At 33.6% G+C, this 141,857-nt stretch overlaps 14 protein-coding genes, 3 long non-coding RNA genes, 2 other non-coding genes and 1 pseudogene across 30 annotated transcripts; 13 read left to right on the top strand and 7 right to left on the bottom strand.

The window, feature by feature from the left end:
- Window positions 1-24,817: 24,817 nt before the first annotated feature.
- LOC144563039 (glycosyl hydrolase 5 family protein-like) lies at window positions 24,818-27,847 on the top strand. The gene is made up of 4 exons (XM_078312408.1): window positions 24,818-25,431; window positions 25,920-26,167; window positions 26,467-26,987; window positions 27,207-27,847. The coding sequence occupies exons 1-4, from the start codon at window positions 25,033-25,035 to the stop codon at window positions 27,710-27,712; spliced, it is 1,674 nt and encodes a 557-aa protein (XP_078168534.1). The 5' UTR covers window positions 24,818-25,032; the 3' UTR covers window positions 27,713-27,847.
- Window positions 27,848-30,907: 3,060 nt separating this feature from the next.
- On the top strand, window positions 30,908-32,633 carry LOC144563544 (uncharacterized). Its single transcript, XM_078313040.1, has 3 exons — window positions 30,908-31,395; window positions 31,679-31,849; window positions 32,145-32,633. The coding sequence occupies exons 1-3, from the start codon at window positions 31,093-31,095 to the stop codon at window positions 32,343-32,345; spliced, it is 675 nt and encodes a 224-aa protein (XP_078169166.1). The 5' UTR covers window positions 30,908-31,092; the 3' UTR covers window positions 32,346-32,633.
- A 3,405-nt stretch (window positions 32,634-36,038) lies between these two features.
- LOC144563309 (histone-lysine N-methyltransferase ATX5-like) lies at window positions 36,039-39,516 on the top strand. Of its 2 annotated transcripts, none has more exons than XM_078312765.1 (6): window positions 36,039-37,426; window positions 38,133-38,195; window positions 38,608-38,653; window positions 38,776-38,862; window positions 38,961-39,035; window positions 39,207-39,516. In XM_078312765.1, exons 2-6 carry the CDS (start codon window positions 38,140-38,142, stop codon window positions 39,210-39,212), a joined length of 270 nt encoding a protein of 89 aa, XP_078168891.1. In that variant the 5' UTR covers window positions 36,039-37,426; window positions 38,133-38,139; the 3' UTR covers window positions 39,213-39,516. The 2 variants fall into 2 exon arrangements, with proteins under 2 accessions (XP_078168891.1, XP_078168890.1); XM_078312764.1 differs by having other exon boundaries at window positions 36,040-37,788; window positions 37,942-38,195.
- Window positions 39,517-49,290: 9,774 nt separating this feature from the next.
- LOC144563734 (U2 spliceosomal RNA) lies at window positions 49,291-49,487 on the top strand. The gene has a single exon (XR_013514404.1). It is a non-coding gene; the product is annotated as a U2 spliceosomal RNA (small nuclear RNA).
- Window positions 49,488-49,630: 143 nt separating this feature from the next.
- LOC144562957 (putative RNA polymerase II subunit B1 CTD phosphatase RPAP2 homolog) lies at window positions 49,631-53,032 on the top strand. Its single transcript, XM_078312324.1, has 7 exons — window positions 49,631-50,272; window positions 50,358-50,588; window positions 50,789-51,094; window positions 51,537-51,736; window positions 51,863-52,126; window positions 52,263-52,421; window positions 52,758-53,032. Exons 1-7 carry the CDS (start codon window positions 49,687-49,689, stop codon window positions 52,839-52,841), a joined length of 1,830 nt encoding a protein of 609 aa, XP_078168450.1. The 5' UTR covers window positions 49,631-49,686; the 3' UTR covers window positions 52,842-53,032.
- Window positions 53,033-55,951: 2,919 nt separating this feature from the next.
- On the top strand, window positions 55,952-56,148 carry LOC144563733 (U2 spliceosomal RNA). Its single transcript, XR_013514403.1, has one exon. It is a non-coding gene; the product is annotated as a U2 spliceosomal RNA (small nuclear RNA).
- Window positions 56,149-56,439: 291 nt separating this feature from the next.
- Window positions 56,440-60,211, bottom strand: LOC144562939 (protein GAMETE EXPRESSED 3-like). Its single transcript, XM_078312308.1, has 8 exons — window positions 60,182-60,211; window positions 59,737-59,983; window positions 59,032-59,316; window positions 58,723-58,809; window positions 58,487-58,519; window positions 58,330-58,389; window positions 57,898-58,040; window positions 56,440-57,043 (listed from the first exon to the last, which is right to left on the bottom strand). Exons 1-8 carry the CDS (start codon window positions 60,209-60,211, stop codon window positions 56,795-56,797), a joined length of 1,134 nt encoding a protein of 377 aa, XP_078168434.1. The 3' UTR covers window positions 56,440-56,794.
- A 75-nt stretch (window positions 60,212-60,286) lies between these two features.
- Window positions 60,287-61,820, bottom strand: LOC144563705 (uncharacterized). Its single transcript, XR_013514397.1, has 3 exons — window positions 61,682-61,820; window positions 60,932-61,120; window positions 60,287-60,589 (listed from the first exon to the last, which is right to left on the bottom strand). It is a non-coding gene; the product is annotated as an uncharacterized LOC144563705 (long non-coding RNA).
- A 1,094-nt stretch (window positions 61,821-62,914) lies between these two features.
- LOC144563735 (U2 spliceosomal RNA) lies at window positions 62,915-63,101 on the top strand (annotated as a pseudogene).
- A 1,561-nt stretch (window positions 63,102-64,662) lies between these two features.
- Window positions 64,663-68,196, bottom strand: LOC144563231 (uncharacterized). 2 transcript variants are annotated; one of them, XM_078312670.1, is made up of 5 exons: window positions 67,989-68,196; window positions 67,204-67,538; window positions 66,502-66,597; window positions 65,419-65,478; window positions 64,663-65,051 (listed from the first exon to the last, which is right to left on the bottom strand). In XM_078312670.1, the coding sequence occupies exons 1-5, from the start codon at window positions 68,095-68,097 to the stop codon at window positions 64,836-64,838; spliced, it is 816 nt and encodes a 271-aa protein (XP_078168796.1). In that variant the 5' UTR covers window positions 68,098-68,196; the 3' UTR covers window positions 64,663-64,835. The 2 variants fall into 2 exon arrangements, with proteins under 2 accessions (XP_078168796.1, XP_078168797.1); XM_078312671.1 differs by lacking the exon at window positions 66,502-66,597 and having other exon boundaries at window positions 67,989-68,161.
- Window positions 68,197-69,329: 1,133 nt separating this feature from the next.
- LOC144562903 (MYB-like transcription factor EOBII) lies at window positions 69,330-71,191 on the top strand. The gene is made up of 3 exons (XM_078312258.1): window positions 69,330-69,532; window positions 69,609-69,738; window positions 70,503-71,191. The coding sequence occupies exons 1-3, from the start codon at window positions 69,382-69,384 to the stop codon at window positions 70,834-70,836; spliced, it is 615 nt and encodes a 204-aa protein (XP_078168384.1). The 5' UTR covers window positions 69,330-69,381; the 3' UTR covers window positions 70,837-71,191.
- Window positions 71,192-97,092: 25,901 nt separating this feature from the next.
- LOC144563338 (uncharacterized) lies at window positions 97,093-102,462 on the top strand. Its single transcript, XM_078312806.1, has 2 exons — window positions 97,093-97,177; window positions 101,814-102,462. The coding sequence occupies exon 2, from the start codon at window positions 101,890-101,892 to the stop codon at window positions 102,331-102,333; it is 444 nt and encodes a 147-aa protein (XP_078168932.1). The 5' UTR covers window positions 97,093-97,177; window positions 101,814-101,889; the 3' UTR covers window positions 102,334-102,462.
- Window positions 102,463-103,414: 952 nt separating this feature from the next.
- On the bottom strand, window positions 103,415-107,946 carry LOC144563316 (uncharacterized). Of its 2 annotated transcripts, none has more exons than XM_078312782.1 (9): window positions 107,639-107,946; window positions 107,004-107,085; window positions 106,790-106,881; window positions 106,170-106,295; window positions 105,800-105,920; window positions 105,205-105,289; window positions 104,268-104,381; window positions 104,141-104,180; window positions 103,415-103,727 (listed from the first exon to the last, which is right to left on the bottom strand). In XM_078312782.1, exons 1-9 carry the CDS (start codon window positions 107,801-107,803, stop codon window positions 103,575-103,577), a joined length of 978 nt encoding a protein of 325 aa, XP_078168908.1. In that variant the 5' UTR covers window positions 107,804-107,946; the 3' UTR covers window positions 103,415-103,574. The 2 variants fall into 2 exon arrangements, with proteins under 2 accessions (XP_078168908.1, XP_078168910.1); XM_078312784.1 differs by having other exon boundaries at window positions 107,610-107,740.
- Window positions 107,947-109,204: 1,258 nt separating this feature from the next.
- Window positions 109,205-117,993, top strand: LOC144563513 (uncharacterized). 4 transcript variants are annotated; one of them, XR_013514373.1, is made up of 6 exons: window positions 109,205-109,540; window positions 109,774-110,256; window positions 111,688-111,828; window positions 112,269-112,392; window positions 114,732-114,971; window positions 117,334-117,993. It is a non-coding gene; the product is annotated as an uncharacterized LOC144563513 (long non-coding RNA). The 4 variants fall into 4 exon arrangements; XR_013514372.1 differs by lacking the exon at window positions 114,732-114,971 and adding an exon at window positions 115,763-115,882 and having other exon boundaries at window positions 109,206-109,540; XR_013514374.1 differs by lacking the exon at window positions 114,732-114,971 and having other exon boundaries at window positions 109,212-109,540; window positions 117,334-117,424; window positions 117,808-117,993.
- On the bottom strand, window positions 114,969-115,745 carry LOC144563514 (uncharacterized). Its single transcript, XR_013514375.1, has 3 exons — window positions 115,456-115,745; window positions 115,265-115,321; window positions 114,969-115,150 (listed from the first exon to the last, which is right to left on the bottom strand). It is a non-coding gene; the product is annotated as an uncharacterized LOC144563514 (long non-coding RNA).
- A 2,407-nt stretch (window positions 117,994-120,400) lies between the features above and the next one.
- Window positions 120,401-122,320, top strand: LOC144563446 (cytochrome C oxidase assembly protein). 3 transcript variants are annotated; one of them, XM_078312921.1, is made up of 4 exons: window positions 120,401-120,541; window positions 120,691-120,822; window positions 121,575-121,701; window positions 122,046-122,320. In XM_078312921.1, the coding sequence occupies exons 2-4, from the start codon at window positions 120,722-120,724 to the stop codon at window positions 122,124-122,126; spliced, it is 309 nt and encodes a 102-aa protein (XP_078169047.1). In that variant the 5' UTR covers window positions 120,401-120,541; window positions 120,691-120,721; the 3' UTR covers window positions 122,127-122,320. The 3 variants fall into 3 exon arrangements, with proteins under 3 accessions (XP_078169047.1, XP_078169045.1, XP_078169046.1); XM_078312919.1 differs by having other exon boundaries at window positions 120,691-120,891; XM_078312920.1 differs by having other exon boundaries at window positions 120,691-120,895; window positions 121,579-121,701.
- Window positions 122,321-124,403: 2,083 nt separating this feature from the next.
- On the top strand, window positions 124,404-126,506 carry LOC144563263 (uncharacterized). 2 transcript variants are annotated; one of them, XM_078312714.1, is made up of 5 exons: window positions 124,404-124,542; window positions 124,947-125,007; window positions 125,467-125,562; window positions 125,765-125,902; window positions 125,995-126,506. In XM_078312714.1, exons 2-5 carry the CDS (start codon window positions 124,975-124,977, stop codon window positions 126,229-126,231), a joined length of 504 nt encoding a protein of 167 aa, XP_078168840.1. In that variant the 5' UTR covers window positions 124,404-124,542; window positions 124,947-124,974; the 3' UTR covers window positions 126,232-126,506. The 2 variants fall into 2 exon arrangements, with proteins under 2 accessions (XP_078168840.1, XP_078168841.1); XM_078312715.1 differs by having other exon boundaries at window positions 124,456-124,542; window positions 124,950-125,007.
- A 5,672-nt stretch (window positions 126,507-132,178) lies between these two features.
- Window positions 132,179-134,829, top strand: LOC144563135 (AAA-ATPase At3g50940-like). The gene is made up of 2 exons (XM_078312539.1): window positions 132,179-133,324; window positions 133,642-134,829. The coding sequence occupies exons 1-2, from the start codon at window positions 132,329-132,331 to the stop codon at window positions 134,101-134,103; spliced, it is 1,458 nt and encodes a 485-aa protein (XP_078168665.1). The 5' UTR covers window positions 132,179-132,328; the 3' UTR covers window positions 134,104-134,829.
- On the bottom strand, window positions 134,506-136,799 carry LOC144563134 (Zim17-type zinc finger protein). Of its 3 annotated transcripts, XM_078312538.1 has the most exons (6): window positions 136,565-136,798; window positions 136,250-136,465; window positions 135,944-136,049; window positions 135,622-135,750; window positions 135,501-135,533; window positions 134,506-134,826 (listed from the first exon to the last, which is right to left on the bottom strand). In XM_078312538.1, the coding sequence occupies exons 2-5, from the start codon at window positions 136,381-136,383 to the stop codon at window positions 135,516-135,518; spliced, it is 387 nt and encodes a 128-aa protein (XP_078168664.1). In that variant the 5' UTR covers window positions 136,384-136,465; window positions 136,565-136,798; the 3' UTR covers window positions 134,506-134,826; window positions 135,501-135,515. The 3 variants fall into 3 exon arrangements, with proteins under 3 accessions (XP_078168664.1, XP_078168663.1, XP_078168662.1); XM_078312537.1 differs by lacking the exon at window positions 135,501-135,533 and having other exon boundaries at window positions 136,262-136,465; window positions 136,565-136,799; XM_078312536.1 differs by lacking the exon at window positions 135,501-135,533 and having other exon boundaries at window positions 136,565-136,786.
- A 904-nt stretch (window positions 136,800-137,703) lies between these two features.
- Window positions 137,704-139,986, bottom strand: LOC144563133 (AAA-ATPase At3g50940-like). Its single transcript, XM_078312535.1, has 2 exons — window positions 138,915-139,986; window positions 137,704-138,603 (listed from the first exon to the last, which is right to left on the bottom strand). Exons 1-2 carry the CDS (start codon window positions 139,878-139,880, stop codon window positions 138,151-138,153), a joined length of 1,419 nt encoding a protein of 472 aa, XP_078168661.1. The 5' UTR covers window positions 139,881-139,986; the 3' UTR covers window positions 137,704-138,150.
- Between the last annotated feature and the right edge of the window lie 1,871 nt (window positions 139,987-141,857).

Genomic DNA, 141,857 nt, shown 5'->3' with positions numbered 1-141,857 from the left:
TTTTTTTTAAAGTAAAGTATGAAAATAAATTTTCCTTCATTTTAAAATATTTTTTCATTTTTTTCTCACATTTTTAGGATTTATTTTATTTTTCGCAATTAACAATTCAAAATTCAACTCAAATGTTTTAATAAATAAAATTTTCATGAATATTTCCTCTTTTTACAATTTTTACAGTTTATTCACATTTTTTGACTTTCAACTTCAATGAACTAACTTAAAATTTAAATAAATAGGTAATGTTTTTTTTTATGGTTGGCGGCGAATTGCCGCCAACAGATATATTGACTGAGTTTTTTATTAATAGAAAATAAATAAATAAAATATCGAAATACGGCATAATTTTTTTATTTTTGTCGAAAAATAAGTAGAACGGGTTGTGTTATCCCGTCCAGCGAATGGGTCTAATTATCCCGTCTGGGTTATATTTTTAATTAACACCCCTTAATAGGTAATGTTACCGATCACGTTATGTTTTGTCCCATCACATTTGGTTACGTCGATCAAACATAACATGTGACTGTCTCACGTCATGTCATGTAAAGCTGTGTACTTTTTTAAGCTGTGTACTTTTTTATGTCTATCAATGGTACTTGAGAGTAATATTTTACCAGGAACAAGAAAGCCACACATTCTATCTATCTACATTATAATCAACACATGCAAATTTAAAAAAAAAAAAAAAAAATCAACTACACTAAACCTGTGGAAGAATATATTCAATTTGTCCAATGAAACTGAACATTTTTCTGGTAAATACATACTTCATATGTTTATTTTTTAATAAAGGGTAAAATGAGTTTTAATAGAATATGCAATAACTTGGGAAAATTTGTAAAATTTTGAAATTTAGAGGGAAAATAAGTAATTTCAAAATTTTTGAGGTGCATACATGAAATTCTCCCATAAACAAAAAACAAAAAAAAAAACTAGAAAATGAACTTAATACAGCAAAGGACGTTAAAGAGAGCAATATTTCACCCGGAATGAAACAAGAAAGCCACACATTCTATTTCTCCTATATAATCAACACAAACAAAGTAAAAAGAAAAAGAAAAGGTCAACTACACTAAACCATAGACCCAATTTCATAAAAAAAAAAAAAATCAAGTTAAACGGGTCACTGCCTGAGGCCCGACTCCATTGAGTCTAGAATTGCGACTTTGACTTGACACATAAACGGTCTCAATTTCGTTTCTTCTCATGTTAAACGATCCAGTATTAGCTGCAACTTGGGTGGTGCTTTCTGCCAATGCCAACTCTTGGAAGTATGCATGGGGCCAAAACCCTAGCAAATATTTCAAATATTTAATGGAGGTGCACAATTATCTTTCTTTTTTGCATTTTCATACAAATCTATTGCTCAATGCTGCTGCTAGCAATTCAACCTTTAGACAGAGTTGAGAAAAGAGACTTGTGTCTTGAGTGAGGCTATGATGCTATGCATAGTGTGGATTGGTCTATACTATGGATCAATATACAGAAGAAACAGTGAACCATTCAACATGATCTCCGAATAAAACTGTGCTTGTAGATCAAGTTTTACAGTTTTAAATTACTTTTTACTATTTTATAGACCATTCAAAATTAGTAATTTTCTACCTATTTAACAAAAAACAAATAGTAAAAAATGTAATATTTAGTTTGCAAATATATTTTCTTATGAAGATCATGTTGAACTGTTCAAATAGACTATTTGAACTTTGAAACAAAGATATTGATTCATAGTACGGACCAATCTAGCTACGCTAAGCATAGTACCATAGCCTCACTCTTGTGTCTCTTTACAAATAAGAATTAAAAGTGAGATCGAATTTTTGGTTATAACTAAGTATTTTTTAAGAGGAGAGCAAAGTACCGTCTACATCACAAGGGGCAGGGAAGAACTGTAAATAACAAAATGACGCTATCGCAGTTCCTGCAAAAAAGTTCATAGAAATTAGAAGTACAGTAAAAAAAATCCAGAAATGTGCAGAGATATATTACATGTAAGTCCCATTATTGATAAAATTTGACAGATATACCTAATACCTAGAATCCATATTTTGCATCTTCATGGAATTATTTTATACTTCAGGGGTGCAAATGTAAAAATTTCACAAAATTATATTATTCTTCATTGAATTATTTTATACATCTAGAAGTTTTAAGTACAGTAGAAAAACCAGAAATGTGCAGAGATGTATCTGTATTCTGCATCTTCATGAAATTATATTATACTTCAGGGGTGGTAATGTGAAAAAGAAAATTACCAATAAGCCCTCCAGCAAAAACATCTTGCCAGTGATGCCAATAGTCATCTACACGAGATACTCCTACAAGTGCTGCTAAAAGTAGAGGCGCAACAACCAGGCACACTTTTGCAACATGGCCCTGATGGTCAAACAAATTTATTTTTCCGGCCAGATACCAGGCAAGAAATCCTAACCCCGCAAAAGACCCTGTAATGTTATGAAATACAATTTAGCATTGTTTCTGCCAAAAATGAAAACAACTATTCCTACAATAATTTATTTCTAGTACAAAAAAATGAAATCTTAATCCCGCAAAAGACCCTGAAATTAAAAATCAGTACAAATAACAGAAACTAAATTAAAATCAGAACAAATTGATTCCTGGCATGCTGGAATTAAGAATCGATTAGTTTTCATTTCTGAAATAATTAAAATCAGTACATATCGATTTGTTTTCATTTCTAAAATATTTTAATTTAGAAATATGGCATACATGAAGTATGGCCGCTAGGAAAGCTCTTGTGGCCTTCCTTTATAACACTCCTTTCGCCATGGCATATAACATCTGTTGTTACATTATCATAAACCTGGAACAATAAGTAGAAAAATCAAGTACCCAGTACAATATTTTTATCCAGGACAAAAAAAATATGAAAATATAGTGTTATAATGAGTGAGGCTTGTGGTAATATGATCAAATTTCATATTGTTTTTTAGAATGTTTTTACTAATTTTTTAGATAGTAATTGAAAATTCTGGACCATCCAAAAGCAATGGTTTTCTACCTATCTAAAAAAAATAGTAAAAACATTCTAAAAAATAGAGATATGTAATATGCATAGACCCATAGCCTCACTCGTGTTATTATTTTCACTTTATATCTTGTCCGTGTAAAAAGGATATTTATTTACATCTTTGCCATCAGGAAAGCAGCGCCAGAAAAAATCAGGCCTTGGTCGGCCAACCCCATCTTTGATCGCATCAGTAATTACCGCAGTTATAAGCACAGTAAATAGAAGACCTGATTTATAACAAGAGAAATTTAGAGGATCAATTTAACAAATTAGTTGGTTTAAAGAACTCTCACTCAATTAATATTTTACCGTGATCCCAAATAGCACTTAACTATTGTACCCCACAAGCCGACCTTAGAGTCAGAGAACCTTTCAAATACATTATATCATGTGATAATCAGAATTGTTCCCCACAAGCCGACCTTAGAGTCAGAGAACCTTTCAAATACGCATAGAACCGAACCCAAGCATCCGTAGGGAATAATAGTACCGGTATGTGGCTCTGCTCTGCGAGGTAGTCTATATCACATACAACAGTGACAGAAGGTCGTAGGCGAGGCCGTAGGCGGCTGTGACAGAGCCATATACGGGTAGACATAAGTACCATAAATATGTATTGAGTTAATTAGAAGGAATTCGTCCAAAATCCTAGAGGCTCCCTAAACTTGGTTTACAGCAATTAGCATCTCCACCTATAAATCTGTCAGAGTAAACTGTAAAATCACCCTGTACCTTTATTATTATTATTATTATTATTATTATTTACTTATTTTATTTAGTATTCACGCTACTAAATGAAACCCAATTGAACCAACCAAACAACCCTTACGACTTAGACTAGTATTATTGTTGTTAAACTACTAAGATCTATCCCTGTGGATCGACACCCGACACTATTACAAGGTAGGATTATGCGCTTGTAATCTGACAGAGTAGCATTAGAGTAACTAAGTATATATTTATATATACTAAAAGTTAGCAATCTCATTTCGAGTCATCACTTTATTAGTTAAATAAGCCTCAGATTGAATAGAATATTGAAGTTCAAATGCACAAGCTACAATGATTTTTTTCTAGTTCTGAGAATTCGTATTTTGAAGTTAATGGCGGCTAGAGTGATATTCCAAACCCCAATATTGCTTTTATTTATAGAGAGCTGATCAGAATGAAGTAATTTGGTATAGACCGTTATAACGGTTCATGGACAGTTAACAGTCGGCCAACTTATGGCGAATTTGGACGATGTTAATCCTAACGGTAGATGGACCGTTGTAACGGTCCCATCACGATTGACCATTGGAGTTTTTGGGGTGCTAATCGACTTTTACCGTTACGAGACCGTTGCCCCTTATTTTATATGTGGTGCAACAGATTAATTGATTGTTGCAACGGTCACTAGACCGTTACAACGGTAGGCCTTACTTACGCCAATCTCAAGCTTATTTTACCAATTTTTACAGATATTTATTCCTAATCTTGAGATGATGCTTCTGTTGTCCAATGCCCAGTGCTTCATAACTACATCCTTGATAAGTATTGAAGTTGTTCATTCATCCTTGATGCATGTATCATATTCTCTATAGTGATGAACCTTCACAATATTTCAAGACAATAAAATTGTAAAATTTAATTAATATATGTTTTGCAAATCTAGTCAAACAGACAAATGGACTGTGGTCCAATCCAACAGTTTTTTATTGGTTATTGGTTGCATGAATGTTATGTGCATTACTTATGCCCTAGAGATTATCCGAACCAACAAATCTCGCTAGTTGCAGCATCTCCAAAAAGAAATGTCTACATGGTTGAGATCAGGTAATGGCAATTTGATACCTTGGTAAGTATTTTGGTACAAACACTTGTGCTTACTACAAGTGAAGAGTGAAATTTTAGAACATGTACAGTGATCTCGTTCAATATTTTTAATCGACGCATTGAGCATGCGCATAAGTTTGTGTCATCGAGCTTTATCGAATTGGATTGGCAATTATATAATTGTATGTTGGCAATTACATTAACACTCCTTTGACGGGGCCTTGCATTATACAATTATACTAGTTCAATTGGATACAACATTTTTGTATATGATATTGAATTTGAAATATTATTTTTTGTTTGTTGCATGTTAAATATGGAATGTATATGATTGTTTATTGTTTGTTATGAATGTTAAATATTTATTGAAAGCCAATATGGATGTCTAATATTGTATGTTTAATGGCTAGTAAATATGGGTGCTAGCCAGTTATAAATCATTACATAAAAAAAATTATAACATACACGGTGTTAAACAACAAATCGTGTATCGTTTCAAAAGATACACAGATGCCTTGTAGAAATCGTATATATAATGCTTGTTATTTGTACACGGTTAGTTCGACCGTGTAGAAATCACCATTTCCAGTGCCTTTTTTTTTTTTAAATCTGACATAGTCCATTTATATTAACTATATATGTTATTCCTATACAGACACGGTTCGTAAACTATATACAAAGTACTTCTTATTCATACACGACACTCGCTGACATGGTCGTGTAACCGTATATTATTAGCTTTTCAAACTGTGTATGATCGCGTTTTTCTGTACTAGTGATATCTCTGCACGTATGGCACATCCGAAATGAATGAATATCAATAATTGCTGGTGTGGTTATCACATGTATGGCACATCAGAAATGAATGAATATGAATAATTGTTGGTGTGGCTATCACATATATGAGGAGGGATCTAATTGCATCTTTTTTTGGTGACACCAAATTATACTCTCGATTTTTAAAGTTTTTAAAGTTCAAATAGTCGATCCAAACCATTCAACATAATGAATATATTAAAATGTATTTGCAGATCAAATTTAACATTTTTTGGAATTTTTTTACTAGTTATTAAGTATTTGACAAAATCACTATATTTAGACCATAGAATTTTTGTACTTATCTTAATAAATAGTAAAAAATTTAAAAATAAATAAATTTTGATTTGCAAGTACATTTTAACACATCCATCATGTTAAACGGTTAAAATCGACTGTTTGAATTTTGAAAATATATATAAAATATAATTCAGTGTCATAAAAAAAAAATGTAATTGATCAATACCTCTTCCACATATATATAATTGCATTAACTATACATTCATTGACCTGGCATCGCGCGTCAACGTATTCATTGCAACAGGACCAGCTGGTCACTACCATGAAATATGCAGAAGAGAAAATTCCATTTGAGAGTACATTGTAGACCACAATTTATTCAGACGGCTCCCTTTCGTAAATTACGTACAGATTAATCTATATATAAAGACATGTTCAAAACCATCTCATTTTCATTTAATTTAACTTTTGAAATTATGCACAGAAGATGACAAAGTGACAAAGTTACAATTATGTCCGGATATGTCGAATGTATACTTGTCAATGCAGAAGATGACAAAGTGACAAAGTTACAATTATGTCCGGATATTATTTTAAATAATGATAGCAATCCAAAACTTCGTTTCTCTCTTTTCTCCTTTTAGTACTCCACTTGTAACATTCATAAAAAAATCATAGACATTAGTTCCGATTCAAAATATGGATCAGAAATAAGGATAACAATCCAAAACTTCGTTTCTCTCTTTTCTCCTTTTTTTTTTTTTTTCTCTATTTGTCCAATAAAAGAAATGAGATGCCACCTCTTTACTACTCTATCCCTCCATTGGAAATTTATGAATAAAGATGGTGGCCTCCTTATTAACTTTTCTCTCTATCTTTCTACATTGCTTACTTATAAAATAATAAGGCGGGACCCGTATTAATATATTGGAGATGAAGAATAAAGGCGTACTCACTGGAGCATGGGACCCATAGATTTGCAGCATGTAATGAAATGTACTAGAGAAGAAAAAAAACCAATTTTTTTATCGGAAGTAATGTCTACAATCTTTTTATGGTGTAATAAGTAGGATATTCTTTCTATTTTTCTCTTTTATTTTTAATAATTTTTATGGTTAAAAAAATTCTCCGTGTGACGTTATAGAACTAGAAAATGAAACCAATGAAAGAAAACAAAATTATATTACTGTGAGAACATTGTATCATGCATATTACAGATGGATGTGTGCTATAAACTTATATTTTTTATTTTTAAAGTTTAAACTTTAAACAATCAATGGGAAGTACTTATGAAAATGTATATAAAGATCAAATGTTACAAATTTTTTGAATTTGTATATTTATTTAGATAGATAGAAAATTATTATTTTTGGATGGTCTAGAAATTTTGAGAGCACTAGCTATCCCTCGTAACATTCCTCTATTTCTTTCTCTAGTTATTAACTACTTAGATAACTACTAATTACCTAGGGGGGGCCACTTACTATTTGAGGACCACCTAATATTTAAAAGATTTTACAACTGATGCGCAAGTATTAATATATAATGAATCAAGTATTCATATATAATACATCATGTATTCATACCTAATATATCAAGTATTTTTTTTTTAAAAAGGACAAGTTTTTAGAGGTGGTTTTTTTTCTCAGTTCAATCTAATCAATATTTCTGAGATCTGTAAAGAATTTTGCAAATTTAAAACCACGAACGTCTTTTACAAAATATTATCTTTCAAATGAGATCTATGATGATATACTTTCGAGTTGTCCATTGCACAAGTATTCATATCTCATCACGCAAGTATTCATACCTAATCGAGAAAGTATTCATCCTCGCCGTGCAAGTGTAAATATAAAAACTAGAGACACCACTCATCAATCTTTTACATGTTTGTAGAGGTGATTTTCTTTTCTCCGTTCAATCTAACCAATATTTCTAACAATCAGTGAGAAATTTTGCAAATCTAAAATCACGAATGTTTTCTACACAATTTTATCTTTCAAATGAAATCCATGATGACATATTTTCGAATTATTCATTGCACAAGTGTTCATTTGTATACCTCTTTTTTTTCAAAATTTGATTTTATGTCATTTCTTAGTACTTAGTACGCACTGACCTAATTCACTATTACTGAAGCTTTGTTCTTTGCAACCAATTCGCTATTTCATGAGGAAGAGGAACATAGACATGAAATGGATTAATTGCATCTGCAGAGACAAAATTAGTTGAACTCGATACATTTAGCACTCATTTTGAGATGGTTGATAGTGATGGATCTGACCTGGTAGAGGCATGCTTGATTGAGATGAAATATATCAAGTATTCATTCATACACATTGAAGTATTAATTCATATATATTTAAGTTTTCATACCCGGTGGAGGCATGCTTGATTGGGATGGAGTGACAAATAATCTCCAGCAGAATGTCCGCTGGAGCGGGAGCAGCAGGCATAGACGGAAAAGCAGATGCGGTGGCGGTGGCGACGGCGGAGGTGGAAAAGGGAGGGAGCTTATCGTATTTATCATTTCGAGGTGGGAGAGGGTGGGAGGGAGCTTATCGATGGAAAAACAGAGGCGGAGGCGGTGGTGGGAGAGAGAGAGCTTATCGATGAAAAAACAGAGACGGAGACGGAGGCGGAGGTGGGAGAGGTGGAGGTGAGGTGAGGTGGGAGATGCGAAGGTGGGAGAGAGAGGCGGAGGCAGAGGTGGGAGAGTGAGGTGGGAGAGAAAAGAATAATGAGGAAATAAATAAAAGTAGTTAGAATTAGTAGTTATAGTTAAAATAGAAAGTTTGTCGAGAAAAAATTGAAGAATAATAGGTGAAGAAAAATATAATTACCCAGAAATTTCATGACAAATAATTTTATGTATATTTTAATATAAAAAAAAAGAAATTATTTTTTCTCCGAGCCTCAATTCCCTAAATAATCCCTCAAGTACAGTAAGTGATTTTCTGTATACTCCACTGGTAAAATTCATTAAAAAAAATCAGTGATATTGGTTCCGATCCAAATTAAATATGGATAAAAAATAATGATAACGATCCAAAACTTTGTTTATCTCCTTTCCCGTGTTTTTTTCTTTATTAGTCCAATAAAAGAAATGAGATGGGCCCCGCCTCTTTAGGGTCTGATCGAAACGAAGACAACCTCTCAAATAGAAAATAGAAATAGAATTCGCGTCAGGTTTGTGATCGGAAGCAGCTAAAGTAAGAGAAACGATTTCAGTCGGCGCGATTTCGGCAGGCCGAAATCGCGAGAAGAAATCGCGCCAAAAGTGTAGAGATTCAGCGAGAAATGATTTTGTAATGGTAAAAATACGTTTGCACCCTCATCTTCTTTACCGTGATAAAGGAAGTTCGAAAAGTAGTAGAGCCCTCTCGCTCATAGTTCGATTTCTGTCAGTTCTTTACTTTTCAGTCGGACTATCCCCACCACACAGCCATAGGTTGAGACCTGAGAGCCCTCTCGCTTAATCTGAAAATATCTCTGTAGCTCTTGCTCGGTAAAAAAAGAAAGAAAGATGCAAGGTAAACTTTGCAAAATTTCCTGTATTTATGCTATGTGCATCCAGAGAATGCATCTCCCACAAAGTTGGATTTGTTACATATCTCCAATAGTAATCTCGATTATATGTACAAGCTGTTATTTTTTTATCTCAATGGAATAAGTTACTGTTTTGATGTTATTGATAGTGGTTCATATATGATTAAAATAAGAATTTATACTGAGATTATGAAATGGAGTATTTGGATTTGTATATCAGTCCGTTACTGTATTTTAGATTTTAGATTTTGTGTAATCTATATTTATTCAATGGCATGCTCAGTAAATAAGATGAAAAGTATAACTTTTTTCAATATATCTTCAAATTAATTCTTTTTCTTAAATTAACCATTCCGATCACAAAAATTCAATTTCAAATCATTTCGTTTCAATTCTATTCTATTAAAATAAATTGAACTCTTATTATACCTTCATTCCGATGATATCCTAACCTATGCTCTCTCTCTCCATTGAGAATTTATGAAATAAAGATGGTGGCCTCCTTATTTTCTCTCTATCTTTCTACATTGCTAACTTATAAAATAATAAGACGGGCCCCGTATTAATTGGAGATAAAGAATAAAGACGTACTCACTGGAGGTGGGCCCCATATATTTGCAGCATGCAGTGAAATGTACTGGAGAAAGAAAATAAAAAATTTATCGGAACTAATTAATGTGTATGATCTTGATTCTATGGTGTAACAAGTAGGATACTATTTCTATTTCTCTCTCTTATTTTTTCATAATTTTTATGGTTAAAAAATTCTCCCTGTCATGACATCATAGAAATAGAAAATAAAACCAATGAAAGAAAACAAAATTATATTACTGTGCGAATATAGTAACATGCATATTACAAATGGATGTGTCTAGTATACTCATATTTTTTATTTTCAATTAATAAAGTTTAAACAATCAATGTGAAGTGTTATGAAAATTAATGTGTATAAATATAAAATTTTCTATGTATAGTGATATACGTAAAAGTAAATATGTAAACATAGAATTACATTTAGTCTAATTTTTGAATAATTTATTATTTTCTTAATGAAAGATCACAATTGTGAAATCCAATATTTTTTGCAATATATAGAAATGAGTTGGTAGACAGGAAATCTGTTGATGTTTGAGTATATATATATTTTTACTTTTTCTTAATCTAAACCCTGGACACACTTCTAATATGAGGATATATAATAGTGCAAAAGAAAAAAAAATATATTATGATTTATATTGGCCAATGTTAACAAATATTATCTATGTCGGTGCCATGGAACAATGATGAAAAGTATATATAACATTTCCTTGTGACCTTATATTAAATATGGTCACAAATCACTTGAAGTTAACAAAAGCTAGCAAATTTTTTGAAAACCAGCTGAAATACTTTTCTCTTATCATTTCGCGCTTGTTTTTTCTTAAGGGAAAAGATTTATTTCCCCCGGTGGTTATCCCCCATTCATCCCCCGTGGTCCCTCAATAACTGTCAAACTCAAATTGTTGTTAATTAATCTAACTTTCTCCATTTGCCATCTCTCTCCTTCCTCTCCATTGTTGATTAAAATAGCCCCGATTCGTGAAGAGAAACCCTCACAGGCGAATTTGGAACATGAATTTGATTTGAGATTTGTGTCAGATTAAAACAGACGGATATTGCTTTGAAAACTATAACTTGTCCACCGATCTTTCTGTTCAACCCTACTTGTAATAAATAAATGATTCCTTAACTTGGTTGGTACCGTATAGGCCGATGGCAAAATATGAGATACGCATCTCCGTCAGCATTTTGATTGAAGCAGCAGGGTTTATTCGAAAGCAGCAGGGTTGATTTGCAAGAGCAGTCGAAAGAATTTGGGGGCGTTGAGATTAAAAAAAAATCGAATTTGGAGAAGTCACTGTTCAGAAAGAATAAGAAGAAAGTTTAAATATTTGAATAAACTTGGTGCATGTATGGTGTACAGTTTTAGTTTGAAAATATAATATGGTTTATACTAGACCATGTCCAAACCTGTTACTTATTAAACATGATTTTATTATTATTTGTATTTGACTAATGGAAAGGTACAAACAACATTAGCTTGCTTTATTTATTTTTTATTTTGACTTAATAAAATAAAATATTTGATATTAATATTTTTCGTTAGGGTGTCATTGTGTTAATAACACTTTTTTATTTGTTTATCCGACCCATATTGTATCCGAAAACACGATTAGAATAAGATTTTTCAACATAATTTGTAAAAAAAAAATATGAAATTAAGATATTTTTCAACGTAACAATTCATACTTCAGTATAAGTATGAATACTTACTTTACGAGGTATGAATACTTACAATACTTGATATTAATACTTTCAAACGACATCTAGTGCCACAAGGAAAAAAAAATAGAGAATATATTAGATACAAACACTTGATACACGAACTATTCACACTTGCATAACAATGTATGAATACTTGCAATACTTGATATTAATTCTTTCAGACATCATCCAGTGTCATGTGAAAAAAATTGATAGAATTTGTTAGATACAAACACTTGATACATGAACTATTCATACTTGCATGAAGATATATGAATACTTGCAATACTTTATATTAATACTTTTAGATATCATCCAGTGCCATATGAAAAAAAAAAATAGAATTTGTTAGATACATATACTTGATACATGAACTATTTACACTTACATTAGGAGATATGAATACTTGCATATTTTATATTAGTACATTCAAACGTCATTTGATGTCAAAAGAAAAAAAAACTGTTGATCAAATATTTTAGATAAAACGCTTGATATATAAATTATTAACATTTGCATGACAATGTATGAATACTTGTAATATTTGAAATTAATACTTTCATACATCATCCCATGCAATATGAAAATAAAAATAAAATTTTCATAAATTTTGTTAGTTACTAACAGTTGGCATATGAATTATTTACATTTGCATGACGATGTACAAACACTTGCACTACTTAATATTAATATTTTCATACGTCATCCCGTGTCATATGAAAAAAAAATTTATAAAATATGTTAGGTACAAACACTTCAGACATGAATTATATACACATTCATTACGAGATATGAATACTTGAACGACGAGGTATGAATACTTGCTCGACAAGATATGAATACTTACACGACAAGGTATTCACAATGATATATGAATACTTGCATGACGAGGTACGGATACTTGTACGACGGACAACCCGAAAGTACGTCATCATGGATCTCATTTGAAAGAGAAAATTACGTAGAAGACGTCCATGGTTTTAGATTTGCAAATTTCCTTACAGATCGTCAGAAATATTGACGAGATTGAATTGAGAAAAAAAACCCAACTCTAAAAACATGTAGAAGATGTGTGTATGATGTGTCCAGTTTTTTATTCGAAATACTTTGTATCTTAGGTATGAATACTTTATATATTATATATTAACACTTGAGTGCATAGGTATTCATATTTGCACGCATCAGTTATAAAATCTATCAAATATTAAGTGGTCCATAAGTAATTAATGAAGTACAGTTAGTTAATGGTCCCCACAAGTAGTTATTGACTGGGGGATAATTAGTCGATCCCTTTTCTTAATTGCTGCCTCTCTATATATCCGGATAGGAAATGTAAATCTGTGGAATAAAAGATTTATATGAATATATATAAATATATTCATATAAATATGAATATATATATCCCTTGTCCCTTACTATATATCCTCTCTATATATCCCTTGTCCGTTAATTAGTTAATTACCTGCTGCATATGAATATATATAGCGTGGAATTTAAATCTGTGGAATAAAAGATTTATATATTGAGTCATAAGTCATAATAAGCATTTCGCTTTTACGCAAAATTTGGAATCCAGTGGGACTACATACATATATGGGACGCCGTCTCCAGGTTCTGCTTGCTTATCCTATGTCTTGTGCGGCTGATCGACGCTTAATATTTATTGGAGGAGAGAGGTGAATACCACTCAAATTTACACAAATTTTGAATCAACACTCAAGGTTTCGTTCCGTGCAGTGATATATAATTCATATCCTTTCACTTAAACCCAACAGGTCTCCCTCGTCTTTTCATCCTGTCGCCATTAATTTGTAGTCCATTATTTGTCTGACATTAAGATAAATTTATCCTTTTATATTTTAATACCAATCAAACATGATCTTACAGATGACCTTTGGTGCAAGCAGGAAAAATATCATCCTTTCTAGAAGCCTCTTGACAGCCATTTGCACATCGCTTGTGATCATATCATCGTCCTTTATCTAAAATGTGAAGCACAAAATGTTATACCAGTTCAGAGATGATGCACCTATTAAATCTGATTGACTGCTACTACCATATGGGATTCTGGTAAGGGACCCATTGAGTTCTGATAGAGTAACAGTACAACCTAGCAATAATGATGGCATAAGAACACCATGCTAAAATATACCAGGTGATGCTCCACCAGTTAGATTCGAATGGCTGAATAAGGGGACAAAACTTTTACAAACAAATGATAGAATATTTACCACTAAATTATGAATGGGAGGAATCATGATCCGTACCTTTTTGATGCGCAAGAAACTGTGGCTGTGGCTGTTACAAATTCATCAAGTGCTGTGGCTGTTACAAAGCATAGGTACATAGTAGGATAAATTTTAGATAATGTCAGTAACTTCACCTTTAACAGCAAGTTCAGTAGCTTAAAAAGACATTTAAGTATAATCAAATCAGAGGGTTTTTTTTGTTCAAAACGCATAAAGATGCATCCTTTGACAGCTGAATACTGTAGTTCTTTATGGACCAGTAAATGGTAAAATGTTGGAGTTAGGGATGCTATCATATGCAATTTTAGGCTGTTAACAAAGCAGCAGAAAAACAAAAGTGTTAGCAAACGGAATGACGGATACAATCAATGTTACCTAAGCTACTGAGTAGTGAAGAAGCCTGATCTCTGAAGCCCCATACAAAATTAGACGAATGTCAGAAGGGAACAAGAGATTGGATACAAGCAACATGCAAGCTCATGAAACAATTTAAGGGAAATAGAGACATGCTAAACTCAGGATTTTGTTTATAAAGAAAGGCACCCCAAAATTTATATTTTGAGTTCTATAACTCAGTACGAGGAATGAGAGTTATTTTCCAAAATTTATATTTTGAGTTCATTATAATTAGAAGATCGAATCGAATTAATTATAAGAGTGCATAACATATTTGTCTGACAATAAGATCAATATATGAGTAGAACTATGCTGTTTCTACGTTCACCAAGCTCTTTGGTGAACTCAACTCTAGAACCTATCAAATTGGCTTCAAACGATTAATCTAAACTATTGAAAATTTTCTTACTTACGAGTGATATGCGTCTACATGTGAAAATTTTAAAGTTTTGAATTAATTTAGTATAAAATTAAGTGATCAAAATTATAAGGTTTATAAATTAATTTTAATGCATTCATTTTTTGAACGCCTTTTAACCACTTGACTCTATACAAAATTAATTTTAAATTTTAAATTTTTTGCATGTAGAAGAATCACTCATAAGGTATAATGATTTCAACGGTTTGGATTCGTTGTTTGAAGCCAATCAAATAAGTTTTAGAATTAAGTTCACAAAGAAATTTGATGAATTTTGGAACATTCTAATTGTACTCTCAATATATCCTTTTATATTTTAAAAGCAATCAAACATGCTATAACAGATTATCTTTTTTTGGCGTTAGCATGAAAAATCCTTATCACACCTTGTTTAAATGGAGAGTATAGGAAGGGAGGGAATGGAAAGAAAAGAAAATTTTCTATCAAATCGTGTTTGGTTTATAAAATTATATCGGAGGTGAAGGATATAAGAGGTGAAAGGTTTAACCTTGTATCATTATAATCAATAGGATCAATTTCTCTCTCAATTTGAGGTGGAACGGATGAAAATAAATTTTGTTGCAAATATTTTTAGAAAACATAACACAAATGTTCAACTCTATATCTTACAAATATAATTCTTATACAAGTTTTTTTTTTATCATAAACCTACAACAGCCACTGAATTTCTCATTCACCTTCTAAATTTTAATAAACCAAACAAGAAATAAGACGGAAATGAAAGTTAAATTTATTTTATCTCATTAATCATCTAAATACAGATCAAGTTAAATATGTTAATATTCATTTTTATTCCATTCCATTCTCTTCTATTTTTCACCTCTCATTCCTTCCTCTACTCTCCATCCAAATAGGGTGTCAAGGAAACAATATAAGCCATTGGTCTCATGCAAAAACTGTAAACTTCGTTCACATTGAAAGTAATCATCATCTCTTGAGCCATGATTTTATTTTTACCCAAAAAAATATATTTTTTATTATAAATAACCACGGTTTAGCAAAATTTATAAAAATGCCCAAACCGTACATAATATATACGGTTCGGAATTAAAATTCCGTACAGTTTGGACATTTTTATAAATTTTGCTAAACTGTGATTATTTATAATAAAATAATTTTTTTTGGGTAAAAATAAAAATCACGGTCTCTTGGTCTCTTGAATGGACCTTGATTTTCTTTATTAAAATAAGCCCATAATTAAAGCCCAAGCACTAGTTCTTACTTTCTAGCGCTTTTCATTTCAATGTCCTATTTACCCCTTCCAATCCAGTAGCCACAATATTTTGTAGGTCTTACAATAAAATTTTAATAAAGAAATTATATTTTTATCTGAACGGATGACCAATTTTTGTTACATTTATTAAGGGTCAATTTAAATTAAATGACACTATTACATATATTAAATTATTTCATGTTGATATCTGGCTGAGTCATTTCATATTATTTTGAGGTTAAACTAGTTCTAAAATTATAATTAAATGGATCAACCTCAACTTAAATTAATTAATCGAACTCAAAATAAGTCACAAAGTAAGAACTAAATTTGCACTTTCGCAACTGAAATAAGTCATGATCCAACACGTTTCATAAAACAGAAAAAGCACAAGGAAATCCTACATTCTTAATTTATCTTATATTAAAGCATGTAGGAATTTTCCAACTTACAGCTGGAAATCCTACATTCTTTATTATATAAGAGAAGCATATAGCCATATACAATACATTAACACCACTCCAGACTATTGGCAGGTTTGTCAATTGTCAAAGCAGCACAGATACTCCCTTATCTACACCCATACCTATCCCCCAGCCTATCCCAAAGCAAACCAAAAAATAGATAATAGAGATGCATGCCAACGGAATTTTACTATCAAACCATTTTATAAATTTGTCTGAATTGGATGGAGGCAAGCATGTTTTTAAATAGTTGCTTTCATGTCGAGCAAATATTAGTATAAAGATGTCATCCGTTAGAAATTATGTCTTGGAAGCCAAATGATTTGTTTCATACATATAATTATTTTGAATATTAAGTATATTTGTGTACTTCTGTATAAAAAAACATAGAAATAGAACATATTTTGAGAAAAAATAAAGAGTGAGTCTATGGTACTATGCATATCACGGGTTGTTACTGTGCTACGGCTCTATATTCAAGTTTTCAAATCCTAACGGTCGATCCGAACCATTCATCTTGTTCTCCATATTAATATGTGTTTGAAGACCAAATTTTACATTTTTTGAAAAATTTTTACTATATTTTTAGATATTTAGAAAATCACTTGATCTGAAAATTCTGGACCATCCAAAAACAGTGATTTTCAATAAATCTAAAATACTAGTAAAACATTTTCAAAAAATGTAAAATTTGGTCTCCAAACACATATTAATATGGAGAACAAGATGAACGGTTCGGATCGACCGTTAGGATTTGAAAACTCGAATATAGAGCCGTAGCACGGTAACAAATCGTAATAGGCATAGTACCATAGACTCACTCAAAAATAAATTAGGATGAGACATATATTTCATAATTTTTTGGAATCTTAAGTATATTTTTCCTTAATACAAGGTATTTAACTCTACAAAGCTTGTGATAATATCATCCTTTCTAGAAGCCTCTTGACAGCCTTTTGCACATCGCTTGTGATCATATCATCGTCCTTTATCTAAAATGTGAAGCACAAAATGTTATACCAGTTCAGAGATGATGCACCTATTAAATCTGATTGACTGTTACTGCCATATGGGATTCTGGTAAGGGACCCATTGAGTTCTGCTAGAGTAACAGTACAACCTAGCAATAATGATGGCATAAGAACACCATGCTAAAATGTACCAGGTGATGCTCGATCAGTTAGATTCGAATGGCTGAATAAGGGGACAAACTTTTCCAAACAAATGATAGAATATTTACCACTAAATGACTGGGAGGAATCATGATCCGTACCTTTTTGATGATGCGCAAGAAAAATTCTTCTGATAAGATCGAAAAATTCATCAAGTGCTGTAGCTGTTACAAAGCATAGGTACATAGTAGGATAAATTTTAGATAATGTCAGTAACTTTACCTTTAACAGAAAGTTCAGTAGCTTAAAAAGACATTTAAGTATAATCAAATCAGAGGTTTTTTTTCGTTCAAACCGCATAAAGATGCATCCTTTGACAGCTGAATACTGTAGTTCTTTATGGATCAGTAAATGGTAAAATGTTGGAGTTAGGGATGCTATCATATGCAATTTTAGGCTGTTAACAAAGCAGCAGAAAAACAAAAGTGTTAGCAAACGGAATGACGGATACAATCAATGTTACCTAAGCTACTGAGTAGTGAAGAAGCCTGATCTCTGAAGCCACATACAAAATTAGACGAATGTCAGAAGGGAGCAAGAGATTGGATACAAGCAACATGCAAGCTCATGAAACAATTTAAGGGAAATAGAGACATGCTAAACTCAGGATTTTGTTTATAAAGAAAGGCACCCCAAATGAACTATCCATTGTAAATTTGGATGGGTGTTTTATGCAAGTCGCAGTTGAAATAATTTTATTATCGTCACTTCCGGAAGTTATTCCATTTGGATAAATTTTTGTTGTCATTCCAGAAGTTATCTCCATAAACTATTACAATGTAAGAAGTAACATCACTTTGTTTAATCAGATTCCAACGTAATGTTGTAATCAGAGATCTATGATATATCCAGAGAACAGCCATCTATAGATTGATATTTCGCAGAAGTACGCCAGATGAATCAAATATACAATGTTCTCAGTGAAAAAATCAATTTCAAAAAGGGCATCATATGACTTACTGACTCGTATTAAAATATACTGCAGCAAAAGCACGATCAATTGATTCCCCATGCTGTACAGAATGTTAAAGACAAAAAAAAAAAAAAAAAAAAATGAAAATGCAAGCAACATACTGATACATGACACAATAAAGAAAAACAAATATCAGTACAATACAAATCTTACTGTGAGAATGAAAAATTCTCAAAAATATATGCCTAACCTCAATGCAATCTCTCAAAAAAGTGGCATCAGAGAACAAGCGCAACATAATATTATCAATTCTTTCTCTGTGATCAATCAATGGCGGAATAGTTGCTCCATCTGGTAAAATATGAAACCATAGAACAAATTTAGTTAATTTGGGAAAAAAGAATTTCTACGTACAGGAGCTATTTTTCTTCTCTTTTTGCCTTTTTTTTTATATTGTACTTTTAGGGTACATAACACTGCTAAAAAAAAAATACAGAAAAAGATAGTTCTGGTAATAAACTTACAAGAGTTAGCAGCCCAAGGGTTGGGAAGCGGGTCACTATTGGGTGCAGATTCTGACCGTTTTGCATTTGAACTCTCTGGTCCACTAAATGGGTCGCTATTGGGTGCCAACTCTGACTGGTTTGAATTTGAACTCTCTGGTCTACTTCCTGAGGTTGCAACCAGATTCAAACCTGACAAGCGAAGTGACAACTGATCCTCTTCTGTCCCTAGTGAGATGTCATGGTGACGATTATACACTCTCATGAGCTTGCGAGTGATAATTCCTGTTATAATAGCTTTGAAACTTTCTATGCGTCTTTGAATCTGTCTTTGAACCTCAACATGATACAGGTACTGTGAAATGAGATGCTTTTCCCGCTGGTGCAAGCTAGGTATTCGCTCAATGACATGTGGATTTATTAGGAGCCGGGTTTTGGGCTTTTCAAAAGGTATCTTAGAAACAAAAACATCCAGTTTACAAGCATCCCTTGGTGATCTTGGAGTAATTGGACTTGACATAGAGCCAATGGATGTGTTGGGTGGTGGTGTTGCACTGCCACGGCGAGCCAAGAGTATAACATTATCTGGATCTGGTACTGAAGAGGAGATTAATGAAGATTTAAGAGTAAAAGAGTGCTAAATTACATGTTTAAAAAGACAAGCCTGTATGAATAGTAAGAAAAGAAAGATATTTGCAGAGCTGCTAATCTATCGTGTGAAAACGAATCGTGGCTTTGTTCAACAATTATGAAGTGCAGTTGCAATGCAAACTTTTTATCAATATCTGATAGTAGCCGACTAGAATATCTTAAACCGTGTCAGAATGCAATTAGAGTTTGCCAAGGCAACTAGCAGAATTTTTTTTTTTAGTTGCAAATCTTCACGCCTGTAGGCTTCTATTACCACAACTCAGCAATTAGCAGAATTAAGGCTACCAATTGTAGTACGTTTGGAAATATGAAGTTTTGGAATGATGATAAATCTCGTGCAATTAATCACAAGAATATGAAGGATATTTTCTTCAATGCCATGTGTTCTACACAATTCATAATACTTTGCAGCTTTAAGGAGCATAAAAGCAAACACTTGTCTTGCATAAAGAAACAAGGCATCAAGATTTTCACAAGATGCCAAAAAGAAAGAGAAAAAAAAAAAGAAAAACAGCAAGAAAACATGTCAATAAGCTAAATCCATAATGAAACAAGAAGAGAAACAGAACCACAGTTCCGGATCGTTTCAGGATTATTGAGGGGCCTCCCATTGTAAATCAAGCGTTGTACATCGGCCGGTATCCCGGTCTGGCTTTCCAACACCAGCTTCAACTCCTCCACTGTTCTATCAAGCTCTGTTTCTAGGGAAATTTCGCTTCCATCCGGCAACAGAATTCGTAGACTGACCTGTTCGTCATCAGTGCTTTCACCATCGGAGCTCATTGAAATTTTGCTTTGATCCGCTGTTGCTAGTCACTGTAGAGACAAGGGAGGGAGCAAAGAAGTGACTCAAGGGAACAGAGCGGAGAAGAAATGTGAATGGAACTTGTTTTTAGAGTAGAACTATGGTGTTCCTAATTAAGTTTACCATGGTTCTCTGTGAACTCAACTCTAATACTTATTCAATTGACTTCAAACAATAAATCTAAACCGTTGAAATCTTTCTATCTTATAAATGATCTCTTTACATGTGAAAATTTTAAAATGTCGAATTAATTTAGTGTAAAGTCAAGTGGTTAAAATTAGAAGATTTATAAATTAATTTTAATGCATTCATTTTTTTGAACGCCTTTTGACCAATTGACTCTATACAAAATTATTTTAAAATTTTAAAAGATAGAAGGATTTAAAAGGTTTGAATTCATTGTTTAAAGTCAATCCAATAAATTTTATAATTGAGTTCACAAAAGAATTTGGTAATCTTAAGAACACCCTAGTTCTACTCCTTGTTTTTAAATAAGAAGTAGAAATTAAATAGACCAATCACTTTATAATTTTTATTTTGATAATTTTAAAAATATTAAAAATAAATAAAATTTTAGAAGTTTATATTATAACCATGTTCAATATTATTGTTATAAATCTAGGTTTTCGACTTTTGAGAGATTACAAGAGAATAATTTGGGGTAATTTTGTGTGTAATTCCTTCTACAAAATTTGAGTACAAAATGTGTATAAAAGAAAACTTATAAATATAACTCTATAAAAATAAAAAATAACAAATGATGAGATAAGAGACATTAACAACAATCTTCATTTTTGATGGAAATTTCACCTAAAAGAGAAAAACAAATAAATAACAAAACTAACAACCAACCGAAATTAAATTTGAACCATAGTTGAATTTCATGGTCGAAATAGGCTTGATGAGCGTATCAGCTAGATTGTCAACCATGCCAATCTTCTTTATCTCTACTATACCCTTTCGAGATAACATACCGAACAAAATGATACTTGACATCAATGTGCTTGATTCTTTCATAATACACATGGTTCTTTGTCAAATGAGTGGCACTTTGACTATCACAAAAAATGGAAGTAGGACCACCATGTGTTGAAATTTCTTCAAGCAAGCCCTTAACGCCTTTAGTAACCACCATGTACTCAACTTTTGTGGTTGTTAATACAATGGTAGATTGCAAATTAGCCTTCCAACTAATTACACATCCACCCAAAGTAAAAAATATAACTGGTCAAAGACCATCTCTTATCAAGATCTCCATAAAATCTGAATCTACAGAACTCGTTAGCCTTTCATCGTTTCTCCCGAACTCCAAACGTGCATTTGCGATACAGAATTTGTAATTGTCACCAACAGATATATTGATAAAAAAAAAGTTAGATACAAAATTTGTAAAAAATATTCACACGCTCCTACGGAGCCAAATACTCTCCCTTCTATACTATATAACGGATTCTACATTTGTCTTATTCTCCCCACCCACCTTACTTAGTTAGCAGTAGCTCCAACTTCCGCTGTAGATGCTTGCTCTTCATTTCTCAATCTCAAGCGTCGTGTCTCTCATGAGACAATACAACACCTTTTGTTTATTAGAGAACAATCTTTTATTCCTTTCACGCCACAGTGCTCATGCCCCTGTCGCTCAAATCACGTTCCACTGAATCCTTAGTGACCGCGTAGGAAACAAGTTAATTTGAGTCCATGCTAATAGGATTTCTTCGGCCCCGCTTGTCGGAATGTTATTTTGTGCCAGCATGCTGATATAGAATACCATTGCATAGACCCAGTTCCACATGAAATGGTCTTTATATTCAATTATATCGACCCCACACAAGTAACAGCCCATCGGGACGATACAACCCTATGAAACATTACCTGCTAAGTAAGAATCTTATCATCCAGCATCAGCCAGACAAAAATCTTTACCTTCATGGAAACCTTAATCTTCCATAACTCCTTGTGGAATGGTGAAATGAAACCCCTATGATACATTGCTCAGTAAGCTGAAGTACATGAGAATTCTCCCGATTTTGTCCAGTCCTATTTAGGAACTCCATTCTCCATCCGTACCGAACACTTAACGAAAGGTAACACTCCTACCAGGTCTTTCACAAAAAGAAGCCTCTGGTCTCAGAGACTCCAACCTAGACGCCAAAGACATCCCTTGTAACAAATGGATGGTACGTGGCCACAAGGATTCTGGCTTACTCTCAATTGCCCAGATCCACTTGGCCAATAGTGCGTCGTTCTGGCACCGCATATCAATGATGCTTAACTCTTCATTAATTTTCATCGTACGCACTATTTTCAGTTGACGAGGCAATTTATACCTTGCATGCTTCATTTTCTTTCCACAGGAGGTTCCTCCTCATCCTGTCAATGTGTTTTATTACTCCCACCGAGAGCTTGAAAGCATGCATGTAATGCAGAGGCGTAGCAGATAAGACTGCCTTAAGCAGCGTGATTCTATTACCATACAACAGTAGATTTGAGGTCCACCCTTCCATCCACCGCGCTGCTAATATTGACTAATAGTCAATTTTCCTTGATTTTCTTATCAATAACAGTAATCCTAGATATCTGATCGATAATTGTGATGGTGGGGATGCCACAATAGCCATAATAACTGAGATGAGGCCCTCAGAAATGGCTATGGGTACAAAGTTTTTTTTTTTTTTTTTTAACTATTGATGTTGAGGCCCGATAGGTCGGAGTATGTGATGTTATAGTTATTTACAATCGTGAAAACTGACATGACAACTAACATCAAATTCATCGAAATTGAAAACTAAAATGGTGGTTGTGTTTTTCATTAACGTGAGTAGTCAACAGGGGCGGACCTAGAGTAGAACAGGGGGCAGCCATCCTCTGTGAATTTCGAGTTTTAATGGTGATCTATCGGTACCGATTGACTTTGCCTCTTTTTATAAATTTTTTTGCCTCCTCCCCACTCTAGATATTTGATTTGCAATTTGGGTTAAATTTAGTGTTAAAATCAAAATTAATTTTTTGAATTATGATTGGTAATTATAATTATAAGTTAAAACACAAGAAATTATAAGTGAAAGCATTGAAAATTTAAGTCAAAACATTGTTTTTTATCGAGTATTCAATTAGTTAATGGCCCCTGACGAAAATCTTGGGTTTATTCCTGATAGTCAATTTGGCATTTATATGCTGATCAGAAGTTGATAAAACTGAAATATTAAATTTTTCAATGAAGGAGTGACTTATAAATTTCTAAATCAAATCAGGTTTGATATATGATTTATCGGAGTGATGAAAATTTTCTAAATTTCATTTCCTCAAACCGCTAATCTGATTAAAATTGAACTGTATAATGGTATTGATGCGGAATTTACATCATCTCAGGTTATCAGACTGAGTACAATTAAATCGAACGGTTCAAATTTTTTTTTAACTTAACACGAATCTCAAAACACAAATAATACTGCCCCCTGCGCCATAGTAAGCACCGACTGAGAGTAAATCTTGACTGTCCATTTCAATTGTGTTGAGTCAGTACCTGAGGATACGGATCCATTGATGTGAGCGTTCACTAGTGTGGGAAAAATGGCACGGCAGAGCTGGCTCCGTCACAGAACGGTACGGCATGTGTTACTGTTCCGCGTGACTCGCATGCCGTGTGCCGTGATTCACGTGTCGCGTGCCGTGATCACCCCTTGACATTTTGGTCACGGCACGCGAAAGATCCGATCACGGCACAGCACGATACGCAATCACGAAAGTCACATGTAATTAGGACCGTTAGGTCTTAATCAAATGGTGAATCTTGAAACTAAATTAAATTATGAAAAAATAGTTAAACGGGAGAAACGTGACCAGTTACGTTTGGACACGGCACGCGAGTCACAGCGTGATTCGTGTGCCGTGACCACCCCTTAACATTTTGGTCACAACATGGATCACTGTTCACTTGATCACGGCACAGTACGATACGAGGTCAAAGTCACATATTATTAGTCACAGCACGACACGTTTTTTTTACACTAGCGTTGACTACAGTTGGAACTCTTCAGACCAGATAAGATTAAAAGGAGTTCATATCCTCTGAGGTAACAGAATATTTCAGAATCCGAACCAAGTCAAAGTGGAATAGATCGGACCCCTTTATTAGTCGTGCGGATTCTGATCAGACGGTCTAGATCTAAACATAAATGATCGGACGGTCCGGATCTAAACACAAATATTCTGTTACCTTAGGTTATATGAACTCGATTAAAAGATCCTAAAAAATTAAGATCAGATTACATTTCTAAGCTCATTACTCCAACAAAGCAATCAAGTGATCAACCCACCAACCACTTCTTGCTTCCAAGTTCCACCGCGCCGCAAAACTTGCCGTGTCCGTGTCCTCTACCACCATGGCGAAGCGTGAACTCCTCAATTCCACTCTCTCTACTCCTCTTCCCAAATAATTCCCCTAAACCCTGCACTAACCCAATTCCACCCCATTAATGTCTCCACTATTCCTTCCTCTATTCCTCCTCTCCCTCCTACCCTATACCTATTCCATCTCAGCCCCCTCCTTCCCGCTCTCCACAAATTCACGATGGATTGTGGATTCCACCGGGCAGCGAGTCAAGCTGGCGTGCGTCAATTGGGCAGCTCACCTCGAGCCGGTGGCGGCTGAGGGTTTGAGTAAGCAGCCGATCGATTTCGTGGCCAAGAAGGTGGCTGATCTAGGGTTTAACTGTGTACGGTACACCTGGGCTGTGCAGATGGTGACTAATGCCTCAGTCGGATCAATCACTCTGCGCGAATCACTGGTGCAGCTTGGGTTGTATGAATCAGTTGCAGGAGTTAGTGTCAATAACCCCAAACTTCTTGATTTGAGCCTTATCCAGGTTTATCAGGTCAGTTTATGATTTGAGCCTTTTATTATAGTTGTGTTCTATGCTGCCATGCTGGTTTTTACGTTTTGTGTCACTAGTAGCCTTTTAGGTAATGGTGGAGCCACCATTGCCTACCCCTGAAATTTTTTAAATCGGGTATAAAGTAGTATAAATATATTGACCTGCCTACTCCTGGAAATTATATTGCCTACCCCTGTCTTTTGACAATTCAATATTGCAATCCAATCAAATAAATTAATTGCAAATTGCCACTGATAATTGACTAAAATTGTTGAGTGTTAATGTTTTTCTTGATTTTTGTTTAAATCTGATTTATTATTTGGTGAGATTGATTAAAATAATTCAAGTGTACAAGTTAATTTTGTCCACTGACCCGGTAACCCGAAACTTTTTGCCCACCCCTAACTCAAATCTACGCCACTTCTTGTAGGAGGCAATATCTGATATTATAATCATTTGTTGTGCTGACTTACTAAAATTTGTATCAGGAAGTGGTCGCTGCTCTGGCTAGAAGTAACCTAATGCTGATACTTGACAACCAATTAAGCAAGCCCAGTTGGTGCTGTAGCCGGTATGATGGAGATGGCTTTTTCGGAGACAAGTATTTTGACATTGATGAATGGCTTAGCGGTCTCAAAATTATAGCTACTATGTTTAACAGTACACCCAATGTGGTTGGAATGAGCCTTAGAAATGAGCTCCGGGGGCCAAACCAAAATCTTACCTTGTGGTACAGGTACTGTAATTGATACTCACCTTTGTACAATGGCATCTTAGTCATAAATTCTGGGGGCAATTTTTCAAACTAAAATATACATATATGTTTCTTGTTTCTGCATATAAACTGCCAAAATCAATTTCAAGCCAAGCATAAATGGCCAAATGGCCCATCGAGTTTCATATAAACTTGACTATTTGATTCCTAACGAATTTGTGTTTAAGTTGGTACCAAACTGCAAATCACATGGTGATTTTGGTTCCCGGTTGGCACAAGAAAAAAGGGAGGTGACATCATTTATTCTTTTACCCTATTAGGTACATGCAGGAGGGTGCAGAGGTGGTGCATTCGGCAAACCCAAACCTCCTTGTGATCCTATCTGGCCTAGACTATGACAAGGACCTAAGTTTTCTTCAATTAAAGCAACCCACCTTATCCTTTACAAATAAATTAGTCTATGAGCTCCATTGGTATGGGTTCTCTGACGGCGGTGATTGGGAGAATGGAAACCCAAACAATGTTTGTGCATCAGTTGTGAAATCTACACTATTAAGAGCTGGCTTCTTGCTTGAACAGGGGTGGCCGTTATTTCTTTCTGAGTTTGGATTTGACCAATCTGGAACTCATTTGGCTGACAACCGATACCTCACTTGCTTTATGAGTATCACTGCTGAGTGGGATCTTGACTGGGCTTTGTGGGCCCTACAAGGGAATTATTATCTCAGAGAAGGGCAGGTTGCTTATGATGAGTCATATGGATTGTTAACTTGGGACTGGTGCAAGGCCAGAAACCCTAGTTTTGTCAAGAGAATTTCTGCTCTGCAATCTCCACTACAAGGTTCTAAAATTTAACCGAGCACTAATTTCTTAGACTAAATTACAGAAGAAAATCTCATGGGCTTTCCTGAATGCCCGTTATATGCAAATTTCAATCTGTGGGTATAGATAGCTGTAAAACATAGATATAATTACTTTTGCAACTTTTGCTTGATGGTATTTTAACAACTGATTTTTAATTTTTTGGAATTTCTATAACCACAGTAATTGTTTTCTGCAGGACCAGGGCTATCCAACAAGAAGCCATATAATTTAATCTTTCACCCCTTAACGGGTCTCTGTGTTGTAATGGATTCTTCATCCAAGTCGCTCCAATTGGGTTCATGTGCTGACTCGAGGGCCTGGAACTATACATCAGATGGTAAATTAGTGGTTAAAGGCACAAGCTACTGCTTACAATCAGTGAATGTGGGGAATTATGCAAAAATTGGTACAGATTGCTCTAAACCTAATTCCAAGTGGAAGCTTCTATCCAACTCCAGCATGCACATCTCATCTAAACTCCACAAAGATGGTACCTTACTGTGTTTGGATGTTGGTTCTGATGGTACCATAATTACAAACAGGTGCAAGTGTTTGAGTGAAAATGGGACATGTAATCCTGAGAGCCAATGGTTTAAGATTATTTTGAGTAATAGAAATCTTACAAGTGGTGATTCCAACATAGAATTACCATTTTTTGGAAGATGGCTATCGAAATTACTTTCACTTGGTCTTAGGATTTGAAATTTGTATAATTATAATGTTGCATTGCTCAAATTGGTGGTTGTACAATATGTTTTTACTTATTTCGTGAGCATAATTTGTAACACAATGAGGCTGTATTTATATATATATATATATATATATTTTTTTTTGTCATTGTAATTCTCTGGCAAACCCAATTGATCCTGTTATGCTTCTAGTCCACTATAACATGAAAACATCTACCTTTTTATGCTTATGAAAACATTCGTTCCTACAAAATGTGAAGTAGCAGAACAGCATTGATCTCATTAGCTTTACTTCTAAAAAAAAAAAAAAATCTTTTCTGGTTGCAAATTAATCCAGAAAAAAGAAGGATAACATTACTCCATTCCCCAAACTCAAATGCTAGAAAACTTTTAAGCTTCAACGTTCTCAAAATGAAGCAAAATGAAAATGACAGAGTTCAGAATTAATCCCCTATCAATTACTCTTATTCTTTCTACAATGCACATCAGAAATTGCAAACATGAAACCCTTTTTTGTCCTTCTTCCCTTGATGCTCAGCCTATACATTTCTATGGCGACTGCACAATTATCGACTAATTCGCGGTGGATAGTCGACGGATCAGGCAAACTAGTCGAGTTGGCATGCATCAATTGGCTGTCGGACAAAATGTTTGCACTGCACACGAACAATTTAATTTAAACACTTTTTCTGTCAATAAAAGACACTTGACATGCATTTTATTTTTTAGAAGACATTAACTTGATTTCTATTAATAAACAAAATTGTTAAATTGTGTTAACTTTATATATTCATGACAATTGACATGTATTTTATTTTATTTTGTCTATTGAAATCCTTCAAAAAAGGTCATGCTAGTGACATATGAAAATTTGTATATACAACAATGAGATATTCGAATTCGCAAAATTCAAAGATCAAAACATTTGTTGCAAACTTGGCAAATTTGATGTGATTTAAAACCTATTCAGTCATTCATCCAACAAATTGATCACAAATAAGAATTCAATTTTAGGTATTAAATGTCATACGAGAAATGAAGTAAAATCGTATATATTGGTAGAGAAAAAAATGTACTTAAATTAATTTGATGAATACAGATTCTTTTTCCACTAAAATGATATATATATTTACATTCACATTGCTAATTGATCTATAACTAAAGCACGATTAGTTCGATCTTTAACTAAAGGTACCGAAATAATAGAATTCTTATCCTCTGCATTAACTTAAACTTTGTGTCAATGCGTGATCAATCCGGACCGTCCGATATTAAAGAGGGTGCCCCGTGCATTTTACGGGGCCAGATTGGCTTGGATTCTGATCGGACGGTCGAAATAATGACACTCCCCATTCACAAATCACACTAATTATCTATTTTTCACTGAATACATCCCCCTTCCAGTTCCTCTCTCCTCGCGCAAACCCTTTCTTCTTCTCCGCATGCCATTTCCTTCGATTTGGCGCTTCGAGGAACTACATGGTTCCTGCGGGAGTGTCTTTGCGTCTCAGCTAAAAGGCTTTAATTGGAGGTTCCATGGCTGATGAATTTCTTTTATCTTTGATTGCTCATTTGCCTTCGAGTTCGAGGTGACATGTTAATATTAATTCTTTACTCATTTGGCTATCTACACGAAAGTGTTTGCTTAGATTTTAAAAAGTTAGGATTCATCTGGGACCATTTTGTTATACTCATTTGTGGATTAAAATGTTCTTCTACTTAGATTAAAATGTCTAGGAGCATATTTTTTTTTTCATTTTATCATTCAGTTCAAAGCTCATTAAATGTTGAATAGAATATAATTTAAAGAAATCTCAATCTCTGTGCTGTTTGTAAGAACTATAATAAATTGGACCATTTATCTTCTTAATTTATTATTGTCTGATGCCAATGAATCACCAGAAAGCCATCTTTCACCTATTTTTGGTTAACTTAAAGTTTTAATATTTTAAAAATTGTTTGGATTACGCGAAAGTTTTTTTAATTAATTGGGATAGACCAGCCCATAAAACGAAGAGAGCCAAACCAAACATAGAAATAGAAATGAGTATGTTGGCAAGTATTTTTACATGAGTAAGGCTTGGGTATTATGGATAGCATAAGACATTTGTGCTACGGTTAAAAAAAATTATTGTATAAATTTCAATTTTCGATTTAAGTAGCTCATTAAATTAATTATATAATGAACTTGTAGAATACTAGTTTTTATTATTTTTGGATTTTTTTTTAGCAATCATAAAAATGGCCTAAAATATTGGTATTTTTTTGAGTTATTTTTCGCCATCTTTCATAAATAATAAAAAATAGTAAAAATTTTTTAAAAATGATAAAATTTAGTATTCTACAAATTCATTATATAATCAATTTACTGAGTTACTTAAATCAAAGTTTGAAGTTTATACAATAGGTTTTTGAGACCGTAGCACAGATAGACTTATGTTATTCATAGTACTCAAGTCTTACTCTTTTTATATTACTTATTATGAAATATATTTCTATTCTATCTTAATAAAAATTATAAATTCATCCCTGACTATATCAATCGTGCGAGTGATTCACCCGCTATATTCTTATCCTATCTTAATAAAAATTCTAAATCAGTCTCTGACTATATCAATCATGCGAAAGATTCATTCATTATATTTTTCCTCAGGTACATGTACTCGAGCGGGCAAACCTACAAAGTAAAAACTTGATTCTCAAATTAGCGCGCAGTTCGTGCTTTTCTTCAAAACCCTCTTCCCCTTCGTTCTTCCAGACAATCCTTTTCCCACCAAGGCCGCTGCCATGGCGAACTCCAAAACAAATTCAAACCAAATCTACTGTCTATCCAATCTCCCCTACGAATTGCTTGTCACAATCCTCTCATTCCTCCCCACTCACATTGCCGCTCGCACTTCCGTTCTCTGCCGCTCCTTCCGCCACCTCTGGGAGGCCTCTCCTTCTCTTGCGTTCATCAGCGAAGATCTTCCTTACTCCCAACCTGAGAAAGACAACTTCGTTGCCATGGCTGAACGTGCGCTACTCTGTCGCAATCCCAACCACCCCCTCCACATCTTACGCCTCGAAATCTCCTGTTGTGCTCAACGAAATGCCTCATTTCTTTGTTCCTTACTTACCAAGGCCCGCTGCCTTGAGTTGCGCCACCTCACCATTGAATGTTGCTGGTATGCAGATTTCTCAAAATTCCTCCCCATTATCTTAACCATGACCTCTTTGAGGTGCCTCTCGCTTAATCGCGTATCTTCTGGGGACTATCCAACATTTAAGTTTCCTTCTAAAATCACTTTAACCTGCCTGAGAAGCCTTTCCCTTGGATTGTGTTGGACTAACTTGGCAGAATTCAACCCACTTTTCTCTCAATTGTGTTGCTTGGAAGATTTACATCTTGATATGAAGGATAGTAATGGGCTCAGCTTATATTCCAAGACATTAAAAAAACTCAAACTGATTATTAGCTTTAGTTATCGACAACCTCATGATGTGGTGTTATCTCTTCCTTCATTGGAGTCACTTCATTTGGAAACTCAACAGAACATTCAAATTATGTCTCGCATCCATGGAGATGTTCCTTTGTTGAGAAAAGCTGTCATTAATCTTTACGATCTTGATTGGGGAGATGTCAGTGTTGTTGACGGACTGCTGAATTGGATCTCACATGTGGAAGAGCTAAGACTGCATGCAAAAGAGAGGAGGGTAATAAACTTTACCTCTCTTAATTATTATTGTTTTTGCACATGTCATTTATGTTTACTCTGTGCACCTCCGGTGTGAGTTGATCTTCAAATTGTTTTGATTTGTGTGTCCGAACCTATCAATTAACCGCTTTTAAAAAAAAAATAAGGTGGTTTTGTCATGATATGTCAGATATGCATCTGACCCTGGTTTGACAGCTTTATGTTATTTCTCGGTAATGTACGGTACAATTGTAGGCTGATGCTTTACTTGGATATTCTTGACATGTGTGTAATTTTTACAGCATGTAAAGTACCCAATTCCTATCTTGATGGAACCAGAAAAAGATGTGCCGAAACTTTCTAATTTGAAGCACTTGGATGTGACCCTTTGCTTTCACAATCGTAATTTTGAAGCTATCATCAGGATGCTCCATAATTGCCCTGTTCTGGAATCACTGAAATTGTTTCATGAGGTGCATAAATTTTTATTTTTTATTTTTGTAACCTATATGTCTAGAATTTCATTATATGTGCTATCATATGAACGGGTGAAAATTCTTTGATGAGAATAATCTTTTGAAGTTGCTGATGTGGTAAGATTGCACCTATAAGAGAAAATGAAATCGGGTACTTGATTCATTTTCACCTATACTTGATTTCTCTATACCTCTAATACTCAACAAATCAGGTACTTGATTTCATTTTCACCTTTCTTACCTTAGCTCTTAAACCAGAGTATTAATCGATGAGTCTTCTAACATATTTCAGAAAAGGAGGATGAGAGATGCAGGATCAAAGCTACCACGTAATGCTGATGGTAATTGCCGATATGCAATTTTCAAAAATCTCCATTCGGAGGTGGATAATAAAGCATTCAAGAAGTTGATGGATTATAAGGACAAGTATCCTTTCAGGTATTTGAGAGTGGGGCACACCTTACGGTCCAGATCAACTCCCAGCCGGGTCTAACTCAATCTGGTACCTCTTTAACTGTCGGGGGTCCCCTTTAAGATTCGTGCAAACTTAAAAGAACGGTCCAAATCTACTAATTCTAAAATATTCCTTTGTCCAATACTGGGGAGGATCCGAATTCGGATTATAAAGCATTCAGCTGGTAAGCTCGTAACTACGACTTGCATAGTCCTGCTAAATGAAGTCATTTTCATTGGTTTGCTTGTATTGATTATTTTTGTTGGAACTAAATATCCTAGCTGTGTTGTTTTCACATGGTTTTAATTATGTCTGAAGCATGTTGTCAAAAGCAATACTATATTTATCAAAGTATTACAAGGGATTTACATATGAATATTTTACGAACTTTTTTATGACAAAAAAGAATGATCGTAATCGCCGAAAGCGAGAGGTGAAAGTCGTCTAGAATTTTAGAACTGAGAGCGAGGGTTACGACTTACAAGTTATGACTTATGGTTGGGCAGCCTTATGTTTTAACTTTTAAGTCATCAGCGAAAATCAACGATTGACATTACTTTGAAATTCGAATTAGAATAGTTTGCGAACCTATTTTGAACGAACCAGATTCAATTTGAATTTGGTTTGAATTAATTTCGAACTATTTCGAATCAAACTTTTTATGAACTTTTGTATAATTATAATCAAATCGAATCACGAACTACAAATTTTTTGTGCAGCCCTTGTGACAGTATTAGTGCTGAACTGGTACATTGGTATTAGTTTTTTTTTGTTGTTGTTGTTCTTTTCCTTTTCCCCGCATTGTACTCTCTATTGTCTTAATTGAGTATAGTTTATGTTTTACTGTCTTGAATTTGAATTCTGGTTGGGCTTTAATTTATACTGGCAGAGGTGCTTTAATTTCGGTTAATTTTATATTTTTGGTTATCTAGTTGTAATTTAATTTGTTTTATTTATTCCAGACGTCTATTTACCTGAATTTTTAATTCATGATATACCTCTTTTGGATTTTTTTTGTTTTTAAGAATTCAGCATGACTGTTGGAGATTACCCCATATGGAGACAAATAGCAAAACTGGTGCACTTTTACAAATTGCACCCTGCAACATTTTTACTCTATTCCTTTTTCCCATTTACTACTAAAATAGCAACTAGAGAATAATTATGTGAATATATATATGCTCCTTACTGTATCAATAAAGACTAATTTCTCAATGTAGTACACAGAAAAATAACCACCACCTTCCTTTTTCTTTGAATGTAAGTTCATTGTAGAGCTCATGGTTCCAACTATTCATTGTTGCTAGAATTTAATCCCTAACCGAGAGCATTCTATATTTCGCAGAATATGCTAGAATTTTAAGAGGAAGAAAGAACCAAAAATAATATATACAACAGTGAGAAGTTGCTGCGATCAGGTTCTTAAATTTGATCAGTAAGACCATTATATTATTTCTCTCTTTCCTTTTCTTTACTGTTAAATAATTAAGAGGATAAAGCTTTTGTAACAGTACCTGATTTCTTTTAATAATGATGCCGGGTTCAGTAATAAAATAGTACAAGAATCTAACATTCCACATCAAAAGAATTTGAGTTATCAGACACATCAAAAATACATTTGAGATTATAATACAAAACATCAATTTTTGTAAATTTTCACCCAAAAATATGTGTATTTGTATGTATAAGGGTTAATGCAACAATAAAACAAGTTGATATGTTGAAACTTGAATCTAATCGGAATTAATTATCAATTCATGACATGTTACATAGCATTTTATTTTATTTTCGATTGAAATCCGTTAAATGTTTTCATGCTAATGACATATGACACATTTTCTATACAACAATGAGATATTCGAATTCTCAAAATTTAAAGATCAAAATATTTGTTCCAAATTCCCTTGTTGAATTCTCTCTAAAATGGGCCGAAACTGGGCCTATTTGAACCTAAACCAGTTGTAAAAGCCCTGCATACTTGATGCTACATTGGTAGAACTTCATATATTTATTCTCAATCATTTGGTAAACTTCTTGGCAAATTTGGTGTGATTTAAAACTTATTTAGTCATTCATCCAACAAATTGATCACAAATGAGAATTCAGTTTTAGGTAGATTTAATGTGATACAAAAAATGAAGAAAAATAGTATATATTTGTAGAGAAAAAATGTACTTAAATTCATTTGATGAATACAGATTATTTTTCCACTAAAATTATATATTTGCATTCACATTGCTAATTAAAGGCCTAAAATTTTCTGAAAAAATTATCATAATCTTATCCTCCATATGCATAACGCAAGGGTGTAAATGATCGGATACGGATCGGATAGTGATCAAACCGTATCCTTATCCGTTATAATTTTTTGGATATGGATACGGATACAAATACGGATTAGATATTGGACGGATATAGATATGGATAGGAATATAATTCTGATAATTAAAAACAATATTTTAAAATATCGAAAATACGGAAAGTTACATTGTTAAAATTTGAATTTAAATCTGAAATGTTCAATTAAGATCTGGATCAATACGGTCCGAAATAGAATAATCGAAATCCTTGTATATTACTGCTAAGACTGCTAATGATTAAGGTTCGGCTTAACCTCAGCTCGGCTCAATAAGAGAAACAAAATGATTCGGCTCTAACTCAGCTCGCTTTTGAAAGAAAAAAGCTCAACTCGGTCGGACTCATGTAAACACTTAGCTCGACTCGGCTCAGCTCGGGAACCGGCTCGAGAGTCGGTTCATATTTTTACTTATGAAAAAGAATAGTACTTTACCTAAAATTCACCGACCTTTGAAAACTGATGCTAGGCATTGACATCCAACTTGACAAGTCTTTATAAGAGATTGTTTAATTGCCTTTTAGTACTAGTACCAGGCAAGTGTTATTTTGAAGCACTAAAGTATTTAAATTAGACTGAAATACATGTTACAAAAGGTGAACTAAACAAATCTCAATATACTAACCTTTTCTTGTTCCCCCTCTACCAAAAAACTTGCCTCGTTGTCCAAATGGGCCAGACCTTGCGTTTAAAAAGAAATAGAAAAAAATTAACAATACATACCTACAAACTAAAAAAACAAAATACATACAGAAATAACAAAACGCCAACATATCAAAAGTTCAAAAATAAAATGACAGTTCTGCTGAAATTTTAAATTTTGAAATTTGAAAAAAAAAATTGAAATTTAAAATTTAAAAAAACGTCGAAATTTGAAATTTCAGCCGAATGTATTTTCTTTTGCTTTAATTTGTCAAATACTAAAGGGCATCATATAATTTTTTTCAAATTTAAAAGAGCATTCTTTACATTTTACCTCAATGAAGGATTCAATTTCAATTTTAATGCTAGGATAAAAAAGGTCGGTGAACTTTAGGTAAAGCAATATTTTTTTCTATAATTATAAATACGAGCCGACTCGCGAGCCGAGTTGAATTGAGCTGAGCGTTTACATGAGCCGAGACGATTTTTTTTCTTTCAAAAGCAAGCCAAGTCGAGTTCAGACTTTTTTCTCTTTCGAATCTGATTCGTTATAAAATATTGAACCGCTCAACTCATTGATTCGCGAGCCGGCTCAACTCATTAGCAGCCCTAATTATTGCCAAAGCAGATTGAACGGTCAAGGTCTATCTGTCCATGCCTATAACGCACGGCTCTTTAATATTAGTGCGGATCTTAAATCGGACGATTCAGATCTTAACTCAAAATCCTTCATCTTTCTCCTCGCGCAAACCCTTTCTTCATCTCCGCATCTCATTTCCTTCGATTGGCACTTAATAGGAACTACATGGGTTTGCTAAGACGTTAATAAGGTATGATTGATTCATCAGGCACCATTTTGTTGTATTTTGTTTGCCTATATGTAACTTGTACACTGAATTTCTGCATCTATCCACAATTAAGAAATACATGTGGATTTGTTCTTCTACTGAGATTTAAATGCCTGTGGGCATAATTTTTTCACTTTATCAATTCAGTTCAAAGCTCATCAAATGTTGAATAGAATATACTTTAAGAGTGAGTCTATGGTACTATGCATATCACGATTTGGTCCGTAATACGGTTTAATATTTTCATTTTCAAGATCATAATGGTCGACCTAAACCGTTCAAAATGATTTTCATATGAATATGTACTTGCAGACCAAATTGTATATTTCTTAGAATTTTTATACTATCTTTTAAGATATGTAGAAAATAATTGCATTTTCTACCTATCTTAAAAGATAATAAAAATATATATAAAAATATATAAAATTTGGTTTAGGGATCATGTTGAATGATTTTGATCGATCATTAAGATTTTGAAAACGGAATTATAGACCAACCTATGATATGCATAGTACCATAGACTCACTCATACTTTAAAGTTTAAACAAAAACTCATTCTTTGTGCTGTTTGTAAGAACTATCTATAGTAAATCGAACTATTTTAATTTTCTTAATTTATCATTGCCTGATGCCAATGAATCACCATAAGGCCAAATTTGATTTCCATGAAAATTGAAGATGAAAGGTGTAAGAAAGCATCCAAGTTAAAGAAGTAAATAGAAATCAGAATGTTCTAGTCTTGTTATATATAGTCCTAATTATAGAATTTATTTTAAGAACCCACAGATGGATGCCGAGATTTACAGGAGCCTTTATCTCAATAAAAAAAAAAAAGGAAAATTGTTTTAAATTAGTTGGTAATTGTGATCCAATGTTCTCAAAAGAAGGGGGATGAAGGAGATTTACTACTTACTAATTAAGAATATTATAAATTCTGGTTATGAATATTAATATAGAAATTCTTTACTGTTAGTGGAAATATACGTTATCTTTTTGAACGGCAGTGATTAGGATATTGTTAAATCCAAACCATCCAAACTAGGGTTTCAGCTGTCAAAAATTAGGATTTCAAGTTTCTGTGGCAGTCATAAACTTGTATATATAGAGCATAATAGTAGCCGTCATTTGGCTCATCCTCTCCAAATAAAGAAGTTTGAAAAAAAAACAGAGAAATCGATACAAGAAAGTGTGTTGTATGATGGTTGCAAATCCGATATGATTCGACATGCTAAAAAGTAGATCTGGCCATTGCGGTACTGAAATCTTAGACTGAGGTAAGTGTTGAACATGTTTTTTTTTTCTTTAAAAGGAAAAGGAATTGTTTGTGCGTAAAATTAAAAATAATTGTGGCATCTATGGTACTACCGCAAAATTAGATTGCGACTAAATTGATGGAAATAGGTTATTTTGAGTGCATATTGAATGCACACAAAAGCAATAAAATTACCTCTCTTATTATCCATCACTATATTTTCTTTTTGTGTTTTTTAGATTGAAAGGGATATTAGTATATCCTGGTCCTGATATAGTGATTGTTATGCTTAAGTATGTTTACTGGTACCAATCAAGTACTTTTTCATTAATACCTGAGATAATTTTTGTCCTTCTTCAAATCTGAAATGGGATAAGAGTACAGGTTCAGAGTTCGGATCTCCTAAAGTAACCCAATTTTTGAGTTTACATCCGGACCGTCAGATTAAAGGAGCCCCGTGTACTCCACCTCGAACCGGATTCGAGCCAGATGGTCTGGATCTAAACTAAAAAAATGGGTTACTATCCGGACCTACAGGTTCATGGGTGCGGGTACTATCCCTGATTAGTAATCGTATATGTGAGCAGTACTTGATAACAAAGTAGGGCCGTTAGAACTTAGGAACATGTTCTTCAGAAAACATGAAACAAACAAAACTTATAACCCCCAAAAGAATAAATTTACAATTCAATTTTAGCATGTCTAATTTTTTGTGCAATTTTCATTAGACTCAATATGACAGGTGTGAGATTTGGGTTCACACAGAGTGCATCAAAAATCACACAGAAGAGGTTCACCATCTTCTCTTCTTGCATTTTATTATGTGAATTTATGTATTATGGGCACCTCTCTTGTACCAGACTAGTAGGCATGATTGAACTGGTATACTGGTATTATACTTGCCTGGTTATTCAGGTTACGTAATGTACAAGTCATGGTCAACCTCGGTATGTACCAGTAATAACACCCTTACACCCCATCCCACTACTGTTGAGTGTTGTAACTCTGGCATTCCAGATCCATATACTGATATACCTCTTTTCCGTATCTTAGATCTGGTAATTGCTGGTGTGGTGGCACGATTAGCACATTCTATCAGTATATGCATAATATATATTTAAATTAGGCATTCTTGAGATGCTCATTTGTTATGGAATTAGCTAAATGCAATAATTAACATTAATTTATCACGGAACTTTCCAGATATTTCCTCAACAATGCCCGATTGACAAATGCTGACATTGCAAAGGTACTCAAGTGTCCTTCTCTTCTTTTACCTAAATATATACAAATTACTATTTAATGCTAAAAGGATAACTGAAAGTTCATTTATTCCAAATTTTATAAACATTTTGTGTTACTTTATTCTAGATAATCGAGTATCATGGTGAGCAAATTCGGTGCAGTGTTAGTGATGCTAGAGAGGCGCGCTATTGGGCGGAGAACAAAGATTGTTATGTGAGTTATACATTCTCTTGTTTCATTTTAGTTGATCTTTTATTATTTTTACTTCTAATTTTGGTTAATATAGCATTTTTTGTTAATTTTTTCTGCAGTTCTTTAGAGTCAGTGATGAGTTTGTATGTGACACTACCAGAAAAGGAAACGTAGAGCCGCTCATCAATCACTCGGTATACCAATTCTCTTACTCGATAATCAGTTCTCAATTATTTTGGTTCTTGATACTGATAAAAACTTGCAATTATTTTTATTCATGTAATACTGTAATTTATTTTAGCACAACATCGAACTATATCTTGGTATTTTGTTGATGTGTTATTTTTTTTTTGTTGTACTTGCAGATTTGATTACATTTTCAACACTGATGAATCTGATGAAAGTAGAGTCAAGTGCCTCCGCCAAAGCAATGAACTTCATCTTCTTCTTTCGTTGTTTAAAGGGCCATTAATTGTGGTCTCATTGTTGTATTCTTTTTAAGCATTTAATCCATTCATTCATGTGAATTCTAATTGAATAATCAATTGTATAGATAGCATAGAGTAGAGACTTCATAGGTTCTTTATTATAAGGTTTATTCCTAAATGTAAGCACTTGTAGAATGAAATCACTGTTTCATTGATTTAACTGGGTGGCTATGTTATGTTTTATGTACTGAAGATGGATTAACATTTATTTGATTATTAATGTAGAATTTATGTACACACTCTGTCTCGAGAGATGTGCGTGTCATAAGAGTAAGGCTTAGGTGCTATGAATAGTATAAGGCCTTCCATTCTACGGCTTTAAAAATCTATCATATAAACTTCAAACTTTTGATCTATGTAGTTCAGTAAATTGGTTATATAATGAATTTGTAGAATAGCAAGTTTTACTATTTTTCAAACTTTTTAATATTTTTTATGATTTATGAAAGATGAAAAAAATGGCTTAAAAATAAAATAAAATTGTCAATATTATATGCCATTTTTTGTCATATTTCATAAATCATAACAAATATTAAAAAAAATTCAAAAATAGTAAAAATTAGTATTATGCAAGTTCTTTATATAACCAATTTACTAAACTACTTAGATCGAAATTTGAAGTTTATAGGATAGATATTTAAGACCGTAGCATAGAATGTCTTATACTATCCATAGCACCTAAGCTGTTGATAAATATGCTATGCATGACATTATTGCATATAACTACCAGTAGGCATGTTTTACAATTTATGTCTTTTTAATATAGTATCAACTCCGATTGAAGAGAATGTATCAAATGTTTATGCCTTGCGAATCATAACTAATATCATAAGAAATAGAAAGGCACGAGATCTTTGTACTATAAAATATTTTTTAAAATCCTTTTTAGGCTCTATTTAATGCATAAAGCAAAGTGAAGAAATAAAAATTATTTTTTTACTATACTAATAAATTAATTTCAGCAATTATGTAAACATCAAAATGATTTGTTTGAAAAATTAAGAACGATACACTTTATTAAAAATATGTTGTTAGTACACGTAAATTAATGTTGCAACTTTGTTTAAATGAAATATATAGACTATAAAATTTAAAATTCTTACATTGATAAAATATCAGAAAATATGAAGTGCTAATATTTCTCAATTAAAAATTAAATAAAAAAATATCAGAAAATATGAAGTAATAATATTTTTTGATAAAAGATTAAATAAAAAATATTAGAAAATATGAAGTGATATTATAAGTGTCTATTGTATAATAAAAACTTCAATCTTTCACTTAAAAAATCAGACTTCATTTATCTCTCCCTCGATTTCCATCCAAACAGCAAGAAAAAACCAATTTTTGACAGATAAATCAAACGAATCCAAATTACTTTTACATTCAATTGAACAATATCAATAACTGAACAAGAGCAAGTGTCGAACTCCTTTCTAGTATTTCAAAATCTATATTTTATGGTCATGCATTTTTATTTGAACAGAATATTACTTCAGATCTCCACAAACATGACCTAATGTTTTTCTCGCAAAAATTGTTATAATGTTGTTTCAAAAATGACACTTGTGTTATTAATAATAGCGAATCAAACTATCTAAATTGATTCAAAATCAACTTCACTTAATATGTCGATAACAAATGTTGTATTTCTCCAAATTTACATTATATATATTATTTTTTTGGTAAATCAAACTGAAACAATTTTTTTTTTTGCCAAAGAAGCACTTCGTCTTATATTACTAATAGTATGAATTACATCATTACATCATATGGTAAAAATGAAAATAAGAAAAATTGTGGTTGGTGTATAATAAAGAAACGAAGTCGCACAAACTCGATTGTGTTTGCTATAATAGTTGACTGGGAGATCTTGAAAATTAATTCATTATCTTAATTATCATTTTTAAAAATTTTGTTTTATTGGTTTTCTCCAATGGCTTAAACACATCACAATGTTATTTTTTTTTCCAATAAGGTAAAATTTTCATAGTAAGTTAGCAGTAATGACCTTAATAAAAATGACTAATAAATTAATTAAATTCAACAATTGATCGAATTTGTTTATATAATACTCAAGTGATAAAATTTCATACTTTGTTCATGTAGACCATCATAAATAGTATTTCTCACCTTCATCTAATAAACATGCATCAGTGTCTTTTGAACCGACATTTTTATTTTTACCCAAATTTTAAAACATTTTAATAAAAATAACCAGGTTTTTGAAAAAAAATTAAAAATACCCAAAGTGCAGAAAAATTCCGCACCCCGGAATAAAAATTCGGGAGTGCGGAAAAATTCCGCAACCCGGAATAAAAATTCGGGAGTGCGGAAAAATTCCGCACCCCAGAATAAAAATTCGAGAGTGCGGAAAAATTTCGCACCCCGGAATAAAATTGTTTAGACCTTTGGATTAAATCCAGCACTGATCTTGAAGCACCCAATTAATCCTCGGAATAAATTCAGCATGGGTCTGGAGTGCAGCAAAATTTGAACGGTGGAGATTTTCCAAAGAATCAAGTGATTCATTGATTGATATATATATATGGTGCGAATTGCACCTGACAGGAAGCAAACAGTTATAATTTTTTTAATTAACATTGTTATAAATTTTTCTTCTATATATGAGTTTCAAAGTTTAATATTTCATATCATGTAATTATTCACAAATCATTCTTCAATTCAGAACTCGAATCGAGGCTTCGTAAAATTTCCATAATGTTGTACGAATATTTTCAAGTATTTATAATTCGATTTTAGAATCCGAAAAATTCAATATCAATTAGTATGTATGTATATACATATATATATAAATATCAAATCAAATATCTATAATTCATAAATGAACGAAATTTGTAACTTTTATATAATCTTATTCGTACGAGAATTTTGTATATTTATTCTCCTAATTAGAACTCTTATTTATTTATTTCTCTACACGAATTATTCAATTTTTTATTCTAAATTTTACGAACTTGTAACGAATTTTCGATTTATGAATCTCGTGAATAATTATAAATTATTACAGGTACTATACTTTATTTTTTTATTTTTTTTAAATCTCAAATTTTAATATGCATAATTTCATAGTTTATTTATATTTCGAAATTTTTAGATTCATTTAAATTGATAATAAAATTTCTAAATGATCATTTGATTTAATTAGTAAAATTTTAATTTGAGTGAAAATTTTAAATTAACACGATTAATATTTATTTAAAATTTCGGGATATAACAATAACTCAAAAATTTCAGATTTGCATAGAGGCCCCTCTACTTAATTAATTTACACAATTCAAGTTTATTCGCATTACACCCTCCTTATTATCTAAGTTTACCAATAACCCCTCTATTTAAATTTTGTGCCTTTACCAATATTATAACGGAGGTCATCTAGAGGGGGTTCGAGCAATTCGATCGAGTCGGGAAAATCACGGACAGGGAGGGAGAGGAGAGAAAGAGAGAAGGGAGAGAGGATTAATTGGGTGCTTCAAGATCCGTGCTAAATTTAATCCAAAGGTCTAAACAATTTTATTCCGGGGTGCGAAATTTTTCTGCTCCCAAATTTTTATTCCGGGGTGCGGAATTTTTCCGCACTCCTGAATTTTTATTCTGGGGTGCAGAATTTTTCTGCACTCCCGAATTTTTATTTCAGGGTGTGGAATTTTTTCGCACTCCCGAATTTTTATTCCGGGGTGCGGAATTTTTCGGCACTCCCAAATTTTTATTCCGGGGTGCGGAATTTTTCCGCACTTCCGAATTTTTATTCCGGGGTGCGGAATTTTTCCGCACTTTGAGTATTTTTAAATTTTTTTCAAAAACCTGATTATTTTTATTAAAATATTTTAAAATTTAGGTAAAAATACAAATGTCGGTCTTTTGAATGAAGTGCCCGCCCTCGTTTTGCCCTTTTTAATTGTCATTGATTTCTAGTTTCAGGATCTTCTATTGAAAACCTATGTATACTGTCGTGCTGCAAATCAAAATTAACAAAAAAATGGGTCAAAAACCTATTTACTCCATTTTCATTGCATCTCCGTTCCACTGTGGATCACACCGTGTCCCGTGTCGCTTGAGTCGATAATAATTAATAAGAATAGGACAAATCACGCACCGATTTTTTTATTAATAAAAAAAAAAAATATCAACAAAAGAGTACAAATCCATAAAATTTTGAAATATAAGAAAACCGTTATATTTATAATGTCCTTCCTAATTCTCCCAGATATTGCTAATTAACAAAAAAAATTCAACTCTGAACATTAGAGTCCATAACATCCAGTAATATCATATCATACTTTATGTTATCATTTGAATTTCTTGTCTAAAATCGATTCAGTAGGTTTTAGAATTGGTCTTATATGGACTGAAATGGTACTGATATTGTATTAGTCGGATTCAGTATAAAGCTTAAAGTTCGTTTGTTTAAATAAAAATCTATATTTGGTCCTTCCATTAAATAATATAAAACTAAACTTTAGCGTAAAATAATATGACAAGTTGAGAGTATGAATATGCAAAGATAGTTAAATTATGAAAAGTTAGAATTCATTTTAAGGACAAAAATTCGAGGGATAGAGGGTATACATACCAAATTTTTTATTTATATCATAATAAAAAAATATAAAAAAACAAAGCACTATGGGAGAATGTCACATTTATCCGATAATATTAAATATATTTAGGCTTTGAAGGACCTTCAAACTAATATGTAGTCCTCAAAAAATAGAGCCGCAAATTGTTTGAAGGCCTTGGTAAATGTAGAATTTGTCTGAGCTTTTTTTTTTTAAAATGATATAAATAAAAATTTCGAGTATACATATGCAGAATCTTCTTATTATTGCTTTTGATTAAGTTTATTCATCCACTTATTTCTCTATCAGATACTACCTTTAAGTATAATTTCTTTCCAAATTCTTTAAAGTTAAAAAATTTAGTCATACATCTAATAATTACTATAATGAAAATTTAACAGCCAAACAAAATGTACATAAAGTAAACATATATACATTAGGGCCCTGTTTGACAGCCTTATTGGGAATAGGAATAAAAAATTTTGAACTGAAAATTACTGTTCATGTGAGAAAAAAAAAATTCAGTCCGAGTGAATTTTTTTTATCCCACACGAATAGAACAGGGCCTAGAAGAAAAAAAAAATACTTGAATTATTGATGCATTAAAACTTTTTCCACTTGCAAATAATATAGACACCTCTAACGATGAGCTAATTTTTATTAAAAGAAAAAAATCTTAATTTTATCTTTTGTGTGTATATATCAGGACATTAATGGTTAGTTATTCTTTTATTTGGGAAAGAGTCCAATATCTCAGCCATATTTTCAAGACTAATTTGAAACACAGAATATAATGCAAAGTTATCAAGGCTAATTTTAAACAAAGATTTATATGTGTTCTTAGCATTTTTTATTATTAATTAATATATATTTTTTAATTTAAAAATATGTTATATAAAATGAAACTCTAATTATATGAAATATCAGGATGTAACCAATCATTTTATTCGTTTCTCATTATTACACTTGATCTAATAACGCTCCTTCACACAGATTCACCATGGATAAAAATCGAATGTGACATTATGCAATACCATATTCACTCAGTATCTTATTCTCAAAATTTGCATATAGTTGACACTTGTCATAATTGGATAATAGTTTTTTAATATTTGTTCTAATGGTTTTTTCCAATGTCTCAAAAACATCAACATGTGATATCTTTTTCCAATGGCTAATTAATAAACTGATTTGCGATTAAGTTCAAGATATCAAATTTGTTTATATAACATATTAGTGATGGGGATTTCATACTTTATTTATGTAGGTCATCCTAAATCGTATTTCTCAGCTTCATGGAATACATGTTTTCATCTAATATATATGCATCAAATGGTATTGTGCGATCGTGGAGGCCGAGTCGTTTCTATGGGTTCAAGATGTTTCGTAGTGGACCTACGTAGACAATTATGTTGCGAATCAAGGAGGCATGCAGATTTTTTGTCAAAAAGAGGTAAGAATCGAGTTCAAACTCATTAGCTAATCGGATCTATGTGGATTCTTACATAAATTAATAACCATGATATAACCCTAACAAAACTAATAAACACAATTTTTTTTTAACCTGACAAAACCAATAAAAATAATAAAACCAAATGATGAGAAATTCCATGACAATGAACTTAATAAATTTGACATTCATTTTACAATATAACATGAATTCTAAATTTAATACTGGAGACATAATTTTACTACAGTCGTCATACTTGTGTTGTTTAAAACTGTACTCTAATACTAATTACCAACATTTAATGGACGTTGCTGGGCTGTGTTTTAATTTCCCTTTTTTCGGCCTGTTATTTCTTTATTCATGTTTGAGCTCAGTGCTCTCCTTCTCTCTCATTTAATCTGACAATCTGACATATGGGATCATCTTCTATCAACCAATCAAGTTTGATGTGCGTGATCTTTCTTTGAACTCGATAATCCGATTTTTTTATTTATATCCAAAAAATAAATTAAATTACAAAAAATAACCACTGCGCCGTTGAAATTTGGAAACTACCCAATCTGGTTATCCAGTAACCGGATTTTTATTTTTTTTCCGGTTACCCAATTCCCGGATTAGTGAAATGGGTCCGGTTATTGGTTAACCGGAAAGAATGGAAATGCTTGATATGTATATGTCCGGTTAATGGTGCACCGGTTTTGTGGTTTTTTTTTTTTTTTTTTTTTTAAAAACAGAAATTTTTTTTTCTTTATTTTTTGTATTAAAATATTAGAAATGTTGAATATATTTCTTTGAAAATAGATGGAATACAATATAATTTGATTTATTAGAAAGACTGCAACAAATAACCCGGATCAATATTTTTCAGAGCGGATTTTTCGCGGCTGTAAGAAAAATTAATATATTTCTTTATGTATTATTGGAAAAAAATAAAAATGTTTAGATTCCGAGTTATTGATCCCGGTTCAAAAGTCACTTCTAAGTAATCTAGAAAATATTATGATCTTTCTAATAGATTTAATTTATTAAAAGTTGTATCTATTTTGAAAAAAAAATAAAAACTTTAATTTATTTAATGATTGTTATTCAAAAATAATTCTCAAAATAGATACAACTTTTAATAAATTAAATGTACTAGAAAGATCATAATATTTTCTAGATTACCTAGAAGTGACTTTTGAACCGGGATCAATAACTCGGAATCTAAACATTTTTATTTTTTTCCAATAACACATAAAGAAATATATTAATTTTTCTTACAGCCGCGAAAAATCCGATCTGAAAAATATTGATCCGGGTTATTTGTTGCAGTCTTTCTAATAAAACAAATTATATTGTATTTCATCTATTTTCAAAGAAATATATTCAACATTTCTAATATTTTAATACAAAAAATAAAGAAAAAAAAAAACTCACAAAACCGGTGAACCATTAACCGGACATATACATATAAAACATTTCCATCCTTTCCGGTTAACCAATAACCGGACCCATTTCACTAATCCGGGAATTGGGTAACCGGAAAAAAAATAAAAATCCGGTTACTGAATAACTGGATTGGGTAATTTTCAAATTTCAACACCACAATGGTTATTTTTTGTGATTTAATTTATTTTTTGGATATAAATAAAAAAATCGGCGATAATCAGGTCTCACGGGTTGACCTCTAGATTCATGAAGCATCATATCTACTCGCGTTGCACCAATCTTATTCTTCCTCAATAATTCACTTAAAATCAGAGAACACTTGAAGAAAATCGAAAATGTGTAAGAAATAAAGGGAGAGGTGAAATTGGCTTCAAAATAAAATTTTCTCGGGCTAAAGAGTGACAAATTAATTTCCAAAAGAGACAAAAACACACCGAACTATATTTTTCCAATAAATTATAAAATTAAGATAAAGCAGTTGCCTTTATGAACGGAAGAGAAAAGGAGGATCCTCCTATTCTTCAATCTGAACCGTTCAAAATCGATCAAACGGCTTTAATTACCTTTTTCTTTTATATCAATATAATCTATTAAAATGAATCAGTTGTAATTAAACCTGTTTGATCGATTTTGAACAATTCGAATTGGAGAATAGGAGAGTTCTCATTTTCTCAAGAAAAAGAGCAGATTTCGTTCCTTCGTGAACCATATTGCCAGAGTCGATGAATAAGAGTGAACCATGTTCAACTAAAAAAAATAAAAATAAGAGTGAACCATGCACGCTGACAACAGTACTAGTGAGTGCTTTCCTTGTAACAACACAAAATTCTATACAGTTAGCCATGTAGACTTTTTTAAACAGACAGAGAAGTTCTTATTTTAATCAGTTAACTTTCAATGTGAAGACACTGGCCAAAAAAAAAAAAAAAAATAATAATAATAACACACACATTTTGAAGGTTTTAGAAATTGTAAAATTAATTTATATAAGTTGATTTCGATATTTAGAAATGCATATTTTTTTACTATTTTTGTTTTTCATAATAACAATTAAATCTTAATCGAATGGGAAATCTTGCATAAATTGATCTAAATTAAAAAAAAAATTAGTTAAATGTGACCAAATGTGACCGGTTGCGTTTAGACATGTCACTTGTGATCACGACGCGACTAAAGTGTAGTGACCATTTTTTTCAAATTTAATCACAGTACGTATGAACCTGACTTGGTCAATACACGATGCATATTTAGATTCCTAGTTGTCAAAATATTTCTTTTTCTGAGTATAGATCCTCCAATATTTTCCTATGTTTTACCCTCCAATATTTTCCTATTTCCAATATCTTGAGATAAAAAGGAGATTCGTTCGGTCATTTTGGAACAAGCTAATTATTAAATTACTCATTTTTTACCCACAAATTTATCCATCCTACATATATGTGATTGATATTGAGATCAATAGTTATTAGGCAAAATCAGAGTGTGGTCAGATCCAAAAGATGACAAGTCATTTATCATGAAATTACATGGACTACATATATTTTTATTTTTTTAATAAAGTTTAAAATGAGTATAATAGAAAATGTAATAAATTGAGTGAAGTTGTTAATTTTTGAAATTTAGAGGGATAACTATGATATTATGAAGAAGTGCGTAATTTTGAAGTTTTTGAGAGATATATATGAAATTCCTCCTTATTCAAACAGTTGGTTCCCTTTTTCTTTCTTTTGAGTTTTCAATTTGCATCGATATTGCATTTGAAAATATCACACATCTTCAAATTTTGCAATTAACTGTTGGAGAAATTAGAAAAAAAAAATAGAAAATGGTCAACCCTCCAACATTAGATTAACGGTTATGGTTATGTGAGCGTAGCAGCGGAAAAATTATTTAAATTATCATTTTAATTACGTGGAATTGATTTTAACGACTAATTTGTTGGATTTTTGGTAATTTCATGACCACTACACTCATCTAAAATTCAACCAAAATAATTTTTTTCAAGTAAACTAAGGTATAATAGTTTATCATATCCATATTATAACATCTCAATATCATATTTCAATATCCATATATTCCAATTTAATTTTCTAATTCTCATACCATTTTTGGAGAATATTTTGTTTAGACATTTTTTTTTGGGAAAATTTTGCAAGTTGGATCTCCGACTGTTAAATATTTTCTATCTTGTATCAGATACAGGTTGCACTTTTCCAAGGAGAAACTTTTGTCAAATATTCAAAATCTCATCTAGTAAGAGATCTTTTAGAAACTAATCGTAGGATGCTTTACCATGCTTTGTTACTAAAGTGAGGCCCATATTAAGACCAATCATTTGGTCCAGAAACAGCCCACTCTATTTATAAGCCAATTCAGCGAACGATAGATAGATGCGACCGGTTTGCTTTACGGTAGAGAAATCGTTAACTTAGTCCCACATTCAGTATGTATCTTCTCTGAGTCTCCGAGAGACTATAAAAGCAGCAGCAAGGGTTCAGATCAACTCATACCTTTCTCGGCCTTTTGGCTAAGATCAAGTGTAGTATCTGTTCTTATCAGTTTAATATCTGATATGTGGGCCATGTGCTCACAACGATATTAAATTTATTTTTTGTGGGGAAGGGCCCACCACGGTAGCTTGCTGCCGGGTCTCTTACGCGTCGCCCATGCGCTGCACTACTGCACGGGCCTGGCGCACCCCTACCAATTCTAAATCAAATATTTTTATGTTTCTGCTAAAGTGCTAAGTAATTCATTTTTAGAGAATGATTTGCTAAGACCAGCTTTCACACTTAAATCAAATACATTTGTTCACTTGGCTTTTCTTCTTCTTGTTTGTTTTGCTAAAATCCTCCCTTCTATTGTTACTTTGGTACGCGACTACGAGCGAAGCCAAATATAAATGATGGCGGCGCAGCCACCGTCATCTTCCACCGTGGCCGGCGCAGTCTATCGGCTGCAGATGATCCTCCTCGATCACGGCGCTCCCTCCGAACGCCACCTTCTGGCCGCCGCCTCTATTCTCTCCCGCTCCGACTACTCCGACGTGGTCACGGAGCGCACCATCGCCTCCCTCTGCGGCTTCCCTCTCTGCCCCAATCCCCTTCCCCCTCCTTCCGACAATCGCCGCGGACGCTACCGTATCTCTCTCCCGGAGCACCGCGTGTACGACCTGGACGAGCTGGGCAAGTTCTGCTCGGAGCAGTGCTTGATCGGGAGCCGGGCGTACGAGGCGAGCTTAAGCGAGGAGAGGTCCAAGGCGGGAGCGGAAGAGGTTTTGAAGTTGTTTGAGGAGAAAGACTTGAAGGGGATGTCGCCGCTACCGCTGCCTTTGCAGCTCACGATAAAGGAGACCACCGCCGATGATCTCAACTCCAACTCCAACTTGAAGGGGGTAGGGGTGGTCGCCGTTGAAGAGTGGATTGGACCATCCGATGCAATCGAAGGATACGTCCCCAAATCCAAATCTCAATCCTATCAGGATTTAGGTCTGTGAACTGTGATACTCGCTTCTTTCTTTACCAATACAGGTTAAAAAATCAGCTTCAACATCCCTCCCTCAATATGTTACAGGTTTGAAGCCTACTACTACACCTGAAGAGATGGATTTCCAAAGTGAGATAATTTTTGGAGATGAGATGCACGATTTCTCATCATTTAAAACAAAAGATATCTCTGATCAGATATCAAACAAGTTGGAGAGCATTGTTCTTGGCGAGAACAAGTCTAATAAGAAGACAAACAAAGGAAACAAGTCTTTGTCAAAATTGCCCCAGCCTAAAGCTGAGAAAAAGCTTACCTCAAGTAAGAACTTAGGCTTAATAATCAATCTGCAAATTATGCATGATTCAACTTGCAGTTAGTTGTGTACTCAAGTACCAGACAAACCGAGAATAAATGATATAACAAAGAAAAGAAAACCAGTGCTCTGCTACATCCTGCTCAGGCCAGCAAAGTGCTGAAACTTTTAATGCTAGTTTTTATTTACGAGTCGAGTGTTGTAGGTGCACAGAGAAACTGTAAAAGTGCTTCTGGTGAAGAACATTCACAACAAAATGGATTAAAGTTAAAATCTTCGCTTAAGAAGGAAGGTTCCAGTTCGGGTCCCAGGACCCAAAACCAGTCTGTCAGATGGGCCAATGAAGAAAGAAGCAATGCAAAAGAGAGCAGTGAGAAGTCTGATGTGTTGCCTGGGGAAGATGCTGCTGTGAGGTCACTGAGGTTTGCCTCTGCTGAGGCGTGCGCAGAAGCGCTTAGCCATGCAGCAGACGTTGGTGCGTCTTCAGGCAACTCTCAAGTGGAAGATGCCGGTACCTGCAAGCTCCTAACCCCCTCTTTATATTTTTTTATTTATTTGTTTTTCTTGGCTATTTACTCAAGGGGACCCGTTCACAACCATCATCTGTTAGGATTTCCAATTTAACTGAAGGTGTCTAAAATGGGTACCTTCTTTCATAAAAAATGGGCAGCTAGTGAAGAAAAAATGCACAATCTATATACAAATACAAAAGGTCTAGGGCATTTTTGAAAGATTTTTAAAACTTAACAGAGGCTGCCAAAGATGTACTTAATACAATTGTTGTTTGATATTTTGTTTACATGTCCTCTACTTTTTCGTTACCAACTATACCCTTTTTCTGTTTGTAAGTGCCAATTCATCCGGTTATATTCCAAATCATGCTTTTACATTGATGGCAACCAATTTTATTTCTATTCATAAGTGATGTATTGTTGTTTTGTGCCGATTGTCAGTCTCAGAGGCTGGGATAGTGATATTGCCACAATCTTCTTATGGAACTGAGGAAGAGCATCAGGAAAACAGGGAAGGGGATATGCAGGAGATTGAAAGGGAAGTCGTGAAGTGGCCTCAAAAGCCGGTGCTTCTAGAAACCGATGAGTTTGAGGTTGATGATTCCTGGCATGACACCCCTCCTGAGGGCTTCAACTTAGATGTACATCTCCTCTCTCTCTCTCTCCGCCTAGCATTATCTGTGCTTTACTGATAGTCTATAATTAGAGAAGGAAGAGGAGGAACAAGCAATTTCTGATTATATTTGTACTGTGATTTCCCATACCAGCTATCTCCATTCTGCACCATATGGATGGCATTATTTGCGTGGGTTACACGATCAACTTTGTGCTACATATATGGGCATGATGAGAGCTCATCAGAAGAATTTTCAGATGTGGAAGGACGAGAATACCCTCAGAGGGTGGTGTTGAAGGACGGGCAGTCAGCCGAGATCAGAAAGGCATTGGATGGCTTTGTGTGCCGCACGCTGCCATCTCTGGTATCGGACCTGAGGCTCCCCGTGCCAGTGTCCACCCTGGAAAAGTATCTGGTAAGGAGTTGCAACACAAAACAAAAGGTGGCATGAGGAACGGCAGTAGTACTACTATATGATTGATTGATTGATTAGCTTTGACATGTTTTTGTATGCTGATATGGTGATTGGGTGGGGGTTGATTGGGTGACAGGGGCGGCTGATGGATACAATGACGTTTTCTGAAGCGCTGCCGGCATTGAGAACAAGGCAGTGGCATGTGGTGGTGGTGCTCTTTCTGGATGCATTGTCGGTGCACCACCTTCCCTCTCTCTCCTCTGTCATGGCTAACAGGAGCTTGCTAATCCACAAGGTCAATCTTCCTTTCACCTTGTTTTTCTTTGTTTTTATCCAATGCTGAGAGCAATTAACAAAGCCGATCTAATTGTTTTGAGGTTATGCTCACAAACTCAGTTTGGTGAACTTAAAAAGCTTATGTTAGCTTTACTCAATATTTAAATTGATATTTTTTATGTTGATCTGGTTAGTGATGGCATTGGCTGGATACCCCAAATGGTACCTGCTGGTGTTTAAGGACCAAAATTTGAATTTTTTTTTTTTTAATTTAAGAAGTGGTGTCATGATGTTATTATAATTTTGCTTTTGAGAGTGATGCAGTTGAAGCAAAATGTGTTTGTTGTGTGCGCAGGTGCTAAATGGATCTCAAATAGAAGCAGCGCATTACGACTCGATGATAGAAATTTTTCTTCCTTTGGGAAGGTCACTTCAATGATCTTTTCAAAGCAGCAGATTGATAGATAGATCATAGAGGGAAGCAAAGAATGTTTTTTTCTTGCTAGTTTTTGACATATCTCACACTCATATTACAAGTCAAAAGCTTGTGTAACTTAAAATGAGAACAATTTTATTGTGTTTAGTAACAATTAAAACATGATCCCTAATCTTGAGATTTTACAACAAAAAGAGAACTAATGAACATTTTTAACCCCTTAAAGTTCGCCTTCATCGTCCATAATAAACCTAAATTTGTGCCGTCCCTTGGACTTATTCTTTGAGTTGGAGGCCGGCTCCTCGTGGCAGGACACACACATCTGCTTGCTGCATTTCCCGGTGAATTTTGAGTGTATGGTCGGTTTCCTCGACACCTTTGCGAACACTCCGGCAATTGGCATGCTGTTCTGTTTATTCTTCATGATTTTTGTCTGATGATCTGTCAATGCATCCGCACAAGGCTCTAACAGGACAACGTGGGTACGGACATAACTGTGCTGCCGGCCCTCGCGCCGCATTGCTTTCTTTATGAGTTAACTGAAGAGATGAGGTGTGGTTGACTTTGGAGGATGGAATTTAGTTTCTTCTCTTCAAATAGAAACATATTTATAGATTTTCAGTAGGCGCAGGCGTGGTTGTCAAGTTCCTTGTGCTGTGTGCTGACCAAGGAATCAGTTGGGTTGGGAAAATAAAAAAATGAATGGGAGTATATTTTTTGTTTTATTTTTCAATTTCATTATTCATCAGAAAGAATTGAGCTCTTTCAACGGATTTACATTGACATAAGCTGATTAGCAGCGTGAGAGTTGGTCATAAAGATTTAGATTTTCATTTTCTCATAAAGACGGCAATATTTAAAAAAAAACTACTCATTTTAAAATTTGAAATTGAATATTTATACATTCAAAAAAGAATATAAACAATGATATAGTCAGTTTTTAGAAGAATTAATATGCAAATTTCGACTAAAAGGAAGGACATTTTCTTACAATTTAATTGATATCAATCGTCGAACATAATTTTGAGAGAGAAGCGGTGGAAAGTGTGGATTCTTAACTAGTTTCATATGGTACTGATCATGAGTTGCAAACAAAATTTTCTTTTTCTTTTAAGTTATTATGAATGTTTTGCATAATTTAATAATTTATTAAGACAGCGTTTGGATTGTAATGCCGAGTCGTCTCACCATAAAGATGGGTCCTTTTCCTCAAAAAAAAAAAAAAAAAATTGATGGGTCCGGATCCCCTAAAGTAACCTAATCTTTGGATTTTCGACCTAGACCGTCCGATTCGAATTCGTCGCTCGAGATTGCTTTGCGATTTGAATTCATCTCTCAAGGTGTGTGCACTCTATTTCAAATAGATTATCACGGATTCGAATCAGATGGTTCCGATTTAAAACCCAAAGATCAGGTTATTTCACTGGATCTGAACTCCCATAAATATTGTCCTAGGTCGTGGTAATTTGAGAATTTTTTTTTGGAAATTGTCATTTTTTTTTTGGAAATTGGAATTGTGTTGTTTAATATTGATTGATACACGAGCTAGAAATTAATACAGAGATCATAGCATCAACCAAACTGGAATAATATTGATAATAAAGCAAACTCGGAAGCAACGCCTTTAATTCGAGATATATCCCTCACACCCAACAAACATTATGCACACAATAATAATAATACATTAATAATAAAACTAACCAACAAATTATAGTAGTGAATGAATTAGCAACTGATTGGACTTTGAAATGGGCAAGTAAATGCAACTATAAGCAGCAACTGACAAATTAATTACGAAATGTTAATCAGCTAATAATTATGATTATGTACAAGAGAAAACAAGAAAAGACGAAAATATAACCTCCAAACAATAAATAACGCGATCACAGCCTCTGAATACTGAATAGAAAAAGAAAACCTAACATTTATAATTGTTGTTTATTCAATTACCATTACCACCCCAGTTCTCCCTCTCACATCCATCCATCCATCAATTTTTAATATTTTTTGGGTATGTACAAACTAACAGCCAGACCATTTAATGAAATCATTTATAATCAAATTATCCAACCAACTCTTAAGCTTGTACAAGGCCTCAAAAGATATACACTCTTACAGCACCTCAGCCTCGAGACTGGTTCCGGCGTGCTGAAGCTCTCAGATGAAGAGAAGCACACAACAATATACATCTGTCGACCTCCTTTCCTACAGTAGAAAGAGTTTAACAGTCATTTTAACAGATCATGGAAAGTTGATCTTAAAATAAACCAATAAACTAATAACTACTACAGAGGATCTTAAAATAAAGGTTACAAGTGCTATAAATCGTTTGTACCTACTCCTCAAATGGCATATATAATTTTGTTTGTATTTCTTTGTTCCTTCCATTATTAATTTCTCCAGTCATACAAAGTTTATTATATATGTTACTAGTGGCGTCAAAAAGATTTGCGTATATTTATAGGAACAATACAATAAAGAAGTTGAGGCAATCTCATCTGTTGGTGCTTTGAACAGGAAAGTTGAAATTACAAGGAAGAAGAAGCAGACCCTAACCAAATGTAACAGGATTTAAATTAAAGAGTAAACTAAAATTAACCAAAATTAAAGAGAAAAGATAGTTTTACTGAAACCTTTACCTAGATAATAATTGGACAACCAAATAGTAGCAGCTATATTTACAAAGCTCAATTTTATTTGGTTTTCTTTTAATTGCCTCTTACCTATTGATTATAATATTATCAACACAGTCTTAAGAAAATAAGAACTGATCGTCCTCATGAATTTACTTACGAGAGCTTCGTGATTTTATAATTCAGAAATGAAAATATTTAATTTCAATAAAGTATTTTGATTTTTGAACTGAAAAGTACAAACCTGCCCATATATATTAAGAGGTCATAAAGTGAGGCCCATATTAAGACCAATCCTTTGGTCCAGTCCAGGAACAGCCCACTCTATTTAGAAGCCAATGCAGCGAACGATATATAGAATAGATGCGACCGGTTTGCTTTATGGTAGAGAAATCGTTCACTTAGTCCCACATGCAGTATGTATCTTCTCTGAGTCTCCCGAGAGGCTATAAAACAAGAGGCAAGAGTTCAGAACAACTCATACCTTTCTCGGCCTTTTGGCTAAGATCAAGTGTAGTATCTGTTCTTATCAGTTTAATATCTGATATGTGGGCCATGTGCTCACAACGATATTAAATTTATTTTTTGTGGGGAAGGGCCCACCACGGTAGCTTGCTGCCGGGTCTCTTACGCGTCGCCCATGCGCTGCACTACTGCACGGGCCTGGCGCACCCCTACCAAATCTAAATCAAATTATTTTTCTGGTTTAGCGGAACAATTATATTGATCGTGTGAAAACTATTTGTAAATCCAGCATTGGAGAATGTTCTGTCAATACAACTTCAATTTTGATGTTGCAACTGTTATTTACTATGCAAATAAGACCTAAACGGAGGCTGTGAACCAGATGTGCCTTACAAGAAAAGTTTGCTGCGACCGGTAGGTTATTTTCATTATTACAGGTACCAAAATGATATTATTTATATTTATACTTATGATGGCAGGCAACATCTTTTTTGTTAAATCTGTTCTTTTTGTTTACATCAATGAATTAAATTTGTACAACAGTGTACACTCGGAATGCATCTAAATTGTCAGTAAGTAGAAGAATGAGTTCTTCTCTTCAATCCTAATCTCCTCTCTCCACCTGCTAAATCCATCTCAGTTTCATTATAAATTGGATTTGAATAAACTCTTGATGATGCTGCTTCAACAATCTTCCCTTCATCTTCCTCGACTTCCTGGATTTCCACTTCCGGGTACTCCGTTTCCCAGCTACTCGAACTGCTTCCACTTTACCCGGTCTCACTGTCTTCTCTTTCTTCCCCTGAAGAACTGTCACTAAATGTATTAAATATAGTTATGCTTTCCTTCTGCATTGAGTTATGGAATGAGTGGCTCTTCATCCTGCCATTGTACAAAGGAAGAATTGAGGGAACTGCTCCTGAACTGATGGTGCGGTCCAGACCGAGGCTGTAAGAGCTGTAGAGCTTCCTCTCTATCCCTTCCTTTTGTTTGACTATTTGTCAAAAAATCTTCAAGGGTCTCATTTGTTGTGGCTTCTTCTATTGTCTTTTGTTCTAGCTCAGAGATCAGCTTGTTTAGTTCCTTTTTCTTGATATGGAGAGAACGCTGCATTTTACACAAAAAGTATGTTACAATTGGAGTAGTTTTCTTATTATTTTCACTTTGCCTGTTTTTTCTAAATTGTTGGGGAGTTTCAATCAGATCAATTTCTGTTCATTACCAGCATGAACTATCTGGTATGGCAGACATACCAGTTGGACAACCTTTAAGCTCCATTTCCTGTCCGTTTTTTTTGCTTGGAGCTAAATAACATGACTGAGGAAAATTTGGGTCAATTGAGGAAGTTCTGCACGTGAAGTTTAGCTAAGAAAATTGAGTGAGTCTATGGTACTATGCATATCACGGGTTGTTACCGTGCTACGGCTCTATATTCGAATTTTCAAATCCTAACGGTCGATCCGAACCGTTCATCTTGTTCTCCATATTAATATGTGTTTGGAGACCAAATTTTACATTTTTTGAAATTTTTTTACTATTTTCTTAGATATTTAGAAAATCACTTGATCTGAAAATTCTGGACCATCCAAAAACAGTGATTTTCAATAAATCTAAAAAAATAGTAAAAAAATTTCAAAAAATGTAAAATTTGGTCTCCAAACACATATTAATATGGAGAACAAGATGAACGGTTCGGATCGACCGTTAGGATTTGAAAACTCGAATATAGAACCGTAGCACGGTGCTAAATCGTAATATGCATAGTACCATAGACTCACTCAAGAAAATTAGGTTGAATTAAATTACACATTTGAAGGAATTACATAGTTTGGGTAAAAGAACTTGCTACATTTGAAATAACAACGAGCAAAGTCAAAATGTGCACAGGTAATTTCACCGGCCAGGGGGGGGGGGACAAACTAAGGTTTTTTTATTTGTTTTTATTTAATTTAACTGCTTACCCTCTTCTCCAAAAAATCACTTGAGCCATTATCTTTAAGCTTCTGCTTCCTCCAAAAGATGCAGCAAAATCGAACAACCACAGATAGTACCACCAATATGATGGTTTGTACTAAAAGGAATAATAAATTTGTATCTTTATCTCCTAGTCCTACAAGAAAACATAAGATGTGAGATTTGTTGCAAGGGTTACTGAAATGTGAAAAGTATTTAATGATAGCTCACTTCACGGCTCCTTTTTGAGGCTTGATTTTAGTTAAGTTTGCACAACCAAGGATTAAACAAGTTATAAATGAGTAATGCAAATACATAATCGCAAAATTGATTTACAATAAGGGTTATCAGAATATATTTTTTGGCAAAATGACAGGGTACTAATGTATGCAGGTACCAGTAACGGCCAAAGTGCCAAATTTGCAAATTCTTCGCCTTACCAGAGTTTGTTCTTGGGAATTTGGGTGCAGCTTGCGAGCAGGTCCAAGCAGTTCTTTGCCCTAGTAAAAAATAGAAAAGGAAAACTTAATCTTCTATATCACCTAAAAAATAAGCCAAGTAAACCTTTTTATACTGTGGGTTAAAAGAAAATCATACATGTAGTGTAGCATTGAAACGTGTTGCCAACTCCTGCATAAAGTACAACTTATGTGAATAACTAGAAATTCTTCTTTCACTAGAAAGAATGAGAGATGGTGAAATTTGCTTTTGGAATACTTTTGGGGGGTCATTTGCAAAAAAATTCATATATTTGCATGATTAAAAGAGAGGCCTTAAAAACTAAAAAAAAAATGAAAAAAATAAGAGAAATAAGGGAAAAGGAGTAAACATACTTCCAGATGATAGAAATGCGAGTACCATCCTCTCATCAACAGCGAAGTATTGCAGTTCGTTTTTCAGCAAAAGATCAGAAACCTCACCTTAACAAAAGACCAACATTTTATGTTAAAAATTTCCGCCAAATATTATTTCAGACCGGGGAAAGAAAACCAAATAATCGCTAAGGTTTGAGGTTTAAATTTCAAGATATGGCCAAATAACAACATAAAAAGACTAGGGAGGTACAATACCATTTCATAAACACAGTCTGGCATAACACATAAAAAATGAGAGAAAATTGATAAATGGTACAAAAGGCTTACCAGGATAATCCCCGGTCCAATATACTGTACCAGTGGCTGGTGCTAACAAAGTGAATAAAACTTGTACAGGTCTCATAGCTGACACATAACTAGTAGTACCAATATTATGGGTTATCTTTGAATCCAGTCTGGTCTGAGAAATATACACAGCAAAACCAGAACAGTCTAGTGCAGGGCTAGCTTGAATTGCAGATTCTGATGCAGTTTCTTCGAGAAGCTTTTTCAGATCACCATTTGGTGAAATTGAGTAGAGAATCCCGTCTAATGACCCAATTTTGATCCAACCTAACATAAGAGACAGCAATAATTTAGCTATATGTGGTTAGTTGAATAAATGTTGCATCACATTAGGGTTATTTTGATGTATTGTAGCACCACTGAGAATTCACTGAGGTTACATTGAACCTCGATATTGGATTTCTTCGTTTCGGATAAATGTAATCTGTGGTCTGAAAAATGGTCATCTAATATCAGAGAATTGGCAAGGCTTCTTTGTGTCTGCAACTAATAATTGTAAATTGAGAGCTCAATTCATCCCTAAAATTCAACAATGCTGAAATTGAGGTAATTGATTTGGGCTTAATTGCAGTTGTTGGCTTCAGTAATTGCCACTGGAATTACCCGAATTGTACAACCAACCATCAAATTCAGAGTTATGATGCCTAAATCAACTTCAATTCTTCAATTCCAGGTTAAAAGTGTTACCATTGGAATCTACAAGTGGAGACACCATTTCACTGCTTAGGGGGCCCACAGTCTGTTGCCAGGTGATGTTTCCAGTTGAAGCATCGAGGCAGACCACCATAGCCTGTTTGGGAAACGTGGCGTACACAAATCCGTTATTTCCTGGTGTAATTATCATTTTATCCCCAAACATGCCTAGAGACTGGATCCATCTAAATTGTGTGTTGCGGATGTACACCGAGTAAAGTTGCCCTTCGGAATCTGATACCTAAAATGTTATTAGAAATGGTTGTAAAAGATGAATACACGCACGGAATAATTGAAAAATTAATAGAAAAAGAAAAAAAATCAAACTTTCAATTATGACATAGGATAAAATGTGCAAGGTGCCAAGGCGGCCAAAATTTCAGGCCATATATCTAATATTTTTTTATTTTATTTTTTCTCTCTATCATTTATTAATTACTTCCCAAAGAGAAAGATAGTACCATACCATATCAATGCCACAATGTAAAGATAAAAAGTTGTGTAAGCGTGATATCCAAGGAAGGTAATATCTTACATCCTTCACATAAATCCACAAATGGTGCTGAATTAAAGTAACAATTCAGTTGATCAACCATGCACCCCTGAGTCTACCTAAGACGGCGTAGTGTGGGACCAATGCTCCATTGGAGCTCTCCACGTAGCAAGAAAGAGAAAAGGCCACGGTTTCTTACGGTTATAAAAAAATGACAGGTAGCTGGGGCTGATTGAGAGCCCCATTATCTCCTCAGAAGAATTGTGATGAGAAGAGCACTTTCAATGGAGGTTGGATAGAGCCTATTTTCTAAGGGTTTATCTTCATAACCGTATTTTCAGCTACCAAATATATCTGCCAAATAATAATAATGTTCTTGGCTCAGTACTCACCAAAGAAAATTTATCATTTTTTCTATTATTTTTTCCTTCTGAAAAATAAACTGATTTTGTTGTTAATCTTGTAGGAGTTCAAGGAAAGCAATAAACACAAGGTACCAGAATATTGTAATTAGCAATTTTTTGAACTCAAAGATTGTCACTAGCCTCCAGTTGTCGAATTTTGACCGAATAACCCTTATTGTGCAATTAAGCCTCAATTTTTGCCTGATTCAGACAAGATACACCTCATGTCTTGCACTCAATAATGCTCCAATTAAAAAAAAAAAAAAAACTGGAAAAACAATGAAAGATTGACCTTTCCTCTATCATCAGTTACAGGGGCTATATCTTCTCTACAGAAAAGACCAAGAGGCACGCACGACCCATGCAAGCGATCCGTTTCTGTCAAAAGCAAAGAGGTTTTTTCTCGAACACGCAACAAGCCTCCCATCTTGTATTATAAGAGGGGGTAAAAGTGTATGTTTTACTGGTGCAGGAGCCTCATCTGCAGTAATAAGTAAAGAAGCAAGAGATATGAAGGCACAATTTTAAGTGATAACCTCAAAATATTTAATTATGCATATGTTGTCTCCTAGGCTTTAAAACAATAATTAATAGTTTCCAAAAACCTCTCCTCCTAAATCACAGCAACATTTCTTAATATCATATGATCCATAATTTGGTCTCTGAGTTTTTTTATAAACCATTTTAGTCCTTGATTGTTATTTCTAATTATTCATGATGTTAAGTTGTGGTTTTTTTTTCTGACATCATTAATTGGCTAAATTTTAAAAAAATGTAGCAATTGTGAGTTCCTTCAGAAATCCTACCAAATATATTAAAAAAATTCACTGATATTTGTTGTAACAGAAGATGTGGTCTTGTAACAAGCAGGGCTTATTCATCATGGAACAAACATACTTAATTATTCCACAAAATAAAACCCAAGTTATCATAACATAACTACCATTTTGTTGTTGATGAAATAAAAAAAAAACAAAAGAAGTCCGTAATTGCCAAGAGAAATGAATTGAAATGGAAGTTGAATAAAAAATGGAGAGCATACGAGTAGAAGGCGTAGCAAAAAAGTTGGAGGGATTTAGTGAGTGAGATACCGCCACTAACGCCAAAAGAAAAAGAAAGAGACATCCCCTGTGCCTTATTTCTTCTACAAAGAGACATAATCCAAACCGGAAGAATGTGTCGGAAGTGGTATTGTTTTTAGACTATCACCGCAATAGGTCGCAGCCTTCCATTTTTCTTTTTATTTTTCTCTTTAAAATTAGATGGCAATATTGGTAGGGGTGAAAACGGTATGGATAATATTTGATTTATATTCAATTCGTATTCGAAAATTTAGATGTGGATATCTTATATTTAAATACTCATGTAGATAAGGATACTGATATGGTTTTAAATTTTAATTATCCGTATTTTAAAAGTAGATATATATTATGAAAAAATTATGTTATTCAGCATTATAATTAGATAAATATTATGAACTTTAATATTTTTTATATTATTTTAATAAACATTTAATATGATCTGTATCCGTATTTGTCTTATATGTCTGTATACGTATCTAGAAAATGAAAAAAGAGATGTGGATTTGGCTTGACCACTATCCGCTTTGTTTTCATCCTACATATTGATCAATTTAATTTTTAAAATAAATAAATAAAATGTTAAATTTGTTTGGATATATTGGATATTGTGATGTTTTAATGGAGAAATTAGCTATTTTAAAATTTTAGACGGGTATACTAATTTTTTTCCCAAAATAAAAATACTAATGGGAGGCCACATGTCATTGATGTGGATTACCAAATGACAGCGGCTACATATGAAAATTGCTGTAGCAATATTTACAAAGCTCATTTTTTTTTATTGCCTCTTACCTATTTTCTGCTTAGAATATTATCAACACAGTGTCTTAAGAATTGATTGTCCCCATGAATTTACTTACGAGAGCTTCGTGATTTTATAATTCAGAAATAAAAAATTTAATGTCAATCAAGTATTTTGATTTTTGAACTGAAAAGTACAAACCTGTCCATATATATTAAGAGGTCATAAAGTGAGACCATGCTTTGTTACTAAAGTGAGGCCCATATTAAGACCTATCCTTTGGTCCAGGAACAGCCCACTCTATTTAGGAGCCAATGCAGCAAACAATAAATAGATGGGACCGGTTTGCTTTACGGTTGAGAAATCGTTCACTTAGTCCCACATTCAGTATGTATCTTCTCTGAGTCTCCCGAGAGGCTATAAAATAAGAGGCAAGGCTTCAAGGTAACTCATACCTTTCTCGGCCTTTCGGCTAAGATCAAGTGTAGTATCTGTTCTTATCAGTTTAATATCTGATATGTGGGCCATGTGCTCACAACGATATTAAATTTATTTTTTGTGGGGAAGGTCCAGCACGGTAGCTTGCTGCCGGGGCTCTTACGCGTCGCGCACTACTGCACGGGCCTGGCGCACCCCTACCAATTCTAATTCAATTTTTTGTTTTTTCTAAAATATATTCTATTTCTGCAATTAAGAAAACATTAGACCTCGACTAATGTGTTGGCAGATTTGACCAGTAGTTAAATTTCTTCAGCTGTAAACCTTGGATCAATTCTATTTTATTTTTATTTTTTAACAATGAATTAAAACTGTACAAGTCCGACAGTATGCAGACTGAATTTCAGCAAGTAAAAGAATGAGGTATGAAACTTGAGATCCCCTTCTCTTGACCATTTAATTTCATAATTCTCTTCCAAGTATTAGATCATTCAACATTTTACCTTTGTTTTCCCCCGTGTTACCCTGACACTCCTAGGAAGCCATCGTATCCGATACGTGTCAGACACACCAGCTAACGTGTCAGGTGAGGTGGCGTGTCCCTACCCTCCTGATACGGCCTCCGACACTTTGTTGAAACCTGCTGATACGCCTCCGTCTGTCTGGACACGCATCCGACACGCGCCCATGCACCAGCGTTGCTCCGTGGACCGCGCTAAAGCCGTGCACCACGCATGAACCGTGCATGAACCGCAATCAAAAACCTTTCTTTTAGAGTATGCAGGAATCAAACTCTAGGCATGTGATTCAACGACATATTGGTTTACCACTCGGCCACCTTCTCTTTGTTGTCAAATTAGAATAGCTTTTTATATATATTGTATACTTGCGTTATTGTACCATGTATTTTTATATTTATATAATTGAATTAATATTATAATTAAAATAATAAAATATATATAATAGGCGTATCGTGTCGGAGGTTTTTAAAAATTATCGTGTTGTTGTGTCCGTGTTGTATCCGACACGATACCCGTACCCGTATCCATGCAACATAGGTTTTCCCCAATCACTTATTTCCTTTTCTGACAGATACTTTTTTTTCCTTGAATAAATTCTAGTCTATGAAATTTCTCAAGGCATTTGCCTTCTTTCTTTTCTTCTCCAATATGATTTTTATGCCAATCTCTAGTTCTTCTCATATACTCCTATATGATCTTTTATGCCACAACGTCTAATTCTTCTTCACATATACCGTAACTTTAATTTCTAGTTATTTCAATATCTTGAGATGAAGGAAATTCATTCCACCATTTTGGAACAAGCTTATAGGTTCCTCATCTTGTAACCACAATTTATCTATTCTATATATATGGGATTGATATTGAGATCCATTGTTATTAGGCAAAATCAGAGATCCAAAAGATGATAAGTCATTTAACATGAAATTAGTGAACTTCCTATCCCAATTTAAAGACCCAGGAATCCATCTAGCAAGGCAAAATATGTGCCCATTTGGCTACCTCCTCTGATGAAGTCCATACTAAAAAGTTTATTCAAAAAATGCCAAAACACGTTTTGTCCTTGTAAAATATTTACCCAACTAAAAGTTCACAACAACATTTCAATTACAAATTCCACAAGTTAATGTTGTACCTTTCAAATTTATGAAAATTGAAATTAAGTTTCATTTTGTATGCGATCAAGCACGCATGCTTTTATGTGGGTTGTGGCGAATAAGCACCTCACTGGAGCAACAAGGACAGCAAGTACTTCAACCTTCATAACATGGGGAAAAAAACAATGTGCTATATCCAAAGAGTACTGACATACGACTAAAAGAAAGTTACAGAAAGTTGTAACAACAAAAATTCGTATTATTACAAAAGATAGTATTGCGCACATCATGCAATAGCAAAGTTAAACTATCTATATCATGATTTTTGGATAGGCTGGACATCAAGGACAGCATCATCAATACCAGCTTGATCATCATACGTATTATACTCGTAATCCCGGTGATGATCCTCCATGTCCTTACCGAAAATAAACGGCTTCGTGCCCATGCTGGTAAAAGGCATCAGCCCAAATGCACGTGCGGTTTTGATCTCTCTAGCCACCCTTCTCTGGGCCTTAGCACTGATCCTAGTCTGTTCAAATGAAGACCAAGGGGAGAAGTGAAAATGACTATATGGTTGGAAATTTAATGTCAAGAATTTATCTGAATAGTACAAATACCTAATGGAGATTTAATCAAATGATTAACAAGATGTCCTAATAAGAACATCGACACCCATCTTTTTTCTAGAATTTAATCCCTAGCAGAGTGTGCTAGAATTTTAAGAAAGTATAGAAATAATTAAAAGCTGCTTATCTTGAATAAACAAATCCCTACATGAGTGTAACCAAGTGGAAGAAAGAACCAAAACTAATATATACAACAGTGAGAACTTTACTGCTCTCTTTTCTTTTCTGTACTGCTGAATAATCAAGGGGATAAAGCTTCTGTAACAGTACCTGACTTCTTTTAATAATGATGCCGGCTTCAGTAACGAAATTGGCCAAGAATCTGACATTCTGCATCAAAAGAATTTGAGTTATCAGGCATACATCATAAATACATTTTCAGATGATACAACAAAAAAGAATTTTTTGTAGTTTTTCACAAAAATGTGTATTTTTAACAATGATATGGTGAGATAAATATGAACTGTCCCAAAATACTCCTAAACTGTATGCCGTAATTAAATCATAAAAACACAACTCTAATTTCACGAACATAGCCAGCGTCTCCTGTTTTCTTTTACTTATTTGTTGCCAGCATGTTTCAACACCTTTTATCCCAGAAAAAAAAAGAAAGAACATCCCCCCATCCAAGCACCTCTGCAAACAGATCTAAAGTACTCTCCCTTGCAATTGCACGACCTTGTCTCTCTCCTATTCTCACCATGGCAGCCCACCACCCCTACTGTGTGTATGTGTGCGAGTAACAAAGAGAGAGGAGTGGTGGTTGGGGGGGGGGGGGGGGTCAGGGCACACCTCCAGCACTGCAACCGCCAATAGCGGTAAGGGTTTTTCAATTTTCGGTCAAGGTTTCTAGAAAAAAATTCTCTGAGCTCGACACTTTCCCTTCTAATTGGAAGAAGAAGCAGGTATTATCTTGGTTTATCCAAGCCCTTTTTCTAAGGCATTATGACAAGATATATTGTGAGCATATGCAATTTGTAGTTTTTTCAGGTTTTGATCTTTTAAGGTATTTTGGCAAACAGGTTGTGAGCATGTCTTACTTTTGACAGCTACCATATTGTGTAATGTTTCAATGTTAGATCCTGAGCATTTTGTTGAGTATTTCTTCCTTGAAGCATTCGAGGGAACATATGATATATAAATATAACAGATGGTCTATCATTTATTAATGATGTGTTTTTTTATTAAATCTTCTTATCATGTTTCCACTAGTCCTTTTGCATATGACAACTTGGTTGTCTACAGGTCAAACTGATTTATAGCAGCAACGAGTAGGATTGGAAGAATTAAAATCACTTAGATCTCTGTTCCTCTTTTTATTTTTAATTCAGAAGAGAGAGAGAGAGTAATCACCCTGAAATCAGCTTTTTTCAAAACCTCTTCAGTAGTTGTTTGAAATTCATGTCTCTGGGGTGGCGGTCTACCGGCAGGTTTAGTAAGATCAAGATCCTAGCCAATTAACAAGAGAGAACAAAATCAATGATTGAATCCAAAATGCTCAATTAGACTAAATATTTTCAGGTAAGCATAAAGCAGCTCCAATATATCAATGAAAAATAAAATAACAAAGAAGCATAATGAATATAGAATTATTTGTGGCATTTGTTGCATCATAACACGAAACCATTTTCAAAGTTTTGGAACATATATAGAAGGCCATTATTTAAGGGATAGGTTGTATCGATGACAAACTTATGACAACAGAACAGCTGATTCATAGCTTATCAACATCAAAATTCAAAAACATACATTGGTCATCCGTGAATCAATCTGAAACATTAAGGGCTTAGTTCCACCAGCTTGATTGGTAACCAAACAATCTAAACTTTGAACCACATTATATACATAGTCTGTCTAAATGATAAACGACATATCTACCATTTTAGTCCATTTCAAAAAAAAAAATTGAAATTGGTTGTCACCATTGCGAATATATCCCCTCCAACTTTTAATGGTACTTTTCATTTTCATTCAAAAGAGTGAGAAACCCAAATCACAATTACTCGCAGACAAAAACTGTTATGCTGAAATAAAACAACACAATTAAATTCTTACCTTGATAGTATAAGTGTCGCCCGGTCTGAAAGTAACATCAGGTCTGAAGGCATAATCCTCCTCGTATACCTCATCATTATGTTTAAAGAACCCCTGGCCAACTCTACTAAGCAACTCATCTACTTCATCTTTTTCCGAATCATCACCCATCACCTCTTCATATTCAGAATCGTCACCTCTACTAGACTGCATCTCCGCGTTGGCTCTCGTGAAAGACCTCTCAATCCTGTCGAGCTTTCTGAAGAAGGGGTCACTACTCCCACCTCCATTCATATCGCCGAATAAGCGCTTCTCGAAATCGTCCGTGCTATCGGTGGGGTTATCATTTCCCCCATCTATTGCAATGTTAATTGAAAATTATCAATACACAACTTATGAATCAGACTATTCCATCCTATTTTATAATACCACACTGATGCCTATTCCCAAATACAGAATAGCACGTGACATCTTATGAGGTTATAGATCTACATGAGCAATACTCATTCAACCTTTCCAGTTTTCATTATACAAGTAAAAATGATGTCCACCCCCACCCCCACCCCCACCCCCCCCCCCCCCCCCCCCCCCCCCCCAAAACACACACACAACCTACTTGCCACAATAGGGGAAAAAGCTGAAGAAAAAATAATAGCACATTATATACTTAAACCTATATCAAGATAAACACATAGCATTATAAAAACAAAAAAGCTCATCAGTGATCACAATATCACATGAGCTCTGTGTGTGTGTGTGAGAGAGAGAGCGAGAGAGAGAGAGAGGGAGAGAGGGAGAGACCAGACCAGCTTGGAACCGGCGTACGAAGACCGAGGTGGAAGGCGGAGTTGAAGAGAGAGCACGGAGAAGACGACCGCGGTGTAAGAGGACTTGCCTCAAAATTTCTCTCCCCATGGCGCTTTCCTATCTCCGATCGCGGCCGCCAGAGAGAACAGGAGAGGTCACAGACATTCAATTGGGTACCCAAGTTTTGTAACGGGCAAAATCCTAGCCATCCATTTGATTAACGGCTCAGATGTAGTTCATCTGCCCCAGCCCAGATGAAACTAGCCGAAACTTTCCTTTGTAAAGATAGATTGAATCGAGAAATCTTGGGTAAAGATCTTAACAGAGTAGTTTTGACTTAATGCAGCTCACAGACTATATAATTAAACCAGCATTGCATACAGTTTCTGCTCTGCATGAAGCTAAAATTACTCTGTTAAAATCTTTACGCGAAATCATGGGTAGCTCTTGAGGAATTCACGGAAAGATCCGGCCCATTATTTAAAACGGGCCTAAGGTACCCATGTCCATTTTACATCTGGGTCCATTAACACTGGGCCTTTATGCATTAATCTTAATTTTTATTATAATATTACACCTAAGCCCATTGCAATTTTATCTTGAAATCATGATATTAAGAAATGTATTGAATTTTTTCCATGATTTAACAACAATAAGGCCTGTTCGGTAGATACATGGGATTGGAAATGGGTATGAGATATGGGCCAAAATGAACTATATGTTTCTGGTACCGTGAGAAAAAAAAAATACAGTTAAACAGTAACGCGGCCGATAGGTGTACAAGGAATGCTGACTATACTATTAGGTTTGGCAAAAGTTAAAGTTCACTTTGAAATCATGCACTTTCACAAAAAATTGCAGTGCAAGCCAACATTTGAATTAAGCATTGTTAAATTTTCTCTAAGAAACAAGAAATTTGTATAACACCACAAGAGTAAACAAATTACTATTGCCCAAGGTAAGCCAAAAGAAATTGCTATTTTCGGGGATATCGTTATTACCGATGGAAATATTTGCAATGATACCGATGGTGTTAATTATTTTACCATCGCGGGTACTCACAGATTGTTGTAGTATATACACAAAAATTGACAACCAAAACCATATTTTTTTATGGTTGAATCGTAGGATTTAATTTATGTGTTAATTGATTTTGTTTTACAGTAAAAATTGACCGGTATTGATACGGATTCCGGTTGATTTTTGACCGTAACCAAAACGGTACCAAAATGAGCACAACCATTCCTGATTATATGACTCTCAAAGGCTGGGAACCATGCATGTTCTCTCTATAAGAACCCTACCTATACATCCCATGTCCACTCCAAATCTCATTTCTCTCTCTCTATCTCTCTCACTTTCTCTCTCTAGACTAGGTTGCTGCATGGAGACATGGAGCAAGGAAATAACAGCAACAACAACATCCACAGCCAGGAACCAGAGGTTAGAAAGGGGCCATGGACCATGGAAGAAGACATCATCCTTTTCAACTACGTCTCGACACATGGCGATGGCAACTGGAATAATGTTGCTCGTGCTGCTGGTAATTTCTTATTCTTTGATTTGTGTGATTGACATCTAATACTAACGTACGTACATACTGGTACTATTCTCTGAAGGTCTCAATCGAACCGGGAAGAGCTGTCGGCTGAGATGGCTGAACTATCTGAGACCAGATGTTCGCCGAGGAAATATCACTCAAGAGGAGCAGATGCTAATCATGGATCTCCATTCCAGATGGGGCAATAGGTACTGTTTCTATTTGCTTCAAGCACTGGAAAATAAATTGTAACAACTAAACTCTACAAGTTATTTTTTTTATGTTCAAGTCCTAATATTGAAAAATACTTTAATTTCTAGATGTAAGAGAATCATGAAAAATTAAGTTGCTTAGATAAAATATCAAAGAATTTACTTTGCTGAGAATTATGCATCAGTGTACTGTGATGAGAAATCTATATTTAAATTGTATGCAATGAATTGCTGATGGGACACAACAGACAGCAGATATCATGATAGCCACTTGAATTCGAATTACCGACAGTACCGTCAAAGAGAATCTATTAGAATTAGTAGATCCAGACCGTTCTTTTAACCTGGCACGAATCTTAAAGGGAACCCTACATCTTCAATAGGCACCGGATTGAGTTAGGCCCGACTGAGAGTAAATCTCGGCCGGAAAGTTGTGGGCCCCACTTTACAATACCTGAGAGGATACTTGTTCATAGGCGCTTACCGTTTTAGCAGAACTAATTTGAAAAAATTAAAAGTTCGATCACTATATGGATATTTTGCAAGTGTTGTTCTTTTTGTCATGCTACTAGGACTATTCAAAATTTAAGAAGTTTCTGTGTTATTTTATGAATGTTTTGCAAATTAGTTATAATTGTTCATCTTCTTAGAGAACTATAAATATATATGACATCCTACTAAAACTGTTTGCACCACCACCTGATAACAAAAGTTTTTTCTTCCTGTATGATACACATCATGTTTTTTTTTTTTTCATCTAGGTGGTCAAAAATTGCAAAGCACCTTCCCGGGAGGACCGACAACGAGATAAAGAACTTCTGGAGGACCAGAATGCAAAAGAAAGTAAAGCAGGGAGAGAGCTCAGACAACAACTGTCATCTTGACGCTCTACTTCTAGCCGATGAAACTAGCACAAGTAGTACGAGCCATACGACAAGCTCAGAGCAGAATTACGGTAATTTGTCGGTCAATCCCAATCAACATGCCGCGAGTTTGGATGGTGCAATAATTCCTTCTCAATTTACAGCAGAATCGAATTATAATTTTTGGAACTTCGACGAATTCTGGCCGGACCAATCTCTCAACGGAGATTAACATGTGCCGTTCAAATTAAACCACCTCTATATATTTTCTTCACATATATGTTTCCTATGGTTGAAGTGGAGCTAATGGAGCTGCTCACCAGTTATATTTCATACAACCATACACAAGAAATGGTTCAAGCTTATTAATTCTTGTTAAAGAAATGCTCGGCTGCTAGCTACTGTGTTTAACTTAATTACTATTATATGATAGCTTATTTGATTAATTTCCATTTAGTAAAATGATTTTCTTTTTTTTTTCCTTTCAATACACTAGATTGAAATATCATGAGTTTGAATTTAAGCCAATTAATGTATCATGCGTTGGCTAATTAATTAATTATCAAGGAATATGAAAGCTTGTGGATATTATTATTTCCTTGCTGCAATAAACAAGTGGCTTTAAATATTGTTCTTGATTTCTTGTCCTTCATAGAATCTTCTTATATTTTGTGTCATAATACTTTTTTTGGGTTTACGTATCAAAATATTATAATCACATATAGATATGAAAATTTCTAAAACAGTACGTAGCTCTTATGAAAAAGATTGTTGACATTAATTTTCATTGAAAACATAACGAAAATTCAATACAAAAATGTGAACAGATGAATGAAACTTAAATGAAACTGTTGAAATTTTATTCCATTCTCTATTTGCAAGGACATGGCCGCAAAATGATATCTACAATTGCACCGACAAGGAATAGTTGTATTGTTCCTTTCTTTTCTCATTCAAAATTGAGAATTTTGGCATAGCATGTGCATGCAAGAGTAGATCCAATTGACGGTTTTCAAGTCGTTCATCAAAAGTGCTTGTTTCTTGATCCATATATAAGTATTGATATTCTTTTTGGAGGCGTTTGGATTGTCAAAAATAGCATTAATTGGGTTAGCATTGTTCTTGAATTAGTGGTTATTTTTCTTTACTAGTCTACGTTTGAATCACTCTAAGAATATAACTATTTTTGGAGTTAGCGTTATTTTTGCTAACTCATTCAAACAATGGAATAGCGCTAACCCCAAGCTAGCGCTATTCTTGCTATTTCCGAAATTGCATCCAAAAAATAAAAAATAAAAAATTCTAAAAAATTGCTCCATGTGTCTTTTTATATGAATATTTATGTAACTGCAACCTCTCACACTGATTTTTTATGGTCCAGAATTTTCTTAAAAAAAGTGATTTTAAGAAACCTCTCACACTGATTTTTTATGGTTCACGACTTTCTTAAACAAAAAAAAAAAGTGATTTTAAAAAAGAGAAATGTTCCTGTACCCTGAGCCACCAAACCCGAGCCCGTTCCCGAACTGGTTTAACTGGGTTTAACCGTCCGCTAATAACGGTAATTTATTAATTTGTCATTAATTAACGCATCGATGTTTTAACGCATTGCTATTTTACATTTATTGCTTTAAATGTTAGCTTTGCACGGTTTTGTCTTGCGCTTTAATTTCGTTGACAGTCTGTTAGGAGGAGTTGTAATCACTAATCCCCGAGCTAGTTCCCCAGCTTATTAACAGTCATGTAATCATTAATTAACTACTTACTTGAACGTATTTTAAAGTACTTTAAAGTACAATTTAAACCCAGTTAGCTCGGGGAAGCGATGGGGGATTGGTTCTAATTTTAATTATGCAAATTAACAGCTTTTGATATTTAATAACTAAACATACAGTCTCCATTTTGAACAAGTAATCCATTAAATGAAGATTTTTCAATGTTTGTAAACACGGGTTTATATTCTTTAAAATGTGTTTGTAAACACAGGTTTATATGTTTGTAATACAGATTTTTTAATTTTTGTAAACACAGGTTTATATGTTTTAAAATGAGTTTGTAAACACAGGTTTATATGTTTGTAACAAATTTTTCAATGTTTGTAAACACAGGTTTATATGCTTTAAAATGTGTTTGTAAACACAGATTTATATGCATAAATTTTCATTGCTTTGTTTATGTTGTTTTCTTGCCAATATATATTGGTTTACTTGTTTTACACACAGGTTTATATGCTTTAAAATGTGTTTGAAGAATAAGCTTTAAAATGTGTTTGTAAACACAGGTTTATATGTTTGTAAACACAGATTTTTCAATGTTTGTAAACACAGGTTTATATGCTTTAAAATGTGTTTGTAAACACAGGTTTATATGCACAAATTTTCAATGCTTTGTTTATGTTGTTTGCTTGCCAGTACATATTGGTTTACATACTTTACTTGTTCACATGTACTGTTCCTGGTACATTCTGCACAAATGAAGAAAATTTGTGCTGGGGGACGCCCTCGGGAATTAGTACAAATTTAGAGGTGTAAATTTCGTGCTCGGGGACGCGCTTGGAGATTGGTTCCAGTTTAAATATGTAAATTTTTGCTCGGGGACGAATTCGGAGATTCGTTTTTGTTTTTAAAAATGAAAATTTAACTCATTTACAATGAAAGTTAAACACTTGAACGTAGTAGATTAAACGCTTTCTTTTATATGTTTAAATTATACAATTGTTTCGCTACATTTGGCGGTGTTTTTGTTAAATTTGTTTAACAGAGCATTTTTCTCTTCATGCAGCGAAATTCTATACAATAAAGAAAGATTGGTACTGTTATTGCGCTATATGAAGTAAAACCTGATCTTTTTGTCGCCAATATTCTAGAAGGTTGGGGGACCCGCACGGTTACTTTGTTTGGGGTACAATTATCAACTTCCTTTAAAAAATTCCAAAAAATAGTAAAAAAATTGTAAAATTTTGTCTCCAAGTACAATTTAATATGGCGATCAACTTGAATGGTTCGGATCGATATTTTGAACTTTGAAATTGAAGATATAGACGAGAAGTAAAACACTCGACTTCGCAAAGTACCATTGCCCAACTCTCTCTCTCTCTCTATAATATGTGTGTGTGTTTAATTCTAATTGAATCTTTCTTAATGTCACACTGTCAAGGCCATTTTGATAATTATGTGGTCTTTTGCTTATGTTATGATCTTAATGGGGAGCTGATTTACCTTGATTTTTAATTTTTTTACAATTAATATTTGAGTATTAACGTATGAGCTCAAGTAAATTTCTATTGGTAATAATTTATTGTGAGCGCTAGTAATTAAATTGAAATACTTCTGCAAATAAAAATAACAAAAATGATATTTTCTCTAAGATAGGATTGGATTTTGATGAAAACATAAGCTGATTATGTTATATTTTATTTATTAATGACATCATAGACGATGCTTATGAAAATAAAATAAAATAAATTGTAGTTATGTTCTTTATTAAAAGCGGAACTAAAAAAATTAGATTAAAGAGACTGAAATGAAAATGCAAGAATGTATAATATGTGATAAATGAAATTTGAATTTAAATCTCTATAATTACGATGTGAAACTCTAACCACTAATTAAGCTACTAAGTACAAATTTGATATTTTAATTTACATGAAGATCCGCCTCTTGTTCTCTGTAATTTATAAATGATGAACTTGATACAATTTTAAAACAGATTGGTCATCAATGATCATTAACGACTAAAGATATAATTTAATTAGTAAATGATCGGTGAAGAATGATTTTGAAAATGTACCAAATTTTATGCATAGTTTATTAAAATAATAAAGAATATTGAGGAGGGTTAAAATGCACCCTCCATTTTGTGCTCCTAACGTGCATCCTCTCCTCATATCTTTATTTTCAAAGTTCAAATAGTCGATTCGAACCTTCCAACGTGTTCTTCATATTAGAATGTGTTTCGAGACCAAATTTTACATTTTTTGAAATTTGTTTACTATTTTTTCAAAATTTTTGAAAATCATCACTTTGCTGAATTTTTTTTATTATTGTTTAGTTTAATCAAAAATTCTGAAAAAAAATAGCAAAAAATTTTAAAAAAATGTAAAATTTGGTCTCCAAGGACATTTTAATATAAAGAACACATTGGAAGGTTCGAATCGACTATTTGAACTTTAAAAATGAATATATGAGGGGAGGATGCACATTAGGAGCACAAAAAGATAGTGCATTTTAACCCTCCTCAAGAATATTTATTCTTTCAATGAATTTATAAAAAAAAATGTGTACTCAACTTTTACAACCCAAGAATCAAATCTTAATCCCTATTGAAAATCTAGGTTAGGAAATTTCCTTCGAAAATTAGAACAACTCTAACAAAAAAATTAAATTTTTTTTTATTCATATATATCATCGTGTCTATTTTTGCATTCATCGAATGAAAGTATCTAAATTCCAGCAACTCAAATGAACTTTTAAATAACTGTTAACCACCTTTTAAAAATTAAAGTCTCTAAAATTTATAACTCTCACATTCATGAAATTTATTTTAGAGTTTCTATTACGTCACGTCAACAATAAATTAAAAAGAATAAATAATTTGAGCCAATTATTTGGTCAGTGTTGAGTATATAAATAATTTTTTAATAAGAAACTTTTATGCATAGTTTCTAAATAAGAAACTCTCTCGCATATTTGAAACTGAATTAAAACTGTCACATTAGATTAAAAAATTTCAAAATACCAAGGATGTAGATGCTCTAAGTTTTACTAATTAACCATCTAAACTTAATTCCTTTCAATGTTTTAAAGTAGGTCATTAATATCAATACAAAGATAAATTTTATTTTTCAACTTCAAATAATTTGAAATTGATTTGAAGTATATTATCATGCTTTTCAAAAGTGATTTCATTGCCAATGATTGCATCTTGAAAATTAAATTTATATTGTTCAATAAGAAAGTATTGCCAAGTTTATTTCTGCAGGGTTAAATATATAGAACAGAAGTAATTTTGTTGAATAGCTCATTTACTTTATAAAATAAAAATTCCTGCAACTTGATGCAAAATGAGGAATATTAAGATACCCTTATAGATAATAAAATAACTAAAATCTCTTATAAACTTTAATAAAATATATTTTTTTTGTTTTTCCAACATAAAATATTTAGTCATTGCTGGGTGTTCACGAGCTGGCTCGTCACGGCTGTGTCCAGCTTGAACTCGTTACGAGTTGGCTCGTCTGAGTCACGAGCGAGATGATTTTAGAGGTCCGAGCTGAAATTTCAGCTTGAAATTGTCACGAGCCTGACCAGACTCGCTGAATCTGGCTGGATCTTGTTTTAAGAAGAAAATAAGTTATACAAATCTTTTGGACCGAGCTGATCAGTATACAATGCACACACATTTATACAAATTCACAAATTGATGCCTAGCCGAGCTAGCTCGCGAGCTGGCAAACTAACTAGGTCTCAACTTGAATTCATTAATTCTGAATCGAGTAAGCTTTTAACTAGGGAATCAAATGTAAGTCACGATCGAGGCACGAGCTACTAGTTTTTTAAAACCCCTAATTGCCAGAGTATATTTTGAGATTTACAGCGGTGGGTATGAATTAGTTATGGAGAAATGAATTAAGAGAACGTAGAAAACGTGTAGAAAAGAAAAAGCAATTCCGGCATTTCATGAGTGATGTCTCCTAGGCCGAACATATCACATATCAAATAAAGTGCTCTCTTGGAAATCCATTTAAGGCATACCGAATGAGGCACTTTTTAAATTACTCAGTTATTGAGCCCAATCTAAGGTTAATGGTGGATTTATGTGACATGGGCCTAACTACTGTAGACATGATCTTATGTAACTTCAACTACAATAGGAACATGTACAACAAATTCTAAATTAAGAAATAATTCATCAAGGTTTATAATTTCAAAATAGTTTGTTACTAGTTTTACAGCAACAAATGATGTATCAAAAATACTAATATTATTATAGAATAAATAAAAATTACTTATTTTTCTCAAATAAAATAGAAATAAATAACTTTTGTTTGTATTGTTTGTACAATTTAGGAATAAGATATTATTCCAGAATTTTTTATTTATACCCTTTCAAAAAAATAAAAAACCAAAAGATGGGGCCGCTAAGCTAATCTGCGGCTCCATCTTTGAGGGGTCGCAGATTGGCTTTTGGAAGTCCCTCAAAATCTAAATATATTTAATATTACAGTGTATTTTTGGACTTTTTTTTTAATTATGGTATAAATAAAAATTTCGGATATTATTCAGATATCACTTTTTTTACTATGATTATGAATCAGTACATGATCAAGAAAACTATATTACCTGCTTACATCAGATAGTTCTAACATATATAAATTAAGATAGCTTTGTATTGTATTAATATTTATGTTGTGCAAATTTCAAAACAATTCTTCAATAAGAGCAAGAGGGAACTGGTGAGCTTGATTGACTTACTGGATTTTAAAAAATGCTCTTCAAATTATATAAATTTAAAATTTCATTTAAATAATTCTCAAAATGTTTCTCTAAGTTGACAACTGATATTTTTTTTTTTTACTTCTGCCGTTGCCTTTCTATAAAAAACTAATGATATAAAATCAATAATTACTAAATCTTTATATATATTATTATTTAAAATCTGAGATTTTTGTTTCTTCTATTATTGATAAAGTAGAAAAAAAACAAAAAGTAAAGTCTGTAACATCAAAGCTCAACTATTTTTATGTAAGTGTGTTTAATACGGTTCACAATAGTTTGAATAGATATAATTTTTCTATTGTTGATAAAGTAGAAAAAACAAAAAGTAAAGTCTATAACATCAAAGTTCATCTACATAGAAGTAAGTGTATTTAATACGGTTCACAATAGTTTGAATAGATATAATTTTATTGTTATTTTATGCGGAATATGTTAAATTCTTCTAGAAATGAAATTGAGAAGGTCATAATCCGTAATGATCATTATGGGTCACGATTAACTTTATCCAATCCATTTATACTTAAAGATATGACTAAAACATGAGTGAGTCTATGGTACTATGCATATTACGATTTGGCACTGTGCTACGGCTCTATATTCGAGTTTTCAAATCCTAACGGTCGATCCGAACCGTTCATTTTGTTCTCCATATTAATATGTGTTTGAAGACCAAATTTTACATTTTTTTTAAATTTTTTTACTATTTTTTTAGATTTATTGAAAATCACTGTTTTTGGATGGTCCAGAATTTTCAGATCAAGTGATTTTCTAAATATCTAAAAAAATAGTAAAATTTTTTTAAAAAATGTAAAATTTGGTCTCCAAACACATATTAATATGGAGAACAAGATGAACGGTTCAGATCGACCATTAGGATTTGAAAACTCGAATATAGAGCCGTAGCACGGTAACAACCCGTGATATGCATAGTACCATAGACTCACTCCTAAAACATAATTATTTGTACACATCAGTAGTAATATAATGTACCTTTCTTTTAGTAAAGTTGGAGGTCAAGCCACCTAACTATTTTAATATTTACAAGAGATCTTCATCCGAATTTCGAACCTACGACTTTCTGCACGAAAATCTTTATCTTTATCACTAAACCAATGGATGATTCTCGTTGTATAATGAACCCTTATCTAACAAGAAGGAAGTTTGATTCTCACCTCTAGCATCTTTTTCACTTTTCAAATTCTCTTATAACAACTTATTTAATAATGAAAATACTTGTAAAAAATTACACCGGTTAGATAGGACCAATTTATTGAAATCTGAGTATGAAATTGACATTTCTAACATCTTTCAATAATATTGAAACTTAGTTATTTTTAATAGTTTTTGAAAATAATTATTGATATAACGCAATAATTAAGCTTAAACTTCAAAAGGACGCACTTATACTAAAAACAAACTACAATTCTTCCTCTGAGATATAGAAGATTTCATATTTTTTATTATTTTTATCTCTTTATTTCAACGGTTCAATTTTCATTGTTTTTTTTAATCACAAACAGGGACTTCACATTTTTTTTAGATTATTTGTAAAAAAAAAAAAACATTTTGTTATTATTCCCATTATATCAAACGGTTAAAGTTCTTGCCACAAAAGATCCGAAACATGAGAGATGGCAACACAGTGACTACTGACTAGACCGACCGGCGAATTCTCATCCTCTGAGATATCTCATTTTTTGCGTGACTTTCTGGAAAATCTCAACTGTTCAAAGACGTTCTGCACAAATCTCAAAGCTCAAACAATGCTGGCCCCTGAGCTATCGCCGAGTAGGCACCGACACGCAGGTCACGCAAAATATGAGTTATCTCAGGGGATGCGCACTCCCGACCGGCCTAAGTCTCCATGTGCAATAGTTCAATTAACTAACTGGATAATGGGGACCACCAAAATTCTTTCTTGCTTTCAGAACTTAATCTATCATGATATTGACATCAGTAATAAAAATCAGAGAAACCCATGAACAAAAACTATGTTCTTTGATTGGAAGGTTTTTTTTTTTTTTTTTTTTTTTTTTGCAAAGAATGGTTGGGACCACCAGAAGCTGATCTCATCTCCAAAGCCCAATTTAATATATGATTGAAACATTACTACCACTTATGGCTTTCATTAGCAACAAGCAAAGAAATGCACATGGTCCAGCTTTTCAAGCATCTTTTTAAGCAAAAACCTCAGTTATTCTTTATAAGAATTTTCATGCAAATGATATATCATTAATTGAAGTAAGGGATGATATTAATTATAAAAGAGAGCTAAAGCAATGGTTTAAAGCAGACTATCCGTGCATGTTCTCTCAGCTTCTACCAAAATATCTTGGCGTAAATAAACTTGTGCCCATATCATATCATAGGAAAATATCATGGCGTATATATCAAATATCTAATTAAGATGTTAGATATTTGCTTAAAATTTTGCTTTGACGTTATATCTTTAATCTATATTTATAATCATTTAAAAAAAAAACTTTCACTGTAAAAATGGAACAATATTCGTGAGGCTAAAAAAATACTATTGTCAAGGGTACACTGACAGAAACTTGTTATTTATGAGCGTGTCGGTATTACCAACAAGAGTATCTGCGACGATACTGTAAAAAAAAAATCAATTTTACCTTCGCATACATTGTCTCATTCTTATAGTATTTTTCATTCCGTCAATTAAAATACTATAATTGACGAACTTCACAAGTTTTCTTAGAATACTACAGTATAATTTTATTTAATAAATGGACAAATAAAATTAAGTACTTACAGAAATTATAAAATATAAAGACAGAACTGTTAATTTTCAATTTATAGGGATGACTTAAATACACTTAATTAACACCTAATCTGCCCTTGCAGATCGACACGTGGACCCTACAACGCTTCTTTCAGAACATCATATTATTTTCACTAAAAATATTTAACACGTAATCAGCCCTTGCAGATCGCCCATTGCAGATTGACACGTAGACCCTTGCACATCGACACGTAGACCCTACAACGCTTCTTTCACTAAAAAAAAAAACAAAATAGTTCCATAATAGAATTTTATTACGGTGAAATATACATGATTAAAATAATGAAAAAAAATAACCGTTGATAGTTCAGTACTTCAGTGGTCAAATAAATTATTCTGATTTAAAACATTTGATATGTGTTTCTCACAATATATCTCCATTTTTCAAATTTCATATCCGTTAGCATCTTGTACAAGCTTTCAATTGAAAGAACCAGTGTTATCAGAACCGGACCGGACCGATGGTTTAACCGAAAAAAACCGGAACCGGTCACCTGTCCGGTTCGGTTCTGTTTAAAGATCGCTTAAGCATCTAACTCGTTAAAAACCCACTTAACCGGCTGGGGTTTTATAAAACCGCCGATAAAAACCGATGTTAAACCCCGGTTCAATACTGTTTTCATAAATCTAGCCAATATCGCGACTCTCTCAGATTGTAAAATTTTCTTCCTTTTTCTCAAATCGCCAAAGATGAAAACCGCCTGGAAATTGGATCTCCTTCCCCCTACAACCTCCCAATTCTCATTTTGGCCATGTTCTTCAATATTGCTCATCTATTTATGTGTATTTCACGGTGGCACAAGTAGCTTGAAAGTTGAAACGAAATCGCAAAAGAAGTTGTCTACATCCTATATTGTAAGTAATCTCATTCAATTAATAAATTTAAATCTGTAAAGTACGTGAAAAGGTTGAATTATTTAGTAAACTTTATTGAATTGATGCATGCATGTTAAGTGTTTGATGAAATGCTCAAATGAAAATAGAATTTTAGATGAGAGCAATGGGGTTGCCAATGATTGCTCAAATGAAAAACCGAAGTTAAAAAATCAGTAAATTATTGTTTGTTTGCTTGTTTAAGTACTTCTCGATGTTTTTTTTATCTATCTTACTGTTTGGTAGTTCCAAGTTGATACATGAAGCACTAACAATGTCATTTATGTGTAGAAGGATTAAAACAAAGATCAAACATGTGTACTCGAGTTGATCCATTTAAATTTTGCAACTTGGTGGTCTCAACATACATTTCAAACAAAATGAGAATTGGAATATACTAAATATTGGTACAATAAGCTAACAGCATAAATGAATCCCCTCAATTCGCATTAACACAAGTCAGGTGTCTTATGTAATTATCAGAAAGTATAAAAGAAGAAAAGGTATATATCTGGCGCCAGCATGTACTGTCTTTTGTGTCACATATTTGAATACTGGAAACCAAAGTGGGATGGCAATGGAATAATAGAAGGGTCAGAAGAAGGAAGCTACTGGTAAATAAGGGATGAAGGAAATGAAAAATTGAGGGTTTTCTAGATTTACTGGTAAACGAAACATGTTTCTCAGTTTTTGTGGTAAACGAAACATGATTCCTAATGTTTCTCATTTTTGTGGTAAAAAACATGTTTCTCAGTTTTCCAGATTCCTAATGTGTATGATATTTTGATCTCTGATTTTTGAAATGAATTACAGAGATGACTCTTTATTTTATTTTTCCTTTTTCTGTTTTTTAGCTGTACTGGTAATTTTCTTGGTTGCCTTCTACTGATTTCTGTTAGAAAAGCCAAACTGAGGGGCCTAGATGCAAATATTCCTTTTATGGCTTGGACCCCTTGTCAGGGCTCTTATAGGCACCGGGAAATGGGACCCCTTGTCAGGCCTATATGCATGTTACTAGGAAAAATTTTGTATCCATATAAATTGTTGTTGCTTTAGAAAAAAAAACGACGGTTGGACCGGACGACCCGACGGTCGGACCAACGAACCGTTGACCCGAAGATTTATCGGGTCAATGTCCGGTCCGGTTCTGATAACATTGGAAAGAACTACTGTCTGACCTAAATAACAAAACTATATATCTCCATATGCACCGGGTTTGTTATCAAACAATAAGATACAACATCTAATTTTATTAGCAATTAGGCCCATAAAATTTATTTTAATTCTAATTTTATTGTGGGTTTCAAAGAATATTTTCCAAACATCATCATTTTAATAATTTTGGAAAGGCCCAACAAAGCCCAATCAAATAGTGCATTCGGCCTAGTATGGATATTAAAAAAATATTAGCCCACCAAAGTCCAATATAATTGATGTAACGTCCATTATTAGTAGCCGCCTACTTACAAATGTTTTGTTCTGAAATATATGCTATTAAAAAACCACAATGAAGAAGAATCTGTGGTAACCTTCACCCTTGCATAGAGGAAACAGCTTGAACTATACTAAGTTCTAAACCCAACATTTGATGAAGCATTTAAACCTTGCCTCTTAACCAAGTACTGACTAATTATCCTTCCTTTGATCACACTCCAAGAACACCAAACCATCATTTAATCCCTCCAAAGACCAGACAATTGTAGCCCAAAACAAAAACCACAAGGAAAAAAAAAAGCCAACCATGTCAGATTCAATTCAACAACAACCCTTTGTGACCAACCCTGAGAAAATAGTAGCCCAAAACGCCACGACCAATTCGAACAACTCGTACACGCCAGTATTCATCGTACTCGCCATCATTCTTGTTGTGTCAGTCATCTCATGCATTATTGGTCGGTTCTGCTCAAAGCAGTACCTCCGACCGAGGCGAAGGAAAGACCATGTTGCGTACAATATGGAGAATGGCATGCACATGGGGAAAATAGAGGCACGAGTTGGGCAAGCAAGAGAGGAAGCAGCTAACCCGAATAACAATGCCATCGTTGTTGCGGTTTTAGATGCTAAGTCAGAACCAAAAACGACTAACATCCCCAGTATCTTTTCTGGGTACTAGATGGCTCAATATAACTCGAATCTGACCCGACCGGATTGATACGATCGATCAAGACGGTCAAATGGCCGGATTTCGTGCATGTATATGCAAAAAAGAAAATGTTTTTTCTTTGTTTTCTTTTTCATTTCTAGATGATGTGTGTACTTTTTGTTGTTCTTTATCTGATCAACATTTATATATATGGATATAGTTATTTATTCCGAATGAATAAACCAACAAGTTAATTTGTAGCTAATTAATTAATTAAAGAGAAGAAAATGTGTAGCTCAATTGTAACATTTCTATGTATTATGTGCCCTTGCACAAATTTTGAATTATATATTATTTATGGACTTGGAGTTAACTGTACAAATGGAATATCTATTAAAAAAAATTAATATCATGATGCCCTATAAATATAATGAGACTAGTCATGTTTGATTTTTTTTTTTTAATAGAACTAAATTTAAATATTTCAATGAAAAAAGTTGGTATAATTTTGTTTTTATGAAAAATAAATCGGTGCAGGTAAAAAAATATTTGCTCCACTACATGTATAGTAAGTATGGTAAATTGTCTCCACCAATTCTATGAATCGGTGGAGCTGTTTTTCATAAAATTCAAGTCCATCTTACTTATTTCGTTTAAATATTTAAATTTGATTCTTATTTAAAAAAGAAATCGTTATGTTTCATCGTATATATATATCAAGTGACTTGAAATTTGACAATACTAATTAATTCAACACGAAACCATACTTAAATTGCATGATATCGGATTGTTAGGTTAATTGAAATATCCAATAACATGTTAAAATTTACTTTTAAATTTTCAATTTTACTTGATTTTAAAAAATATATTATTAAAATTGTCAAGACAATCATTGTCAAGCAATTCAAGTCTACATACATACATATTATAATACTAGTATCGTGCCCGTGCGTTGCAACGGGAATATTATTATAGTGAGTAGAATATAAAGAGACATTTTTGTTTGACATTCACACAAAATTAAAAATATATATATTTAAATGAAAATAGAAGACACAAATGAGAAAAAATAGATATTCAAATAATAAATAACAATAAAAAACAACAATAAATAAAAAAAAGAATCAAATATAATATGAAAAAAATTCTTGAAGTATCATTCGATTTAATATCTAATTTTCACAAACAAGACATGTTATTAAACGATTTAGAGGAGAAATAATATGTAAATAAAAAAATTAAGAAAAATATGATTAAATGATTAAAATAATGATTTTCTCTGCATATATATTCAGATTGAAAATATATGATTGTTTCCATTAGCACAATATACGTTATTCATCTATTCACAAAGATACAGTAGGCCTAAACAAAATACGGAAAGATATGATAGTTTCCAATTTCATTGTCGAAACTATGGAGGAAGAGGAGAAATAAAATAGAGGAAACATAGAAATAAGGAAATAATTTAATTGCAACAATTGGAGATAGTTGTAAAAAAAAAATAAGGAAATGAATCGCTAGGGATATATTCAATTTTAATAGTGACAAATCATGTAGCAGTTTTTGTAGTGAATTTGTTTTTAACTAAATTTAGACTTCTACACATAAAATAGATGTATTTAATCAAAAAAAGATAGATTATGCGATTGAAGGGCTGATATTCAATTTGAAAACTCATCTTTCAATCTCAGCCGTTGACGAATCAGAACAACTACATGTATAATATAAGAATGGAGCACCACTTGTTTTGTACTTATGGTTGAAAGCTAAAACTTGGCGTTTAATTTGCCATCAAATTTCTAGGCGTATGGAGATCTTCTTTAAATTTTGTATGATGTGATATTTCAAGGTTTAGAGGGGCATGCATGAAATTTTTCACACCAAGTAGTTTCTGTCTCAGAATATGTTCTTCGCTTGCATCTTCTTTCCACATCCATTTTGGCAATTTTTTTAATCCATATTTAATGTCAATATACGATAAATAAACAATACTTTTCATATCAAATTTTTTTACAGAACTATATAATATACCTGCCAAAAATTGATCTAACGATTCGGATAGATTCATCCTCAAATTTTTTTTTGTTGAACTTTTTTAAACAGAAAATGTACTGGATTTTTTTCTAAAATAATAGCTGAGATTTTTATTGAAACAGAAAGAGTCGCTGGAATTTTTCAGAAACATAATTAGTGTTGGAATTTTTTGTAAACATAATAATATACTTTGGAACCGAAAAAAAAAATTGGTTCCAAAGTTTGAATCCATTTTTTTTTTCAAAAATCAGGTACTCCCCTTTATTATTTAGGAATAATTTATTCAAATAAAAAAACTCCCGAACTGGTGCGTTGTGGACCCCATGGTTGAGTCTAATAATTTACATACTGTGTGTTAATTGGGCTTTGCTTTCATGACAATTGCAAATTCTGGGCCTATCCAATTGGGCTTTTTTTCTAGTAATGCCACGACTTGGGCCGGCTAAGGTTGTACTATGGTCTCAAAAAATTAATGAAACCTAACTAAAACAGCTCAAAATTTACCCAAAGTTGTCGAAATTTTTTTATAATCCATGACTAAAAAAAAAAAATGAAATCAAAAGAATTGAAATACTATTACGGTCCGAACTTTTTTTTTTCAACTAAAATGGCAATTTAGTCCGAGATATTTTCACAAGTTTACAATAATATTTTTTCCGAAATATGTGAAAACTAAGGGTGTAAATGGATCAAATATTATTCAATTTCGTCCGGATCCGAATTCGGAAAATTACCTATATTATCCGATCCGTATCCGTATGCGAAAAATTATAACGGATAAGGATACGGTAAGACTTTTAACTATCTGTATATGACCATTTACACTTTTAGAACATAACAAATGTGTTATATGTTCTTAAATAAATTTATTAAATTGCATATTGTACCAATAATTTATTAAATTGCATATAGATATATTATGACATAATTAGTGACTAATATTTTAATAATATAATAGATGTTTTGTAACTAACAAGTTAATTATAAAAAATATCTGTATCCGTCCGATATCTGATCTGTATCTGTAACATTTAATATTCGATCCGTATCTATATCCGAGACTATCCTTATCAGAAAAATTATAACAGACACGGTAAAACCACTATCTGATCCATATCCGACCATTTACACCTCTAGTGAAAATTGTTCGGACCGAAATAATATTTCAATTCTTAATAATTCTTGTAAAAACTAATTTGGTAAAATTTACTTTTTTTTATTTATGGTTTCTAAAAAAATTCAAATTGTCAGTCAAACAAAAAAAGTGGCTTGTCTTTTTGGGTATGCAGCAGTAAAGGTTGCATCAATTTTTGTATGACCGTAGTACATTCCCTTTTAACCATGACTCAAAATTAAATCCAAAGAATTAAATGTTGAGGGTTTACTTTGCAATTTTGCATACGGATACTTTCAAATTTGTCAGTAAAGGGACAAAATTTCTCATGTTAACAATTTATGGATCAAGTTCAAGGAAGAATTGGATTGAAACTTTACTTTTAATAACTTTTTGGAGCAGTGTTGTAAAAAATATATGTTTAGACCGATTAATGATCCATTAGTCGTTGGTGGTAATTAAACTGTCATGAATTTTTTCAATTAATCAGTCAATTATTTCTTATTATAACCCATTATTTTCAATTATTCTTGTTTAATTATTTGGCAGTATCAGACCTGTCCGATAACCGTATACCGTTATTTACAAGACTGGTTTGGAGTAGACATGTGTGCCTACGGACTTTTACTTTTAAAAAAAAATCATTTCAATTGAATATTGTTTTTGTGTATCCAAAAGTGAGATACTTTAGTTATGAAATTTATAACGCAAATTAAAGTTTACCACAAAGTGTTGGCCTGTCCAACCATGAGCTAATATCATATCTGCTACTATTTTTGGACAAAAAATATGACCTTATTTTTTTTTAAAATTTACCATTCGTTTCAATTTAGTATTTCTTTATCCTTTTTCAATTTGTGTGGTTGTTTTTAAAAATATAATCGAAACTAACATAAAAAATTGTTTATTATTACTAAAAGAACATTATAATTGTTAGTAGTTAAGAGAAAGTCAAACTCCAAAAGGAATATCTATTTTTCTATGGAGATGAAAGTATATTTGTGTGAAGATTAATTATGCTTAGAATCAACCTCTAATCAAGTGACAAAGAGCAATGCTTCACAAGAGAATATTAAATAATTAGGTTGCTTGATTCAGACTTTTCTCAAAAAAAAAAAATAATAATAATAATTGTGCTTATGTGTAATATACGTTTTGAAAATTAAAGTTTACATTGATGTTTATCTTATCTCTAATTAGTAAGAGGATCAACAGGTACGATACGGGTTGGGTGGAGGCATTTTCATACCCGTTCCCATTATGATAACGAAAAAAAATATTTATCCTTACTCATGTTTTCGAATACAGTATGGGATGGAAAAATGGGAAAAAAATATCAATGACATTTGATTTCTATTTTTGATAAAATATTTTTCAAAACAAGAAAAAAAATAATAATGAATACAACTAATTTGTATTATAAAAATTTAATAAAATACAAAACTTTATTATATAATGTATCATCTTCATACAAATATATATATCTATATATATAATTTTATTTTTAAAAATTATCTTATACGAAAATGGGTAAGATAACAGAAAAAAAAAATCGTTACTCTTATTCGTATCCGATAAGTTAACAAAAAAAAATATTACTTTTATTCACATTTTCAGATACAATACGGATCCGATAAACAAATAAAAAGATGTCATTCACATCCTACTAAAGAGTAAAGAATAATTATCCATAATATTTTGCTACCTAATGTAGAACTAAAAACATAAATATTAATTAATTATTATTATGTTGTTGCACCTGAGTTCACGTGGTTTCACATCACTGGATTTACAATATCTCGCGTGCACATAATTTATTATTATTTGTTCATGTGGCTGTTAATTATTGTATGTTATTTTTATACATATGCTTCGTTGGAGATGATTTATTTTTTGAAGTAAACATCAATCTGACATGTAAATTATATGATGGGACTGAGATTAATAATTCATAGTGTACGAACCAACCCCATCTCTTCTTGTCGGTTTGCCACTATATTTTGTCAATTACAAAATCAAATCAATTCGCTGCTCATGGGCCATCATAGTTATAACTTCTAACTGATAAACGAATAGTTCGGATTTGATTCAGCGAGATTAAAAATATGTGATTCAGATATAATTCAGAAATGATTTCAGAAATGATTTGATATAATAACGAAGCAAAACAAAAAAGAACCCAAAAAAAATTGCGCGTTTTTGTTCTCACGAATAATTCGTGACTCGCGTTTTTATTTACGTTTTATTCACGAATAAAATGTATTATACGTTTTTTTCGTTTTATTTTGAGTTCAGTTCAGAAACGTAAAAAAAGAAAAAGAATAAAACACGAATAATTCATGAATTAATCATGAGTTGTAAAAAGAAAAAGAATAAAATACGAATAATTCGTGAATTAATCACGAGTTGTGTATCTATGGTTATAACTTGGATTTTCCATTTTTTAGGTTCATTTCTAGGCCCTCCAGTCGTCTCCAGTTGTGTGAAACTGGAGAAGTCCCAAGATGTGCATGCAAAAGGACATTATTTTTACTATTGAAAAATCCAAGAAATTGGATCATTCAATATTTATAAAAAAAAATGGAAACATAAGAAAGGAAATTTTGGTGAATTTGATAAGAATGTGGCAGGTATAGGTAACCACACGGTATGGAGAGGCATTGACATGTGTACCAGTACCACAGGATTTTGTTTTTGTGGATGATATATTTTTATTTTGTTGCTGGTATATAATTATTCTAGGGTTTGTCCATAACACAACACCACATGGCGTATCCACACCCATTCTAGAATATCCTGTTTTTCTAAGTCTAATTTTTGACAGCTAAGAGAACCAGCAATATCTACTTTTTTTTTTTTTTTTTTTTTCTTTTTTCTAAGTCTACTTTTTTGACACCACTGGCTCTTTATTGGAGCCTTTGAGTAGTGATTGTTTTTGTCCAGTTAATTCGATTTCTAGTCAAGTTTGATTCAGTATCTTTATTAGGACTTCTGCGTAATGATTGTCCCGGTCTGATTGATTCAATTTCCAGTCCAGTTTGATTCAGTACCTTCTACGACAAAGTCTGCTAGCAGGACAAACTTTGCGCACAGAGGAAACAATCGGTAGGCCCCTATTATTCTCAGCAAGTAAGGATGACCAAATTTGTGTCACAAGATGCACATACCTTTGTGCGTTTTTAGTTTGTTTACAGTTGTATGTTTTTTAAAACACTTGTTGTTTCATCTTATGTAACAACTACTTTGTAACTCTTTAAATAAATATAACTGTCTACGGGCTTTACACCCAAAAAAGAAGAAGAGAGAACCAGCAATACATTCTATTTTTTTATTTAAAAAAATACAATCTAAATTTTTTTATATATAAAAACAACAATTTCTCCAAGAAATCATTTTTGTTACTAATGAGTATTAATAAGGACAAGATACAAATTAAAAAAAAATCAACTTTAGATTTTTCGATAAAAGGATTTTACAGATGAGGTCTGCTGGATATTTATACTTGTACGGTTAATAAAAACTGTTAAAATTATTCTTAGACATTAGATGGTGGGTTTTAATGTACACCCTTAAAAATCTTGGAAATTACGTGTCCCCATCTCATCATCTCATATTTTCCATTCTAAGTTCTAAACTTCAAAAACTGACAAATTTATTCATTTTTATGTCTTTTCTATTAAAACTTAATTTAAATTTATGAGGTACTCATTTTATTCTTCATTAAAAAGAATAAAATCTAGTAGAATGTTTAAAAAAAAGTCAATTTTGTAATTGATCGGTTTTCAGGCAAATAGACCATTTCTTTATTTCAGACGCTTACACAAAACATACACCTAAATGTCATTGTGTAACTATCAAAAGTAGAAAAATTACTCATTTACCCTCAGAAACCATCTAATTAGAAGACTAATATTTTTTTCTAAAACATGTTATATGTTTTTTTTTAACTTTTTAATAAAAGTTATAATGGATATTTCATAAATTTAAAATGAGTTTCTTTTAGAAAAGACAATAAAATGGGTAAATTTATAAGTTTTTGAAATTTAGAAGGTTAAATTTGATATTATGAATTTAGAGAAAGAAATACTTAATTTCCATGGATTTGAGGGGTATACATGAAAATCCCTCTTTTTTAAGAAGTTTGACGTGGAACCTTCGTATCTATATTTGTGCATAGCATAATTATTTATTTCATATAAAAGTAGACGTAATTTTTCTACTTATAAATATCTATAAATAATTACTTCTCGTTCGAATTTCATACACGTACAAAAAAATATTGCATTTAGGCATTAAATCAAATACATGTTTTTAGAATCATGAATTTTAAGTAGAATCTTGTAAACAATTGTAAAAATGTTGTACTTTAAACTCGTCTATTAGTCTTGTTGTGTTACATCACTTCTCGTTTCATAAGTCTCAATTATGTACAGAGTATAAATTTAGAGGAGGGTTCAAATGCCTCATTATTTCATGCCTGAACCGTACTTCAATATTTTTATCTTCAATTTCAATTTCAAATGGACAACTTGAACCACTAAACATGATATCCACGTTAAAATATGACTGGACACCAAATTTTCTATTTTTTGAAAAAAAATTACTATTTTTTAAGATAAATACAAAATCACTGTTTTTTAGGAAATTGTGAACCATCTAAAAACAATGATTATGTACCTATCTTAAAAAAAAAGTAAAAAATTTCTAAAAAATATAAAATTTGATCTCCAATTATATTTTAACGTGGATATCATGTTGAGTGGTGGATCGTCTGTTTGAACTTTGAAATTAAAGATAAAAATATTAAGGTATAATTGAGGCATAAAGTGATGTGGGATTTGCGCCGTCCTCTAAATTTGTATAGAGTTCATAATTGTTTAAATTGTATAGAATTCACAACGGTCTAGTAGAAATGATGAACGACCCGAATGAACTAAATTATTACTTTTTATAAGAGTCAAGAATTTCAAATATGGGAAATACAAAAATGTTAATTTAGAAAATAAAAACAACACAAAGGGAAGAGTAATTCCTAGGTTAACTCCAAGTCTCCAACTACTAAACTTTGTATGTAATTTTAAAATAAATGCAATTAATTAAGCTTAAACTTGTCTTTCTCAGGCAGGCGTTGTTACTAGTATGTGCGGCCTTGAAAATAATAAGTTGTTATAACGAGGTTTACAAGTGAAATGTGTTATGAATTGGAAGTATACAATAGACGATTCTTAAACAATTACATACATATAAAAAACCACCGAAAATTTTATTTATACTCTTTTTTTTTTTAAAAAAAAAACCAACATGAAAAATTATGGGGAATTCTACATTTACTTGGGCCGCTAAGCTAATCTACAGCTCCATTCATGGGGGGGCCGCAGATTGATCTGGAGATCTCTCAAAACTTAAATATATTTAATATTACAGTGCATTTTTGAGCTTTCGGGGGGCTGCTAAGCTAATATGTAGCCCCCTCAAGAATGGAACCGCATATTGATTTAGTGGTCTGAATAAATGTAGAATAAAAATTTCAGAAAAAACCATGAATGAAGAAACATAAAATAGGCGAATGTATACATAATTTATCAAATAACATGTTCAGATCTGTTGACGGTACTTGACCGTCAACCATCAAATGGCATGTTCAGTATGAAAAATACGCAACAAAACACATATATTGAAAATGAATATACAAAGTCAAAACGAATATTATCTTGAGATGCACGAACAATGCTTATAGAAATTAACTTTGTGATATGTGAGGTGTCATTTTGTTGCGGTCGAAAGCATTTCCACAGGAGAAAAGATATTCATCTACGGGCGGGTCAAACAAAGCACTATGTTGCTTTTTTGAGGGAATCAACAATAAAATTGCAAATTTAATTTTGGCAATTAGGATGTATAAATTATAATGGCTGGATTAATGGATTTTATCAAAACTTTGCATCGTACCTTGTTATACAAGTTTTTCATTTATTTTAGGAACTGAATATGCTGGGCAGGAAAATTCTATCAACAAGGTGCATTCGTCTATTCATTCATAATCTGAACTGTCATAATTAAAATATGTACAGTATTTGATTTGGAGAAGTGAAGACCCAATCCATACTTCAATTTAAATTGTTCAGGTAATTATGGATGGACGGATAGACCTTGTTGGCATCAATAGTGGATTTAGGATTTTTCATAGGGGGGGGGGGGGGGGGGGGGGGGGGGTAAGGGATAGAGAAAATAACGAATCAGGTTTAACTAGTTAATTGGATTCAAACTCATTAGCTAACCGAGTATTATGTAAAAAATAATGCAGAGGGGGCAAATAAAAAAATATGCAAGGGTGAAGAGCAAAGTTGGTTCGGACTTATAAATCTCCATAAAAATTAAAAAAATGTAGAGAGAGTCCACCCGCTACTCCTTATTGGATCCGCCCCTGATTGGTAGGAGATTCGGTTCCATTATTTTAAGTCGGTTCAACGTAAATTCATCCAACCCGATTAATTTTTTTCATATGGATTATGTGAGTTATAAGTGTTAAAGAGGTTGTAAATTGTAATTTTGATTCTCTTTATAATTTTTTTATTATTTTAATTTTATGTTTAATATATTACTAATATTATCAGATTAATGAAAATGACATAGAGATAATTAAACATTAACAAAGAATTAAAGATAAAAAATTACGTCATCAACAATATTCGCTACAAAATAATAAAGTATTTTAGTTTGATTTTACTAGAATAGACTGAATTTTTGACAATATAAGGAGCAATCAGAACAATATTTTTTTATAAATATTTAAAAAATGTATAATTTGATGTCTGATACAGACAATTTGAATTAAAACATATTTTAAAGGAAAATTCACAATTCGATCCAAATTAAAAAAGTTAGTCAAAGTTCAAATTCATATCCAACCAGAACACATCACAACTCAGTAAAAAAAAAGGGATTAAATTGGACTGGACGAGTTAGAATTTATTTTGAAAGTTCAGTCAACTGAGCTCTGAACCAGTGAATACCTTGTGATATTTATTGCAAGTAAAAATCACATATAACGCCTTCTTGGTTGTAAAGGTGCGGTCAAACACTTGTAACTTCTAAGCAAATCAAATGTAACGGTTTGAATGCAGTTATTGTTACGCCACCAGCTTTTTAAGATACTTTATAAGCGGTATTCATTATCAGAGGAAGGATTGAAATCCGCTGCTATCCTTCGTGAACAGTAACTTTGTTATTTCTCTTTTTTTGAGGAGGGTTCAAATGCCTCCATGTTTTTGTGCCTTCATCTCTTTCTATTATTTTCAAAATTCAAATAATCGATCCGAACCGTTCAACCTAACCTCCGTACTAAAATATGTTTGGAGATCCAATTTTATATTTTTAGGAATTTGTTTACTATTTTTTTAGATAAGTACAAAAATACTGTTTTTAGATGATTCAGATTTACTGATTTTGTATCTATCTAAAAAAATAGTAAAAAAATTCCTAAAAATATAAAATTTGGTCTCCAAACATATTTTAGTATGGAGATTAGGTTGAGCGGTTCGGATCGACTATTTGAACTTTGAAAATGATAGAGAGAGATGGAGGCATGATGGAGGCACAAAAACATGGAGGCATTTGAACCCTCCTCCTATTTTTTTGAATTCAGTCGTTCAATTATTTTCAGAAACGAATCTCAAAGCAACTTTTTTCAGAACTTTTCTGGGTACGTATCTCGAAATAATTTAATAATTGGATTTAAAAAAAGCAGGGATAGTAGGAACACTGTTCATACATAAAAATAACAGCAGATTTTGATCCCAGTGGCAAAGAGCTGGCTCGTCACAGGTTGGGTCTAGTTTGAACTTATTACAAATTATTTCATCTAAGTTACAAGCGAATTAACTTTAGAGATCCGAGTTGAAATTAAAGCTTAAAATCATCATGAGTTGAATTGAGCTAGCTTGCAAGCCGACAAATTGATAAACTGGTTATGGTTGGATCTTGTTTTAAGAAGAAAATAAATTTTACAAACTTTTTATCGAGCTGGAACAAGCTGTTTTTACAAATTTTACAAATAATTTTTAAAAAGAATTATTAAGTTTTAATATACAGTATAAAATACATATAATTTCATACAAATTCACAAATTGATGACTAGATTCTAGCTTGAACTAATTAATTCTGAACCGAACTAGTAGCGAATGAGTTAGACCCCAGCTCAATTTAGTACCGACCGAGCTTTTAGCGAGCGGGTCACGATCGAGTCACAAGCAACGAGTCTTTTGCTAGCCCGGGTATTCATTGAAGAATATCATTTCTAAGATAGATCTAGACCGTTGAGTTTAAACTGGATTGGTTAAAATAAACCGGGTCTAACCAAAGTATTTTCAGCTTTAGGTTTATCTAGAGTCTAGACGACCTAAAATTAGCTAAGTTTGATTATCCTGTAAACAAATCATTTGATAAAATTTTATTTCTGCTTTTTTTTAAAGATCACTTAATAAAATGTAACTATTAATTAGTATCAAAATTCACAGGTTCGGCCGCACATAAAATATTTAGAATAAATGAGCTGCATACAATTAAAATATATTTATTTATCTTTTAGTTCTTTATTGGTTGAAGGAAAGCTGTACAATATATGTCATATTCACTGTGATATTTTTGGCCTGTTACAATCTTTTGACTTTATTCAGTACAATAATATATATTGGATCTCCTTTTATAAATTATATAGTCATTGTCAACTCTTAATTATGTTGTGCCAGACATCTTCAAATTGCAATTTCTTTACTGTCATATTTTGAAACACAACATTTGAATTCATAAAGATAGTCTGATAACAAAAAAAATATTTTTAGAAATAAATTAAATATTTTGTTGAAAAGGAAAAAGATAGGATTATTTTCAGAAATAAATTAAATATTTTTTTAGAAAAATGTTTAATATATTTCTAAAAAAAATTTATGGTCTAATGGACCATTTTTCTATACTAATTTTAAATTTTGATGATAACACAAGATGCCTGTATGCTCAGTTCTCACGCTACTTTGTCTTATTCACCCAACAATCCATCAGCTGCTCCACCTCAAACTCCAAACAGAAAGCTGGTCCTACAGTCTACAGATATCCAATAAGGAGGTGCCACGTCACAAAAATAGAGAAATTGTCTGGACTCTACAAGGAGAGGAAGGGTCAAGTCAACACAAGTATTTACTATCATTGGGAAAATTAAACGCCAAGGTTTTGTGTGCCATTTCTCTTCTGTTTTTAATTATGGTTTCTTGGAATTTTTTACAGCCCAACACTGAATTCAAAATTCAAAATTTGCATTTAAAAAAAATATAAGCTATTTTTTTCAAAATTCCAAATTTGCATTTAAAAAAATATTGACTCTCATAATACAAATTTACATGTGAATACTTGTACTTATACAGCCCAAATTAATGCATTTATTATAATAATATATTAAATACATGTGCACAAAATTTTGAAATATAATTTTTAATTTATTCGAAAATAAATATATCGTTGCTATTTTTTAAAATCCGCGTTAATATCTGCAGTAATTATTTGTGTGCTCATGCGTGTGATCCAATATGCACAAGCAAACTTCCAATTCCCAAATAAAGCAAATTTGATTTGATCATTTTGCGCTGAATCCAGCTCCAGCACGGCGCACCATAAATGAAATTTACTTAGATAACCCTTGGTATTTTCGTAATTAGACAAGGATTCAGAGCACATGATCACATCATTTTTTGTCACTTTAAAGTGTAAATATCTCAATGGAATCAATTATCTCACTAAAATTTACAAAACATCTTTATGATATTTGAAAACTTTATTAATTTCCTACTATCCTACTTCCTCAAAATGAATCAGGTTTAGTAAAAAAAATGAATCAGAAAATTTCAAGAGTCCACTTTAATATTCGTACAAACTTAATTAAACTGTTCAGATTTAATCTGTGAATGTCAAGTACCTTACAAGATGAAGTATTACTATATTCTTGGATTTATCTGTAAACTGGACTGCTGGAGCTCTACTAGTGTATTAATAATACCCTTAACGGGTTACCTGTGCCCTGCCCGCCCGTACCCGATGCCCGGGGCACCCGTGCCCGAGCCCGGGTATAGGTCGGGTACACGGGTAGGCGGGTACGGGCAAAAAACGGACCGGATCGATTTTTTTGGACAAATACCCAACCATACCCTACCCGACTATACCCGTACTCGACCATACCCGTACCCGACTTTACCCTACCCGGATACCCACCTACCCTTACCCGTATCCGTACCCTTATACCCGACCCACTTTAATTCAAATTCAAACCCAAAATTTGATTTTCCCCCCACTCGGTTCAAAAAAAAAAGAAAAAAAAAGAAAAAACAGAAAAAAGAAAAAAGAAAAAACAGAAAAAAAAAAACCGGACCCCCCGTACCCGGACTGCCCTGCCCGTCAAGGGTACAACGGGCACGGGTATAGGACGGGCAGGGTACGGTTTTTGAAAAATATACCCGAGATACCCGTGCCCGTATACCCTAGTACCCTCATACCCGTACCCGTGCCCGCCCGACTGTTAATACACTAAGCTCTACGCCTCTACCTAGTAATGCGGGAATTTTTTATTGTAGTAATTAATAGGAAAGAAGAGAGGAAAACAGAAAGAGTACAACTGTTTTTTTTATGGGTAGTAAGATCGGTACTGTTCATACTAATTCTAATTTTTTTTTAAAGTTAAGATCGGTACTGTTTATATCGTTTTAAACTTGTTTTTTAAGTTAAGATTGGTAATGTTCATACCGATCTAAACTTTTTTTTTTTTTTTGCAAAGTTTGGATCGGTACTATTCATACCGATCTAAACTTTTTTTTTTTTGCAACTTATTAAAAAAAAAAAGTTAGAATCGGTATGAACAGTACCGATTTTACTACTCATATAAAAATAGTTGTACTTTTTCTGTTTTCCTATCTTCTTTTCTATCAATTACTACCAATAAAAAATCCCCCAGTAATGCCTATACATAAAAAAAAAAATCTCATAATAAAAACAGAGCTTTCTTCAACTTCCCTTATTTCTTTCCCAGTCTCTTCAATTTCCTTTCTTCTTCTCAAATTAAACACAATTTTTGTTCAGCGAATCAACATAACTGACATTGTTTGCTGAGTAGAGATCTGGTTACCACAGGTAAGCTTTTATATATCTCAATAATGTTAATTTCTGTACTGTAGCATATTTGACCTGTTTACAAGTTTTATACCGTTGAATGTTGATCTTATGCGCAGCTAGCTCATGTTACTAGATACTAGTTAATATATAAATTTGTATTTATTTAAGTTTCCAAGGTAGTAAGCATGGTACTTTACTAGTTAATAAATTTATAGAATAGTTCTTTCTTTTCTTTATATGTAGTACAACTCATAAATCATGATTCTCACAGTACCAAATGCAGGGATGTTTAAACGGTTCGGTTTGTTTGGTTTTTAACCGAATCATAATATTTTGGTTTAAATGGATTGGTTTTTCGGTTTAAATGGATCGGTTTGGTTGAAATTTTGAATAATTTTGGTTTAAATTGATTGGTTCGGTTTAGATTTCTCAAAACTGATTAAACCGAACTGACTGGTTTATATTGGTTCGACTATAATTTTTATTGGTGTTATAATGATTTGTTGTGTATGACGATATATTCTTTCATTAATAATAGTACCAATAGATTTACTTCAGTTTGAAGTTTGAACCGAACAAACTGAAATTTACTTTGGTTTGCTCGGTTCAGTTCTTAATCGGTTGATAGATTTAATCGGTTCAGTTCGGTTCGGTTCTATTTTTAAAAACTGAACAAATGTTTGATTTGATCATTTTATTTCGATTTGAACTGAACTGACCGTTTGAACACCCCAAACCAAATGTATACCAAATGAAGTATGACTTTTCATGTCATGATTAGGGATTTTTTCTTTGAAAAATGCCTCATAATTATCAAAATCAGAATATAATTCACTAATTCATAAACTTGTTCCCCAAAAACTTGATCAGACCACTTAAGCTCCACAACTTATCTCTCAAACTTTTGGATTAATTTCACTTGAAAAAAGTTTGGATATTATCTGTTATGGCTTACCAACTTATGATCATGTTTGGTTGTGGAATAAAGTTAAACCGGATTAAATTTCTTACTCCAAGCTAAACCGGAGTAAGTTAATCATGTTTGGTGGAGTAAGCTAAACCACCTCTTTAGATGGTGTAAGTTACTTCAGTTTAACTCAAATCTTACTCCATCTTAAACCGCCTATGTTACTCCTCATTTGGCTCCTTAAGCGTGAAGTAAGAGGTTTACTCCACCTCTTACTCCACAACCAAACATGGCCTATAACTCTCACACAAAAAGGAAGAATTTCATGTATAATCTTTTAAAACCTTGGAATTAAGTATTTCTTCGTCTAAAAAATCATAATATCATGTTTACCTTTGTAAATTTCATAAACTCACAAATTTATCTAATTTATTGTCTTATTTGTCAAAACTTAAATTTAATTTATTGTCTTATTTGTCAAAACTCATTTTAAATTTATAATGTTTTTATTTTACCCTCTGTTAAAATGTTACCATGTATGCCTAAAAATTAAACTTTATAATTTTAAAATAAATTTTAATAGAAAATACAATAAAATAAATTAAGTAAGTTTGTGAGTTTTTAAAATTTAGAAAGGTAAATAGAATATTATGAAGAGGAGGGATCCATTTACACCGGTTTTTGGTGACAATGTATTACACCATACATTTTCAAAGTCCAAATAGTCGATCCAAACCGTTCAACATAATGAATATATTAAAATGTGCTTGTAAATCAAATTTTACATTTTTTTTTGAATTTTTTTTATTATTTATTAAGATAGGTACAAAAATTCAATGGTCTGAAAACAACGATTTTGAAAAATACTTAATAAATAGTAAAAAAAAATTCAAATAAATGTAAAATTTGATATGCAAGCACATTTTAATATATCCATCATGTTAAACGATTTGAATCGACTGTTTGGATTTTGAAAACTTTGATAATGTAAGGTGTAATCGAGTGTCACAAAAAACAATGTAAGTGGATCGCTCCTCTGTGAATTGTAGAAGATAAAATACATAATTTTGTGTTTTTTGAAGGATATACGTGAAATTCCCTTAAAAAAGAAAAGAAAAACCTTCATACTCCAATGACATGGGGTTGATATCTGTCTGTTCGCATTTTTACCAAATTTGTGATAGGCAGGTTACAGGGTTATACATCTTGTTATGCCTAAATTTAAAAAAGGGTAAAAATGTCGACTTTGAATCCTCTGCTTCTCTGGTGCAGGAATTTTCTGCAGTCACTGCGTGTGGAGCCAGTCACTGTTAAAGGGGACCGGTTACTTTTAATTTTTGTACTGAGAGTCCACTTCGAACCCACACGCAGTGACTCTGGAGGCAGAGGATTCGGTTCCAAAAATGTCTTGTCAATATCATGCAACCTATATATATATATACACAAAACAATCTGCCTAAGTCAATAATTAGTTTGTTTGATTTGAAAATTGAAAGTGATGTAATCCTGTTTATCTCTAATTTAGGTCTTACAGATATATATACAAAACAAACAATATATTATGAGCTGAGATATGCCTGGATTTAGGCATCAATCATAATAAATGTTTCTTTTCTAAATATCAATAATATTGCTTCATGACCTAAATTTATAGGCAAAATTGCACATTTGCACATAGAGGTGCACAAAAAGTTTGTAACTTATGATTCAATGGAGTTCGATTAAAAAAAAAAATTCAGTTCGAAACGAATCAAACCAGCTCGGTTCCAAAACAAATCAAACACAGTTCGGTTTGAAATTGATTTGAATCGAACTTGAACTGAGTTTGACTTGGTTCAAAACTCTTCTTTTTAGTTCTAAACCCTGCTTCAATTTCGAACTAGTTCGGTTCGAAACTGGTTCGAATCGCACGGAATCAAACTCGAACTCTTCTCTTCAGTTCGAAACCCTACTTCAATTTCGAACAAGTTTAGTTTGAGATTGGTTTGAACTCGAACTCAAACTGAGTTAAGTTCGATTCGGTTCGATCCGTTTGCAGCCCTATTTGCACAACTGCAAGACCTCATTTAATTCTGCCACATATTCAAATTTCTAAGTTTTTCTTTCATTTGTTTCAAATATAAGTACTTCCTTTTTGTCAGTCATTAGCTTTCGTATCTTTTACCACTTCTGGCAACACTTTCTTCAATTTTGTATAATTACTCTAAAATGTAGGGGCTGTTTTGAAAATTTGCACACCAACTGTCATACATCCACATGAAATATTTCATCAGTAGCTAAATTTTGGAAAGCTTGTCTAAGCAAGCCCACAAAGCTTTAAATCTAGAATTACCTACCTTCCAAAAACAGAGAGTTTGGTGTAAAGCATCTATCAATTTACTATAACTAGAAGTGTACAGAGGGTGCTGTCATTTATATAATTTTCACATGTTTACCCTTTTCATGATAAAACCTAGCTGTTTGTTTTTTTTCATAAAAAATGATTATGGTTATTAAATTTTCCTTCACCTGAGACATGACAATTCCCCCTTTTGTACTTTCAAATTATTACCTTCTGAAATATTACATTAATAGTGTGCAATAACTTTTATTAAGCAAGAGAGAAACCCCAATTTCACATTGCATTAAACTGATTATAGTACTGTTCACTTTTGAGAAAATAAAAGCACCCAGTAGCCAGTAGCCAGTACCAGTACCAGTCTATTCTCTTTTAGCAATTAGTTATATATAGACCGTTAGAAATTAGAATTGATTGATTTCTCCATTGGTTTGTTCAACTGGAGAGAAACAGGTAATAAAAGGAGCTGGTCACTGGTCAGGTGCAATACAACATTTTTAGTGGGGCGGTTCTGTCATGAGTCATGAAATAAAACAAATTTACTAACAAAAAGAAGAAAAAGATAATAATTGGACGGCTAAGCTAAGTGGTAGAGGTCCTCTGGGGGATTATCATGTATGCCAGGGGCTAATATTATAAAATTCCCCTATTTTTTTTTTGCTTTCGGTACTAAAGTACATGCAAGCTATTCCTGATTTCCTGCCTCATTGTTTTTAATGGGAAATGATTCGGATCTACCATTCTACTTTTGATTGCTGTTACATATGTAATCAAACTCAAACTTTCTGATAAACAAGTATGAACCCTTTACAAATTAAAAATAAAGAAATTAATTTATCCGTTAAACCTATGTCTTTCACAAACTCTTGGTGGATATATTTAAATAATCTAAGACTCAATGCAAGCTTGGTTGCTTTTAAATAAAATATTCTAAGAAAATAAATAATTGTATACTTACAGTATCATTATCTATAGGAAAATAAATCTGTTGTTATTCAAATGGAATTACAGGAACTTGTTATTTTGATCTCAACCATTCAATTTTTGTGATGTGCAAATCTCAACGAAGAAATCTTTTCATGTACAAATCTTAACAAAGTTGATTTATTTTCTGTGTATTGACGAAGATACGAGAGCGTAATAATAGAAAATAAAGCCAGAGTTGATAACGTATCAAATCATAATTACCAAAATTGGAGACTCTTAGTATATCTAATTTTAATACTAGGTCACAATGGTTATATATATTGAGTCAAAAATTCGCAATCGGTCCCCCACCGAAAACACTTTCTCCAGTTCTATGATAGATTACTCAAAAACCTCTACAAAGGTTCCATGAACAAATCTTTTCTCTCTCTCTTCTTTCTCTCAGTCTACTTCGCTCTGATCAACTGTTGTAACGTACACAGAGCATCTTGACTCGCAAATGCACTGATCATAGCACTAAAGAAACACAGGCAACAAGTGGAAAGGTACCAACATCACATGGCGCCGTACCGGTTCCCGGTACGAGATGAGACTGTCGAGCCAGCGGAGTTCTCGGGCCGGTCGTGTCAATCGTGCACCGCATTTGTACTGGCGGATTGCATCGCGCTTTGCTGTTGCCCGTGTTGCGTCGTGAGCTTTCTCAGCTTGGCACTGGTGAAGGCTCCATGGATGGTCGGGAGGAGGTGTCTGGCAATGTTGAAAAAACGAAGGTGTTTTTTGCAAAAGCAAAAGAGAGTTAGTGATATGGGTGAGAATCAGAAGGAGATTGTTGAGGAAAAGGGAAAGGGGATTTTGGAAGAGAAATGTGAGGTATGGGATGAGATTGAACAAAATTATCAAATGGTTGATTTTGGGGATGAATCAGAGAAAATTTGGGCTGAGTTCTACCAAATAGGACAGTGGGGGTTTGGAAGGGTTTCTTTTTCTAAACAAATCCAGTAAATTAAGGGGTTTGTTTGTATTCTTATAATTTTGGAATTGCCATGTGAAGTGTATAGTAAATATGAAATTCAGTTTGATCAATTGAGATTGAGAAACAAGATTTCCATCTTGCTTTCTTTCTTCATGTTCTCTCTCTCTCTTTTATTTTACTTTTGCTACTTATTTATTATTTTGTTTGTATTTCATTTTTTGTGTACATAAGTGGGAGAAAAAACATGAAATATATATATAGAAAAAAATCAAGGCAGAAGAAAAATAGACCAGAATGAACCCAAAGGATTCATATTTCATTAAATTACTTTCTGTTATTAATTTTTCACAAGTTGGTGGAATAAATTTTGTCATCATTGAAAAATTATTACTACAAAATGCAAGTTTGCTAGATATTCCAGCATCAGCAACTTTTTTTGTTGCCTTTTAATTTTTATTCTTTTCTCTTTTTGGATGATGAATAATTAATTTGGATGATGCAGGTTTACGTGGACCATTCCAACAATGTGCTCAGCACTCTGACCTAAAATTTATTAAATATAGAAAATTGGAATAGGTTAACATAAAATAAAATTTATTCCGATTATGATTCCTTTTGTTCTTATTTTGCAAATTTTAGATCGAACAAGTGGCAGCTTCTTCCTGAGGAGGTACTTTTTTTTATTAATTTCTTTTACTATTAACTATACAGAAATTTTTCTTGTTTTGCTGAGTCTATCAGCTTAAGTTCGCATGCAAAAACAATGAAAAATAAGGGAATTAATTACTAAACAAATGGAAAAGCGTCGAATATACTTGATTTTTGCCGAATATACTCCATTAAGTAGTACCTGATTTTTAAAACTAAATTTTCTTTGTTGACTACTCCATTATAGGTTTGTATATTTGATTTCTATTTTTTTTGTTGTACGAGTCGCTATCGATTTAAATGTCAATGTCATTTGATAACTTATCAATTGTTAAGAATTCTTATTAGGCCTGCTCAGTCAGTGTGTCAGGTTCATTTAAAAAGAGTAGAACCTAATAACGCCTTTAGCAACAACAAAAAGGTCAAGAGAAAATAAATGTGGCGAATGGAAGGGGCACACCAGAAATTAATTAAGCCATAAAAAAAACTTAATTTGATCACATATGATTAGGCTACACAATCATTACTAAAACCATAGACCCGCCAAAAGTATCAAATTAAAGCACTAATGACATGATTACAACTAAAGAAGGTCCAAATTTTAGTATATCCTTTGGTTCTCCTACCTAAACCACCACCTCTGCATGGCTGAAATTGGTGTGTTCAGAAACGGAGCATGGCGGTTGATATATGGATTAATCAAACGGCCAATATTTGACCACACGATTCGGTGACATGCTGAATTCATTGGAGCATGGTACATTAGCTTTAGTAGCTGCCAAAAGAAAACAAGAAGTCAATCAATAAATAAAATGTGCTTAATTCAAGGGTTGGAACCCATTTAGAATGGATTTAACTTGACAAACATGACAACTGTCAAAGATTGATAATAATTTCCAATCGGAACTACAAATATTCATGTTCCGGATGGTAATAATAATTTCTTTGATAGTTGGTATATCTTTATTTTGAAAGGTTTTACCAATACTAATATTTCTCAATATTTGCCCCAGCAGACCATACAAAACTAAAACCATACAGAAGGCAAGAAATGAACGGTTTAAATTTGTCAAATGGTACTGTTCTAACTTCTAACTGAGATATTGGGAAATACCAGTAAAGGACTACAGGCCTGGCTGAAGGTTTACCCTTATAAAAACTATAGGATCCCACAAAATAACAACTTACATTCCAGTACATGAATGTTTGTACAAGACTTCGCTGCCACCTGCGGAAAAAATAAATAAATTACAAAGCAGTAAAAATTGAATTTCAATGCAAGCAAGCAAAGAGGAAAAGGGAAAGGTGTTCATACGAGATGAGGGATATGATGAGAAGAAATCCAAGTGCCACCTCAGCATATGAGCTGAGGCCGTTGAGTGTGTTATTGTTCCTCTGCACCCATATACATGGCAACTCCAAATATCTCCTATACAATAAGAAGTCAAGAACAAATAACATTATTAATTTATTATGATAATAATTATTTACCATGAACTTTGGCTGGACAATCCATTTTTATTAGGAAAACAAACAGCAGTACTGACCATAGTAACAAGACTCGTGAATTATTCGCATTTAATTCTTTTTTTGATGTTTCCGAACAAAACTCCGAATAGAACGCATGAGTCACGTATTATTAGCGAGAAAAACGCCAATTTTTTTTTTTGCTGGGTTTTCATTGGGGATTTGTTTTTTTTTGGGTTTACTTATTGTACCGAATCATTCCTGAATTATACCCGAATCATGAATTTTTGAACTCTCCGAACCGAACCCAAACTTTTCGTTTGTCACTATGGTACTGACTGGTATCATTCCTCTATTTGGGGAGCCTCTCCTTTCTTTTGTTCACTCTCAATACCCTTTCTCACATCTCCAATATCTCTTTGTTGTTTCTTCTATCCTATAGTTTCATTTAAATGGTCACCATTTCTCTGTTGATCAAAACCGAAATATACATTATGGGTAATAACTAATAACAAAAAAACATATATTTAAAACAAATAATAGCATCCTTGACTGATAAACAAATCATGTTTTTATATAAGCTTTTGTTGATTAATTAGTGCTTATTGGGCTAAGCTAAAACCCCTTATGCACCAAGATGTAGCTAATAACACTGAAAGTAAGAACTTCAATACTAGCAATATCAAGACAAGGACTCAAAAAGATACAAAACATTAAGAGTAAAAAAGGAAGAAATATAGAGAAGTTATAAGTATTAAGATAGTGTCTGTCAGAATTTTATGTACCTATACAAAGAGGAGCGAGTAAAGTGGCGTATAAGGAACCTTGATACATGGTCAAGTGACCAACACAGAACTGGTATCAGAGCAACTGCAATAGAGATTTTCAAGAAATTAAAACCAAGGATCTGTGCAAATGTCCAAGGGACAAAATGCATAACTAAGCATGAAGTTACACCATAAATTAAGCATTGAAAGTATTAGACCAACCCATTTTTAACCCACAATTTAGCAAAAATTAAGTCTTCCAGTGTGTAAAATGAGGCAACCTAAATCCTAGCAAAGCATTAGTCTTCTTTTATTAACGAAAGCTTAAATTAGCCTTAATTTCAATAAGGTCCATTTTGCATTACCCCACTAAGTTCAAGTCTGAACCAATTTCAAACTAGCTTCAATGTCAATTATGCAAGCTGGTATAGGTACAAACTGGTGCTGCAACTAAACCAAGACTTACTCCAATTAAATGAGATTCCTAAAAGCTGCACATACGACACCAGTAAAGCATCACTGGTTTAACCTTCCATCTTAGGATCATGTCACAGTTGAGAATTGTACAAAACAAGCCAGTGAAATATAATAGCAGCTTGTAAAGTTAACTTACCCTTGAAGTGTGCGTGAGAAGTTACAAATGAGATGCAAAACATCAGACGAATGAAATCCTTCGAGGCAATTATAGACTGAAGCCACATCTGAATGGCAGGTAGGGTCCCCGCACTTGGTTTCTGAAAGAGGAATATTAAATGTCAAATATATTACAACCCCCATACTTTCGGATATAAAGATAGCCATTTGACCAGAAGCCCTTTGATTTTCAATGTACCAGCTAATTTCAACCCTTTCCTCTCCCCTTGCTGTTGTTCAACTTATGTTTAAACATAGATAGATCACACGTAATTTTAATCAACATCAAGTGAAAATGAACAGTGAGATTAAATGAAAAAAAGGACAAGCTGAAATGAACTGGAAGTTACCCCATAGACAGAAAACAAAGAGTAGAGAGAGGAGATTATGGTGCCGAGAAGAGACAACCGGTAGACCTTGCGTGAAAGGTTTGCTGTCAGGATAGGAACAATACCAAGCATAGCAACAGCTAGTACCTGCAAAATAAACCAGTGGTTAATGGAGACCGCTATAAACACATACATGGTCCCATTCAAGGATAGATAACCTTACTGCCAAGCTTGTTCTACTACAATTATTTTATGAAGAAATATGCTATAAAGCAAGCCCAAGTTCTCATTTATGTGTCTTTTTCCTTTCATTATGAAATAAATCAAGATCCTCTTGGCAAGAAACTATATACAGGTTATGGGATAAAAAAAGAAGTCAAAAACTTCGAAAGTACATATTTTCAGCATTCTCATCCAATAAAAGGGAATAATAACTTTGCAATACATTTGTTGTACTTCTCATAGAGAAATAGTATCGCCAAAAATTTATTGGAACCAAAGCATCGATGTAACTTCTCATGTACCTTCTTACAAATTTTTTGCAATCCTTATTCCTACATCTAATGCCAACTCCTTTTCAAAATCTACATGACAAACGAGCTTTAAAAGTAAATGAAAGCCATAAACAAGTAATGCCTTACCCAGGCATTAACAGCAAAATGTATAGCTTCTAGTTGCATCCTTAGTTGATTGTTACCCCTCTCTGGTTGAGTGGGTGGCCCACCACTCGGACCTAAAAGATGCATTCAGATTTCAGACAAAATCAATTTATCTACTTATTTATTTCCCTTGTTGGCCTTTTTTTCCGAGCTTAATTTGACTGTGAAATTGAAATTCAAGGAAAAATTGTTTGACCTGAAGAATGTGGCCTAAAACTTTCACTGGTCGATGCTGATGCAGGTCCCGCTGTCATTGCTTCAACCACAAAATCAGGGTCCTAATGAAATAAAATAAACATGAAATTAAATTAAATTCTTAGAAGATGAAGTTTCTATAACCATGCTTTAGGATGACTTAGATATATGTCAGACAACTAATTTGCTTCCAATCTCCCATTTTATCTGTAACTTATGACTTCTTGCTACTTTAGTGCTTGCTCAAGTAAACACCATAACTATAACCTTTTTTCATCATTTATATAAATGCCCCGTTGCAAGATTTATTCAAATCTAAGTTCATAAAAAACAATGTATCAAATATCACCAATGACATCAACTCGAACTTCAGAGATGTGGAATACAACATATACTGCAGGAGGTGCCTGGTTTGATAAGTAAAAATTAAGCTACTAATGAAGTAACCTGGCCCTTCCAAACTCAAATTCCATCCAATCAATGCACTTATAATCTGACAACAGTTAAAATTAGGTCAAGCAAAGACCCAAAGGCTCCAGCTTTTCCTACCCATTACCCAAGACCCAGCATTCAAACCCAATCCAGCTCAAAATTCAAAATCACGCACTAAATCATCAGAAAGTACAAGTGTAGTACGATGTATCTCTGGTAGAACTTGCGCTTGAAGTGCTCGACGACTTCAGGTCGGTTGGCCATGTGTGGAGGCAAGTAAACATTGCTCCAGTACTCCGACCAACGGGGGTCCCCCTCGTAGTCGTACGCCGCCGCTGCCGCCCGTTTGGCCTGCTGCTCCGCCGCCATCGCCGCCGATGTGGACTCGAATTGGAAGGAAAAACGCTCAGTGTTAGACTAAACTGTTATGTAGTCTTAGTCTTAGGTTAGTCTTTCAAGAAAACAGACAGAAAAATCGGGATCGGAAGAGCGAGAGAGAGAGACAGTAACCAAATAACTATAACTCCGTCGTAACGAAACAAATTTCCTGCGGACTAAGAACGGTGAAGTTACTCTGACAGTTGGGACCCACATTTACCTGTGTCAATAATAAATGCTGACCCCAGTTGTCAATGGAAACATGCAGCGGATCAAGACCGCAGACTTTAATGAGTTTAAAGTAGATACGCCAGCGGAACTGAGACGGGAGTGCTCTGGGCTCTATGGAAGAATTATCCGGAATCCAAGATTAGATTTTTAGTCCCACAAGGATGGAATTTAAACTCCGGACCGCTGCTTTTCCTATATAAGTAGTTGGAAACGCATTTATGAAAATATAACTAAAAATAGAACGCCGTATTCTTCCGGATTCATGAATCCGTAGCCACGGTGCTCGATAAGGTAAATGCTATGGATGGGTCGCTATGGGTTGCTAGCTAGCCTTATTTTGTCGATCACAGTGGCTATTGCATCTTGGATCCCAATTGTCCCTTATTTTATCGAGCACCATGGCTACGGCATCTTGGATCCAATTATCCCCAAGTCCCTTACAAAAGGGCCTAGTCCCTTCAGAAGGCCATTAAAAAGGCCTTCATTGTGGGCCTCCTGCGACCACTTCGATATTTACATTCTGAACATCTTTTTTGTCCATTCCAATTCTTTTATCAAGGATAATTTTTTATGTAGAACTATATATTTTGTCCATTCCAATTCTTTTAACAAGGATAATTTCTTATGTAGAACTATATATTGGCTAAATATGCTTTCTAAAAACTACTTTAGAATTGTCGTGCTGTAAATGCGAGACAATTTTTTATATATGTATCCGTGCGGTATATAGTCGCTGAATTTGGTCTCGAAGTTCCAATTAGATTATTCCCGTACAAAGAAATAGGCCAATTTGTCGGTCCCATTCGCAGACAGGCTTCCGTCGATCACCGCCACTGATTAATTGACCGGCTAGTTGAACTAATGGCCGTTTTTTACAACAATGCATTTGGCAAATAAAAGTAAAATTAAAGTGAAGTAGATATTAAATTACTTCAAAATATTAGTGTCAAGAGGTAACGAAGCAAGTAGACGTAGTATTGAATAAAATGATTAAACTATAGGGTTCGGAGCATGTCCGAAGGCCTTCGGACTGAACTCCTTGTCCGAAGTTTTTGTACACCGTAGGATTAGAATTTCATCAAGATGATATAATTGATTGTAACACCTATTAACTCTCTCTCTGTTAGACAGAAAAGGCAAGTCTCCACAGCGCTTCGTCTTCTCTCCTCTTCTGAAATTGATTGAAGATGAAAATACAAAAGAAAACAAATTTCTCCTCCAACGCCTCCCCCCTCCTCCCCACCCACCACCACCCCCTACTTAGAAAATATGAAGGGAATAAATCTTTTCTTTTACAATCCTAAAAAATAATTGTGTAGAGGATGGGGTTTTCATTTTCAGTTCATATCCTTTATATTTGATTTTCTTCTCTTCTCTGATGAATTTTTATTTTCTTTGATTTTACGTAATATTGTTCTTAATTTGATGTACAATCTTCCCTTCGTATTTTTTTAGGAGATTCGATTTGGAAGGTAAGACAATTCCAGAATTGTGAAGGTAAAAATTTCTACCTTTCTGCTTTCTAAGTAGGGGATGATGGCGGTGAGGGGGGAAGTGCTGGAGAAGAAATTTGTTCTTAATTTGTATTTTCATTTTGTTGAAGCAATTTCAAAAGAGGATTAACAGGTGTATAGGTTTGGCTGTGTGGGGGGAGACGTTCAAGACTTTTTTATTTTTTTTGTCTAACGGAGGACTAAACAGACATTATAATACCTTAATTTTCAATGCAGAGTGACATCAGCGATGAACAGTGCCTCACCTCCGATCTGCCGTCCAATTCAGCATCGATGACTGAAGTTCATTCCACCTGACGTCAACTGACGTCACTTCTGCGGAAATCAATTTGGGCTGGGCCGGCTATCGCTGCGACTTTAAAAAAAAAAAAATCCCGCAGATATTAAACCGCTTCTTCTCCATCAAGCCTTACCGCACCCAAAAAAAAAAATAGGCGAAAAAAAAAACACCGCCTCAGTTTCTCACGATCGCGCACACGGCTACACCTGGCTATCGATTTCTCCCCCATGCGGTACACGTAGCACGACCTCGCTACGTGGTCTTCCCGCTATGACCGCGTTCTTCGGTCGGCTTATATTTCGCTCCCGTCTGCTACTCGCTGTCCTTCCCGCCAGCCCATCCTCTTCCTGACCCTAATCTTGAGGGAGGCCGCAATTCCCACTGCGGAGAGAGAGATAAGGAACCCTCTTCCCCTTCAGGTACTAATTAAACCAATATCTTCTCATTATATCTCCCCTCTTCGATCGATTTACATACCAAACCACCGTCTCCTGATGCCCAAATATTTGATCTGAGAATTTTTCTTTTCTATTCTTGTAATTTTTGCTAATTACGTTCATAGATCCAAGAGATTTGTCATATACTTGCTTCTTATATAACCGTCTTTTGTGAATTTTTTTATTATTCCTCCTCTTTTGCTTATTTGTAGGAGCAAGTTTAGAACAATTTGTTTCTGTGGAAGAGGATAATATATAAAAGATTTTAGTAACACTCTTCCTCAAGCCAAACAATAGAATTATATTGCTAAGTTATTAAATCCAATATTTAGTATCTGTTTTCTTTATTTACCAGTGCTCTCTGCAGATATATGCTTCTCCAAATTCCTGCCGTTCGGCTTATTTGGTGATATTAGTGTCAGGTTATCAAATTTATCATGTTGTCTGTTGAATCCCGATAAGGATGTGCATCAATTTCAGCTTTAGGATTTTGGGTTAAGGGTTTATGTGTGCATAAAATTCATATCACCTAAGGTACCTCAAATTTTGAGTCTGCATCCTCACTGTCCGAACTGCTTTGAGTTACATTGGGTCAGGTACAATACCGCTGACAATGCCAGCTGTAAGGTCATTTTCCAAATTTCTGAACAATCGAGGGCAGATTTGGATTTTTTTTCTTTCTTTGATTTGGCCAATTTGGTTCCAAATGAACATGAAAGTTTCCGGTTAAATTGATTCTGTTGTCTGGTATGCTTTAAATTTATGTAGTTTGTTTTCCAATCTGGTTGATTGTTTTATATTATTCAAACTGGAAGATTTTTCTTTTCAATTAATATGAGTTGGGTTCGACCTAGACCGACCAAACAGTCAAAAGCAGATTTGACGAACCATATCATTCCAATTAGCTAAAGGTCATGCTCCGATGAAATATTCTTCCTTCTATGATTTGAATTCTTTCCTTCCTCCTCCTTGCAAGCTATGGCGTGGCCACTGTAACATAATTTTTTCTGCTTTTTTTATTCTTCCATTTTCCTTTTTGGTTTTTATGAATGTGGCAATGATTTTGATATTCTGAGAGGACTCGAGTGAATTTCTTAAATGTTAAAATGTTGATAACTTTTCGCTTCTCTTTTCTCTTACTCCTTCCATGAGTACTGGTATTCTTGATGTTGCTTGGCTTCAAGAGCAGCAAAACATAATAGATAAGAACACGGTGCTGTTGTGTGTGCTGTCTCTCGCTCCCTTGGCTTCACCTTCAAAATGCATAATTTAAAGAATATTGAAAGACAAAGTAGATAATTATCATGAATTATGAATAAATTATATCTAACCTGAAGAGTAGATACAGTGACATAATGTAACTGATGTTACAATGTAATAATTGTGGAATATAATTATCCTTTTGAAATGTAGGTTATAGCACTGCTTCTAATTGAATTTGCTGTGTGCATGGTACACCTTGCCACAATATCAATTATTGGTACTGGCATCAATCCTTAACGTACCTTGGGTGCTGCTGTCATGTACAACCATGAGACCACCTGCGATGATCATGTACACTTTCCTTTCTTCATCCTTTCCTCTTTTATCAAATGCTTGTAAATATTTAGTGGAAATTATTTTTCGCAAGCAATTGAAATTGGGTACTGCCAAACAGCCATAAAGTAGATTTCTTGAACCAAATTTGAGCAGATTCTGGAGTTGAAGTAGCTTATTTCTCTGGTAGAATAATATTTTTAATGTTGGGTTAAATTGAGAAATGACCTAATTTGGTTAGTTGGTTTGATTTGAATTGGGTTCGGTTGTGGTAGGGCCTAATTTTGTTTATTCAGGTTGGTTCAAGCCAATAACCTGTCAACAATTTCGAGGGAATTTTTTCAGGATATACAACCTGGCTCAGATCCTCAACTCAACCTAACTGGCATATCTGAATAGATGAACTTTATAATTCTATCATTTTTTGTCGATTTTTTAATTTTGATGCTATTTCCAAGAGAATGGCTGGTAGCAGGGAAACTACAGAAAATTATTCTGGTCAATTACAAAGAAGACTACATGTTAGGTTCTGGAGAAACGGAACTTCAATATAGTGACTTCTGCTGAGGTTTTCAAAAAGGGGTATGTTTACTTTTATGTCCCAAAAAATTACTAACAGTTTCAATCAGCACTTTAAGTCAAATAAAATATTGTACTGAGGCTTATTTAATACTCAAAATAAGTATAAATAGTTATTACAGATTATTTTCTAGCGAAGCAAGTTAACAGCAACAACAAAAAATTCAGCAATTCAACTGTAAAATGGGATAATTGTCTGCATCTTTCTCCTTCATTCAAACCTCTTTCCTTATGAGCATACCACTATAATACATGAGTATGGCATTATTTGCATAGAGGTTCATTGGATAGATTTTGTCTGATCTTAGATCTTTGTTTCCAAATAAGCATGCTTATCTATTTTTCTGCTGAAATCAAATACTAAATATGTGGTGGTGAACTTGATTAGGATAAATGAAGGAATACTAGTAATTGTGCCCGTGCACAGCAACGGGAGCAAATTATGTAGTAGAAAACCTAATTTTCTAAAGTATTTTTTTTTCATAAAAAATAGAGAAAATAAATATTGCTGAATGTAAACCAAAGATATTATTTCTGAATTGAATATAGGAATAAAAAAACATAGCATTCTCTAATAAAAACTATAAATATACAAAGCTAAAACAAAACAAACAACCTAAAAGTTACTGAAGTAATTTCAATACACTGACACCACATTTGGTAGCAACTCACGGCATGTTGAATCTGCACATAGTAAACAAACTGTTTTTATCAAGGAACTTCAAGTTGATTAATATTGATTAATTTAAGACTTTTTTGTTTATATTAATTTGTTTAACTAATACTGACATCATTTTTGTAAGGGGGAATTTCATATATACCCTTAAAAAACCTCAAAATTACATATTTACCTCTTTAAATTTCATAATATTATATTTACCCTTGTAAATTTTAGAAATTCGCAAATTTACCCAACTTACCGAATTTTTTATTAAACTCATTTCAAATTTATAATTCCTATTTTACCCTCTATTAAGATATGAAAATCCCCCCTCCTATATCTCCAAGCCAAAAATATGGGGAGTTTATAATCAAATAGTTTCTAATTAATGTACAATAGTAATCAAATATTTCATTTCAATTAAAATGTAGACCAGAAAAATAAAATTTAGATAAAGAGAAACAAATTATTCAAAACTGTACTCTATTCGCAAGATGCTCTATCAAGGCCAAGCCCTCAGAAGTTTTTAACTAATTCATTTTATTTGCTGATGTTTAAGTATGTTTTTTTTAAGGTCGGTAAGCTTGACCTACCAACATTTTCATTATTAAAGAATATTTTTTACAATCATTTATTTACATCTCATGAAATTAAAATAAAATCGTCAATTTACAGCCCCTTTGTAACCTAATTAAACTCAATTACAATGAATGTAGATTGTACATCACTAAAATAGTGAACTGTCATAAGCAACTAATAAGAAGAAACAAAGCTTCTTAATGATTAAGAAATAGTAAATTCCAAATACACTATATTTAATAAGCCCTCCCTTTTAAAATTGCAAATAGCACATCATTAAAATATTCATTTTGTTGTGATAACTGGGCAGAAACTGCCGAGTGTTACATTTCAAAAGGAGAATAATAATACATCCAAAAATTAAATAGATAAATAATTGAAGTCACAGCCCCGTTTGTCTATTCATCCTTAAACATAGCACACTTGTCTCCGTTTGTCTTACCAACTGGTACCGTTTCACTTAGCAGAACAAAAGCCACATTTTCATTTCTTGAATCTACTGGCAAGGATCTGAGCGCTGACCTGCTGTTCTCCAAACAGTACTCTGTTGCATTGGTTCCATATGAACCAGACTGCAAATGAAATGACTGACCCATTCTTTTTGCGACATGCCCCCTATCAAGTAAAATTAATTAAGTTATGATGGGCATATCTCTAAATTTCTCAAATATTAATGATGAAAAGTTAAACACATCATTTTCACCTATGAGATCCATCACTTGGTTATACAACCTGTTCTCCTTCCATACTTTTTGTAACCAGATGCAAGTTTGGCAACCTCATGCAGATTCTTTCCTAAAAGTAAATAAGCAAATAAACAAACTCCTAAACAAACAAGAAAATGCAAAGTAATTTTAAATTCGCTTAGTCTTCATTGGTTCAGTACTGTAGTAGGCATGTAGGTTTTATATAAAAATCAGATTCAAAAGTATAAAAAATCCATTGATTTATTTAAATTGTAGATTAAACGTGGCTTTATTCATGTACTAAAGTATTTTTGCCTTTTTTTTTTTTTGGTTGCTATAAGGTACATGCCTATTTGTAATGAATTGCTATAAACGACTATGTCTTTTTATATTCTATTTAATCTTATTGACATTAGGGGAATGTTTTTGTGCTTGGGTCCTTGCAAAATTGAGAATTTGTCGAGACTCCTCAGAGGATGGTAATCTATCGGTTCTATGAATAGTTTTGACCCATGGTCTTTTGTGATCAGCAATTTGAAGAGCGAACAGACAAGCAGCTGAGATTAGTTCAGTATGTGAAGCAATTGCATCAATTAGGCCGAGAGAATGTGCTTCTTTCCCCTTTATCGACTTTGAGAACTGCAGTAATTAATAGGGTGAGGCTATGGTACTTTGCAATTTGCAAAGCGCAGAACGGACCGTGCTATGGATAATAGTTTCTTAGTTAAGGCAATAAAAACTAAAAAATTTAACTAACGTGATAATTTGATAGAGGTACCTTCCATGCAGTATGTGATAAATTAACTTGGTGTGATCTTAAGATCCTCCTTGGCACCTAATGGTATAGTAGAAAAATATCAAATAACAACAAAAAATAACACAATAAGTTGATTAAATTTAATATACCAGAAAAGTAAAGGAAATAAATAATCAAGTGTTTAAAGAGTACTTGTTGGGCTCTGAAAAGCATTGATATCAAAACCACCACAGAACCTGCCATTGGCACCTGTTTCATTACTATTTATTAGTTATCTAAACTTAATCAGAAGAATTTAACATAAAGAATAATAACAATTCTAAACAAAATCCTTTTTTTTTTTTTAAGAACAGTGAAGTAGGCAAAAGTCCCAAGGGCTATACCAGTGAGAACGATAGCCTTCACATCATCTCTTCTTAATGCTTCCTCATAGTGCTTATTTAAGCTGATCAAAACTGAAAAATAAATAAACTCTCAAAAGTTCATTTTGCATAGTGCGAGTATATGACCGGATTGAGAAATAATACCCAATATTTCTCATATTAGCAAATAGCATCATAGATTGATTGAAATATATTATAATTGGGCATGTTTTGCTGAAACCTAAATATGCTTGGTCAGTACCCAACTGGTACCTGTTCTAAACTGCAGTGTACTGGTACACTGATGATAATGCGGATATTGATATAGGGTTTTGGAGAGAAATGCATGCCGAGAGGTCAGTGCACATTCGGGCCCCGCTTACAAGAGGAAGAGATCAGGTTTTTTGCAGAGTTTGTCAAGTCACAGGCTGATAATGGATGGCCAAAGGTCGAAAGCTATGCCGATTGATTGTTCTTCACAAATTAAATTAACATTTCAAATATTCATGCTAGCAGAGTCTGTGGAGAGGAAGAAATTAGGATATTTTTGTAAATTTAATAAATGCATGGCAAGTCAGCTAGCACCGAAGAGAACAACAAAACGGCCGTCAGAAAATCAAGCACCAGAACAGCACAAAGCCAGCATCAGAACGGCAACAACTAACACCAGAACGGCAACAACCAAGCACCAAGACAGCAAGGGCCTCGATCAAGAATCGCAATCGAAAGCTTTAAAGCTTCGATCTCTCTCTCTCAATCAACGAAAACCAGAAAATAGAGGGGAATAGGGCAAAAATCTCAGCACATGAGCACAAATAAACAACAAGCAAGCAAGCAAATCCAAAACGAGAGAGAGAAAGAGGTACAAATACTCGAGGAGAAGAGAGAGGCGCCCCAAACCGTACCCTTCTCTGCCATGGACAAGATCCGCGTCAATTCGAATTCAATAATGAGCGGCCTCCTCCATTCCTTTCTCCAAGAAGCAACAAAGAGAGAGATAGACCGAGTGGGGTCGGAAATCAGAGGGAGAAGGAGCGTGGAAGTGAGAGGAGGCAAGAGGGGTGAAGAGACGGAGCGGAAGGAAGAGAACGGGGTGAAGAGGGAGCGCCAGGAAGTGTTTTAGGTTTTTAGGGATCCTATGTGGCGCGAACAGTGGGGTCTTATGTGTTGAAGAGTAAAATTTAGAAAATTCTGTTGTATGTGATCTGAAAATTGAATGGCTGATATTAATTCCGAAAATTTAACTTTTAATCACAAATGGCTGATATTAATTCCGAAAATTTAACTTTTAATCACAACCCTTGCAGGATCTAGACATTAAGCTCCTTAATAAGGTAGGGAGATGAGTGTAAGCTTCAGTGGTTTAGTTTAAAGAAATAAGATAAGAACACTAAAATCAAAATTACCATTATCTACCCAGAGGCCATCATCATGTGCTGACAGTAGTGGCCAAGGCAATATACCAATCTTCTCTCTTCCTTCCTCTCTCCAAAGAAGTGAAATCACTGACCTGTGAAGAAGCCTAAGTTTATTTGTCCTTCTCTTTTTTCTTTTCTTTTTTAACAAAATTACCTTTATTTAATGATGCATATATGGGTTCACTATGGCTTGATTGGTTTATGCCGATGTATGCTACCTTGGCTTAACATGGTTCAGTTGAGATTTTTTTTTTTTGTAACTATTTTTCATTTGATTAGTAACTTGCTAGCTGATGAGGTGCTTATAAAATTGATCCATGTCTTTAATTGATGGAAAGAGCGGTCTTATGCTATTTTTTTTAAGAAGTCAAAGGGGGGAGAGATAGAAGCATTATTATTGGAGAGATGTTACCAACAAAATTTCAATATGGCGAAGTAAATTGATATATTTTTTTTAAATATATGATTTTGTCAATATCAGGTATAATTCCACAATCATGGATGCTCTTTCCTCGCTGAACTCGACCGAACCAAATGGATCAGAAATTAGTACCATCTACACTTTTATTGAGGTGCACTTTTGATAACCCTTTCTCTGACTATAAATTTTTATGGATCCATCTTTTTTCCCTTACTTTTCCCTGTTTGCAATTAAAAATAAAGGTACCAGAAAACTATAGGTACATTCTCAGTTCCAAAGTAAGACGACTTATTAAACAGAATAAACTTGAATAGGCAAGGCCTTCACTCATCCAATTCGTTGCCAAACTTGTACATCATAATACAGAACTTAAAACAACAAAATAATGATAACTCAAAATTGTTGTCTCCAAACTTAGTCGACCGAACCAAGTGTTAGTAAATTTAATTTATCAATTCAACCTAAATACTCATTTATGTTCAACAGTTCCTCAATTCAAGATCTTTTTTTTTTTTCTAATTTGACTTTGTGCAGTACAGAAGAAAGAGACAAGTAAAAGATGCAACTGAAGCCAACTTCTCTTAGAAAATTAATTTTGTACTATATTTACATATTTACAATTATTCATATTATTTTCCATTACTTGCATTTGGAAGATTTTATTTGATGAAATCACATGATCCAAAAAAGAAATTGATGATAGAATATTTCCATGAGAAATCAATGCTGATGACTCTCATGCTGAGATCAAACCTGAAAATAACAGTTTTTTCTTAATAGTTAGAATAATATATCTCACAGCTTTTTCGGAAAAGATTTCAATCCTTTTGCATGTAATTTCAATCTGTGTCATTACTGGAAAAAAATATACACAATTTCTTCTGCGTTTTCCGTTTGATAGGTGCTGGATGCAAGTTCTTCTATTACTTCTAATCTACGTATTTGTGCTTCTACATTAAGAGTAACAACAGCAAAACTAAATCTCCTCAATTAAAACAACACCAGTAACAATAAGCTGACATCCACGAACACCAACATTCATGAAATATATACAACGGTTGCGGCAAAGCCGCAACATGAAGCAACTAGTTATAATTAATTAATATAATTATGATAAAATTTTAATCACACGGTACAGGAAAGCTTCGGACAGTGTGTAGTCCAAAGGAATTTGGACGAATTCCGAACCCAAAACTATAATAGTGTCAAGAGTTACCCCTATAATGTCTTCTTTATTTGCCCCTTTGGCATCAAATCCCACTTGATCATTAGAAAAAGCGATACAGCACGGCCTCCCTCACAACAATCCTTTACAGACATCAGCCATGGATCAATTAATATGGAGGTGGAATCCAAATCAAGAATATTCTGCACAATCTTTCTATGAGGTGTTGTCAGGGGCTGGCAAAACTTGGTGGCAATTTAATTTCACATGGCAACTTAAAATTTCACCATCGGTAAGAATCTTTGTATTTTTGTGTCTCAAAGGGAAGCTTCTAACACATGATGTTCTGGACCGAAGGGGGTTTCGATGTGATTTGAGGTGTGAAATATGCCAAACATGCCCACTCGAAACAGCGATGCACATCTTCTTTGAGTGCAGTTATGCTCATGGCATGCGTGCAGAAGACGAGTCTCTGGAAATAAAGAAGACATTATAGGGTAAATAAAGAAACAGCGATGCACATCTTCTGCACGAATGCCATGAGCTTAACACCGTGTCCTTCGCTTTTTCTAATGATCAAGTGGGGCAAATAAAGAAGACATTATAGGGGTAACTCTTGACACTATTAAGCTCATGGCATGAGTGCAGAAGACGAGTCTCTAGAAAAAAATGGGGAGTTCTCTTCTTCTCTGATTCGGATAACTCCGTAAGAGTATAAAAGGATCGGATATCCGCATATATCCGGAAACTGAAATCTGTCGGTTGACTCTAAACCCAGTGATCTGAAATCTCGCATATTTAATTTACCATAGCGCATTCTCTCTCCTCCGAGCATTCTCCACAAATTTAACTTAATAAGCATCAAACCTCAGCACTTACATACTCACTCATTCTGCTCTTTCCATTTCTTGTGGGACTAAACATATCATTTGACCCGACAAATTAAACCCGGGCCTGGAAGCTTGGGTATAACTATTGATTTTTGTTTCTTTCGTCAGCCCATCACCCATCAATTGATAAATAAAGCGTTCTACTATGGATCAAAAATTGTAGCAAAATTTTTGTCGGTATCCCCGTTTAAGTTTTTAAAGGACAAATTTGATACAATTTTTTTGTGTTAATTCTCTTCTATAGCATAATTTGTTTTGCTAAATTTAATTTATTAGTTAACGAAATAAAAATTCCTTGCAAGCTTTTTTTTTTCTTTTGCAAATTACATATTTATATTTATATCAATCTTTTGTTATTATTCCTTTGTTTTGTCTGTATATTATATCAATACATTATTTCCCTCTCTCCTTTAACTTATAGTTATCATTAATATTTATATTTAATTTTTTAATTAATATTTGTATCTTAGAAGTTCATATATCTTAATTATCCAACAATTATTCATTTTATATCCATATTCGAATCCGTATCCGTGGACTATCCGTTCCGTATCCGTATCCGTTTAAGGCGGATTTGGTTTTGAATTTTGATATCCGTTTAATATCCGTATCTGTATTCATATCCGCTCATTATCCGACGGATGCGGATATGATATCAGCATTATCCGCTCGTTTTCACCCCTACAAACATACGATTCAAAAGTAATGCGTAAGAAATCAATTTTAAATGCACTTTTACAGAACTGTATCTACCGCCTAATTAACGGAAAAAATGCTTTTTGTACTTATTTTATCAAATACAATACAATCTAATGAAATACAGGCCACACCCATATTTTTCCTAAAAAAAAAATACAATTGGATAGTTGGATTAATGATTTTGTTTTTTTTTTTTGTTACTACACTTGGTTGAACTTTAAAAGCCCAAAAAGTAAAGAACACGAGAAAAATAAAATAAAGATCACAACAGATCCGGCCCAAGAAGCCCAACTGGACTACGGCCCAATCACCTTTCGCCAGGTCGACGCATCTTCCTCTCCAGGCTCCGAACTCAGCACTCGGATGAGAAAGGAATTCAAGCTGGAAAGGAAAATCGTTACAAATTAAGCCACATCGCCTCCGAGCGCCGCCTGGTAGCTCAGCCTTCTTCCGCCGACAACAGCGCTTCTATCTTTGTCTCGCTTTAACCACTCTTCCCTCCCCTCCAAGCAAGGTCAATTTCTATTGTCTTCTCTCTGATTATAGTTACATTAGCAGGTGTTCTTGTTCTTTGTTAAATGGAATCTGTAAGTTTGTTCTATCTCTCGCTTGTAAGTTCCGCTCTCCCCACCATTTCCCACATAACAGTTGGTTTTGCAACAGGTAGTGTACGGGATTAAAATTGAAATTCAAGATGAGCACTGCTCAGAGAATCGATTTGGAAGGATCCACAACCAAGTTGTCGCAGCGTGCTTCAGAATTCAGCCGGTGGGGCCGAAAGTATCCCTTCGTCCGGTACGGCATTCCCCTTATTTCTCTGACAGTTTTTGGTTCTGTCGGCCTTGCGCATCTCATACAAGGAAGGCAAGTTCATTTCTTCTTTTATACTTTTTTCTGATAAGGAAAGATCCCTTATGTTTTCCAAACTTGTGATTATATCTTCTTACAAGAATTTGCAATCTAGGCCCCCTATTCTTTTGAAAATTCAAAGCAAGCAAAATCCCTGAACTGTTTAGTCTTTTGTTAAATCATTCAAGTGTAGTAAGATGTAATCCATGATAATATTTGATGAGAAAAGCCACTTTCAATTGGCATTATTGAAGAAGATGGTTTATCTCAGTTGAGTTGTATATGAGTTTGAAGTGTTAAACAGATTAGGTTTAAATTTTACTCTTAATCACCAGCTTAAGCAGCGATAATATAAACAGCGTTCAAGTTGAAACAGTGTCAGTATTATGGATATTATAAAGGAATAAGGGAGCAAACTGTAAATTTAAATTATCTATGAACTTGTTTATATTGTATTTGAGTTTAGTATCGGGGCAGTACGATACCAGTTTCCCATAATTATGAAATTGGGACAAACATATTTCCTCTTTTTGTTCAATGTTACAAATTAGACTCAATCTGATTTGATCTATTCTCAGAAACCTAGCGTTGCAGTCTGAAATACGTTTACACTACCTGTTTTAGTCCCCAAGTTAATCATAATTTGCAGTTGAACCGGCTATGTAATTGCAACTCTAAATTTGGGCTTTGTAAAACAGTAAGGAGGTGACAAAAGAGAAAGACGATCTTGAATGGGAGATAATAGAAAATACTAGATCCTTGAGCCGAATAGGTCCCACAGATAGCTATAAACCAAAGAAGCGATCTTTGGAGGAAGAACTCAAGGTAAATTAAATGGTTTTCAATTTTTCTTACAGTTCTTACAGAATGACTGTCACCTAGCTGTACTGGTAAAAAGGAAAAGATATGTCATTGTACCAGCTGATTTTAGAAACCTGTGACCTGGAATCTTTTTGAGTATTTTACATATGCCCTTGAAAACAATTCGGTAAACTCAAATTAAATCAATCTGAATGTATCTATCTCTTTCTCTGTTAAGTGGCTGACATGGTGATATATTTTTAACTTGCCTGTTGAAAAGCAGAAGCAACTGGCATGCAAACTATTTTTTTTTTTTTTGCTGGTTGTTATAACATTGTTTGCTAAACCCCTACACTTTTTTTTTCTAGGCTTTGCAAGAGAAGGTTGACATTAACAAGTATGACTACAAGCGCATACCTAAGCTTAATGAAACAAAATCAAATGCTTGATCAAGAGAGAGTAAACCAAATAAATCAAACTCCATTCTTCAATCAAATTAGGCTCTTTAAATGTGCTAAATATCACATTAGCTCTTATTTTATCGACTTTTATTCGTTATGTCAAGGAATTATAAGTAGAGTTTAAATTTCCCACCGAATGTACAAATGTAATGTCAATAAGCACCTTTGATTCATTTGCGAAATTTGTATTCCTTATCCATTTCATCATTTTAGTTCTATACTTCATTTATTCGGTTGGAGAGACTGTTTCCCCTTGAATTTTTGACTCATTTATAAAACTGATTCACTGTTTAATCTTATACGAATTTTAATAGGACTCTAATCAGGCTGTGTTTTGATGAAATGACAGAATAGTCTGATTAGCAGCTAATTCATGCTAACTCAAGATTGCTAACCCAACACTAACACAACATTTTGTTGGAATAGCATAATAAGTGCTAACTCAAGAGAGAGATTGCATTGAAAAACATATCCAAATACATAATAGAAAACAAATCCTCCAAACAAATTTTATATTCATGTTATACCGTTTCTATTCTTTATTATTACATCGGTAAACACATGTTATATTGTTTATAAAACAAAACATAAGCATATTCTCCTTATGTAGTTGTTGGCGCATTGCAGAAATTATATTGATAACATAACGAGGTTTAACTATAAATTAACAAAATATACATCAAATTGAGTTGAGTTGTATAAATTAACAAATTATATTGAATAGTTAAGGTCGGTTCGAAGGGATAAAAAATTCGTGATTTGAAAATAATTTGGATATAATTCGAGAATGATTCGGTACCACAAGGAAGCAAAATAAAACCCAACCCCCCCCCCCCCCCCAAATAAATAAATAAATAAATACATTTTTTGTGTTCTTTTTTCACGTTTTTTCTCACGAATAATTTGTGATTCGCGTTTTATTCGTGAATAAAAAAAAGTCAAAAAAATAATAAAATGTGAATTATTTGTAATTTATCGCGTATCATATTACTATAATTGTGTCAACCTGATAGGTATTAAATAGTAAATACGCACTAATTTTATATGAACGCTTCAAATTGTTGAAATTTATTATAAATGATTGTTTTATTTAGATGCGAATATCTCTGTGTTAGTATTTAGTACTGTGGTTTTTTGTTTTCTTTTAGATAAAATTATTTTTTGCTTTACTAAACTTTACTCAAATCTACTGTGTGGGTCACATAATTACGAAGTTGGTTAAGTTGGCTTATCAATTTTCGTCTAATAAAACATAAATAGTAGAAGTTTGGATTGCTAATAAGAATTCTGAAAGACATTTTCTATAAAAGTCACAGTACGCGCGATTACATTATATGTCAGTTATTTGTCATGATTTGCATATTTCATCATATTTATTAGCTTGTCATGATAATTTAAAAAAAAAAAAATAACATGATATGCCAATTAATTTGACCATGACACAATACGTGATCAAACATGACTAAGTTTAAAATAATATATAATTAATACTTTTATTCATTCTAAAATAACAATTTACATTTCTGGACAAAAAAAACTTAATTTTTTACACATTGGTTCTTAATCCTATAATTTATTTATTTTCTTCTTTAATCAGATTTAAATTGTAAAATCTTGATCAAATATATCTAATATGACATATCTAATTACATTCTTATATAAAAAAAGAAGAAGACATATCTAATCACATCTGACACCCTTTTATCTGTTTATCTGACTTGTATCGTATCTAAAATAACAGGTAAAAAGAAGATTTTTTTCGTTAGCTTATCGGATATGGGTAAGAATAATAATTTTTTTCGTTATCTTACTCATTATTCTATAAATAATTTTTATAAATAAAATTATATATGGATATATATTTGTATGAAGATAATACATGATAGAATAAAGTTTTGTATTTTACTAAATTTTCATAATACAGATTAGTTATATTCATTATTATTATTTTTTTGAAAAATATTTTATTGAAAATATAAATCGAAATATCAATAGCATTTTTTTATTCGTTTATCCGACACGTAGTGTATTTGCAAAAAACGAAAAGATAACATTTTTTTTGTTACTATAACGGGTACTAGTATGAAAACTACTCTTCTCTACCCAACCCATATTGTACCCGTTAACACCTAATCACATCGTCACACATATTGTGATAATTTACGTGCCGTAATAATATTTGATAACTTTTTAATCACTATCACGATCAACGACACACGAAAAAGTTACTTGGGATCCGTTTTAACTAAATCTTGTCATCTCTCTCTCTCTCTCTACTCATAAACTGAGTGTCCTTTCCTTTTCCCTCTTCCTCTCATCTGTTGGAGTAGCTAATCGCATAAACCCTAAACCTCTCGCGTCTCTGTCGATCGACCGCTCTCCCGTTCGCTTCTTCATTTTACAGGTGTGGCTTTTGCCTAGCCCAGCTGAACCCTCATTTTTATTTCGAGTTTTAAACCTAAGGTTTCACCATTGAATTTTGAAATGTATTTAGTCGACTTCAATTTTGTAAAAGACTACATCAGTTTGGAAGAATTTTGTGAAAATTATTTCATAATTACTGTTGGAAAAATTCTAATATTGTTGGAAACCTCAATGCAGTTTGGTTAATTTTGGGGATTGATTTTCTTGTCCTTTGTTTCAACATGTCAAGTTTTTGGGTTGAGCTGGTATAATTTAGAACTGCATCAGAATTAGCTGTAACCAATATTTATAGGTTCATTATCTGTGAATAAATCCAATGCATAAAGTGTTTTATGTTTGTTGTTGTCCTCGATTTCTATTTATTTATTTATTTTTTTGGTGCAGAAGGTTTTAACCAAGCTCCAAATATTGAATGGCTTCCAGCTCAAGGGGCAGGCCCAAAAAGGTTCTCTCTCTCTCTCTCTCTCTGTGAAATCTTGGCAGATGCCAAATGAATCTCTCTCTCTCACACACACACACACACACACCAAACAGAATTGTTCTGTCTACTCTCAAATAAAGATGGCAATGATACCAATTTAGCCTAGCTATTGGAAGCTGTGGTGTCATGCACAGTAATACTGGTTATTATGTCCATTTTTGTGATATAACTTGTGGTTTAGGAATGCCAATAACGAACACAGCACAGATAATTAAATTATGCATGCATGTACAAGTAATGCTCCTTGATTTTGGCCAAATTTGTATGCTTGTAGCATCATCATGGACCAATAAAGAATGCCTAATAATATAGTATGTTGCTGGAGAATTTTCTTTTTATTAATTAACCGTGGCAAGGTCTGGTTTTAAAAAAATAAATAAAGCTGAAGCAAAAAAATATCTTTATGCGTATGAGTGCGTGTAGGTTAGACTGAGCCGAATGGATGCAGCATACGACCACCTTTCACCTTATGGGTTCAGTAAGCAATTGATCAGCAGCACTGTCAAATCCCTTCTCAAGGTTAGTTTGTGCCTCAAAATTTGTTTGTTTGTTTTGTTTTCTGAATTTAAAGAAAGATTAAGTAGTTGAGCAAATGACCCTTGATCTATAGGTAGGTAATCAGGTGATGATATAGCATGATGTGATATGATTGTGAATTTAATCAATTGAATTACTCACTGTGTATTACTTTATGATTTATGATGAATCTACAACATAAAAGGAGTATGGAGGAGATGATTGTTGGTTTTTTCTGGAAGAAAATGCCTATAAGTTGGTGTTGGATACCATTCTCGATAGTCAAACTGTCACTGAAAAGGAGGAGCCCCTTCCCCAGCTGCCTGCCCCCCCTGCCCCTGAGGTTCTCATTTTCTCTCCATTTCATACAAAGGAGCAGAGCATAGCAGTAATTTTGTGTACTGATGAGCTATGCATATGAATTGTTGGATGCAGAAAGAAAACAAGGAAGAGCAAAAGCAAAATGGGGACAGTGATGGAGAAATTGGAATGAAGGAGCAGAGGTTTTGTAATGGAGGAGGCGCTGAGGTGGCAACACTGGCGTGTGCAGAGATAGAGTTTATGGATGAGAGCTTGTTGCATGTCATCCCGCCTGGACGCAGCCGCCCTTTCCTTTATGGATATCTCAGTGAAACTGATTCTGATGCTGAGTTTGATGCTATCTCCCCCTGATCTCCTACTACATCTGTTAAACCCCGTTATTCTCACTTTGCTAACTGCCACTGCAAATATATATGGTCACCTAGTTGGGTAATTAGAGATCGTTACTTGTTTATTTATAATCTAATATCTCTGGATAGTGGATATATGCTAGGTTTTGTTGCATCTTTGTTCTCTGGTTGGCTTATTTTGTGCATAATATGATTATAAGTCGTTTATTAGAGATCTAAAATATTAGTAATTGTTTAGTAGACATCCAATGTGATTAGTACTTGTTTAATAGTGCACCTTCTGTTTCTTTTTCCTTGGGTTGTTTCAGCCTTGTTTAGGAGTTGCGCTAATCTGTTTTCTTATTCTTTTTCCTTTAAAAGAATAATTTTTTCGTTATCTTACTCATTATCTTACTCATTATCCTTTGATCTACAACCAGCCTTGTTTTCCTGTTTGTTTGTAGATCAAGGGTTCTCATCTATCATCACACATCTTTGCTTTTTTTGCATGGTGTTATTGATAGTCTTGGACATCCTTTCTAGCTGGTTTCTTAATTTTTTTCCTTTACTCGTTTCGTCCAGCATATTTATTTTCCTGTTTGTTTTTAGATCAAGGGTTCTCATCTATTATCACGCATCTTTGTTTTTTTTTGCATGGTGTTATTGATAGTCTTGGCACAACCTTTCTAGCTGGTGTTCTTTGTGCTGCGTTCTATTTAAAGTATCACCTCATCTAGATCACTAGGGTCTGGATCTTGGTTTCACAGAGCTTAGAGCACTTTTGGAGGTGAGTTAATCTCTCGTTTAGTTTTATTTGCTTTGCAATAATTCGGGATAGCCCAGTGTAAAATATTAAATCTTCTTTCTAGTTGTGTTGTTAGCATTGATAATTTCCATACCTTGTTTCATTGTGGACCCGTTGAACTAAATTAGTCTTTCTGTTAAGGATTCTGCTGTAGCTTGATGAGAACTCTTGGGCCACTGTCATAAATAAGCGAGTTTGGTTTCCAGTTTTTCCATCTTGTCTGCTAATTACTCTATACTTATTCTTTGTTGTAATACATGTCTTATTTCCCGTGGTAGGCAAAATGCAACAGATAATTTTCTTCTATTGCATTCTTGCCTTTTATCCTCTTGCTTTCTCTTTCATGCGTGCAAAACAATTTTTGTTGGACATTTTTTTCTATTTCTAACGGGCGAAGAAGTCTTTAGCCTTTATTTAGAGCATCCTCATCCTATTTATTTTTCTGGCTTTGGCTTCTTTTCTTTATGCAGCATCATATTTTGCTGTTTGAATTGCATGTGGTTCCCTTTCTGTTAAATGCATTCTGGTCTGCTTCGTTCTCTTATATGTATTGATAAAGTCTCTAATTCTTAGCTTTTGCTACAGTTGATTTTGTTCTCTGTTCTTGCATTCTATGTGATTGTCTGATTAACTGCATGCAGGTTTGAATGCAACTTCTTTCCCATTTTTTTTTCTATTAGCATTTTATGGCGTCATAGAAGGGAAAATGCTATCACTAATAACGTTTGGTACGCCCTGCTAAATGCTGTCACTGATAGCGTGCGTGCTGGAAATTGACATTATACAGATTTGATACCGTATGTTTATTTATTTTTGTTTTTTAAATTGTATAGATTTTTCTTAGCTTATATCCTTTCTGCTGGCTTTGTATTTTGCCTGTGCATTTCCTGATTTTTTCTTTCTCTGTACAAATAGGTTCATTCCCATGTTTCATTTTCTGTGGCAAATTTCTGTTTGGACTCTGAATTGCTGATGAAATGACATTTCTCCTTGTTCAGTTAAAGTTGGGATGTGGTCCTTCCAAGTTTTTTTTTACCATCTGATGAACTGCTACCTCTTGTAGACTTAAGTGCTGTTTTGGAGGCTAGCAAAGCTGGTACAAGTTCCTTTATTTTTTTTAGGATTTTTCTGATGCTGTGTAATGCCGTAAAATCTGTTATTGGTATGTCCGTACAAGTTCTGGTATACTTGTACCAAGTACTGTTATAGAGGGCAGCACCAGCTAGCAAGTTCTAAGAATAAATTCTCAACTTAGCCAAGCATTGTGAATGCAATTAACAGGCTTAATCTGTTAGAAATTGTTCTCAATTTCTCATAAATTATTGATTTATTTTTTCTCTAGGTTTTTTTTTTTGGATGTGCTGATTGATGTAATTTAATAAATTTCATTTTGAAAAGTTTCCCTATCTCTCACTTCTATTGGTTCTAATGACTTGGTTTTTTAATGTACTGGTGACTTTTGAAACCTAACACTATTTGTGCATGTGACACTTGGCATGCATTTAATATTTTGTGCATTTGTTCTCTGCATTTAATATTTGTTGCATGCATCATTCAGAAATATCAACAATAACAGAAAACACTTTACATATTTTCGTTTATCCCTTCATTAATTCATAGTTTCTAAAATAATCTAACATTACAAATTTGCAAATTATCAAGAATTCGATGCAAAAATCAAATTACAAAAATAAGATTATTGGGATCAATTTGTTCGTCATACTGAGGCAAACATTATGACAAAAACATTATTACATTCTAATTATTGCTAGCATGATATATTAATGCAAAATAAGATAAAATTCAATGTTTGTAGAAAATATATGAGGGGTAATTATAAAAAGAGGAGGGATCCACTGATTCCACTTACACCGATTTCTAGTGACACCGGATTACTCTACATTTTCAAAATCCAAAGAGTCAATCTAAACCATTCAACATGATCCAAACCGTTCAAATTTTTCATTTTTTTTAATTTTTTTTACTATTTATTAAGATGGGTAGAAAAATTCAATGGTCCGAAAACAACGATTTTGTAAAATACTTAATATATCCATCATGTTGAACGATTTGGATCGCCTATTTGGACTTTAAAAACTTCAAAAATATAAGATGTAATCAGATGTCACCAAAAATGGTGCAAGTAGAATCCCTCTTATAAAATTGTAGAGCAAAAGCAGAAAAGACAACCACATGCCTTTAGATTTGATCATCATACACACTTGGAGAGAACCCACCTCTGCAACTGATAATCATAATACAGATCAGCGATCAACTACCTAATAAAAATTCTCAAAAGAATCCATGCAGAAAGAATCCCACACAAAAAAGCTGAGAAAATAGTTCATTGGAAATCTACAAGAAAGAAAGTCACCACCAAAGTGCCATTTTTGGAGAGGAAAATTAGGGGGGCCCAACTAGGGTGAAAACGGAATCGGATTATCCGACCCGAATCCGCTCCGTATCCGTATCCATTTTATCCGGAGCGGATAATTCACGGATCCAGATCCGAATAATTTCTTAATATCTAAGATATATCCGGATTCGGATAAATTCTGCTACCCGTAACTCTGGTGAACCCGTTGGCACTTGGCAGAGGCCTGGCGCTACTATTATTTGAAGATATTCAAAAGTTATGTTGGCGTGAATCGAACCCAAGCCATTTAGCTTGATAACCAAGGCACATAGCCACTGTACTACACACTCTTTTGTATCTTTGAAGCATATCTTTACCATTTAATAGAGTTTATTCTTTTATTTTTCCCTTCCATTCAATTTATTTCGTTCTTCTCATTTCAAATCTTTTATTTATTTCTGATTTGTTTTTAATTTTCATTATATTTTCTTTCTATTATTATCTAATATCACAAATATTGTATCTTTATATTATTTTTGTATTCCTCATATTATTTGTATATAAGATTTATGTGACTCAATTATCCGATAATTATTCGTTTCGTATTCATATTCGAATCCGTATCCGTAGATTATCCGATCCGTAACCGTTTAAGGCGGATTTGGTTTTGAATTTTGATATCCGTTTACTATCCGTATTCGTATCCGCTCATTATCCGACGGATGCGGATATGATATCAGCATTATCCGCTCCGTTTTCACCCCTAGGCCCAACCCAACCCAAGAAGCAAATGGGATGAAAATTTAGCAGAATTTATTTATTTATAGAAACTTATTAAAAATAATATCTAAAATGAATGGATTAACTGAAAATTTCAATTCCGTAAAAGAAACTTTTAGGCAGTTCTCAGTTTTGGTTCCTTAAGAAATAAAATGGGGTAGAAAGTGTTGTGTTTGTGGGAGGGCGTGGGGATGTGGACAGGAGCAGACTTCGGTGGAGACAAGGGGGCAACTATTCATCTGGATTTGGAAAATATACGGAGATTTATAGATTCGGATCAACTTTGTCTCTTTTTCAAAAAAAAATTGCTCTTCTTTGAAATTCCTAATATGTAATTTAGGTTAAATTTAGAGTTAAAATTAGAATAAATTTCTTGAATTCGAATTGGCAATTAAAATTAGAACATTGAAGATTAGAAATTAGAGCAATGTTTTTTTTATTGAGTACCCGATTAGCTATTTAAAAAAAACAATGCTCTAATTTATTGGAAATAGCGAATTGTGTTTAAATAACAATGCTCTGTTCTCCACATCATGTGCTCAATTTAAAAAGCAATGCGTCCCCCCCCCCCCCCCCCCCCCCCCCCCCCGAAAGGAGAAAGGGTACTCTACGCCATGCTAGAGTCTGAACAACTCGTCCCTTGTAAAGTCAAGGATTATTTAGTCGATCATTCAGATTCCCTAAAGTGACCTAACTTTTGGGTTTTGGATCGGATTCAAATCCATTGCTGGAGATCACTTTGGGATTCAGATTTATTACTCAGGATATGTGCCTCCAATTCGAATAGATTGTCACAGATTCGAATCGGACGATTCCGATTCAAAACCTAAAAGTTGGGTTACTTCACTGGATCTGAATCCTCCACCCCTCTCCTTTTGCCAACATGAAGTTGGGGACCAAGTTCCAAGATGCATTACAGACTAGCATCGTTTCTTACAAAATCAATCAGTACTTAAAAACTTGGTAAGCACAGGGGGGCCAGGGTCCTGCACCCCTCTCCTTTCGCCAACAATAAGCTTCCAATAATGTAAAAGTGGCAAAGTGCTCTTGTTCCTATTTATTTTAACAGCTTTTCTGTATAGTCATGATTTTAGTTTTGGAGAAAGAGTCCTTGACTTGTCAGAATCCTATTTATGCATATCTTCTCTTCTCTGTTCTTATACCATTTCAACATAAAGTCTGTGAAAAGAGGTCGTTATACTGATAGAGAGAATGAATCCACATATTCAGTGTTCACATAAGCCTAAAACTAGAATATCAAATAAAATTTTGTAAACTGAGAACTATGACTAATTACAAAATATATAGCTAAGACATTATCCTATGTGTAAGTTTGGAGGACTTCTATTCTCATCTGATGTTTTAATAAATAATTTATAAACTTATTTGCAGCAAATATTCTGAAATTCAATGTACTAGTAAAGGATGAAGCATATTGTATGACATTTGTGGTTTAAATTACATATTTTCCTTTTATGTTTTTTTTAAGGTGCATCGTCTTCTAGGTCTCTTCGACCAGACAAGGCATCGATCGATAGAAGGTCCATTTTACCATGGGGATGATCACAGAACAAACATGCATCATCAATCTAATTGGTATTTAAAAGAAGATTTCAATATTCATGTCACTTCTTGCATATATATACATGCTGAACAAAACGATAGGATTCCGGCATTTTTACCTAAAACGGCTTGTATCAAAAGTAATATTTTGAAATCAATCAAGCATGAAGAATTCTCCAATATTTGCAAGTAATTAAATTTCAAATAAGTAATTAGTACAGGACTATACTAAAAAAGGGCCCATGCATGACTTGTTCCAATAGTAGGGTCAACCTCCTTTTTCTTTTGTTGTAATGAAGCATTTGTAGAGCACAACTCTCCATTAACCAATTAAGAAGTATTAGGCTTCACGGAACACATTATTTTTTTTTTTTGTTTTGGTTGTAAAATTCTTCATAGGTTTTGTTGTTCCTGGCAACAGTAAATCATCATTTTTTTTGCCTATATAAGACGCCTCTTATATTCCATCATTTTGAAACCACCATCCCCTTTTACCCCTCTCTGATTCAATACAACAAAAGAGAAAACAGAGAAAACCAACAAAGTATAAGATCCTCACCTCTACTTTCTATCCCTTCATAGTTTAAACATAAAAAAGAACAAAAAAAATAAGCAATGACCGCAAGAGAGATGCAACTTAACATCGGCAAGGGTTCATACGACAAGGCAATTGAGTCGTTCAAAAAGACCCTAACCATAGCGGCTTCTGCAGCCGCCTCGATAATGCTAGTACGTGGAGTGATCAATGAGCTTCTACCGTATGAGATGCGCGAGTTCATTTTCTCTGGTCTAAACCAGCTGCGCTCCCGAGTTTCCTCCTATCACACCATTGTAATAGAAGAGAACGAGGGCTTCTCCATAAACCAAGTCTTTGAGGCGGCACGAACTTATCTTGCATCCCGTATCAACACTGACATGCAGAGACTAAAGGTTAGCCGTATCGATGCGTCAAAGAACATGATGGTTAGCATGGAGACTGGTGAAGAGATGATCGACAAATTCGACGGAACCGAGTTTAAGTGGCAACTAGTTTGCCGTGAGAACTCAGCATATAGCTCGAGCCTAAACAACAATCGGCAACTTGAGATGCGATCTTTCGAGCTCCACTTCCACAAGGATTACAAGGACAAGGCCTTGAACGAGTACCTACCGTTTATTTTACAAAAGGCGAAGGAGATACATGAGCAAGAAAGAACCATCAAAATATACATGAACGAGGGGGATACGTGGTGCCCTGTGGACCTTCACCACCCGTCGACTTTCGACACAATGGCAATGGAAACTGAGATGAAGCAGTCTTTGATGGACGACCTCGCGCTGTTTGTTAAGAGAAAGGATTATTACAAGAGGATCGGTAAGGCATGGAAGAGGGGCTATTTGTTGTACGGACCGCCAGGTACTGGCAAGTCGAGCTTGGTTGCAGCGATCGCGAATTGTTTGAAGTTTGATGTTTATGATTTGGAGCTCACCGAGGTGAGGTGGAACTCGAGTCTAAGGCGGCTTCTGATTGGCATGTCAAACCGCTCGATTCTTGTAATCGAAGATATCGATTGCACGGTTGACTTGCAGCAGAGGGATGAAAACCCATATGCAGGTGGTGATGATGAAAAGGTAAGAATTCTGTAAATTTTGATTTTACCTTTGAACATTTCAATCTCTTAACTAGCATTTAATCAAATAGATATTATAATATCAAGAAATCATGAAGGCCATCGTGAAAACCACTAACCACACTTTCACATGTTATATATAAATATATACAATAGACTTGTTCAAATGTACAAAAGAATATACTCAAGCATTTCTGCAAGCAAAAAAAAAAAAAAAATCTGTAATCCCTACTCATAATGGGGAAAAAAATTCAGCATATTATAATCCAATATTCAATTCAAAGTACTAACAATGTACATGTACTTAAAACAACACAGATCACACTGTCAGGACTGCTCAACTTTGTTGATGGCCTCTGGTCGACCAGCGGAGAAGAGCGAATCATAGTATTCACTACAAACTACAAGGAAAGACTCGACCCGGCCCTGACCCGACCTGGTCGGATGGATATGCACATCCACATGGGCTACTGTAGCCCGTGCGGATTTCGGGTTTTGGTCAGAAATTACCATTCGATTGACGATCACGCGTTGTTTCCTGAGATAGAAGAATTGCTCAAGAAGGTTGAGGTCACACCGGCGGAAGTGGCAGAGGTGCTTATGAAGAGCGACATTACTGAGACAGCACTTGAGCAGCTCATTGAATTTCTGAAAGGCAAAAAGGAGGGAGCAAATGAGGGAGAAAAGGATATCGAAAAAACAGGGGAAGAGAAGGAATTGTTAGAGTTTGAAGGGGGCGAAAGCCGGGTTATGACACCAACAAGCGACGTAGAATGTTGATTAGGACTTGGAAATCATGGTAGAATTTGTCGTTTGGTAATTTTGTTGTTTTTTTATGCCTTTTTGCACAAGATGTGTTTTCAGGGGATTGTGCTTCTTTTTCTTTTTAACAAATAATGCCTTTTGATATTGAATTTTCTAGCAAGAATTGCATTAAGCTTCTATTAGTGTATGAAGGCTTACTCCAATAGGTTATAGTTTGCAATTGTGCCTCAATTTACCATAATTTTGTTGCAATTTTACAAGACACCTAGCTTTTGAAAAACAAATAATAATGAGGGAATGCCAGTACCAAGTCTCACCAAAATCCTGATGTACAAATCACCATGTTCTAGATATACTAAAATCAGATATCATAGTGTATTCTGGTCTTCAGAAAGTGAAATAGTTATTGTTCCAGCATCACAGAAAATTAGAACTGTAAAATTAGAAAAGTCAAATGCAAATATTTGAAAGAAATACCAACTATAAAAATGCAATACTATTAGCTCAAGTTAATTACATTGAATTGGTAGGGAAAAAAGTTTGAGCTAGTGCAGAAAAACCTAACTCATACCAATGACTACACACACACACACAGAGCATTACCAGCAGGATTCCCTTTCTCCCTGTCTGTCTCATAAGTCTTTAGTTAATATCACCATCTTGATCTTCGCGAAGGTCATATTCAACTATTAATCCAAGATTATCAACAAATTTGTGATACACTTGACAACCACCGCACTGTTAAAGATTAAATATATCAAATACGTTCAAAATGACACCAAGAGCCAAATACAGTTTCTCAACATAGATTAATTAATTGCCTTTTTTTCACAAAAGAAATGCATCGGTAAGTGTAAACCAGTTCTTTCAATATGATATAATAGCAACGGTAATGACATCATAAAAATGATTACATTTATGGGACTTCTTGCCAAGCATTGTACCAGTCATGGCTGGTACAAGCACATTGTCTTTGGTGGTCACTGTTTCACCAATAATGTTTTCATACATATTTCTGTCTATTCTGTTCTGTAGTTAAATAAAGGTAACTGAGCCCAAGCCACACTAGATTCCTATAGTGGAATCAAGTACAGGATAAATTAAGCACAATTGCACATTTTAAGATAGTTGAGCAATATCAGCAGTCATGGCTGGTACCAGAACATTGTCTTTGGTGGCCAATGTTTCACCGATAATGTTTTCGTACATGTTTCTGTCTATTCTGTTCTGTATTTAAATAAAGGTAACTGAGCCCAAGCCACACTAGATTCCTATAGTGGAATCAAGTACATGATAAATTAAGCACAATTGCACATTTTAAGTTAGTTGAGCAATATCAGCAGCACTAAATATTAATTGGAGAAGCAAAGCTTAACTGAGGTTTTCCTAAGTTGAAAAAACTTGAAACTTACAGATACCAGTAAGTATCAGCTGAAATTGAAATCCTGTGATCAAATTCAATAAGTACCACTATATCATTGATAGAAAAAAAAATAGATATTTTCAACATAAACAAAGAAATATATAAGGTACCTGAAGAAATACGGTTCCTTTTTCATAAGCAATTCTGTTTATGAGGCGTGAGGTTCTCTCACCACAGGCATCACATGTGAATTGCACGAGAAGGCTTCTTCTAGGAAGCCCAATATCAATTCTCACCTCCTTCGTAATGGAAAAACAAACATAAGAAAATTAAATAAAAAAGAAAATACTTGGAACTTAAATTGGTGGTTTAGTATTTCAATTTTTTAGCATAAGGGTTTCCGGTTCATGCCAGTAGCCACCTCACCAGCAAGAAACTGTAATGTGTTAGTTTTCAAATTTTGCACAGCATGTGACCAAGAAATTTGTAAACCTCGGCATTTGATGTGCTCTGACCAGGATCTGAATCATTGGTTGAATTTTCCCCCTTCAAACAAGAAATAATCCCACATTCTCTTCTAGAATTAGATATTCGTAACCTGTCAATACTAAAACCAATATAAATCTCTCCACAATTTCCAGCACACAAGTAGAATATTGAAATTTCCAGAATAATTTTATATAAATGACTTACTGCATCAGGCATTTTTTTAGATATTGCTTTCCAATTAAAATACAGCAAAGAGATTGAAAAATGAAAAAAAATAAATAAATAAAATAACAACACTAGGCGACTTACCAAGGGAATGACCTTTTGGCGGCTGTTGGAGCGAGAGAAAGAGAAGAGAGGCAATAATTTCGCGAGAAATTTGTGCGACGATGGTTGCAATAGACGAAAGAGACGACCCCGATTTCACTGAAAATTGTCGTCATGCTGATTCTCCCTCTCCTTTTTTTGTTTATTTTTCTGGTTCGTTTTGTTGGGGCAGTAACTGCTGACAACTCCAAGATGATATCACAAAGAATCCCGAGGCAATCACGAGCGATGGATTCGAATCGGACGGTCTCAATTCAAAACCCAAAAATTGGATTACTTTTGGGGATCCGGACCCTCGCACGAAGGCCTCAAGTTTCACGAATTCATATCACCTGCGATAGCTCAAATTTTAGTTCTAGACCAGGACCGTCCGATCTATTTCAGCACGGATATTAAAGGGTTCTCGTGCTTTCCACCTCGAACCGATTGACCCGGATTCTGATCGGACGGTTAATATCTAAACTCAAAATTTGAGATACTTCAGAGAAATGGACTACGAGAGGAGCGAGTAGAATAAAATGAGAAGCTATGTGAACTGTACGATCTTAAATGAACGCTCATGATCTTCACGATAATCATCCAATATTCCAATGAATTTTCCGATCTGGAAAGGAAAGAACCAAAAAAAAAAAAAAAAAAGATCTGGAAAGGAGAGTAAAATGGAAGGCCTAAAAGGCCAGAGGCCTAGCAGTCTAATTTCGGACGTCTAGAAGCCCAATATATTTTGGGCCGAAGAAACAGGCTTTTAACCTTTATTTCTTAAGAAATTCTGCAGAATTCTTTTATTGGGGTAAAGATTGACAGCGTAGTTTTTACTTCATGCAGCGCACAAGTCATATACTCCATAATATCTTAGATCAAGGTTCGGCAAAAATTATGGTGATTGGGTTGTTTTTCAGGTTGGTATGGATTCTGGTATAATCTCATCTCCCTTCTCCTTTTTCTGATTTTCTGTAATATACTAGGCTCCAGTCCATTATGCATTTTTATAGAACTTTTATTTTCCCAGCATTAAAGGGAAATTTTTTTTTTCTTCAGGTTGTGGTTTCAAGTTCAAGTGGGTCAATTTGGTTCCTTATTTGTTGGGTCTTCAGTTGGTGTAGTTGACTCCTAAAAATAATCCCGATTGGTTTGGGAGCATAGCATGTGAAATGAATATATAGTTATGATCAAAGTACCTGGCATTGTTTTTTTAAGGGTGCAAAGAATATAATTTTTTTTTTAGATCTTCCAAGTAGTTGCTTCACTGAGAGAATCTGACCTTGAGTCCTCTAATTTAATACTTGGCATTGACTTCACCAAATTAATGAATAAACAAGTAGCCTCCAAATAACCAGATGGATACTGTCTGGTACCAGTATAACTGGTACTGTCCGGTACCAGTGCCAATTCGGGTATAAACCTGATATGTCCGAAAAATAGCTGAACTAGTTGTTTGACAAACATCTTTACTAAGTGGTGAAAGTTGAATAGGTACAAGTGTACTCTTAAGGGCAAAAGTGTCAAATTTACTGAAATGAATTTATTTCTCTTTTATTATGTGGATTTTCCAATACATAATTTGAGAAGAATTCAATTCTTCTTTGTTTTGATTCTGATCAACCAAGTTAATTTGAAAATTATAAAAAATATGGTTTTATTTGCTAATAGAAATGCATTACAAACATATGCATGTACAAAGGCTGCTTTATACCCATGTATGAATTGGCACTTTAAACAGCATATTCAAATCTTGTCTCATAAATACCTTTCTTTTGACATCCGACACACCTCGCTATAACCAGACTCTATATAATTGAGATCAAAATGTCTAAATGACAAAACTGAATTGACGAAATGAGCAACAGTAGCCCGGGCAGACTCAGTTTCTTGATTGGTTTTATTTAATCTTCCGTCTCACTTGTCGGTGTCATAACCCTGCTTTCACCCCCTTCCAACACCAGCATTTCTTTACTGTCCCCACCTTTTTTTTCAATCTCATTTGCTCCCTCCTTTTTGCCTTTCAAAAGTTCGACAAGTCCTTCAAGCGCCACATCAGCATCTTCACTCTTCATAAGCATCTCTGCCACCTCAGCCGGCGTGATCTCGACCTCCTTCAGTAATCCTTCTATTTCAGGAAACAATGCGTGATTGTCGATTGAATGGTAATTTCTGGCCAAAACCCGAAACCCGCACGGGCTGCAGTAGCCCATGTGGATGTGCATATCCATTCTACCAGGTCGGGTTAGAGCTGGGTCGAGTCTTTCTTTGTAGTTTGTTGTGAATACTATGATTCGCTCTTCTCCGCTGGTCGAAAAGAGGCCATCGACAAAGTTGAGCAGACCTGACAGCGTGATCTGTTTGATTACAGTACATGATTAATATTCCAAATATTTATATAATTAGACAATGATATGCTGATTGTCTTTTATCTCTGGGGATGGGGTTACAAGTTTTATGATTCATATGATTTCTAGAAAATAGTATTTATTTGAAATTTTAACTGCTATCTAAAGATTGAAACAGTCAACAAAGAATTTACTTAAAAAATAGTAAATATACAACAAAAAATGTGCATTATTATTTGGTGTCAGACTATAGATGTTATAAGCCCTGAAACTGTTTCAAAGGAAACTAAGCTAGGTTTTTAAATAGAAATTTATTTTACCTTGTCATCATCACTGGATGAAGATTCGTTCTCTTCTCTCCGGTGCAAGTTAATCATGCAGTCAATATCTTCAATTAGAAGAATTGAATGGTTCGACATGCCGATCAACAATGATCTAAGAGTTGAGTTGGAGCTCACCGCAGTGAGCTCCAAGTTATAGATGTCAAACTTCAAATAATTCGCCATCGCCGCAACCAAGCTCGACTTGCCTGTACCTGGTGGGCCATACAACAAATACCCCCTCTTCCATGCCTTACCGATCTTCTTATAGTAATCCTTTCTCTTAACAAACCTCGCGAGGTCATCCATCACTGTTTGCTTCAGCTCAGAATCAATTGCCAATGTGTCGAAAGTCGACGGGTGGTGAAGGTCAATCGAGCACCAATTCTCCCATTCGTTCATGTAGATTTTTAGGGTTCTCTCTTGCTCAGTTGTCTCCTTTGCCTTTTGCAAAATAAACGGTAGGTATTCATTCAAGGCCTTGTCTTTGTATTTCTTATGGAAGTGTAGCTGAAAAGACCGTGTCTCGAGTGACTGGTATTTGCTGGTGTTTGCACTGGCACTGACCGATCTCTCATGACATACCAGTTGCCACTTGAACTCGGTTCCATCGAATTTATCAACCATATCTTCCCCGGCCTCCATACTAACCATGATCTTCTTCGACTCGTCAACACGGCTAACCTTGAGTCTCTGCATGTCGGTGTTGATTTGCAATGCCAAGTAAATTTGCACTGCTCCAAATACTTGGTTTGTGGAGAAACCCTCATTTTCATCTATTACAATGGTGTGCTCTGACGAAACCCGAGAGCGCAGAAGGTTCAAACCAGAGTAGATTATATCACGCACCTCATACGGTAAAAGTTCATTTACCACGCCACGCACCAGCATCACTGAGGCGGCCACAGAAGCCACGGTTGTCAGTGTCTTTTTGTACGACTCAATCGCTTTGTCGTATGAAGCCATGCTGATATGTTAATTAGCAAGGATGAATCTCTCTAATTTCTGATCTGTTTCTTTTTAAGATGAAACTAGGAAAGCAAGTATATATATAATATATTTGACAATGCTGATGGTGGTTTCATGAGTTGGTGGAATTAATGGATGAGTGAGTCATCTTATATAGGAAAAGTTAATTATTAAATATTATTAATTAATTAATTGATGGTTAGGAATTAATATTAGAGGGTAGCTTAATGAATTTAATTCCGTGCAGGCCAAGGTTTCCCAATTGGCTTTTTGAGTCATGGTCAACCGCTGTCCTTCTTGCCAAGGAAGGAAGTCGGTGTGAAGTGTGAACTCTACTCTAGAGCAAGCAAGACTCGTAGTCGTAGAGCACGTGAAAGGAAAAATATACAAGGGCCCCTTGTCACCACTGCATACAGCAAATGGTCATGACATCAAGTTTTCTTATGGAAGAATATGGATTCGATTCTTGCTTGAAGCAGGATGTGTGTCAGTTTGCCTATGGGCTGTAATAAAATATAATGCTCCCTTGATTTGTTCTTTTATTTCAACTATCAGTTGTGATTGGTAGGACCATAGTGAAAAATGAAAAATTAATATTTTGTAAAAAAAAATAGAAAGATAAAAATTATGAAAATTTATTTTTACTGTCATAAAAAAAAACCAAATCATTGATCTACATACAAAATTTAGGAAACCGAATTAATGATTTGGTTTTTTAAAAAAAAAATCTAAAGAAAGATTCGATTACTTCTAGTGCATTTGAAAAAGTTTCATCTTTCCCCTTTTTAACAAGTATAATATGGCCGAAAAAAAAAAGAAGGTCACTCAAGTCGGCTTGAGATCCTCTACAAGTCACATCAAAAGCACGCTTTAAAATTAACGGTTCTAGACACGCTTAAGTGCCTTCTCAATTCCAATTTATATATAAAAGTGATGTTATTCTAATTGGAATTAGAATTAAATGGGTCATATTACATGTCATTTTTACGACGTAGATGTGGATTTATTCTCAGTGGAGTTCTTGTGTTGGTATATTATAAATTCTCAGTGGAGAATGATATCAGAGCTCTATGTATTTGAAATTTTTATAGTTTTATTTTGTTCTTTTATATGTCTGACAGGATCGAATACTGATCGAATACAGATCAGATAATATCCATATCGTTTTCACTCCTAAATTTTTGTGTTGGTCTATTATAAATTTAGCAGCACATCTTGGATAATGTCACATTTGATCTTGTCAGACATATGAAAGAACAAAATAAAACTATAAAAATTTCAAATATATAAGAGCTCTGATATCATTACGGTTCGAATACGGATCATATATTATCCATGCCGTTTTCACCCCTAAATTCTTGTGTTGGTATATTAGAAATTTACCAACACATCTTGGACAATGATATTAGAGCTATCTATGTATTTGAAATTTTTATAGTTTTATTTTGTTCTTTTTGAGTGAGTCTACTGTACATATATAGTACGATTTGGTCTGTAATACAGATCAATGTATATTTTTTTAAATCTTAACGCTCGATTCAAACAGTTCAATATGATTTCTATACAGATATATACTTACAAACCTAAATATCAGCGCTGTCAATTCAATTTGCTGCTGTATTTTTTGAGGGAGGAGAGACAGATTGAATTAGAGGCTTCTCAAAAGCCTAAATATTAGTATACAGTGTATTTTTGGGTTTTGTGGGGTGCCTCTAATTCAATCTGCACCCTTCTCCCTCTTCGAAAAATGAGACCGCAGATTGAATTGACAGCTTAGGTTTTTGAAATTCTCCAGAAGACGTAGTTTTTGTGTTTATATTTTTTTTTGAAATATGGTATAAATAAAAATTTCGGTTCAAAGCGCGAATATGCGGAAAATTTTGTAAAGTGGAAAAGTTAGTAACGAGGAAAAAGACATTTGAATCTTAACTGTTGATTCAAACCGTTCAATATGATTTCTATATAGATATATAC

Source organism: Carex rostrata, chromosome 12, assembly GCF_964058835.1.
Source record: "Carex rostrata chromosome 12, lpCarRost1.2, whole genome shotgun sequence".
Classification (NCBI taxonomy): domain Eukaryota; kingdom Viridiplantae; phylum Streptophyta; class Magnoliopsida; order Poales; family Cyperaceae; genus Carex; species Carex rostrata.
This window is presented reverse-complemented; position numbering and strand designations above follow the sequence as displayed.

Excerpts from the sequence above, each read along its gene's own strand:
- LOC144563309 (XM_078312765.1), top strand. The coding sequence starts at position 38,140 with ATGACAGGTGTGAGATTTGGGTTCACACAGAGTGCATCAAAAATCACA. Across the intron at positions 38,654-38,775 it reads CAAATGCTGACATTGCAAAG|ATAATCGAGTATCATGGTGA; the intron begins GTACTCAAGTGT and ends ACTTTATTCTAG. Across the intron at positions 38,863-38,960 it reads CGGAGAACAAAGATTGTTAT|TTCTTTAGAGTCAGTGATGA; the intron begins GTGAGTTATACA and ends TTTTTTCTGCAG.
- LOC144562903 (XM_078312258.1), top strand. The coding sequence starts at position 69,382 with ATGGAGCAAGGAAATAACAGCAACAACAACATCCACAGCCAGGAACCA. Across the intron at positions 69,533-69,608 it reads TAATGTTGCTCGTGCTGCTG|GTCTCAATCGAACCGGGAAG; the intron begins GTAATTTCTTAT and ends TATTCTCTGAAG. Across the intron at positions 69,739-70,502 it reads CATTCCAGATGGGGCAATAG|GTGGTCAAAAATTGCAAAGC; the intron begins GTACTGTTTCTA and ends TTTTTCATCTAG.
- LOC144563133 (XM_078312535.1), bottom strand. The coding sequence starts at position 139,880 with ATGGCTTCATACGACAAAGCGATTGAGTCGTACAAAAAGACACTGACA. Across the intron at positions 138,604-138,914 it reads CATCCAGTGATGATGACAAG|ATCACGCTGTCAGGTCTGCT; the intron begins GTAAAATAAATT and ends GTAATCAAACAG.
- LOC144563316 (XM_078312782.1), bottom strand. The coding sequence starts at position 107,803 with ATGGCGGCGGAGCAGCAGGCCAAACGGGCGGCAGCGGCGGCGTACGAC. Across the intron at positions 104,382-105,204 it reads ACTCGCTCCTCTTTGTATAG|GAGATATTTGGAGTTGCCAT; the intron begins GTACATAAAATT and ends CTTATTGTATAG. Across the intron at positions 104,181-104,267 it reads CTCATCATATCCCTCATCTC|GTGGCAGCGAAGTCTTGTAC; the intron begins GTATGAACACCT and ends TTTTTTCCGCAG.
- LOC144563231 (XM_078312670.1), bottom strand. The coding sequence starts at position 68,097 with ATGGGGAGAGAAATTTTGAGGCAAGTCCTCTTACACCGCGGTCGTCTT. Across the intron at positions 67,539-67,988 it reads CGTACGCCGGTTCCAAGCTG|ATGGGGGAAATGATAACCCC; the intron begins GTCTGGTCTCTC and ends ACATTGCAATAG. Across the intron at positions 66,598-67,203 it reads GCGACACTTATACTATCAAG|GATCTTGATCTTACTAAACC; the intron begins GTAAGAATTTAA and ends TTAATTGGCTAG.
- LOC144563134 (XM_078312536.1), bottom strand. The coding sequence starts at position 136,383 with ATGACGACAATTTTCAGTGAAATCGGGGTCGTCTCTTTCGTCTATTGC. Across the intron at positions 136,050-136,249 it reads GCCAAAAGGTCATTCCCTTG|GTTACGAATATCTAATTCTA; the intron begins GTAAGTCGCCTA and ends TAGTATTGACAG. Across the intron at positions 134,827-135,621 it reads AAGGAACCGTATTTCTTCAG|TGCGGTGGTTGTCAAGTGTA; the intron begins GTACCTTATATA and ends AATCTTTAACAG.
- LOC144563135 (XM_078312539.1), top strand. The coding sequence starts at position 132,329 with ATGACCGCAAGAGAGATGCAACTTAACATCGGCAAGGGTTCATACGAC. Across the intron at positions 133,325-133,641 it reads CAGGTGGTGATGATGAAAAG|ATCACACTGTCAGGACTGCT; the intron begins GTAAGAATTCTG and ends AAAACAACACAG.
- LOC144563338 (XM_078312806.1), top strand. The coding sequence starts at position 101,890 with ATGGCGCCGTACCGGTTCCCGGTACGAGATGAGACTGTCGAGCCAGCG.
- LOC144563039 (XM_078312408.1), top strand. The coding sequence starts at position 25,033 with ATGTCTCCACTATTCCTTCCTCTATTCCTCCTCTCCCTCCTACCCTAT. Across the intron at positions 25,432-25,919 it reads GCCTTATCCAGGTTTATCAG|GAAGTGGTCGCTGCTCTGGC; the intron begins GTCAGTTTATGA and ends AATTTGTATCAG. Across the intron at positions 26,988-27,206 it reads TCTGCAATCTCCACTACAAG|GACCAGGGCTATCCAACAAG; the intron begins GTTCTAAAATTT and ends TGTTTTCTGCAG.
- LOC144563263 (XM_078312714.1), top strand. The coding sequence starts at position 124,975 with ATGGCTTCCAGCTCAAGGGGCAGGCCCAAAAAG. Across the intron at positions 125,563-125,764 it reads CTGTCAAATCCCTTCTCAAG|GAGTATGGAGGAGATGATTG; the intron begins GTTAGTTTGTGC and ends ACAACATAAAAG. Across the intron at positions 125,903-125,994 it reads CTGCCCCCCCTGCCCCTGAG|AAAGAAAACAAGGAAGAGCA; the intron begins GTTCTCATTTTC and ends TGTTGGATGCAG.
- LOC144563544 (XM_078313040.1), top strand. The coding sequence starts at position 31,093 with ATGAAGGATAGTAATGGGCTCAGCTTATATTCCAAGACATTAAAAAAA. Across the intron at positions 31,396-31,678 it reads TGCATGCAAAAGAGAGGAGG|CATGTAAAGTACCCAATTCC; the intron begins GTAATAAACTTT and ends TAATTTTTACAG. Across the intron at positions 31,850-32,144 it reads CACTGAAATTGTTTCATGAG|AAAAGGAGGATGAGAGATGC; the intron begins GTGCATAAATTT and ends AACATATTTCAG.
- LOC144562939 (XM_078312308.1), bottom strand. The coding sequence starts at position 60,211 with ATGGTATGGTACTATCTTTCTCTTTGGGAA. Across the intron at positions 58,390-58,486 it reads GTTTCAATGCTACACTACAT|GGCAAAGAACTGCTTGGACC; the intron begins GTATGATTTTCT and ends ATTTTTTACTAG. Across the intron at positions 57,044-57,897 it reads GTGATTTTTTGGAGAAGAGG|CGTTCTCTCCATATCAAGAA; the intron begins GTAAGCAGTTAA and ends TGTAAAATGCAG.
- LOC144562957 (XM_078312324.1), top strand. The coding sequence starts at position 49,687 with ATGATGGCGGCGCAGCCACCGTCATCTTCCACCGTGGCCGGCGCAGTC. Across the intron at positions 50,273-50,357 it reads TCAATCCTATCAGGATTTAG|GTTTGAAGCCTACTACTACA; the intron begins GTCTGTGAACTG and ends AATATGTTACAG. Across the intron at positions 52,422-52,757 it reads GGAGCTTGCTAATCCACAAG|GTGCTAAATGGATCTCAAAT; the intron begins GTCAATCTTCCT and ends TTGTGTGCGCAG.
- LOC144563446 (XM_078312919.1), top strand. The coding sequence starts at position 120,722 with ATGAGCACTGCTCAGAGAATCGATTTGGAAGGATCCACAACCAAGTTG. Across the intron at positions 120,892-121,574 it reads GCGCATCTCATACAAGGAAG|TAAGGAGGTGACAAAAGAGA; the intron begins GCAAGTTCATTT and ends TTTGTAAAACAG. Across the intron at positions 121,702-122,045 it reads CTTTGGAGGAAGAACTCAAG|GCTTTGCAAGAGAAGGTTGA; the intron begins GTAAATTAAATG and ends TTTTTTTTCTAG.